This window comes from Ursus arctos, unplaced genomic scaffold (genome assembly GCF_023065955.2).
Source record: "Ursus arctos isolate Adak ecotype North America unplaced genomic scaffold, UrsArc2.0 scaffold_22, whole genome shotgun sequence".
Taxonomy (NCBI): Eukaryota; Metazoa; Chordata; class Mammalia; order Carnivora; family Ursidae; genus Ursus; species Ursus arctos.
Genome location: NW_026622897.1, coordinates 14,326,034 through 14,449,340, shown reverse-complemented (window position 1 = coordinate 14,449,340; position 123,307 = coordinate 14,326,034). Strand labels below are relative to the sequence as shown.

The 123,307-nt window shown below is 51.5% G+C and overlaps 3 protein-coding genes across 12 annotated transcripts; 1 reads left to right on the top strand and 2 right to left on the bottom strand.

Annotated features, from left to right (window-relative positions):
• Positions 1 to 5,164: 5,164 nt before the first annotated feature.
• On the bottom strand, positions 5,165 to 26,761 carry UPK2 (uroplakin 2). Of its 7 annotated transcripts, XM_044386593.3 has the most exons (13): positions 26,213 to 26,560; positions 25,081 to 25,329; positions 24,862 to 24,964; positions 22,355 to 22,591; positions 21,737 to 21,860; positions 17,519 to 17,565; positions 11,841 to 11,999; positions 10,585 to 10,814; positions 7,244 to 8,411; positions 6,635 to 6,766; positions 6,310 to 6,448; positions 6,004 to 6,074; positions 5,165 to 5,655 (listed from the first exon to the last, which is right to left on the bottom strand). In XM_044386593.3, exons 9-13 carry the CDS (start codon positions 7,317 to 7,319, stop codon positions 5,519 to 5,521), a joined length of 555 nt encoding a protein of 184 aa, XP_044242528.1. In that variant the 5' UTR covers positions 7,320 to 8,411; positions 10,585 to 10,814; positions 11,841 to 11,999; positions 17,519 to 17,565; positions 21,737 to 21,860; positions 22,355 to 22,591; positions 24,862 to 24,964; positions 25,081 to 25,329; positions 26,213 to 26,560; the 3' UTR covers positions 5,165 to 5,518. The 7 variants fall into 7 exon arrangements, 1 of the variants encoding a protein (XP_044242528.1); XR_008961017.1 differs by lacking the exons at positions 5,165 to 5,655; positions 6,004 to 6,074; positions 6,310 to 6,448; ... (3 more) ...; positions 11,841 to 11,999; positions 26,213 to 26,560 and adding exons at positions 16,387 to 16,732; positions 26,567 to 26,729; XR_006410230.3 differs by lacking the exons at positions 5,165 to 5,655; positions 6,004 to 6,074; positions 6,310 to 6,448; ... (4 more) ...; positions 25,081 to 25,329; positions 26,213 to 26,560 and adding exons at positions 16,387 to 16,732; positions 26,567 to 26,761.
• Positions 26,762 to 29,474: 2,713 nt separating this feature from the next.
• On the top strand, positions 29,475 to 57,516 carry BCL9L (BCL9 like). Of its 4 annotated transcripts, XM_026505612.4 has the most exons (10): positions 29,475 to 30,239; positions 36,622 to 36,679; positions 45,037 to 45,138; positions 46,402 to 46,787; positions 47,457 to 47,576; positions 50,122 to 50,332; positions 50,496 to 50,580; positions 50,681 to 52,970; positions 53,412 to 53,693; positions 54,127 to 57,516. In XM_026505612.4, exons 3-10 carry the CDS (start codon positions 45,113 to 45,115, stop codon positions 55,218 to 55,220), a joined length of 4,494 nt encoding a protein of 1,497 aa, XP_026361397.1. In that variant the 5' UTR covers positions 29,475 to 30,239; positions 36,622 to 36,679; positions 45,037 to 45,112; the 3' UTR covers positions 55,221 to 57,516. The 4 variants fall into 4 exon arrangements, with proteins under 4 accessions (XP_026361397.1, XP_026361399.1, XP_026361400.1 ...); XM_026505614.4 differs by lacking the exon at positions 36,622 to 36,679; XM_026505615.4 differs by lacking the exon at positions 45,037 to 45,138.
• Positions 57,479 to 68,840, bottom strand: CXCR5 (C-X-C motif chemokine receptor 5). Its single transcript, XM_026505617.4, has 2 exons — positions 68,759 to 68,840; positions 57,479 to 60,133 (listed from the first exon to the last, which is right to left on the bottom strand). Exons 1-2 carry the CDS (start codon positions 68,813 to 68,815, stop codon positions 59,066 to 59,068), a joined length of 1,125 nt encoding a protein of 374 aa, XP_026361402.1. The 5' UTR covers positions 68,816 to 68,840; the 3' UTR covers positions 57,479 to 59,065.
• Between the last annotated feature and the right edge of the window lie 54,467 nt (positions 68,841 to 123,307).

Below are 123,307 nucleotides of genomic sequence, written 5' to 3'. Positions count from 1 at the left end.
CCTAATGCCCTTTACCCATAAATACTTCACTGGGTATTTCCTAAAAACAGGGATATTGGCGTATGTAACCAGAAAAGCAGAAATGAGAACATTATCAAAATCAGAAAATTTAACATTGACTCAGTACTATATTTAACATACAGATCCTATTCAAATTTCACTAATTGTCCTAATGACGTCCTTTATATAAATTTGCTCTCTGATCTAGGATTCAGTTTAGGCTCACGCAGTGCATTTCATCTTCAAGTCTTTTGTCCTCCTTTTATCCCGAGCAGTTTCTCAGCCTTTTTAATCTTTTATAACATTGACATTTTGGGAAGAGTACAGGCCATTTATTTTATAGAATGTCCCTTAGTTTAGGTTTGCCTGATGTTTCCTCATAATTAGACTTGTGCATTTGGGGCAAGAATATCACACGAGTGATGTTGCTTCCTTCTCAGTAACTCACATCAAGAGGCGGACGATGTCAGTGTGTCTCATTATTAACGACGTTAACTTCAATCACTTAGTTTAGTGGTACCCACCAGGGTTCTCGAGGGTAGTTACCTTTTCTCTCTCTCCCTCTCCTTTGTCATTAGTAAGTAATTTGTGGGGAGATACTTTGATCAAGAATCCTGTTCCTCAGGGCACCTGGCTGGCTCAGTCAGTGAAGTACGTGACTCTTGATCTCAGGATTGTGAGTTCGGGCCCCACCTTGGGTGTAGGGATTACCTAAATGTATAAAACTTTATTTAAAAAAAATAAATAAGGGCACCTGGGTGGCTCAGATGGTTGGGTGTCTCCCATTGGCTCAGGTCACGATCCCAGGGTCCCTGCGCAGGGAGCCTCCTTCTCACTCTCCCTCTGCTGCTCCCTCGCTCTGTCAAGTAAATAAATAAAATCTTAAAAAAATAAATTAGTAAATGAAATCCTGTTCCTGAAAAAAATTAAAAATTAAAAAACCTGTTCCTCATCACACTTAGGCCCATTCTAGTATTCACTTATGATTCTTGCCTGAATCAATCATTACTATGATGGGTGTAAAATGATTTCTCTAAATCTATCATGCCTTTCCCATTTCATAACTGACGTTCTATTGTAAGGAAGAGCTTTTCTGTATGTCATATATTTTTTTTAAATTTATTTATTTATTTTGAGAGACACACACACACACACACACACACACACACACACACAAGTGGGAGGGGCAGAAGGAAAAGGAGACAGAATCCCAAGCGGACTCTCTGCTGAGCGAGGAGTCTGATGCGGAGGTTGATTCCAGGACCCTGAGATCATGACCTGAGCTGAAACCAAGAGTCAGTTTTAACTGACTGTGCCAGCCAGGTGCCCCTACTTTATTTTAAAGGTTTTCTTTTCTTTTCTTTTCTTTTCTTTTCTTTTCTTTTCTTTTCTTTTCTTTTCTCTTCTTTCTTTCTTTCTTTCTTTCTTTCAAGATTTTATTTATTTGAGAGAGAGAAAGTGAGAAAGTATGAGCAGGGGGAGGGGTAGGAGGAGAGGGAGAAGCAGACTCCCCACTGAGCAGGGAGCCAGGTGATGTGGGGCTTGAGCCCAGGACCCCAAGATCATGACCTGACCTGAAGGCAGACGCTTAACTGACTGAGCCACCCAGGCGCCCCTATTTATTTATTTTCTAACTCCAAGAGGTAGAGATTTTATTTTTAAGTAACTTCTACACCCAAGGTGGGGCTCGAACTTACAACTCTGAGGTCAAGAGTCACGTGCTTCACTGACTGAGCCAGCCAGGCCTCCCCTTATCTCATATTTGTTTATTGTCAGTATGGACCCAAAGGATTCTTAGAGTGGATTATTTATAATTATTAATTATAACAACTTACTATGATTATAAAATTTTATAATTCGAAAATGGTCCCAAATTTGGCCAGTGGGTGAACTAGCCCCTTTTGGTGCATCCTGGGTTCCCTATCAGAGCCTATGCGCTGCACCCTGTACTGTGCTCCCTGTGGCTTGTCTAATAGTCTAGAAGCTTTGAGAGTACCTAGCATATAGGAGACCCTCAATGAATGTTTTAACTACAGTGAAAACAACAGCTTCCTTTTTAAAGATTTGCTAGGACTCTACCTTTAATACCAATAATAGTAATTTTAATGCTAATTTCTCTAATTGTAAAAATAATTTATGTTCAGGGCACCGGGCTGGCTCAGTGGGTAGAGCATGAGACTCTTGATCTCTGGGTTGTGAGTTCGAGCCCCACCTTGGTTGTGGAGATTACTAAAAAAATAAAATAAGGGGGGGGGGCGCCTGGGTGGCTCAGTCGGTTAAGTGTCTGCCATCAGCTCAGGTCATGACCTCAGGGTCCTGGGATTGAACCCCATGTTGGGCTCCCTCCTCAGCGGGAGTCTGCTTGTCCCTCTCCCTCTGCCCCTCCCCCAGCTTGCACACATGCACGTGCTCTCTCTCTCTCATAAATGAATAAAATCTTTTAAAAGTTTTTTAAAAGTTTTAAATTGCAAAAATAATACATGTTCAATGCAGAAAACACAGAAATATAGAAAACACAAAAGGAAAAACAATAAAACGAAACTCATTCTTTGTATCAATCAGAGATAATAATAGATTACATTTTGATGTATATGCTTCCAAAATTTTTCCATATGGGTGTTTCATTTTTGTTTCAAGAAAAGTAAAAAAAAAAAAGTTATTGTAATGCATTTCCTCTTTAATAGGCCTTTTCAAATCAGTCTGCCATTTAAGAATGTTTCTATCATACGAGTGATCTATCTGACAAGGGGTGACTATCCAGAATATGTAAAGAACTACAACTCACGCACACACGATTTAAAAAAGGGCAAAGACATTAAATAGACATTTCTCCAAAGAAGATACACAAATGTCCAATAGCCACATGAAAAGACTCTCAACATCACTAATTAGGGAAATGCAAATGAAAATGCTATTATAAAAACAAACAAACAAAACCCAGGAAATAACAAGTGTTGATGAGGATACGGAGAAATTAGAACCCTTGTGCATTGCCCGTGAGAACGTAAAATGGTGCATTCCCTTGAAAAACAGTACAGCCATTGCTCAACAAGTTAAACACAGAATTACCATGATCCAGCCATTCCACGTCCGGGGATACATCCAGAAGACCTGAGAGCACAGACCTGAACAGATACTTGTACACCCAAGCAACAGCCCTCTTCACAATAACTAAAAGGTGGACACAGCCCAAATGTCATCAGCAGGGGAACGCATGAACAAAATGTGGTCTCTACATATCATGGCGTATTAATTAGCCTTAAAAACAAATAGAGCTCGGACACAGGCTGAAACACAGATGAACCTTTGAAATATTATGCTAAATGAAATAAACCAGACACAAAAGACAAATCGTGTGTGATTCCACTTTATAGAGCCAAATTTATAGAGACAGAAAGGAGAATGGTGGTTGATGAGCATTGTGGGGGAAGGGAAGGGGTACAGAATTTCCCTGGGATACTGAAGAAGTTTTGGAGATGGATGGTGGTGGCGGTTGCCCAGCAATGTGATTGTATTTAATGCCACCGAACTGGTTAGATAGTAAGTTTCATGTTGTGTGTATTTCACCACAATTTTAAAAAATGTTTATATCAGTAAGTTCCAAACTTTGTTGAGCATTGGACCCTCCTGAGGATCTTGAAAGAAATACTAATGCCTGGCTGCCACCCCAGTCCTTGTGATTCTGGTATGGGGTATGGCCTAGGTGTTGGGGTTTTTTTAAAGCCCTCTAGATGAATCCAATGTGCAGTGGAGTTTGGCTCCCAGTCCGATGCTCTTCCCCCAGCATAAGGTCGGGCCCCCAAACCTCTCCTTGGCTGGTGCAGTTAGCGTGGGGAGCACAGCCAGACCATTTTCTCTGCAGGGCACATCCTCCCTGCCCATCTCTCCTCACTTCAGGCCTCAGGTCCGTTAGACCCACCCAGACAAAGAGGGTTCCAGGGTTCATCTCCTGTCTCGTTTTTCATAGCCCTTACCACATTTTTAAAAAAGATCTCATTTATTTGAGAGCGAGAGAAAGAGAGCACAAGTAGGGAGTGAGGAGGGGCAGAGGGAAGAGGGAGAAGCAGACTCCCCACTGAGCAGGGAGCCGATGTGGGGCTCGAGCCCAGGACCCTGAGATCACAACCTGAGCCAAAGGCAGACATTTAACCAACTGAGCCACTCAGGGAGCCCATACTTATCACATTTTTTATTTAACTTATTTACTTGCTCACATTTTTGGGAATCTCCTCTTGCATTAAGTTCCATTCCACATAAATTCCATGAAGGAGGAACAAAATGTCTTTTCACACTTTATTCCTAGCACTTCTAGTAGCACCTGGCAGGTAATAAATGCTCAGTTAATGTTTGTGGAATGAATAAATACTGGATAGGGGAACCTAGTGAGGGGATGGAGGTCAGAGGCTTCCCTGGAGAAGGTGGGTTACCTATGCAAATAGGAGTGGGGTGGGGATGGAGGCAGTCATAAGAGCAAGCCAGGCATATGGAATAGTCTGTGCAAAGGCCCTGAGGCAAGAGGGAACACAGGATATTGGAGGGAACACAGTGAGAACAGAGGGGCCCTTAGGGGAAAGACCAGGGCTGGTCTTGGAGGTCACCTTAAAAATCCTGGTATTTCCTCTAAGATCAATGCAAAGGCCACTGATCCTTACAAGGGCTGTGTATTGGAAAGGGGACCACTCCTGCTCTTTTCCCTTAGTTACCAGACTGTACCACTCTCGTCCTCCTCCACCCAGTGTTCTTCCACTTCCACTCCCTCCTCCTAGGCCCCCTTAGCCTATTCTCCACTTCTCCCACCCCCCAGCTTCCTGTCCAGGGTCTCACCCTGGTGGCCCTCTTCGTCCCCAGTCAGAGCCTGTACCCCTTTCCCCAGCACTTCCCTTTGCTTCGCCAACACCCCAAGACCCTCCGGCCTCCAGACCCACCCACATAGTACACCATGCCCTGGCTGGGTGGCCTGCTGCAGAGGGGTGCAAAACCCACAGCCCACATGTGATCTGAGAACTCTTAACTCCTGACTTCTAACCTCATCTGGTCCCCGCCTGCCTCGTGAGAGAAGCAACTCTGGGTTGTGTGGCAGGGGGGGATTGGGAGCACCTGCTGCCTGACTCAGATTCTGTTCTGGCCCAGGTGGGGCCCATAGAAGGGAAACACAGGGCGGGTGTGGCATCAGACTTTATTGAGAGGATTTCTGTCACTGAGGGAAGGGTGAATTGTTGGGGGGGTGATTATAGAGGTGAAGTGGGAGGAGCGTCAATTCTGACAGGAGTGGGCTGAGGGGATTATGAGGAGTGTTGGGAGGTGAGGCACCGGGGACCTAGGGGAGGGCAGAGGGAGGAAAGGGCTCCGGGGAGAGGGGGCAGGGAGGAGAGGCTAAGGCCCCAAAGAAGCGGGCGTTGAAGCCTGGGAGCAGGCAGTCTTTTCAGGAGAGGAGGCAGGCACACAGGGCAAAGCCGTGGCCTGAGGAAATGGACAGTGTCTGGACCTCCCGGAGGCCTCCTGCCTGGTGCTGGCCTCCTCACTTCCGGGCGCCCAGGGCCAGGGCAATGATGAAGCCCAGAACCAGCAGGAACATGGCAACAGAGAGCAGCACTGTGATGACCACCATGCCCCCCGTCCGGGCCATTCCCAGCCCAATGGATTCCACCTTCCTTCCTGTCAGAAGAGAGAGGAGGGAGGCCTCGGTGGGCAGGAGGAGTCCCTATCCTGACCCAAGGCTCTCTGGCTCACCCGGCTGTCCTTCATCCTTTACTCATCCAACCAATCAGCTGACCCACACATCCGTCATGTAAACATTTATGAAACATCTATGGTCGCTGAGGACACAGACATTAATTGGACCTAGAACCTTTAGTTTATGAGATAAGTCAACAGGCAGTTAAAAGGCCAAGGGCTCAGGGCTAGGATACAAGTACACAAAGAAGCGAAGGGGGCCCAGGGAGGGGCAGCTGGGGGGATGGGGCGGGAGGGCCAAGGAAGATTTGGGGGCCCTGATTTACTTACGAGGAAGCGTAGACATTGGGATCTCTCTACTGGACTCAGTGGATGTCCCCTTCGTCACTAGGTAGGAAATGCTTTTGTGGTGGGGTTTGGGAGAGAGAGGGGAGACTCCTCAGTGATTATCTGGGACTTGGGAAAAGAGGGAGGGAGCCCAGGCCTCCCCCTTCATAGACGTGCCGTTGTTGACCCCTTCAGCTGTATCCTCACTTTCTCACTCCAAGCTGACCGACCCCTCCCCACCAGCAAATGTCAGGACCCATCTTCTCCCCCCACACCCCCTCCCACAGGTGCCCTGGATCCAGTACCTACTAGTATTTGGTTCCTGGTACGAGGTCTGTCACCTGGTATGCACTGAGCCGGGTGACCGTGAAGCCAGCCCCACTGTCCACCACACTCACCAGCTCCCTGCGCCCACGGCACGGAGGCACCACGAAGCTAAATTTCACCACTGGGCAGGAAATTGGGGGTGAAGTCAGGGGTGTGTTTCCGGAGGCCCCAAGGAGAAGGGCAGCATAATATGGGTGGCCCAGGAGAAGGGTCGATAGGAAGGCAGGAGGAGGAGACGGGGTGCTGGTGGTGTGCTGGGTTGGGGTCTCTGGGGACCAGGGGGCCATCTTGGGAGGGGGTAGCAAACCTTGGCTGTCATTGGCTCTCCGGACCATCAGTGTGGCATTGCCCCCTGTGAGGTGACAGGGGGGCAAGGCAACCAGCAGGCTCTCCGTTAGCGCCGGGGACAGCAGACCAGAGATACTGGAGATGTTGAAGTCTGCTGGGGGGGCCAAGAGGGAGGTTCCGGGTGGGGGCAACCAATTTCCTTCCCCACCATCAGATCTGGCCCTGACCCCTGGGGGCCATTTCTAAGGATGCAGACGCCTCCCCCTCCACTCTACGGCGGGCTGGCGGAATACAGGCCTTTGCTTGTCTGACCACCAGGTGGCAGGCTTGGGCTGCGGAAGCTGGGCCATCCACCAAGCGGCCAGACTCTGGGAGCCAGTAGGGGGCAGTGACCAACATTACCCCAATTCCTAGCCTGGGGCCCTTCCCCACACGTCTCTGCCTCCCAGGTTTGGAAGAGAACCAGGAGTGTGCCCTGGGCTCAGTGACTGATGCCTGGTCACTGCCATCACCAGTCCCCTAACCCCAACTGGCCAGACCAGCTGCTCTTTGAGGGCCCTGGAAGGCACAGTGCCTCCTGCATGGGCCTCAGAGGCCCTCCCCACACCCCACCAGAGATGGCAGAGACCTGCAGCCCCCAGGGCCAGGACAGTCAGCAGAATCAGGATCAAGCGCAAGGTCCGGACAGGCAGCAGGGATGCCATAGCTGGGTTGGCAGCTAGAACGGGTGCTGGCAGACTGTGGCTTCCGGAGGCAAGTGAGGCCAGGCCCCTGGGGTGGCTGATTTTGTCTTGGGGTGGGAGGGGCTGGAGGGGAATCTTGTCCAACCTGCCCTTTGGGCCCTACAGCTTCAGGGAAGGCCCCGCAGACAGGTTTTTCAGGACGGGGAGCTGGCTCTCAGGCCAGAAGTGGGGATGCCCTGGCCCGATCTTGATGGTTTAGTCAGCTGCAGAGGGGGAGGGTAGCTAAGGTGGGGTGGAAATCACCCCTTCCGCTGAAACCCCCACATGTTAGGGCCTGAGTACTCCTGCCTGCCCGTGCATTTGGAGTGTGGCCTATAGAGAACCGCTCCCCACAGACTGTGGGAGTCTTCCAGAAGGGCAGCAAGTTCTGAGATTGTCCTGGTACGCAAGACAAGGAGAGGAACTCCGAAGGGCTCCTGACAGACCTTGGCCGGGCAAGGATGGGAAGGACACTGAGGCTGGTAGTAGGGAATGGGGGCAGCAGAAGCAAGGGTTCCAATCCACAGTGTCCCCTGGGGCCCAGATACGGCTGCTCTGGGAGAGGCAGAGGGGTGTTGGTGCCAGGGAGCGTGTGGGAGTCAGATTCCTCTGGAGAGTGGGGCAAAGGGATGCCAGGGAAGACTTTCAGAGAGATGGGAGTGGTGGGCACCAGCCCTGTCCAGCGGGGATGGGCAGTCAGCCGTGGTCAGCAACCGTCGTTGCGCTGACTGAGAAGGGAGGCGAGAGAGACCTGGTAGGAGCAAATGAAAAGAGATAGAACCCCTCTGACTGCATCTCTCACCCTGTGCTCCATCAGACAGAAGTGAGGGAGTTTTTACAGAAACCAAGGAGAGACAAGGAGAAAGTCCCGCTCTAGGCATGGGGCATGTGCCAACATACGTATCCTTACGGCCATCGTGGGCTGTCCATGTCACCGGCTCCCTTTTGTAGATGTGGAAACAGACTCAGAGGGAGACTTTGCTGGGAGACACCCAAGCTGTCCAGGGAGCACTGACGGACATCTCTGGGCCATGAACTGTTCTATCTTCCCAGTCCCAGAGAAGGGCCAGGGTCCTGAAAGGAAGCGAGGGGTCAGGCTGTGTCCTTACCCCATGATGGGACGGGGAGGTTCAAGGCTGGAGTGCAAGCACTGGGTGTGGTGAAGATAGAACCATGGACCCAGGAGTGCGTGCGTGGCTCAGTTGGTTGGATGGCTGCCTTCAGCTCAGGTCATGGTCTCAGGGTCCTGGGATCAAGCCCCACGTTGGCCCCCTGCTCAGCGGGGAGCCTGCTTCACCCTCTCCCTCTCCCTCCGCAGCTCTCTCGCTGTGTTCTCTTTCAAATAAATGAATAAAATCTTTAAAAAAAAAAAAAAAGAACTCATGGACCCAAACAGAGGGCAGGAGGGTCTTAGACCAGCCCTTGTCCTCATTGACTGTGCTTGTGAGTCACTAAGGATCTCGCTGAGAGGTTCTTTCCGATTCAGTGGGTCTGAGGTGAAGGTGAAGCCTGAAAGTCTGCATTTCTAACGAGCTTCCAGGTAACGTCGACTGATGCTAGTGTGAGAGGCCCAGACTTTGAATTGCCACATGCTCTGCACTGCACCCCCTACACGCACACGCGAGCGCACACACACACACACACACACACACACACACACACCATCCTCTTTGGTGGAGATCAGAGGCAGGTTTCCCCCCCCCCAGTCTCCCAGGATGGGCTGCCTTGGGGTGAAGAATTGAATTGTTTCCTGCGCCTTGGCTTCTGTCCCCTTTCTGGTAGGATCCCACCCTCATTCTACAAAGGGAACGAGGATCGCTTGCACATTGAGGAGAACTTTGGAGAGAGGGAACAGACTAGGTGGTGGCATCTTGGGCTGAGGGGATCTTCCTGGTGCTCGTCAAATCTCACCACCAACCTGGAGGGATGTGCACACTTGGGCTCGGGAGGTATCTCTTCCCATTTCAGCCACAAACCAGGAAGCAGAAAGAGGGGGCTCGGTGTATTGTAGTCTGGGGTGTGTTGGGTCCACGCCTCAGCCCACATCCCATCTGAAATTATGAGTGGGACAGAGTAGGGTAGGGCAGGGCAGAGCTCTGACCAGATTTTAAAGGGATAACAGGGCCCTGTGCCTTTAAGCCCTCCCTTTCCCCACCAGCCCCCCTTCCCCACCCCGGCCCTCCCCAGGTTTCTGGAGGAACTGAGAGTTGCGTCTTCTCCCTGCCCTGCCGAGCTGCTCACTGGCTGCTCTGGAGGCTGTGCTTTGCGGTCTCCATGGAAACCATTAGTTGCTAAGCAACTGGAGCATCATCTGTGCTGAGCTCTCGCATCTAATTATCCCATCACAGCGGCCGAGAAGGGTTTGGGGAGCTGCGAGGAGGGGGAGGCCAAGCACAGGAGCAAGAGGATAACTCTTTTAGCTGAGCAGATTCATTGACACGCTGAAGTCATTTAAAGCCACAGCACCCTGGGCCTCTGGAGGATGTCCTCGCGGCTTTGGAGGAAAGGAACCAGGGCCACAAATGCCTGGAGTCTCTCTCTTGGACCCACACTTTCTAGGCTGTCTCCCCCTCGGAGTCTCGATTCTAAACTCACTCAAGTTTCCTCTTCTGCCCCCTTCCTACCACATCTCACACCCAAGTCAACATTTATGAAGAACCCGACATGTGCTAGGCACCAGGTGCACTAAGGCAAAATAAGTCTCCGCCTCCAGAGAGTTCTTAATCTCTATTCCGCCTGGACTCAAAGATTAGCTCCCCAAACTGACCTACTCTTTCTCAACTATAGTACTTTGTATTTGTTCCTGACCGGTGGTAGTTTTGTCGCCAGGTCTCAGATCAGAACCCAGGTCTGTCGGGTATACCAGAGGTTTTTGTTCCGTGATGCAGCTCTTCTGCTTGCCAGTCAGTTAGAAACATGTCCACTGGGCCAGGCGCCTGGGTGGCTCAGTCGGCTACGCAGCTGCCTTTGGCTCAGGTCATAATCCCAGGGTCTTGGGATCAAGCCCCTCATCAGGCTCCCTGCTCAGCGGGGAGTCTGGTTCTTCCTCTCCCTCTACCCCTCCCCCCTCACTCATTCTCTCTTTCTCTCAAAATAAATAAATACAATCTAAAAAAAAAAGAAGAAGAAGAACCATGTCCACTTGACTCCATGGGCTTGTGAGCCTCTGATGGGGACTACTGTCTTCCTGTTGGTAAGCGATACCAAACGACTTTAGGTGAGTCATTCTGAACCTCAGTTTTCTCACCTAGGAAATGGGAAGGCTCATTCCTTTTCAGTCATCTAGCAAGATGTGACAGGTATAAAAATGCTTTACAATAACGGTGCAGAAGGAATGCTGGAGATCATTGTCATAATTGGTAGGAGCAGACTGGGGGAACCGTGGGGACTTGGACCAAGAAGTAAGATGCTGTGGTCACCAAATGTTGGTCTGATGGGAAATGGCAGAGCCTCTATCCTTGAGATCTGAGAAAAAGGCTGAGAGAGAAAAAAAAAAAATCTGAGTCATGCAGGGTTGAAAGTGACCTGGATGCTCCTTTATTTTTTCTAATGCTCCCTATGATGCAACCACTTACCCCAAATCTTCCAGCTTTGTGACCTTGGCCGTGTTACCCACCTGAGTACTCTGAGCTGCAGTTTCCCCTTCTGTAGAAAGGGTGTAAAATCTGTCTCACTGAGGTATTATGACCATCACTCAAGCTAATTTATTTAAGAGTGCCTAGCACGATCTCTGGTTCAATAAATATTAATTTAAGTAATTCATCTTATCCTCTCCTTTAACCCTTCCTACAGATGAAAACTAGAGGCTCAGAGGCAATAAATGAGTTTCCCGAGGTCACAGAGCTAGTAGCTAATGACGTGGGATAGAAATCAGAATTTGGGGGGGGCGCCTGGGTGGCGCAGTCGTTGAGCGTCTGCCTTCGGCTCAGGGCGTGATCCTGGCGTTATGGGATCGAGCCCCACATCAGGCTCTTCTGCTATGAGCCTGCTTCTTCCTCTCCCACTCCCCCTGCTGTGTTCCCTCTCTCGCTGGCTGTCTCTATCTCTGTCGAATAAATACATAAAATCTTAAAAAAAAAAAAATCAGAATTTGGGGGCACCTGGCCGGCTCAGTCAGTAGAGCATGTGACTTGATCTCAGGGTCATGAGTTTAAGCCCCACACTGTGCGTGGAACCTACTTAAAATAAATAAATTAATTAATTTTAAAAATCAGAAATTAGGGGCTCAGTTGGTTACGTGTCTGCCTTCGGCTCAGGTCATGACCTCAGGGTGGTGGGATCGAGCCCCGCATTGGGCTCCTTGCTCAGCAGGGAGTCTGCTTCCCCCTCTCCTTCTCCCCTACCCCTAGTGCTCTCGCTTTCTCTCAAATAATAAATAAAATCTTTTTAAAAAGCCCAGAAATCAGAATTTGGTTTTCCAACTCTGTCATTGATACAGAGGGCAATGGTTGGTCAGGAAAGGTAGACTGAAAGGGAAAGCGATGAGATGTGGGCCAGCTGTACCTTGTACACCAAGCATGCTGCCGGGGCCCCAGGCACACAGGAACTGCCTGCCCACTCGCGTTTCCATTCAGTAGACATCTGTTGAACAGCTCCTCGGTGGTGGGTGCCATGACAGACGAGATACGGAGAGGACAAGAAACCACTCCTGCTCTCAAGTTGCTGCGTTTTGGAGAATGAACCAGTTAAAATAAAGCAGAAGGGGATATTCCAGAAAGAGAACAGCATATGAAAAAGCTCAGAGAAGTGAATTATCCTGACACCTTCTGGGAACCATGAACAAGTACATCTTGCTAGAAAGAAGCATTCAAAGATGAGCAGGACAAGACCTCCAGCCACCAGCTGGGTCACCAGCGGCTTTGTGTCCTATGCTAAGGAGCTTGAGTTTTACCCTGAAGAAAACAGAGAGCCTCTGAAGAGTTTGAATTGTGGAAAGAACATTTTGGAAACAGCGTGGGAAGGGACTGGCAGCGGGTAAGGGACTGGCACCTTGGGTCAGGGTTATTCTGTGTGGCCAGTAGAATCCAGCAGAAGCAATGGTCACTTCTGAGGCTAGATCAGAGAAGGACTTCCCCCTTGCACTCTCTTGGATAGCTCAGTCTGGAGGACATGGGAACACCTCTACGGGGAGGTCCACGTGGCAAAGGATTGAGGCCTCGTGCCAACATCCAGCATGGAACTGAGGCCTTCAGACAATAGCCATGAAAATGAGCAAGCCTGGAAGCAGATCCTTCAGCCCCAGTTGAGCTTTCAGATGACTATGGCCCAGGCCGACATCTTTCACTGCAACTTCACGAGATACTTGGAGCCAGAGCTGCCCAGTTAAGTCTTTTCCAGAGTCCTGATTCTCAGAATAATATTCGTTTTTACAAGCCACTAATAGACAACTCATACAGATATCTTGGGAAATTCAGATGAAAATGACATTTTCATAGTTGGGTGTATTGAGTCTGGGGCACAGAACAGAGGTGGGGGACAAAGAGAGGAAGGTGGGCAATGGTTAAAATTGTGATGTGGGAAACAGTCCTTGGAGAGACGAGGAGAAGGGAAGGAGAAGACAGAAGAGGACAGGATACTAGGACACAGTGTCAGAAGGACAGATGGGCAGAGGGGAGCTGACGAAGGAGGAATGGGAGTGAGGAGGAAAACCACAAGGGAGTGGATGGGGAATTTCCAAAAGGAGGTGTCAAATGGTGTGAAGGTCAGAATTGAAGGTGAGGACTGAGAAATGTCCACTGCGCTTGGCATCTCGGGGGTCATGCAACCTTAGAAGCAGTTTCCTGCAGGTGAGGAAGGCAGACGCGGGACTGCAGGAGTCTAGAGATGACTGGCAGGGGAGGAGGTGGGGATAGAACCACGCGGGCTGCTCCTTGAAGAAGCTTGGCTGGGAAGGGAAGGAGGCAGGGAACTGGAGGGGAATTTGGGGTATGGGAAAGGCTCACCTACTGTGTTTTGTGTTTTTTTTTAAGATTTATTTATTTATTTTAGAAAGAGAGAGAGCACGAGTGGGAGGGGAAGGGGAAAGGGAGAAAGAGAGAATGTCAAGCAGACTGCGCTAAGCGAGAGCTGGACGCTAAGCGAGAGCTGGACATGGGGCTTGATCCCAGGATCCTGAAATCCTGAGATCATGACCGGAGCAGAAACCAGAAACTGAGAGTCAGGATGCTTAACTGACAGCACCACCCAGAGGCCCCACCTGCTGTGTTTTTAGAGGTAAAGATGCAGGAGAGGGAGGGGCGTGACTGACGTAGAGGCTTCTGGAGGAGGGGGAAAATGGTGTTCAGATCAGGGGTGCGGGCATCAGACTTTAGCCACAGGAATGACTCTCTCTCTCAGCAGAGAGAAAAGATTGGGCAACAATGCAGAGAAATTGTGGGGAGAGGGTGGGGGAGAAGGAAAAGGGGAGGAAAGAAGCAAATTAAAGGAGCTCCTTTCTGATGGTCTCCACTTTCTCTGGGAAGTAGGAAACTCACTGGGGAGAAGGGTTTGGGTTCGGAGGAAGTGTGAGAGTTTGAGTAGCTATTTGTGGGGAGAGGAGGACACGGCTACCAAGGGCCTTGAAGAAGGCTGTCTGGTGGCGGCCCAGAGGAACTTGGGGACTGCTCATCTTCAGGGGCGCTGGCTGCGTTAGTCAGGGTTCTCTGGAGAAACAGAGCAGACAGGATGTGTATATAGAGAGAGGTTTATTTTAAGGAATTGGCTCATGTAGTTGTGGAGGCTTGGCATATCCACAATCTGAAGGGGGAGGCAGGCAGGCTGGAGACCCAGGAAAGAGTTGCAACTGGAGTCCAAAGGTGGTCTGCTGGCTGAATGCTTTCTTTCTAGGGGAGGCAAGAGGGGAGGTCAATCTTTGTTCTATTGGGGCCTTCAACTGATTGGATGAGGCTCACCATACCATGGGGTAATCTGCCTTACCCAAAGTTCTCTGATTTACATGTTCGCCTTATCCAAAAAACACCTTCACAGAGCCATCCAGAATGATGTTTGACAAACTATCCGAGCCCCCTGGCCCAGTCAAGATGACACATAAAATTAACCATCACACTGACCTTGACATTTGGGGAGCTTTTCAAATTATACAACAGCTTGAGTGCAAAGATGATAAAACTGTCAGGTTGTACTGACTCAAGGTTCAGGTTTCCAAGGCATGGAAAGTGCAGGGTGTTGGCAAGAGTGAAGGGCTGGAGATGAAGATGTGGGCTGGTTATGAGAAGGGGTGATGGGTGCAATGGGAAGGAGCACTGAAGAGTGGGGTCAAGGTCGAACAAAGATGTGAGCAGAGAGGAGGAGTGGGGGAGCGTGGACAGGACGACAGAGAGTGGCGGCCATCCAGGTGGCTACCGGGGAAAGCAAGCCGAGGCCCTCACTGCAGCTGAATGGAGCACGAAGTTGTGAGGCCAATGGCGCAGACCCCGGTGTCTCCAGGAGCCAGGCAGATAACAAAAGCAGTAAAACAAGGTGAGTGAAATTGGGGCCAACTGGACAGAGCATAGCAGCGGGAGCTCCGGTTCAAGGAGAAGCGTTCCCTTGCGGAAAGGGGGGCCTAGGACAGTTGTGCCTCCTCTTTTTTCTTTTTTCAAGAGAGGCCAGACATCTGAATTTGTAGGTAACATGCTCTTATTTTCAAATCTAAACTAATATATATTATAAAATATTGTGAGCCAAACAATAAACATCTTTGAAGACAGCTTCAGCCCTGGGAACACCAGATTGTGTCATCTGGGACCGGGTGTTAGAACAGGAGAAGGTGGGGGCGCCTGGGTGGCTCAGGCGGTTGGGCGGTTGGGCATCTGCCTTCAGCTCAGGTCATGGTCCTGGGGTCCTGGGATGGAGCCCCAGGTCGGGCTCCTTGCTCAGTGGGAGTCTGCTTCTCCCTCTGCTCCCTGCTCATGCTCTCTCTCACTGTCTTTCTCTTTCAAATAGATAGATAGATAAATAAATAAATAAACAAACAAACAAACAAACAAATAAAGTCTTAAAAAGAACAGGAGTAGGTGTTTTGCTAGAGCGCAAGGAGGAAGGATATTTGAGGTTGAGGGGATAGAGTCTGGAGGGCTGTTGAAGCAACCAGTGGTTCGGTGTCACCAGTGGCCAGAGCCCTGGCGAGGAGGGCTTGTGATGGAAGGGGAGGGAGAGGAGGAACAGACACAAAGAAGCAACTGCCCTGCAAAGGCCTGGCACACCATGTTTTCCACGGACAGTGAGGAGCCTCTGACGGGGCTGGAGTAGGGAAGGGGCAAAATTCAGTTTGGTTGGAGAAAGATTATTGTGGGAGAAGGTGGAGGCTTCATTGTGGGGTCATTAACCCTCTCCTTAGGCCTGAAGGAGAGCTAACCCATCCAAGAAATAATGGTGGCCGAATTAACACGAATTAATTTATTCAGGAAATGTTTATTAAATGCCTTTGCACCAGTCACTGTGCTGAGTACTGGGCATTCAGAGGTGAACAAGATTGCTCTCCCGGAAATTATGGTATAATGGGAAATACTGGAGTCCACTCAACTACACTGCAGCAGGACTTTAGTAGAAAAAGTAATGCCAACAGTTATTATTTACCGAGTATTTACCACATGTCAAGCACTGCCCTAAGTCCTTCATTTGTTTTCTTGCTTAATCCTCATTGCAATCTCCAGGGGGGTGGGGGGATGGGTACTGTTATTATCCTCATTGTATTAATGAGGAAACTAAGGTCAGAGACATTAAATGACTTGCCAAAGAGGCTCCTCATGGAAGGGGCAACTCCAATGGGCTTGGGCAGTCCTGGAGGGCTTCTTGGAGGAAATAGTAAATAAGCGAAGCTCTGAAAGTTGAGCAGGAGTTTGAAGGGTGAAGATGGAGGGAGGGAAGGGGGAGAGGGGAGGTTCTTCTAGGCGGAGAGAGCTGCAAAGCCTCAGTAAAGGACTGGAAGGTTTCGAGTGCAATTTGGGGAAGTCATTGGAGAAGTAGCCAGGACCAGATGAAGAGCTTTGTAAGCCCCTTTAAAGAATTTTGATTTTTTAAAAAAGAATTTTAATTTTTATCCTAAGGATAAAAAGAAGCCGTTGAAGGGTTTTATTATTTTTTTTAAAGATTTTATTTATTTATTTGACGGAGAGAGAGACAGCCAGTGAGAGAGGGAACACAAGCAGGGGGAGTGGGAGAGGAAGAAGCAGGCTCATAGCCGAGGAGCCTGATGTGGGGCTTGATCCCATAACGCCGGGATCACGCCCTGAGCTGAAGGCAGACGCTTAAGGACTGCACCACCCAGGTGCCCCCGTTGAAGGGTTTTAAACTGGAGAGCGTCAGGATTAAATCTGTATCTTAAAAAGGCGGTTTTGCTGCAGTGTAGAGATTGTGCTGGATGAGTAGCTGGGAGATATTCTAGATGTCTCTTGACACACTGCTGCGATACGATTCTGGGAAAAAAACACCAGAGAGGGAATTTTGGGGTGATGGTTGGATCGGGAGGGCTATGGGACAGGGTGGGGAGCAGAGTGAAGGATGCCTCCCAGGCCCGGCTTGGGGAGCTGAGCAGACTGGGCAGACGGTGGCACTGTCACTAGCTGGGGTTCCAGGGGTGAGGGGGAGGGAAATTGTGGGGAGGGGTTGGAGATCTGTCACTTTTAAACTCGCTGAATTGAAGTGCCTGAGGGACACCCAGGGGGAGATGTGTGGAAGGCGCTGGATGCTGGTCTGGAGCTCAGGAAGGCTTCCGGCACAGGTGTGACAGCTCCGGCCTGCCTCGGGGAGGAGCACCGGCCAGTGAGAAGACAAGAGCAAGGTCAGCGCCTGGGGAGCACCATCAGGGTCAAAGGGAAAGAGGCGCCTGCAAAGAGGACCGAGAAGCTTCCCTCAAAGGAAAAAGAGGAGCCAGGAGGGCGTGGTATCCCAGGTACCCAAAGAAGAATGCTTCCAGGGACCATGCTCCCCAGCAAACTGGTTCACAGGAATGGGAGAGAGTTGAAATGTGCTCCTTGGCTCGGGCAAGTGGGCGTCATGGAGATTGCTGCCATCTGGGAGTGATGGTGTGTGAATGAGGGCAACTGGGGTGGGCACGAGGGTGTTGAGGGACTGACTTTCTGGGTGGAGCTGGGTCTGGGATTCCCTGAAGGGCTAAGAGACCAAAGGCCTAGGGAGGGCAGGTGTGAAGGGGGAGGGTAGGAAGAATCTTCTCCTCCACCCCCACTGCCACAGTTCCTTACCCACTTGTACCTCAGGCTGGGTCCCCTTCCTGGTTGTCTGTAGGAACCTATGGTGAGCACAGAGAAGGAGGTCAGGAGGGGCTTCCTGGGATATTGGTGGAGTGTGGAGAAGGGGTGAACTGATGCAGAAGTAAGCGGGTCTGGGGCAGCCTTCCCTTCAGGCCCGAGGAGGAGGAAGGAGCTCTATTCCCTCCTCCCCCTCTACCGGGGTGTGCGGCAGGGACCTGGGAGCTCAAGCCCAGGGAACAGGGGACCCAACAGAATTGTGCCCTGTAGCCCCCACTCTTGGGGCCCAGCCATGGCTGACCCCCCTCCACTTCCGGGTCAGGCTGTGGCTCCAGCCAGTCCCCAGAGAGAACAGGGAGGTGTTTCAAGGTGGCTGCTAGGAGGAAAAGCAAGGGTAGGGGATGGGGCCGAATCCTTCGGAATCCCACCCCACCCTCTGGCACAGCTACCCGAGGTCGCAGCCCCGAACTCTGCCTTCTCCCATCTCCTCGGGCCCTGTTTGCTATGCACAGCAGATCCGGTGCCCTTTACAAAACGGTTATTTGTACAGAAGCCCGAGGGAGGGGGAGCGAGACCGCGTCCCCCCCCACAGCCACTCGCACTTGCAGGGACCTGCCCCCAGTCACACTCGCTCACCAGCTCAGAGGCTGCAAGCCTGAGTGCTCCCCACTCGGCCTTGCTGGAAGTTTCTCCTCAGCTCTGCCGGAAACGCCTGCCTCAGAGCTTCCCCTCACCCCCACCAGCCTCTCCCCCTCAGCCCTTCCTCCCCACTCCCCTAGCCCTGCGTTCTGCACTCCCCTGCTCCCCCCACTTCGCCTAGAGCCACGTGGGCTGCCTCGGCTGTGGCGCATTTGCCTCAAGTGTCCCCAGTTCTCTATCTCCAAGAATGGAGTGAGAGCCTTGAACTGGCCCTCCCCGGCGCCTCCCCTCCTGCCCGTCCTGTCCTAAGGGTGCCCGGAACGCTGGGCGTGGGAAGCGGGTGGTGGAAGGTAGCAGGCAGGGGGTGGGAGGGTGGGGGGGCAGAGGGGGAGCAAGGATGGCAGTAAATGGCTTTGAAGCAGACGAGCCAGGACTACACACCCCAGCTCCCGAGCTGCTACTTTCCAGCTTGGGACCCTGATCTCAGTTTCCTCTCTGTCTATGGAGGCGGTACCCCTCCTCGAGGGGCTGTGGTGAGGCCTTAGAGATCCCGGCCTGAGCGGCCCGCACAGGGTCTGGCACACGGTAGGTTCTTACAACAAGTCCCCTCCCCTCTCTTCACGGGGTGGGGGGTGCTCTGAGGAAGAGGTAGGAGGACAGAAACTAGGGTGGATGGAGAGAGCTGTCCCGGAGCCAGCCAGCGAGGCGCACTGGGGGTGGGGTACAGATCTGTTCTGTGTCAGCCCAGGGTGGAGAGGAGCAGAGAAAGTGCCAGAGCCCCAGCCCCTCCCAGGCTTCTGTTCTGTCTGCACTCCTTGGACTGGCCTTGGGGAGCCCTCTGGGAAAGGCAGTCCTCAGGCCAGGGGGAGGGCTGGGGGGGGCGGGCCTGGTGTGGGGGCACAGCCTCTGGGTCTTGAACGACCCCCTCCCCACTCCCCCAACTCATAATCCGATTTCTATTCCTACTCCCTCCTCTGGACCCGTCGCCATGGCAACAGTTTTCTCAGTTGCACTTCATCAGTTTCTCGGCAAATCTTTTTTTCTGCCCCCTCCTTCAGTCTCTTTTTCTCCTCCATCAGCCTGCATTTCTACATACTCACGGTGCTCACCTTGCGCTTTATCCCCCTCCTTCTCTGTTCCTCTCTGGCTCTCCCTCTGTCCCCGCCCTGCTTCTGTCCAAATCTCTCTTTTTACAGCTCCCCTCCTGTCTCTCCCTTTTCAAGCCCCTGATTGTAGCAACAAGCTAGAGGCTGTTGGCTAGACAAGAACTTGAGTCCTTCTGATAGCAGGGCCATGGAGCAGAGAGTCCTGGAGGGGTGGGGTTTGGGTGCCAGTGCGCTCTGGACCGGGCCTGTGATGTCAAGGTGAACATAAGGTCGTGTTCATCTGTTTGGCTCTGACGGGGGGGGGGGGGGGGGGGGGGAGCCCTCTTGGGCACTTTCTCCTCCAGTCCTTCTCCTGCTGCCCATAGCTCCACTTAGATCTCCACCTGCTCACCGGTCAGATCCACTGGGATGTCCTACTATCCGGCCTGCTTCCACCACTCTAAACACGCACCCTTCCTCCCTAATTCATCACCCCTCTATGTATTTCCCTGTTGCTGCCCGCGTCTCCTCTCTCTGTCATTCCCCACATCATCCAAGGTGAATCTATTCTCCTTTTGAAACGTCATCACATCTGCTTCTAGCCCTCTACCATTTCGTAGATGTGGCCATGGACCAAGCAGCAAGCAAAGTCAATCTGGGCCTCGCTAGAGGTTCACTTCACACTTGGACTTTTTACTCGGGTCTATCATAAATGTAGACCCCCAGAAACCAAACCTGTCCTAAACACGACTTTCTTCTCTCCTCCTTCCTTCCCCTGCGTTTTCTTCTTAATTTATTGACAGCCTATTAGGTATAAGGGTTTTCATATATATCATCTCATTTAATTGCCACGGTAATCTATAGAGTAGGTATTATCCCATCCTACAGGAGAAGAAACTGATCCTGAGTGGCTAAAGTAATTTGCTCAAAGTTCTACAACTAGAACGTGACGGAGCTAGGACTCAAATTTGGATCTGTAAAGTTCCAAAGTTAGTGTTTTGCTTTATTTTTTGGCTATATCAACCTGCTTCCATAAGGCTTTTGTACTCAAAAACCTTCTAAATTTTCTTATTCCTCCTTTAGGCTTTTGAGACTCATGATGATGTGACCCCATCCCCCCTACAAAGCCATGTGTCTTCTTACTTCTCGATGTGACACTGATTGGTACCAACCAGGAGAACATTTGTGTGTTTTAGGGTTTTGTCTTCATCCCTGTCCTGTTAAATATTTTTATTACTATCTTATATGAAAACACAGTATCACGTTTCACACATATAAGCCGGAGAGATAGTAAGCACTTTGAAGGACAAGATAAGGATCCCAAAATCATCTCCATGCAAAGAATGTCAGGCCAACTTAACAAGATGAAATGATCGGAGGTCTATGTAAGATCTCAGCAATGCATAATGGACCAGACATGGCTTAGAAGCAGTTCAGGTGAAAAAAAAAAAAAAAAAAAAAAGCAGCAGCAGCAGCAATTCAGGTGAAACAGAATCACAGAGTCGAGGGGTTTAGTAAGTTCAGTTTACGTCATCAGCATAATATGGTTGCCAAAAGTAAACTCAATGTCAGGCCATATGAACAGAGATATAGTGTTTGGAATAAAGGAGAGGATTGATAGTCCTGCTTTACTGTAAGTTGGCCAGGTGTCTGTTTAGTGAACTGGGAATGTTGAGGTTGGAGAGGAGGGTCAGGAGCCATTAAAGCTCAAATATGTGAAAGGCTATCATGGGGAGGAAGGGTTAGACTCACATTGTGTGATCCCAGGAGGCAGTGTGTGGCCTAACAAGGGCAGACCACTGGAAGACAGGGCTCAGCTCAAAGGAAGGCAAAACAAATGTTCGTTCATTCGGGCGCCTGACCGGCTCAGTCAGCAGAACATGTAACTCTTGGTGTCAGGGTTGTGAGTTCAAACCCCATGGTGGGCCTAGAGCTTACTTTAAATAAATAAATAAATAAATAAATAAATAAATAAATAAATAAAACTTTGAATTAAAAAAAAACCCCACAAGTGTTCATAAATGGAACGGGCTGCCTTGGGAGACGGGAAGCTCCCCGCTACTGGAGGTGTTCAAGATGGTCACACACTGCTTGCCAGGGGTGTTGGAGGGGGTGGTGTGCGTGGCAGAAAGAACCTGAACCAGGTAGTTGGTCTTCGTTGAGGCCCCTTCCCACCAAAATCTGTGATCCCTCCTGCTTTTGTTCTTTCCGTGCCCCTCACCAAGCCCTGTGCTCCCCGGACCCAGGTCAGTCTCCTCTTTCTCCGCAGGGCTCCCCGAGGTTGCAACCTGAACACATTCCATCAAGCCCACCCCTTTTCATTATGGAGCATCTTTTATTGTTTTAACTGTGCCACCTATGAGCTCCTTGAGGGCAGGTGCCTGTTGTAACTGTTACAGGATCAAAACTTCTTTATCACTGACTGTTCTCAGCCTCCCTCTGTCTCCCCTCCCCTCCCCTCCCCCCCCAAGATAATTTTATCCCTCACCTGTTGCTGGAAATCTTGTCTTAGCCTGCTCAATTCCAGAGCTTCTGTGATACAGAACTGGGAGAATAGCAGGTGAGAGACAGGAGGCAGGGGCGAGGCAGTTTTCTTGTGTGTTAGGGAGAATCTGGGGAATGGGTGAAAGAAAAGGACAATAATGAAGCCTGACAGGCTAAACCAGTCCATATGATAAGGGGAGGAGAGCGGGCAAAGAGAGGCAGAGAGCTGTGTGGACTACCGGACTACCGGGGACAGAGCTTGCCGCAGAGTGAGTGGGCCGCTGTAAGGGGTAGCAGAATAGAAGACGAAAGGGGATTTTAACAAGCGGTGCCGTAGGTTACGAATTGGATCACCAGGAGATTCAAGTAAATGTTGGGATTCCTTTTTGAAATGATTTTTGGTAGTGGGAAATTATTTGGGTTGTGGGGTCCCAGAATATATTCAGGTTTTAGATCCTGCAACTTTTGCGGGATCCAGCATAGGGCGTAGGCACCCCATGAGGCAGGACCCCAGGGTGTAGGCACCCCATGAGGCAGGACCCCAGTCCCAGCAGACAAAGCAGACGGGGTCCCGAGGCTGTGGGATTCTGCCCAAAAGACGGGAACGTTAGGCTTCTCTTACCTCAGCGGCATGTCTTGTAAACCCATCTCCTGATCTGGGACTTCAAGTTCCGAATGCCCTAGCAGTTAGAGTCGGTTATGGGTCTTGACAGATGGAGAACATGAGCCCCAGGAAAGGCCATCAGCTTGCTCGAAGTCACAGGGCAGGTTTGAGGCCTCACTGGACTGGCACTACGCCGGGCTTGGGGATTGGTCCACAGTCCAGATATGCCATTTTTCCACTGGGCCAGAGAGCTACCTGCATGTAAAGAGAGTCCTGATGAGAGAGAAGGGGGGTGCAGGGGCAGCTGAGCACCCCTCCCTGTGTTCAGAGTCCTGCACCAGGCTCTGGGGGATGTCCAGATAAGGAGGCCAAGCCTGCCTTCCCAGATCGCGTGGCCTCGCAGGGAAAGGAGCCAGACACAGGAAGAAGTCCAATGGAAAGTTGGAAGCAAGCACTGCAATGATGTGTGGGAAGGGTCTGGGCTGGGAGTCAGGAGGCCTGGGCACCACTGCCAGCCATCACCCTATCACCATTCTGGGCCTCAGTTTCCTCACCTGTGAACAGTGGTTTGTTTTTTTTTAATTAATTTATGGGGGGTGAGGGGCAGAAGGAGAGGGAGAGTCTTAGGGAGACTGCACTGAGCACGGAGCTGATGCAGGGCTCCATCTCAGGACTCTTGAGATCAGGATCTGAGCCCGAAACCAAGGGTGGGAGGCTTCACCGACTGAGCCACCCAGGCGCCCCCACCTGTGAATATTTTCTTAAAAACGAAAGCTCTCTAGTGCTACAGAGAAGAGCAAATGAATGCAGTAACCTGAGTGCTTCTCCCCATGCTCGCCCCTCCCACAATCTCAGAAAGGCTCTTGCCCCTCAGGTGATGGCAGAAATTAGAATGTTCCCGGGCCTCAGAACTGCTCCGCACCATGCAAGGTGAGGCGGTGAGGTGTAGGAGGTGACATGTGGCTTTCTCTGGGCCCCTGCCTCTGGTAGCCTCTCCTGGGCTTTGGAGGCCACCATCCCCCTCCCCAAGCCCACCAGAGCTAGGTGTGTTTCTCTCTCAACTAACCAAGCCTGCTGTTTAATTGTTATCTTCCTGATAACGAGACTGAAGATAAACTCATCCGACCCTTTTGGTTTACATTTGAAAAAAACTAAGGCCCCTGAGACAGGGTGTGACTAGGCCAGGGTCACATGTGACTTGGCCAAGGTCACGTACTCTCCGCTCTCTGGTCGGTCTTCTTTCTCTGGGGACTTGGGGAATTCATCGGGAAGGGATTGTTTGGGGGGGCACCTGGCTGGCTCTGTCAGTAGAACATGGAACTCTTGTTCTCGGGTGGGTGTAGAGATTACCGAAAAAACAAAATCTTTAAAAAATAAAAAGAAAGAAAAGAAATGGGTTGTTTGGGAATGCAGCCTTAGAGATCCCTCCGTCCTCCCTGGTAAAGGCTGGTGAGATCCCTTGGTGGGATCCTGGTCTATCTTTACGCCTCCAGGGAATGTCCTGTCGGCCTGGACAGAACCACACCTTAGGTGGGTTAAATCTCAGCTCAGTTGTTGCTCCCTGCGTTCGGAGGAAACTTTCCAGACTCCGAAGTCCAGGATAGGGGTCTCTCTGAAGTACTCCCCAAGGCTTTATGACAACAAATTGAGATCACTTGTTTGCTTGTCTGTCCCCAACTAGACTGCAGGCTCTGAGGGCAAGGACAGTATCTGTGCTGTTCACCGACGTATACCTATTGTATGGTCCAGTGCCTGGCACATAGTAGGTCCTCAAAATGGGTTTTTGAATGAATAAGTAGATGGGGTTGGTCAGAGCAGGATTCCAGGAGGAAAAGGCAAATGCTGAGGCAGGTGTCACAGCCTGAAAGGAGGACAGAATTGTCCCTGTTTGGGTGAAGTGCCCCTAGAAAAAGGAAGTCTTAGACGATAATGGGAAATGGGGAGAGGCAGGGAAGTAAGGCAACTGAAAGGGAAAACGAAGAAGGAAGGAAGCCTGCAAGAGCATGACCTTCAGTAACCTGGGAGGGCTTCTGGGTGGAGGGGAGGAAGGGTCTCAGCCCTGAGGGTGAGAAAGGGAAGCGGTTGTGAGCACCCAGAATCCTTCAAGAGGGTTTCTTTTAGGAGGAGAAACCCAGAGGGCAGCTTGGCTGGAGGGGAGGGAAGCTGAAGTGCAGCAGGGTAACTGGTAGGAGCTTTGAAGCCTGGCTACAGGTCTGAATTTGATGCTGGGGTCTGGAGGGAATGGGCGTTCTGGGAAGGCTGGGGGCACAGAAAGAAAAAGAAGGTGAGGAGCAGCTTCCTTTGACCCCCTCTATTAGGTTGAGGCCCTGGGAGGACAGGGCTATGTCTTCTGTCCCCCGTCGCCCCCAGTCCTTCTCCAGTCCCTGGGCACTTGGAACCCACAAGGAGAGTCCCCTTGGGCAAAGCTCTGGAAGTGGCTGAGGCAGCCTGCTGAGTGGGGGTGACAGGGCAGGCATTGTGGGAGCTCCCTCCTTCCCCGAGTCTTCCCAGAGGATTCCCTTTACCTCCGCAAGTGCTATTCTTTCGGGAGCAGTACTCTGTCTCCAAAGTCCTTCTTCACCCATCCCCACCTGAGCATAGCTTGCGCCAGCAACTGCTAAGCCAGATCTAGCCACCAGGGGGCAAAAAAAAAAAAGCAGCCCTTAGGTCAGTGTCCCTCCACCTCCACCCCGCCCCCCCTCCCCCGCCCCCCCACCTGAAGGCCGAGATGGGCGGTGCCTCACCTGGCTCTCACGCGGAGTCGGGTAGCCCCGTTAACCCCTCCCTGCCCAGCCTGGGTTACTTCCCTCAGGCAGAGTCATTCAGAGAAGGCAACTCTGATGGTGCAGGGGGTGTTGCCCAAGAAAGGGGCTAGGGTGGAGACGAAATCAGGGTTTCCAGTTGTTCAGGCCCTTGTCCCAGCCGGAGCTGGCGGAGGCCAGCATTCCCTGCCTCAGTCGGGAGCTCTCTCCGCAGAAAGGTGAAGGAGCCCCCTGGAGGCAAAAGAGGCTTGGGCTGCGGTCACCTGCGTGGGGCCGCACCGGGGATAACAGAGAATGCTGGGGCAGCCACAGAAGCCAGACTTCCGGGTTCTCCGCAGCCTTCCGCCTGTCAGAGACCTTTGTAACAACTAGTGGTGGGGGGAGGGTGGCCAAAGAGTGGAGGGAAAGACACAGAGGACTGGGGTGGCGGGAGTGTAGACAATTAAGATTTGGCAGCAGAATGGGCCAGATCACAACGCTCTCAGGTGCCGGGTTTTGTGCGTCTCTCCTGGAGTACCAGGCAGCCAGCCTTCCAGGGCTCTGACCAGCCCAAATCCCGAGATTGCATTCCGGGCCACAAGGGGTTAAACAGTGGTGGGAGTGGGGTCCGGAGCCCCTCCCTCCTTCCCTCCCTCCCAGCGTCACCACCTCGGAGTCCACCAGGCTGGCACTCAAGGAGTTAAGTCTGCCCGCAATCTGCAAGACTGGAGCCGGGGAGGGGGAGGAGGGGGGAGAGAAGGGGGGAGAGAAGAAGGGGGAAGCAGACTGCAGGGAGACAGCGCCAGGAACCCCCTCCCCAGGGACCTGGCCCCTGGGCCCCCAGCCCCAAAAGAGGCCCTGCCCTCCCCGGGGTCGTGCTCTCTTCCCCCGCCCTGCCTCCGCCCTCCAGCTTTGTGTCCCCAGGAGGGTGGGCTGCAGGATTTCCAGCCAAGCCTTGGCTGCCTGCTCAGTTTTTCCAAACCCTCCAGTCGGGGAAGGCGGGAGCCCTGTCAGGATAAGAGTCCCTCCCCCCAATGCCCCCGCCGGCCCCCTCTCCCAGCCTTTTTCCTGCCCCCGCACCTTTCCCAAACTTCTTTCCCTTTCTGATCCTGGACCCTGCGCCCCCTATCCCCACCTCTACTGGCTCCCAAGCTCCAAGTTCAGGTTGGAGGGGCCAGGTGGGTCCCATAGTCCTGGCGAGGCGCTGGTAAAGCCAAACTCCTCAGGCCGACACTGAGACCTGCTGGGCGCCCGCCCGACTCCCAGCCTTGGCGCCCGCCCCATCCCAAGACGTGGCCCCAGGTCCACCCGGGAAGGTGGGCCAGGGGTCTCCCGCCCCGGGATGGAGGTGGTGCCGGGGGCGCCGGCAGAGCTCGGCAGCGGACTCTGGGCGGCTGGTGCCAGGCTTTGGGGCACGCTTCGAGGAGGGGGCAAAGTGTTCCGAGCGCTGGCACGGTTCTGTCCAGCAGGTCTATTATATAATAATCACCATCTATCAGGAAGCCAGGCAGCTGGAGTGAGTGGGGAAGCCAGGATGCCCGGATCCGCTCCTCCTCCAGGCCCAGGAAGGTATCTCCACCAAGATGGGGGTGTGGGCGCTGCCCAGAAGTGAAATGATGTGGGGGTCGAGGGGCAAGTGAGGGGCCCTGGGCAGTCCGAAGGCGGCCCCGAAAACCCCGCCCCCAGAACGCTGACTGACAGTGCTCTGAGCCAATGATTGAAGTCACTGTAGGGCTCAAAGTTAACCCTTTCTTGGGTCCTTAGTTGCTTTAGGGGATTAGAGTCCCTTCCCAGGAACTGTTCTGCAGTCCTGAATCCCTCCCACTTGTTTGAGGTCGGTGAGGAGTCCCAGCTGGAGGATCCTTGCGTCCTAATCACCTCGCGAAGTAATCTCAGACAATCAGGAGCCCTAGCGCCGCGCCGCCCAACCCTCCACCCCTGCCTCCAGTCCCGGAGTAAATTGTATTACACGATGTGGTTGTGTGTGTACACTCTGTGGTTCCAGAGCCAGGCCCGCATGGCGCTGGCACACCCACCCTGAGCCACGAACAGGCCCCCTCACACCCCTATGCCCATGCCGGCACTTCCACCAACACTCGCTGACACACCTGTGACACTCCTCGTGACACAGTGACACACAGATACATGGAAACACCCGGCGATTCCTCAAGTTCGCCAGTAGAGGGAGCCGCTCGATGCCGGCAGTGGGCCGCCAGCCCCTCTTCTCCTCTCCTCGCTCACTCCAGGGTTCCACCCAGAACTCGTGGCTGCCCAGAGCTCAGCGCCGCAACCCAACCTGGAACCTACGCTGGGGGAATGAGTCACAGCCCCACCCAGGGGAGCGCTCTACATGGCTGCTTCGCAGGACGTGCCGAATACGCTTGAACTTAATGTGTACCGCGCTGAACAGACCTTTTGCAACAGAGCCATCACTCACTCGGGCAAACACTGTTTTCTGGACCTCCTGTGAACTGGGCATTGTGCCAAACAGATCATAACATGCCCATGCGGTTTGTCATGTATGTAACGGGAGACTGATCCACATAAATGGGGTGGACCCTTCCTCCCAACAAGCATCCTGTTTGAGAAATGGCCCTTTTGCCTTGTGGCTCATATTATATCCATCAGACCCTGGAGAGAGGAGAGGAAATTAAACCCTACCTCCATGGGTCGGGTACTATCCTAGGTTCTAGGATCTTTCACACCAGAGCTCAGCTTTTCTGGGCTTCAGTTTTCCGTGGGAACACCTACCTCACGAGGTTGTGATGATTCAACCCCTAACCCAGCTTGGTGTTTGGCACTGCAGTTAGTAGGCATTTGGGGAAGTTTTGTTGATCGGATCAAAACATGATCTAGAGATAATGTGTATGAAGATGCTTTGAAAACTGATGTTAGACACACACAGGGGTTATTATGTGATCTTTGTTTAGGGTTTGTCCCCCATCACCACCTGTGCCTCCTCAGACCTTGCCCAGTGCCCAGCTGCTGGCACTATTAACCCATCAAGTGAGCACCCCCCCCCCCAGCAAGTGAGTATTTACAGAAGCCCTACTATATGAACCCAGCACTTGAGTGCTGTGGGGAATAGAGAGACATAGGAAGCATAGTCTGGGCCCTCAAGAGTCTTTTGGGGCAACCAAACACACACACACACACACACACACACACACGCAGGAGAAACAAAACATATAAATAGGTACTCTGTTGGGTGGCATAGATGTAATAGGTAGTCCGAAGAGAGGGTGGTCTATAAGAGCTAGGAGTCCCTGGGGATCCAGGAGGGGCAGGGGAGAGGGCAGTGGAACCAAATATCAGGAGCAAACAGGCTTGTCTTCTTCATTTCTTTGTTTTTTTTTTTTTTAAGATTTTATTTATGTATTTGACAGAGAGAGCGAGAGAGCACATGCAGGGGGAGCAGTAGAAGGAGAGGGAGAAGCAGGCTCCCCGCCGGACGCGGGGCTGGATCCCAGGACTCTGGGATCATGACCTGAGCCGAAGGCAGATGCTTAACCATTTGAGCCACTCAGGCACCCCTGTCTTCATTTCTGAAGCAGTCTTGTTACTTGTTGGTATTAACTTTGGGTGGGAGCGGTAGGATATAGGGAAGGTGTCCTGGGATAAGGAGTCCCAAATTCTTCTCCTGGGCTTACGGTTTTCTAGCTGTATACCCCGAGGAAGTCTTTAACTACTGTAAAGCTCAGTTTCCCCACCAGTGTAATGGGGCCATAACCTCTTTCTCACGGGTTTGTAGTAAACACTGAAATAACATTTGTGAAATGCTTTTAAGAAGTGCTTTACAATTTATTTTTCATTGCATCTATCCTCTTATAGGGTCTTGTGTGTGTGTGTGTGTGTGTGTGTGTGTGTGTGTGTGTGCAGCACTTTGAGGTTAGGAGTTCTTTTGAGAAGATTTTACTTCCACATTTTCTTAGCATCCACTTTGTGCTAACGATTGTGATGAAAAAATTCAGTCTATGCCCTCAAGAACCTCATGGTCTACTAGGAAAGAAAGATGAATAAAGAGACGTTCAGTGCATAATGAATGTGGGTGGGTACAGTGAAAAGGGGACCCAGTAGTGTGTGTGTGTGTGTGTGTGTGTGTGTGTGTGTGTGTGTGTGTGTGGGGTTGAGGGGAGTCCAGGCAACTCCCACCCCTTCCAGTCGGTGTAGACTGGAGAGTAGGTTTGTAAAACCTCTGTCTAGCCTGGGATGTTGTTGGCGCGTCTCTTCCCTAGTCTTCAGGACTGGGGAGGAGAGACCGGTGGAAGCCCCCTCCCCGCCCCCGGGCCAACCTGCCTCCCCGCTAGCCGGCCGGGCGCCTTACCGAGTCAGACCACTGGGAGGCTGGGGGAGCCGGGTTGGGCGAGGAGGAGAGCGAGATGGGGGAGCTCTTATTTTGACAGGGGCCTCTCCGGGCTCTGGTATGAAGGCAGAAGGAGGCAGCCAGAGAGCCCCGATGCTTATTCAGGCTGGGGAGAGGAGCCGAGTGGAGGGGCAAGCAAGGCTCCGGCAGCGCAGGGGAGCCCGGGGAGGCGGCGGCGCGCGGCGGAGCCAGTGGCCGGACATGCCCCGGACCCGGGGCCGCTGCACCACTGCCGCCGCCCGGAGCCAGCCGGCCGGACGCCCGCACGCCTGGGTCCCCTGGCGCCGCGCCGCCCGGGGGCTGCGACCCGGACCCTCGGCGTCCGACCAACAATAAGCGCCCAGACAGCCCCCTCCCCGCCCCGCGCCCGCCGTCCCCGCGGGCCTCGGGGAAAGTGAAAGGAGGAGGCGAAGGAAGGGAGGAAGGAAGGAAGGAAGCAAGGAAGGAAGGAAGGGAGGAGGAGCAGGAGCCGGAGCCGGAGCCGTGAGGTTCGGGGCCGAGACCCTAGCCCCGAGCCCCGGGCCGGGCGGGTGTGCACGCTCTCCCGCCGCTGCCCGGCGCCCACGACCATGCTCGGCGGTTGGGAGGCAGGAACCTAGGCGTCCAGCGACCCCCGGATACTCTCTCCTGGGCCGGGCTGGTATTGAGATCAAGGCGTCCAGGATCAAAAGATCACCGCCTGCCCGCCCCCCTCCGCACCTCCAACTGGCAAGCCGGAGGACCCCAATCCAGTTACCGACCCTGACCTGGTCATGGCGTCCAGCTCCGGCCTGGCGTGAGGACCCCCGACCCGCGCGAGGTGAGGGGTGGGCTGGGGCCGAGGGCGAAAGTCATGCCAGGCAGGCAGAGGCGCGAGGAGGGAGATCCAGTTCCAACTGGGGAGGGGGAACACAGTCTGATTGTCTGTTGCCCTCTGGCACGCACCCCCAGGCTGTTTAAGGGGTGGGGGACGCCCCCAGGGTTAGTGGTGGCTACTCTTGGGCCCCCAATCAGGTTGGCAGCCCCAGAGCTCAGGGGGGAGGGCTTAGGGGTAGCCAGGGGACCCTGCCACCCTAGCGCAGAGAACAAGGCCGGCCTTGGGCCAGCTGGAGCAGCAACCCTGCCCTGGGGGCTTCTGGGAGATGTAGTCCCCCTCCCAGGCTCACCAACCCCTTGGGTCCCAGCACCCCAGCATTCCTTCCCTGGCTAATGGGAGCCTCCAGAAGGAGGTGCATTAGGATTGGGGATTGCTGAGGTTACCCTCTGCTCCTAAGCAGTGCCTAGAAGCGATAGGGGCTGTGACTGGAAGAGTCTCCCTGGCCAAGGATTCTCAGTAGTGTGGGCTTGGCTGGGGGGTGGGGCAGTCACACAGTTCCTTGGAGGTGTCCCTGCACTGCTAAGGGGAGGCTCCCCCTGCCTTGGTCCAGGGGAGCTCTTGGGGGAGGAATATGAGGAAGAGAAGTGAGACTTAAGGCTTCTTGCCTGTCTGGGGTATGTCCTATCCCTGGGCTGCTGGAATTTGGTTTCTGGAGACACTGAAGTCTACTCTCCCCTTCTCCTTCTGGGTTGCTGAGGAGTGTGTCCCTCACAGTCTGGAAGTCTGGAGGGTGTCTCTCTGGAGCAGTGAAGCCAGGATCTGCTTCTGTCTGTCTGTCCAGCCTCCTTCCTTCCGGGTTTTTCTGACACCCCCTCCTCCCGCCTCCTTAAGTCTGTCTGCTGCTTGGGGTGTGTGTCTGTGTCTGGGGGTGGGGGTGGGGGGCTCTGCTGCAGGGAGGAAAAGTGTTGCTCTGGGAGAGGTGAGCTGGGCATGTGACTGAACCGTGAGATAGGGGCTCGAGGCCCACTTGATCTTTGGCCTTGGTTTCCTGTTTTACCTAGGAAAGCAGTCTTCACACTGTATCTCCTGGAATCCTACTGATACCTCTGGGCAGCTCTCTGAGTGTGACCTCCAGGGTGGGTGGGCTTCCACTCGTCTTGTTCTCCCCACTCCTCAGCCTCTCCAGAGAGTAGCCACTTCTGTGGGGCCTGGCTTTTCTGCTGCTCCCCAGTACGGTCTTGCCTTCTCTGGGTCAGGACCACGATTTCATGGCCCCCGGGGGAAGAGTATGATCAGGCCCTGTCTTTCTGGTGTCATCTGTGAGGCGCCTGGTGATAGAAGCCTTAGGACGCAGTGCGAATGGGCCAGGAAGGTGAAGGGTAAGGGAAGTCTGGTGGAGAAGGAAGGTGCTGCCTCCCCTAGGTGATCAGACTCCTTGGTCTTGGAGAACGAGGCCTGGAAGGCCAGGTTCTAGCCACCTCCCTCTAGAGGTTGTCTGCTTACCTGTATTGCTCCTGATTAGGGGCAGGAGTGTGGGGAGAGGTTTAATGTTTGAAAGGGTGCTGGTTAGGAGTTAGAATACCTATAATCTTCCATCCAGGGTAACTCTTGCGCTCGGGATAGCAGGGGCCCCATGGCTGGAGATGGGTTCTGGAGGTCCATGTGGAGGTTCAAAATGAGTCTCTAATTACTGGGGTTGAGGGTCAAGGCGGGAAGAGATTACAGAGTCCTGGAGAAGGATTGGTGGTCCACAGAAATCTGGGACTAGCACAGCAGTGGTAATGTAGGGCCTAGTGAACTTGCTTATTGAACCTGTGCCGGGCACCCATGCCTCTGTCTGGGTGGTCCCTGCCCCCCAGCTTCTGGGTACCTGGGTTAAGCAGAAGCCCTGGGCTGGAGACTCAGCTTCCCTGTACAAGCAGGGCAGTAGCCTTCTGGGCAGAGGCCTAGTGGGTGGCAGTGTCGACTCAGCAAGGGCTGGAATGCCTGGCACCTGCTTTAGATTAAAGGAGATGCCTGCAAAGGGGGGATGCCTGCCTGTGGGGGAGTGGCTGGGATGGAGCTCCATGTAGCCCAGGAGTGTGGTGGAAGAAAAGGACCAGGGTTGCAGGTAGCAGCAGCTCTGGCAAGAGCGGAAAGAGCCGGCACTCACCCAGCTCTGCAGCCCCTCCTCCAGGGAGTCTAAGACAGGAGCTGGGGGCACCCCCACACTGCCTCTGGCGCCACAGGCTGAACTTCTGCCCCAGTGCCCAGGGGATGGGGCAGCTTCGGTGAGCCAGGGTGTCTGAGTGTCCAGTCTTCCCAGGACTGGGAAAAGCCTGCAAGGAGGTGGGGGGGCACTTTGGGGGTTCTTGTCCTGATGCCATGTTTACTCTTCTTGGGGCTCCTTGGTTGCTGGTGGTGAGGCACCCCAAGAGCCTGGGTACCCAGGGGTGATGGGGAAATGGCATCCCTTTCTTGTGCCAGGAGCCCTGGGCACTGCCCGGGTGCTGACCTGGGGGGAGGGGGCAGAGGGGGATGGCACCGTGGGAAAGTGGGCAGCCGTGGGAGCCAAGCGGGTACAGGCTGGGTGCCGCGGGCAGAGAGCCTCTGCCAGGCCCGCTCTCCCTGGGGTGGGGCTGGCTGTTCCAGGGACTGGCTCAACCTGTTGAGCGCCTGGCGGCGGTAGCTTGGCATCTGTGCCCCTGCCTGCCAGCCCTGGCAGCTGCCCACCATAGCCACACTGTAGGGGCTGCCCCCAGGGATCTGGGAAAAGGAGGCTCCGAGTGGCCAAGGGGCCAGGATGGGTCTGGTAGAGGCTCATCTAGAGAGCGCTGAGTTTCCCCAGGTCCTGTCCTCTGACTGCCAGAGCTGGGCTGGGCCAGGTGGAGGGCTAGGTAGCCAGAGGCTAGGAGCTGAGGGGCTAGGTGGAGAGGGCTCTTGAGGTGCTGCATGTCGCTTGAATGGGCGGCCCTAAAGGCAGTCTGGAGTTGCAGCCTGGAATTTCCTCTGCTGGGTGCCAGGGCCAGGCCTCCAGAGCCCCACCCCCAGCCTGGCCTGACCTCCCCTCCCTGGGAGAGAACCACTGACTTTCCCTGGAGGTTGGGGGAGGGGCAGTAAGGGCATTCTGCTGCCCTGGGAGGGGAGGGGTGACTTCCTGGGTGTGAGGGTATGTTGCACTGCCTCAGTCTCCCCAAAGGCCCCCCTCCCCGTGAAGAAGAGGGAAGCCCCTGGTTCCCAGGGAGCTGTTTCCCACCCTGCTCCGAGTATGGGGAGTCCTGGGTCCCACGGAGGATCTCTGAGCCCTGCGGGCCCTTGCTGTTCCCCCACCCCTGCGGATCCCTTAGCTTTGGGCCCACCTTGGGGCTCTGCTAGCTGGTGGAGAAGAGGAGCCGGGCGGGGTGCTACTCTGTAGGGGAGAAGGTATTGAGCACCACCCATAAATGGGGGAAGCGGGCACAGGCAGCTTCTCTTTTCCTCTCACTCCTGAGGGGAAGGGCAGCCTCCCTTGCCTTCTTACTTTTTCAGTCAGTGGCCAAAGCGGAGTCCTCTCCTTCTCTGCCTCCTTTCCACCCCAGGCCCTTCCTGCTTGGCCCTGGACCGCCTGCGCCTCCTAACCTTGGTGTCTCTTCTAGGGCCCCCTCCCTGGAGGCTGGGATTCCCTCTGTCTCACCCCCTCCTCCAGGGCTGGTGGCCCTGCGCTGGCGCGTCTTCCCCTCCCCCTTACTCTCCACCCCCAGCCTCAACTGGGAATGGCCCTGAATCCAGCATTTCCAGCATTTCGAAACCAAGATTGTTTTGAAATCCCGGAGTACTTCTCCACCCCCTCTGACTCCCCTCCTCCCCACTAGCCCAGAACTTAGTCCTCTAATCTGACCTCATGCTGTGCATTGCCAGGGTCTGTGTGTGTGAGTTTGAGTGCTAGAACTCAGCCACGTGCATACTACTGTGTGTGTGTATGCACACGCGCGTGCAAGCGCGGGAGCCAGTGTGTATCGTATCCCAGTGTGGGTGTATCTTCTGTCTGTCAGCAGTTGTGTGTGACCGGCCCGTGTCTTTTGTGATTCTGGAGCTCTACTCGTTCTCTGGGCATGTGGCAGCCTCTGTGGGTCTTGAGGCATTCTTGGGGAGTTTGGGGTTATTTTTTGGAGATAGATATCCTGGATGTGTATCTTTGGGAATCACGTCTGTGTCTCAGTTGCATGTCCCGGGAGTGTCTCTGAGGAGTGTGTATGCCTGGGATTGTGTCTCTTTGATGAGTTTATGTGCGTGTGTGTGTGTGTGTGTGTGTACACATGTGTGTGCTCTGCTTCTGTTCTGCTTCTCTCCTCCTCCCTTTGAACATGTCTGGGGTCTGTAGTCACAGGTCTCCCCGCAGCAACCTGGGACATGGAGTCCTCTGTCCCTTGATAGGAAGGTTTCCTGGAGTGGGGCCAAGGCTTCTGGCAGTTCCGTGGTCCTTGGAGAGAAAGTAGTAGAGTGGGGAGACTTTGGGATAAACTGTCCCCCAGGGCTGGGCTCTCTTCCTCTGCCCCTCACAGACACCCAGCACCTTGAGGGGTCCCAGCACCCTCTTCTGGACCTCATGATACAGTGGTGGCTGACCATAGAGAGGCTAGTGCCCTAAAGGAAGGGCTAGGAAAGGGAGTTAACCCTCCACCCCAGTCACTTGCCTCACTGGGGATAAGAAGAGGCCACCCACATCATACCTGGGATCTTGGTGGCTAATTTAAGATTCAGGAAAGTTGACTTCTCTGGCTAGGGGCAGACAGCAAAACAAGACAAGACATTCATATTTCCAGTGTTCACAGAAGAGAGAGGGGGCTGGAATCCTAAGGGGGTGATGTTCCACCCCAGAAATATGAGGCGTTTGGGGTGGGGCCAGCTGCCATTGTAGCCTGGATCTTGGGAAGTCCTTCGCGTCTAATTTCATTCTGCAGTTAGACAGTGTTCTGCAGTGGGGGAAGATGCCAGGGGGGACTTTTTATTTTATTTTATTTTATTTTATTTTATTTTATTTTATTTTATTTTTTTTTGCCAAAACAAGGGTGGTGATAGCAGAGTTATGTTAGCATGGGATTCAGGCACCAGAACCCCTCATAATCTCACCATGACTCAGTTTCCCATCCTGGGATCTCAGGCTCTGATTGAATGCTTTCCTCTAGAAGCACTTGGGTCAGATCAGTGAGGAAGAAGAGGGCCCGGGGAAGGGGCTGTCTGTAGGAGTCGAGGGCCTGTGGAGACAGCAGCAGGAGGTAGGCAGAGGATAAGCTGTCCCTTCCTCCCACCCCGTGGCCTCTGGTCCCAGGACACAGTGGGAGGAAGGGAGGGCTAGAGGCACAGGTTGGTACAGTGCTCAGTGACCCAGCAAGGGGAGGGCTTTGGCAAAGAATTTTCAGTTTGTTTCTCAATCTCTGTCTCTGAGACACGCACACACGTCACTGCAGACACCTTCAGGAGATGAGCCTAGAAAAGTCACCTAGGTGGCGGTAGGGCAGGGCGCTACCAGATGGGGCTACGTGCAACCAGCTGCACTCTGGCAGAAGACGCCCTGCACCTGCCCCCTTGAACTGGAAGTTGAGCCCAGCCTGAGGTCTCCTACTCAGCTCCCCCATCCTGGGCCTGGGAGCAGCACAGGCCGGACAGGGTTAAGTCTGGTTGGCAGGGACACCCCCCTACCCCCAGTTCAGAGAGAGAGAGGGAGGGGTGGTTAGCAGCTTGCTCTAGTTGGCGTCTCTCCCAGAATTCTTCGGAAAAGAACTCCCCTTTGACCCCCAGTACAAACTGAGCCCAGCCACCAGCCTCCCTCCCGCCTGCCTGTGGGAGCTTCACCCAGCCCCCCTCCTACTGAACTGCTAAGCCAGATCCTCTCACCCCAGGCCCTCCCAGCCAGGCCGGTGGGGACTTTGCATCTTCAGGGGACAAGGTGTATAACCAAAGGGACCACACAGGGACACGGGAGAGGCACCATTCTTTTCTCTGACATAGGATAACTCTGGGGCTGGCTGGCACTGAAAGCCAGGATCCTCCGGTCTCCCCATCCATCCCTTCCCCCAGGACCTCAGGCCAGGTCATGGGAGTGATTGGCCCCGCCTCTCTCGAAGGCATCTTCCAGTGCCTTCTCCTTTCCTGCTTCCAGGATAGGGAGGGGGAGCAGTGTGGTGCCGCAGCTGGGTCAGGCCTGGCTCCCGGCCAATCCACAGAAGTCCTGGAGTGGGGGGGTGGTGTCCGAGTAGCTCAGAGACTTCCTGGAGCTGCAGGCGGTGTGTGTGTGTGTGTGTGTGTGTGTGTGTGTGTGTGTACACGTTTCTGTGGTGTACATGTTGGGGGAGGGGCTGGGGTTATGGGAGGAGCAGGGGCCTAGATTGCTGGCTTGGGGCTTCTAGCTGTGACCCTCTCTCCACAGGGAGCCCCCTTCCCAGACCACACCTTTGAGCCTGAGCCCAGCACACATTACTTCTGAGGTGAGAGCCCGTGTGCGTGTGTGCCCTCCGCAGCCTCCTCGCTGCCCTCTTGTCTGCCAGTCTCCTGCTTGGCTTTTTGTCTTGGGCGCCCTCGTCCTAGCTTTCTGCCCCCACTTCTCCTTTCCTTCTCTTGCCCCCGGAGGAGGGGAGCTAACAGCCTTCCTACCTGGAACCTGGGGGTGGGGGTGGGGCAGGAAGGGTTAAAGCGCCTCTCCAGTGAAAGTCCCAGGCCTGTTCTGAGCTGGAGGTGGGGAGCTCCTGCCTGGTCACCCCTGGAGGGCAAGGTACGGTTTCCTGGTCATCCTTCCATACTTGCCCCGCTCTGTCCTGGCTTTGGCCTCCGCCGGCTGAGTCAAAGCCAGGGTGGCTACCAGCCACCGTAAAGTGGTTTCTGCCCTGGCCTCTACACACACACACACACACACACACACACACACACACACACACACGGAGGCTGTCTCCCTACTGCCACCCCCCTCCTTTCCTCCCTCCCCTCCTTCCTTACTTAGCAACAACTCCCTGAATTCACAACAAACACGCCTGTAGGCTCCTGGGCTGACTAGGGAAAGCTGCAGAAGGCTGAGGACAGGGAGGAGGCACTTCTCTTAAACTGTCCTTGGGAGGGAGGGGCTTCTCATCCCCCACCCTCCTTCCCCAGGCCCCAGAGGCGACTACCCCTCAGGGACGGGGAGGAAGTGGTCCTGCGTCCAGCTCAGGCAATGAAAAAGTGGGGAGCTGTGACAGGTGTGGCTGAACAGGTGTGGGGGCAGGGCCCGGACTCCACCCTTGACTAGCGAGTCCCACTTGACCTTTGACCCCCACCTGGGGAGCGAGAGGGGTGGCAGACTCCACTCCAGCAGACCGGTCTCTCTCAGCAGGGGCCCTGTGTTGTTGTCATGGTAACTTGCCTGGCTCTCTTCCGACTATTAGGGACCAGGATGGGTGAGGACGTAGCGGGTTGGGGGTGGGTAGGACTGGGCCCCCTCCCCCCCCCCCCCGAGAACTTTGCTCTCAGGGCACCTGGGCCGAGGGGGTGGGGAGTGGTGCGTGGCCTCTAGCCAGGACCTGGGGCACATCGGGCGTGGAGGGAGTGTGTGTGGAATGAGTGAGGGGCACCCATTCTCTTGTCAGAGCACAGAGGGCTGATGCAGGCTGAACTGGTCTCACGAAATGGTTAAGAACCCAATTGCTGGCGTGTCTGGGTTCAAATGCCGGTTCTTCTCATTCTGGACTGTGTAACTTAGGCAAGTTACTGAACTTGCCTTGAAGCGGAGGGTCGTAAAAGTGCTTTCATGTGGCGCTGTCCTAAGGACTCCATCAGATCGGGCATGCGTAGCCTTCAGGACAGCCTGATGTGGGAGTAAGTGCTCCATACGAGGCAGAGATCCTTCTCTCTGTTCCTAGCCATCACTTTCTGCAGGGACTCCCAACACCCCCACCCCAGGGGGCTTCGGCAGGGAAGAACTGTTGGCGGTGGGAGAACTGGGGGGTTGAAGGGGACAACCTTTCCAGTACTTCAGATTCGTAGATTCTAAGACCCTTCCAGACTCACCTCGCTGCGTCAGTCTCCCCACTGTTGGAGCCAGCTGACATCTTGATTGCAAGTTCACCAAATAGCCACAGGCCCAGAGAGGGGCCTGGGGGCCTTAGGACATGTCCCTCCCCGCCTGCCGGCACTTCTCAGGCTGAGCTCCCCTCCCCCAGGCTGCTGGCTCAGATCAACTTCAGCCCCCCCCCACCGTTCCATCCCTGCTGCTCTGTTCTTTCACCAGGCTGAACGCAACATTCTGTCCTTAAATGGCTTAACTGGCTGCCTCCTCTCCTTCCTGGCCTAAGGGGTCAGGGACCTTCCTTGGGGAGAACAGTGGCAGTGTAGAGCTGTGACATGGATGGCAGCTGTTAGGGCTGCCCCAGGGTCCAGGGTCCCCCGGATTCCCTGTACCCTCTGCCTGGGCATTTTCCCTGAATGTGGCAGAGCAGTGCCCAGGCCTGTGATATGTATAGAAGCCCAGATGGGCATGTCTGGCACCTGCCACACACGACGGGGCAGGGAGGAGGCCTCCTGAAGCCCAGAGGAGGGGTGGGTCATATCAGCATCCACAGTGGCCAGAGGACTCTTTTTGTGGGCTGCATGGTAAGTGTGGGCCAGCTGGAAAGAGTTCTGCTTCAGCCCTGTGTGCCCTGGGGCAGGGTGAGTGCCGAGGGGAGGGAGGGGAGGGACACTGCATGAGCAGGGCTCCTGAAGGTCCTGGCGTGGGGGATGGGATAATGCAGGAGCTGAGGCTTGGGAACTTCTGGATGAGGAGCCCAGGAGTGGACAGCAGGGCTGGGGTACCCACAACTAGGGGAGCTCTGCAGACAGGTGGTTTGGATGTTCTGGGGAGTAAGTATCCAAATCTCAGGGGAAAGTGGATTATAAGACGTGGCAGAAGTGCCTGGGATCCCAGGGCTCCTGGGTCTGAGACCTGGGCTTGGCTAGCAGGTACCTTCTCTGGCCTGGTACCAAGATGGGTGGGTTGGAGCCCCTGGCTCTACGCATCCCCTCCTTCGGGAACCAGAGAGGACACTTCCCTTCTATGGGCCTGAAAGTGAGGGCTCAGGATTGGCTTGGGCCATGCCTCACTGCTAGGCTGGCCATGCCGCCTATGCCCGGCCCCTGGGGCCTGTTCCTTGGGCAGGCTGGGGCTATTTTTGGGATTGGGCTGGGGCTCTGGGGCTGGTTTCAGATGTTCCAATGTGAACAGGAGAAAATGGGAACAGATGGCTGGAGGGTCCTGCTGGGAGCAGGTTATTTTTAGGGCCTTGTTAACCCTTTTGGGGCTTGCAGAGCCACCCTGAGAGGGACAGCCGTCTCCAGTTGAGAAGAGGACGGGTCTTCTCCCTGGATCCCTGCTTTCTAGAACTTCCTGCGCCAGTTGCTTCTCTTGCCCTCTCAGACCTTTCACTCTTTAAGGACGTGCGTGGCAGGAAAGTAGGCTCCAGCTTCCTCCAGCCCAAACCCCGCAAGAGACTACCAAGGGGTCAGGCGGGGAGAGGGCTGCCTGGCTGGGGGGACGTGGGCCACTGTGAACGAGAAACCCCCTTTCACTTGCCTCCTGAGGTTTTGAGACATGCACCTGAAGCTAAGAGAGTGGATAACCGCTTTCTGGGTTCACACTCTGGGTTCAGGTGTATGTCAGTAAACTTAGTGATGCCCAGGGGAGAGTGAGCTGAGGGAGCTGGAGGGCAGAGGAAGAGCCAAGCCTTTGTACTCAGGACCCCTTATATGACGTCTGGGGGCCCCATTCCCTTGGATACTCCAGGGGCAAATGCCCACATATCTGGGTGCCATACGGGGGTAAAGAAGGGGACATCGTGGCCAGAGGTGGTTTCTTGAGGGCTGAGTGTCATAGGCACCCTGTTTCTCTAAGAGGATCTCACCCTATACATTTATCCTCACTTTGAAGATGAAGAAACAGGCTCAGAGGGACAAGTCCCCTAGCTCAGACAGGGCGGGATGTGATTGTCTGCCTGACTGCAAACCCAGCCCTCACTGCACTGCCTGCCGGTGTCCCAACCCCAGGAGGTGAGGCCGCTGGGGCAGGATCTCCTCAGGGAGCAGGTTTCTGGAATGAGTGTGGGAAAGGAGGCCTGGGGGCAGGGGACCCTGCCTGTCCCTGGTCTCCCAATCCCCTAAGCCCTTCTTGCCTGAGGGTGCCAGGACTGACACCAGAAACCCTGCTTGGCCTTCCTGTCTTCCCTGCAGGAAGATCACAGGCACACATCCTGTCTCTCAGTCCCCACCCCCACCCCGTCCTGGCCCACAGGCTCCTGCTTCCTGTAGGGTCACGGCCGTCTGGATGTCAACGTGGGCAGAGCTGGAGGGCCCTCCAGGTGCTGCTGGTGCCAGGGGTTTGGGCCGGGCAGGCGAGGTGAGGGGGCTGGGAGGATGTGTCGGCCGCTGGCGGTACCTGGGGGAGAGAGCCGAGCAGCGGGCGCTGGGTGAGGGCCCGCCCCGTGGTGCTGGCTGGCTGTGCCAGCAGTCTGCCCGCACTCCAGTCCTCCCACAATGGCCCCATTGTTCCCAGCCGCCAGGCCGTTTGGAGGAGGTTCCTAGGCCACCCCTACCCCCCCCCCCCAAACAGGGGCCAGATTAACCCCTTGGAGGACAGGCCAGGTGAGGGCCCACAGGGAGCTACCCTGCCCATTCCTCCCTTCGGGGACTCCAGGCTTTGGGAAGTCACCTTCCACCCACGTGTCCCCAGCAACCGGCTGACTCCAGAGACTGGGGTCTCCCACTGGGGAGGGAGTAGCACCTAGACCCTCTGCCACCCCCACCGTGGTGCAGGTGCCAGGGGGCAGGAAGTGCCAGTGGGGTGGCAGGCGGAGACCAGATATATTTGGGCCGGTGGGGCTAATTCCAGCCACCACCGCCTGCCCTACTGGCTCCTGAGCTCCTTTCCTTCCTGTGAAACCAGAGCTGGGTTGGGCCTAGCTCAGGATTTCGGTGGATTTAAAGAGGCAGCACCATCCCTGCCAGCCTGGCTTCCTCTCCCCCTCCCCAGGTAGGGTCTGGGGCAGAGAGAGGACCGAAGAACTTCTGGCTCTGGCCTTGCCCCGGGCTAACCCTGGGCCCTCGCCCCGGTTGGGGGTACCAGGCTCTTGGCAGCTCCTCTCTCCCAGAGCTTTGGGCGGGTGGGGTGGGCGGGGGTGGGCTGTGGTTTCCTGTGTTGGCTGTTTGTGCCTGGCCCAGAGTGCCCGCCGCCTGCCTGGGCTTCCTGCCCTGTCTTGTTTCCTTGTGCCCCCCACCCTCCCTTCCCCCTCCCCCCTGAGGGAGGGAGCAGCCAGGGATTGGGCAGCGGCCTTTGGGGGCACCCCACTGCCAAGGCATGTCTGCGTCCCAAGGCCTGGCCGCATTGGCACTGGCTGAGGGAGCCAAGTGAGGTGACTTCAAGCTTGTCTAGGCAATGCCATTTGTCTTGCTGCCTCCAGAAGGGACAGTGGGCACCAGAATGGGCAGAACCCCCCCTTCCCTCCAGAAGCACCTTGTTCAGAGACCCCAGACTGGAGTAGTCTGGGACTCGGAGTTCCCACGTCACTGCAGGGTTGGGGTTGGCTGGCATTACCCTGGGGCTGCAGGTGGGGTGCGGTGGTTTGTCAACCAGACAGAAATTGTTGATCGGCATGGTCTCCTTTGGCAAGAGGTGGGGAGGGGCCGGGAAGTGGGGAGAGCTGCTAGGAACCAGGGCTAGGGGACCGCCTCTGAGCCTGTGGGTCCCCACATAGAGGGTCCCAGAGCAATACCTTGGTCCTTGAGCAGATTTCCTGCTGGGCTATGAATCCTTGACCTCCCCACTCGGCTGAGTCACCACCACCTCAGGAAGAGGAAGTGACCTGGGTGGTAGAGGAGAGCTTCTAGGGACCAAGGAGTCCTGACATCCAGGAGAAGGGGGACCCAGCCCTTGTTGTCTTGGGAGCTGCATCTCCCTGAGCCAGGGGACAATAATTCCACCCCCATGGCTCCAGGAGGGCCCGAGCAGACCATTTTCTCTCTAGAGGTGTCTTCCCACCTTACCTGGGAGCGTGGAGCCTCCAAACCGTTTTCTCACTGACTCTCTTGAGTGGTTTCGAACTAGGCAATAAGGCTGGTGGGCAGGCTGGCAAACGCAGCGGGGGCTCCCAGCGTGGGGCAGCTGGAAACAGGCAGGTTGCCACTGGTGTGTGAATGCCCATTACACCTGTGGCAGTTCTGTGTTGAGCATCCACTGAAGGCATCCATGGAAGCCTTCCTGATCTCCCTCCCCCCGCCGGGGTCAGGTCCACAGGCTCCCCTCAACCCCCAGGGAAGGCGATGGGGAAGCAGCAGATCTCTGGCTCTTTGTTTCAAAGCCTCCTGGGCTGTGCTCCTGGCCCTTTGCTCAGGGGACTCTCGCAGCGAGTTCGTGAGCACAAGTCATCACTCCCCACCCTACTTTCTCCGAGGGAGCCACAGCAATGTGCCCAGAATCCCTTGCCTTTCCTTTCACTCATCCCAGGGGCTCCTGCTCGGGTGCTGAGAAGCCCCCTTCACTCACTGGTGAAAAACTGCACCCACCAGGAATTAGCACCCCCCCCCACCGCCCATCCCCAGGCCTCCAGGTCTCTTCGGTGGGGCCCTGAGTGTGTAGAGGAGGAGGGGTCTTTGGGAGCCTGGGCAAACTCCTGAGGGGTAGGGGGGAGGTATGAGATGGGAAAGTCCTGACTCATCTGTGCTTGACTCAGCTCGCCCTGCGGCCGGGTGGGAGCGAGGGGGTGGAGTTGGAGAGGGGAGAGCCACTCCAAGATTCTTCTGAGGAGGAGCCTTGGTCAGACTGGGGACACTGGAGAGGACGAATTTCCTAACAGCCCCTTCCCAAATTATTACAGGTCCCAACATATGAAACTGTAAACACAGGAGGTAGTGGGTGCCCCTTGCCCCGCCTCTCTGCCGCACAGGGGGCGGGCCCAGTGCCTGGAAGCCCACTTCTCCCGTGCAGGCTCAGACGAGGAGTCCTGACTCCAAGAGGGGGGGCAAGACACTGCAGTGCGGGGAAACACCGCAGGAACGGGGTCTTGGCGCTGCCACGCACTGGTCACATGACCCAGGGGCATGTCGCTTCTTTTTCCCACACCTCAGTCTCATCCTGGTGAAATGGGGATGATAATACTGTTCCTTTAGGTGGTAGGTAGTTTTGAGGAGCCGCGCGGTGGTGAAGGTGAGAGCTTGAGTGAGACGCGTCAGCCACAGGCCTGTCCCTAAGCCCAGGTCCCTCTCCAGCCCCGCTCTTAACTGCTTCTGCTCTAACCTGTTGCAGGAGATGGGGGCTGGCGGAGGGAGGCGTCCAAGCCGGGCCCTGGACTTTGGAACCTTCCCCTGAGGAGCCTCTCTTCCCAGAGACAGAGCTAGAGCAGGGAAGGCCAATATGCTTGGGGTTAATTTAGGGTTAGACTCCCACAGGGTCACGGGTGGGGGGTGGCCTCGCCTCCAGGTCCAGCCCAGCCTCCGGCAGCCCTGCTGGGAGCGGCGGGAGTGCGCACCGACGTCTGGCTGGGCGGATCACGAGGGCGAGGCTGGGCCCAAGTCTCCTCCCCTCCCCCACCCTGATCGGTGGGGCGGGGGAGGGGAGGGCAGGGGGCGGTTGGGTGAGGCTTCGGTGTTTGTGTGAGTCTATTTGTTGGTGTATCTATGGCCCCGCGTGTATGTGTGTGTGCGCGCGTGTGTTCCTTTGTCACTACCAGGCTCAACTTTCTCCGGTTCCCTTGTGGCCGGGCCTCAGTCTTTTCATCCGTTCAATGAGTCGGCGCGCTCCCTCTCTGCCGTCGGGCAGCCCGGGCGTCTGCGGGTGCCCCAGGCTGATTCCGTGCTCCTGCTTGGGCCAGCGCCTCCCTCGCCCTCCAGCACGCCTCCGCGGGTCGGCGTGGGCGCGCCTCTGGTTTCCTGGGCTCCGTGCGTGTCTTTGTCTCCCTGTCCACGTGTGAGCTGTGAGTGTGTGTGAGTCAGAGTTCGGGTGCTTGTGGGTCTCGGAGCCCCTGCCAGGCGGCGCCCAGCGCTAGGCCGAACCTCGGCCCGCCGCCGCCGCCCGCGCCCCGCCCCTCGCCGCACTTGGCCGGGTGTCTGTCCGTGCGGCGCGTGCGGGGCCCGGCGAGGCATGCTGCAGTCCTGTCCGTCTCCCGCTCCCTCGCTCGCTCGCTGGCTCCCTCGCTCGCTCTGCCTCTCCGCTCGGGCTCTGCCGAAGGGGGCGGGGTGGGGTGCAGGGGCGGGGGGGGGGAGGGGAGGCTCCTGCATTCTTGCGGTCGGGGAGGAATCTGAGCCAGCGTTACTGGTCTCCAGAAGAGCCCAGCTGCAGCCCCGGGGCCCCGCCAGGCCTCTCGCTGCCCGCCCGGGCCTGCTGGAATGGGCACGGGCTAGGCCTCGAGCTGGGGGCGGGGCGGGGCATTGCCCCTACCCCCGGCCGCCTCTGCGCCGGGGGGCGCCCTGGGGGCGGGGCGTGAGGAATGCCCCACCCGGGGTGAGGGGCGTGCCTGGGAGCGGGAGTCCCCCAGGGGGCCAGAGCAGAACTCACAGCCGCCCCACGCGGGCACCTTTGCAACCTATCCTTTTAGTGATTTCTGCCTCTGCGGCCCGGGGGAGGGGGGGGCCCTGCTAGAGACTGCAAGCTCCCTGAGGGTAAGGTGCGGGAGGGATCGGGATACAATCGGCCTCTAGGATAGAGACCCCACCTAGTAGTCCTCCCTTTCCATTCCCACCTTACCCTGTCTAGTTCCCTAGTCCCAGGGCTGTTGGGTCCTCCCTTCTCCCTTCCCCTTCTTACACCCCCTCCCCAAGTCACAAGTTTTCTCTTTGGGGCTTGTTGCTGCAGTCCGTGCTCCAGTACCGAGTACCTGGCTGGGCCCTGGGCACGCACAGGGGCCGTAGCCCCACTGTGTGTGGGAGCCATGAGGATCCTGGCTAACAAGACAAGGTGTGTGGGTGTCGTGGAGGGCGGGAAGTGTGTGTGTGTGTGGAGTGCGGGGAAGGGAAGGGCCCAGTGATCATGGGGCTGAGCTGTGCTGGCTTGGAGAGTGAGCCCTATGGGCACTTGGCTTCTAAGGCCACCGGTGGGCTAAAGGGGGGTCAGAATGGGAAGGCCTGCCCTGAGGCAGGAGCCCACAGCCTTAATGCCTGGGCCCAGGGGACAGAGGGCAATGGCAATCAGCTATGCCTGCTGCTCTAGTCCCTTCCAGCCCTTGCCTCCTAAAAAACGGTTTGAGCCGACCCCCGCCCACCCCACCGTCGGGTCCAATGGCGCCCTCTGGCCTCAGTCTAGCTGGGGGTGGGAGCTGGAGGGAGGGGCGGTGCCTGCCTCCCTCCCCTTCCCCAGGAGAAGCCGGCAGACAGGGCCAGGCGGCAGCAGCAGGACAGCAGAGCTGAAATAAATCTGAGCTGGTGTGGAATGAGGGGGGATAAATATCCTCTCCCGTGATGTGATCTTTCCAGCGGCTATTAATAGGTCTCCGGGGAGGGGGAGGCGGTGGGGGGAGCGGGCTGGAGCTTAAAGGGCCCGCAGCCTAGGCTGCAGGAATCCTTGGCTTCCAGCTTCGCTCCAGTCTGCTCAACACACCGCTCCCCTCCCCCTTTCCTCCTGCTCCTGCCTGCCTGCCAGGCCTGCCGGTGGACCCCCTTCAGGCTTTCCCCTCCTGCTCTGGGGAGCTGTCTGGACCAGTGGGTACCACTCTCCAGTGTGCTTGTCCCCATGTCCCCAGAGGAATGGGGCCGGGGCATGAGCAGTGACCCTCAGGTCCTGTGCCCCTTACCTGCTGGTGTTGGGGCACGTGAAAGTTGACAGTGAGGACCTTGGAAGGAGACTGGAGACAGCAAACCCTAAAAGAGTGGTTGTTCAAGTGCTGGTCAGGTGCTGGTGGAGGGGCTGGCGTGGAGGCTCTCAGTCTGATGGATGTTGGGGGGATGGGGGCGGATTCTGCCACTCAAGGCCCTGGTTTCCACTTGAATTGTGGGGTCTGAGAGGTGGAGAGGGTTGCCCTATCTTCACTGCCCAAGGTGGAGAAAGGCGTCAGCCCTTGTCTGAGGAGCCAGAGGGGGAGATAGGGAATAGCTGGTGGTCTTGCAGACGCTCCTCGGCCCCCACCGCCACTACCATTAGGTGAGGCAGGATGCGGCAGTTAAAATGCAGGCGTGCTAGGCGCCTAGCAAGATGAACTTTCCTGTCTCTCCCACCTTGTCCCAGGTTACCCCACCCCAGGAGGAGAGAAGCTCCAGGGAGCCCGCCGCTGTCCCCGCGCGGCCACTGCCCCCCGGCCCCAGCCAAGCCAATGCACCCAGAAAATAAGTTGACCAATCATGGCAAGACAGGGAATGGCGGGGCCCAATCCCAGCACCAGAATGTGAACCAAGGACCCACCTGCAACCTGGGCCCGAAGGGCGTGGGGGCGGGGAGCCATGGGGCCAAGACCAACCAGATCTCACCCAGCAACTCAAGTCTGAAGAACCCCCAGGCAGGGGTGCCCCCTTTCAGCTCGCTCAAGGGCAAGGTGAAGAGGGAGCGGAGCGTGTCTGTGGACTCTGGAGAGCAGCGAGAGGCTGGGACCCCATCCCTGGATTCAGAGGCCAAAGGTACCCCATTTCCTGATCCCCAAGACCCCCGCATGTTCCAGTCCAAGGCCCAAGCTTGCTGCCCCCTTTGCCTCATCCCTGTCCCTTGCTCCTCTCCAGCATTTATGCAGGGTCACCTTTCTTTTACCCCCATTATACCCACTGACTTGGTCATTCTGTTAGGAGTGGGGGTGGCCAGGGCGGGGACTTCTCATCCTTAGGTGCCACACACGGAAGGGCCACACAGCGTGATGGGGCTTCGGTCAGCCTCATTCCTCTCCAGAGGGGGAGAGGGAGGCGCTCTGGGGTGAGGAGCGGACCCACACACCTCGTAGGAACCTCCTGGTATCCCAGCTGGTGGGAGCCTTTGAGCAGGCTCGGGGGCCTGGAAGGGTAGCAGTGGCTTCCCCCTCCCTCACCCACCCCCCCAGCCCTAATTAGAACCAGTTGTGGTTGGGGATTATGCTGTGCTTGGTGCTGGGTGGGGGAAGGGAGACAGGCAGCGGGGCTGGAGAGAGAAATCAGAAACAAATGGTGTGGTGGGGGCCAGGGGCTGGCAAAATGCCCACCATGGCCTGGGCAGTGCCCTCTTGGGGGGGCATCTGGGAGCCTGGGCCTGTGGAGCCCCTGGGTGCAGGAGGACAGGGCCTCAGGGCCCTCACTCTGACCCCTGCCCGCTCTGGCCCGCAGAGGTGGCTCCCCGGAGCAAGCGGCGGTGTGTGCTGGAGAGGAAGCAGCCATACAGTGGGGACGAATGGTGCTCAGGACCCGACAGCGAGGAGGACGACAAGCCCATTGGGGCCACCCACAGTGAGTGCCCATCAATGCCAGGCTCTTGTGGCCCGAGGTGCCCTGGGGCGGGGGGCGGTGGGATGATGGCTGCCCTGAGGGAGCCTCCCTCTACTCACCTAGGACTTCAGAGGTCTGAGTCTGAGCAGGGAGCAGGGGTCAGGGGCCCGGGGCCCAGGCTACTTCTCTCCCGTCTCACCTGTTGCTCTGTCCCTCCCTGCACCGTGACAGCTTAGCCCCTGCCTTCCAGGTGCTCAGTGGCCCCCTCTTCCGAGGGACAGCGTTGGGGTGGGGTGGCCCCTCCTGGCCACACCACCTACGCCTCCTCCCATGAATTCTTGGCCTCTGCTGCCACCTACTGGTCAGTGGAGGGAGGGTGGCGAGGGTCCTGCATCTCGGAGCCAGACGGTTGGCTCTGCCTGGCAAAGTCTGGCTAAGCCTGGGTGTGAGCTGACAGTGGCTGTGTCTCTGGCGCCCTTCCCCAGCCTCTGACTGACTCCTGGAGTGTGTCACCAGGACGAGGAGTGGGTGTGGGTGGGTGCCCGCTCCTCTCATTCTTTTATTGATCAGTGTCTGTTTGGGCCCTGCTCAAGTAATGGGGAGAACCTGACACTCTCCTGCCCTTGGGAGGCCCACACACATTTACTGGGTGATTCCCCTCAAAACTGACATCTCTTTGAGGGGAGAAACAACTTAATGCAGACGGAACTAGCCAGAGAATGTTAAATTGTGAACGGCTTGCCGGCTGGGACCCTAGAAAGGAGGAAGAAAAAAATGTGCTGGCTCCTTGGCTACTTTGTTTTATCTAATCCTTGCAACAGCCCTAGGAAGTAGGTGTGATTCTGGTGAGGAGGAAACAGACTGAGCAGATTTTTTGGAAGGAGCGGACCACGTCCGTCCGTGGAGGTGGGGCGCGCGGGCTGGGACTTTAAAAGTCCTCTGATCTCAGGTGCTCCCCAGGGTGGTCCATGAGCCCCGCTGAACCCATCAGTGATGGATGGGGGTGGTCACTGCCTCCTGGGACCCACGAGCCCTCCAACCACTCCAATTTGCTTTTTTTAACTGCCAGGATGTAGAAACGTTGGAAGAAAGAGGGAAATACGAAGGAGAAGGTGCTAACACCCCAGCCCCAGCCCCAGCGCTAAAGCAGCCATTGCTACTGTTTCAATCGTACTTGCCTCATGTTCTCAAAGAGTTCTTAGATTGGCCCGTCCGATGTAGCGGCTAATAGCACAGCTTCTGCAGTCAGACCACTGTGGTTTATATCCTGGATCTCCCACTTTTTATTTGTGTGAATTTGGGAAAGGGTCCCAGTTTCCTCATCCATAGAAATGGATTTCTTCACAGGATTGGTGTGAAGAGTGAATGAATCCATACGCGTAACCCTTAGAACACTGTTAGCTTTATTATTGTTATTATTGTACTAGAGAGTTCCTTATTGGAATAAAGCCTTTCTCCCTCCCCTACCTTAGACCAGGGAGTCCTAGGTCTGCGTACGGAGTACACACCTTGCTCTTCCCAGGACAGCCCTCACCACTGAGGCCAGCTCTCAGGCCCCCTCCGCCCCCAAGCTTTTGGCTCTGTAATTCTATGTAAAATTTGTTTATCTTGGCATGGGAATGGGTCCACTGACTTACCTGGTGCTGTTAATGACCACGCGTAGATCTTTTTGAGGCTAGGACTTAGCATCCACTTTGTGACCATGGGACAAACTTCGCTCTGTGCTCAGGGTGGTCAGTCTACGCTGGGAGGGCACCCATTATGCCAGCCTTTTCTGACTCTGTTTTCTAAGTGATTTTTTTTTTGTTGGCAACATCGTTCTGAAGTTGCTGTAAAAATAGATTTCTTTGACCTGCCCCGCTGTGCGGAGCAGGGAGTTAGTGTTTCCATTTTATAGATGAAGCAACGGAGGCTGAAAGGGCTGAGCTGTCTTGTCCGTACGGGCACAAAGTCCGTTAGTGGTGGGCTAGAATGCAAAACCACTCGTCGTTTGACTCAGCAATCTCTGCAGCCTCTTGGCTTTCTCCCCTCGCCTGGTCAGAGTGTTGGCGGGTGCGCACGCACATGCACGCACACGCACACGCACGCACGCACACACACACACTGTAGTGCGTAGGTTCAGAGCGGGGCTTTGGGGTCCCTGATGGGCTGTGTCACCTTGGGTGAGGAATGTCATCCCTCCAGAGTTGTTTCCTCCTCTCTAAAGCAGAGTGTAGGACACCCTCCTCCCACGAATGTTGTGGTCAGGTGGAGTCACGTCTCTAAGTGCCCTTCGGGAGGCCAGGCACAGGGGAACCTGTTTGTAAGGGTCACATTTCCCATCCCCCTCGTCTCCATATGGTCCCCACAATTTCCGTCCTGGTCAAGGACTATTCGAAGGCAAGTAAGTGTGGACACCAGACACATACCACGAGAGTGTGACAACAGCTCAGCCAGCCAGCCTGAGCTGAGAAGCAGGGAGCCTGTCTGTCCCTGGGCGTCTCTGGGATGGGGCGGGGGCGAGTGGCAGCTGGCTCTCCTTTCTGACTCTGGGCCGCTTACCGCGTTTCTCTCCTCTCCCGTGCAGACTGTAATGTAGCAGATCCAGCCATGGCGGCCCCACAGCTGGGTCCTGGCCAAGCCGCCCAACTGCCCCTCAGCGAGAGCAGTGCACCAGGACCCCCGCATGGGCCGCCGCCAGGCCTTCGGCCTGACGCCCCTGGGGGCGGGGGTGGGGGTGTCCCCGGAAAGCCCCCCTCACAGTACGTGTATGTCTTCACCACCCACCTGGCCAACACGTAAGTGCCTCAGGGCGGGCCTCCGTTTACCCGGCACCCCTCGGCCTGGGGTGCTGCGTGCGCGCCTGAGGGGAGCCAGGGTTAGGTTGGGCTGGGTTGGGCAAGGGCAAGCCTTCCCTCCTGGCCACTTGTCTGAGCTGTTTGTGCCTGACCTTCTGCGCAGGGCTGCCGAGGCGGTGCTGCAGGGCCGGGCTGACTCCATCCTGGCCTACCACCAGCAGAACGTGCCGCGGGCCAAGCTGGACCAGGTGAGCGCGGCGCCCCGCGCGGCCACGGTGCCTCTGAGGACACAGGGTTGGCTGGTGCCTCCCCTTACCGGTCTCATGCTCTGCTTCTGTCCTCCCGCAGGTCCCGAAAGTGCCACCTACCCCAGAACCTTTGCCCTTAAGCACGCCGTCAGCGGGCACCCCGCAGTCGCAGCCACCGCCACTCCCTCCGCCGTCAGCCCCGGCCCCGGGCAGCGCCCCACCCGCTCTGCCTTCTGACGGTCCTCCCGAGGACGCTGGCCAGGACCTGACGCCCAACTCGGTGGGAGCTGCCAGCACAGGTGGTGGCACCGGGGGCACCCACCCTAACACCCCTACAGCCGCCGCCTCCAGCAACCCGCTGCCTCCTGGAGGAGACCCCAGCAGTGCCCCTGGCCCTGCCCTGCTCGGGGAGGCTGCCCCTGCGGGCAACGGGCAGCGGAGCCTGGTGGGCTCTGAAGGGCTGTCCAAGGAGCAGCTGGAGCACCGGGAGCGTTCCCTGCAGACGCTTCGAGACATTGAGCGGCTGTTGCTCCGCAGCGGGGAGACGGAGCCCTTCCTCAAGGGACCCCCAGGAGGAGCCGGCGAGGGGGGACCACCAGCACAAGCCCCTCCTGCCCCCCAGCAGCCCCCCACGGCCCCTCCCAGTGGGCTGAAAAAGTACGAGGAGCCCTTGCAGTCTATGATCTCACAGACGCAGAGCCTGGGGGGCCCCCCGCTGGAGCACGAAGTGCCTGGGCACCCCCCAGGCGGGGACATGGGGCAGCAGATGAACATGATGATGCAGAGGCTGGGCCAGGACAGCCTGACGCCGGAGCAGGTGGCCTGGCGCAAGCTGCAGGAAGAGTACTACGAGGAGAAGCGGCGGAAGGAGGAGCAGATCGGGCTGCACGGGGGCCGCCCTCTGCAGGACATGATGGGCATGGGGGGCATGATGGTGAGGGGGCCACCGCCTCCCTACCACAGCAAGCCTGGGGATCAGTGGCCCCCCGGCATGGGGGCACAGCTGCGGGGGCCCATGGATGTCCAAGATCCCATGCAACTCCGGGGCGGACCTCCCTTTCCCGGCCCCCGTTTCCCAGGCAACCAGATGCAACGGGTGCCTGGGTTTGGAGGCATGCAGGGTATGCCCATGGAGGTGCCCATGAATGCCATGCAGAGGCCTGTGAGGCCAGGTATGGGCTGGACCGAAGACTTGCCCCCCATGGGGGGGCCCAGCAATTTTGCCCAGAATGCCGTGCCCTACCCAGGTGGGCAGGGTGAAGCGGAGCGATTCATGACCCCCCGGGTCCGGGAGGAGCTGCTGCGGCACCAGCTGCTGGAGAAGCGGTCGATGGGCATGCAGCGCCCCCTGGGCATGGCAGGCAGTGCCATGGGGCAGGGCATGGAGGTGGAGCGGATGATGCAGGCGCACCGGCAGATGGACCCGGCCATGTTTCCTGGGCAGATGGCTGGTGGTGAGGGCCTGGCGGGCACTCCCATGGGCATGGAGTTTGGTGGAGGCCGGGGCCTCTTGAGTCCCCCCATGGGGCAGTCTGGGCTGAGAGAGGTGGACCCTCCCATGGGGCCAGGCAACCTCAACATGAACATGAATGTGAACATGAACATGAACATGAACTTGAACGTCCAGATGACCCCACAGCAGCAGATGCTGATGTCACAGAAGATGCGGGGCCCAGGGGACATGATGGGGCCGCAGGGCCTCAGTCCCGAGGAGATGGCCCGGGTGCGGGCCCAGAACAGCGGCGGCATGATGGGTGGCCCCCAGAAGATGCTCATGCCCTCGCAGTTCCCCAACCAGGGCCAGCAGGGATTCTCTGGGGGCCAGGGGCCCTATCAAGCCATGCCCCAGGACATGGGCAATACTCAAGACATGTTCAGTCCCGACCAGAGCTCAATGCCCATGGGCAACGTGGGCACCACCCGGCTCAGCCACATGCCCCTGCCCCCTGCGTCCAATCCTCCCGGGTCTGTGCATTCAGCCCCTAATCGGGGGCTGGGCAGACGGCCTTCAGACCTCACCATCAGTATTAATCAGATGGGCTCACCGGGCATGGGGCACCTGAAGTCGCCCACCCTTAGCCAGGTGCACTCGCCCCTGGTCACCTCACCCTCCGCCAACCTCAAGTCACCCCAGACTCCCTCACAGATGGTGCCCTTGCCTTCGGCCAACCCGCCGGGACCTCTCAAGTCACCGCAGGTCCTCAGCTCCTCCCTCAGTGTCCGTTCACCCACTGGCTCGCCCAGCAGGCTCAAGTCTCCTTCCGTGGCGGTGCCTTCTCCCGGCTGGGTCGCCTCGCCCAAGACAGCCATGCCCAGCCCTGGGGTCCCCCAGAACAAGCAGCCGCCTCTCAACATGAACTCTTCTACCACCCTGGGCAGCATGGAACAGGGTGAGTCAGCTGGGCCAGGCCGGGGGGTGGGGGGTACTGGACTCTGGCACTGGGAACCTGCCAGCAGTGCGGGGGGGGTGTTCTTGCCAGGGCAGGGGAGCGCGTGAAGGCATCCATACTGGGTGAATGGCTCGGCTTGAGGGGCACATGTCAGCAGCCGAGCGTGGGATTCCACACTGGGTGTCATAGGGCTGTCCCAGGCATTTGGAGGGGTTCACATTTGGGCTCTCTCCACTGTCTGGGGGCCCCGAGGCTGCAGGAACTGCTCGAAGACGGGTGGGCAATAGTGATAACAGGTTGAGCAGAACATTGGGGTAGAGGTGTGCCTGGAGGGGTCAGGAGATTTGGGAGCTGGCCTCTTCCTAACCCACCGTGTGAGCGGCCAAACTCGTCTTCACCTCCCCTGTCACCCCCGCTCTTTCTGTCTCCCCGCTTCTGTAGGTGCCCTCCCGCCTAGCGGCCCCCGGAGCACCTCCTCAGCGCCTCCCGCCAACCCTCCCAGCGGCCTCATGAACCCCAGCCTGCCATTCACTTCCTCCCCAGACCCCACGCCTTCCCAGAACCCCCTGTCACTGATGATGTCCCAGATGTCTAAGTACGCCATGCCCAGCTCCACCCCGCTCTACCACAACGCCATCAAGACCATCGCCACCTCCGACGACGAGCTGCTGCCCGACCGGCCCCTGCTCCCCCCTCCACCACCGCCACAGGGCTCTGGGCCAGGTGCGAGGCAGGAAGGGGGCCGCAGGGAGAGGAGCTGGTGTGGGCACCGGGCGTGGGAAGAGCGGCCACGGCCAGCAGGCGCTCCCGTGTTTCTGCTGGCTCTCGTGTGCTCCCAGCAGGCCCTGGGAGGGGGGCGGGTGATGTCCCGGGTCAGGTTCCCACTTGTCGTGTAGCGAAACCAAGCCCAGGGCACCCGAGTGGCCTTGCCAGCGTCCAGTGAGTGAGGTGCCTACGGCAGACTGGGCCAGAACTCAGGTCTCTGGGCTTCTCACGTGAATGCCTGAAGTCCGTGCCGCTGAGCCAGCACAGGCCCCTGGTGGAGACCCTCACCCCTCCTGGCGTGGCCTGACTGGGGGGTGGGGAAGAGCTGAGTCCTGTAGCCTCCCCCAGCCGGGTGCACACAGCGCCTGACCCCCTCTCTCTCTCCCCACAGGGATCAGCAATAACCAGCCCAGCCAGCTGCACTTGAACTCAGCTGCTGCCCAGAGCCCCATGGGCGTGAACCTGCCAGGCCAGCAGCCCCTGTCCCACGAACCCCCGCCCACTATGTTGCCCTCCCCTACCCCTCTGGGGTCCAACATTCCACTGCACCCCAATGCGCAGGGGACAGGAGGGCCCCCTCAGAACTCGATGATGCTGCCTCCAGGGGGCCCAGACTCCCTGAGTGCCCCCTGTGGCCCTGTGCCCAGCTCCTCCCAGATGATGCCCTTCCCCCCTCGGCTGCAGCAGCCCCATGGTGCCATGGCCCCCAGCGGGGGTGGGGGCGGTGGGCCTGGCCTGCAGCAGCACTACCCTTCGGGCATGCCCCTGCCCCCAGAGGACCTGCCTAGCCAGCCGCCGGGCCCCATGCCCCCTCAGCAGCACCTGATGGGCAAAGGCATGGCTGGGCGCATGAGCGACGCCTACCCCCCGGGCGTGCTCCCTGGGGTGGCATCCGTGCTGAACGACCCCGAGCTGAGCGAGGTGATCCGGCCCACCCCGACGGGGATCCCTGAGTTCGACTTATCGAGGATCATCCCCTCTGAGAAGCCAAGCAGCACCCTCCAATACTTCCCCAAGAGCGAGAACCAGCCCCCCAAGGCCCAGCCCCCCAATCTGCATCTCATGAACCTGCAGAACATGATGGCGGAGCAGACCCCCTCCCGGCCCCCCAACCTCCCGGGCCAGCAGGGCGTCCAGCGGGGTCTCAACATGTCCATGTGCCACCCCGGACAGATGTCCTTGCTGGGCAGGACAGGTGTGCCCCCGCAGCAGGGCATGGTGCCCCACGGCCTGCACCAGGGAGTCATGTCCCCGCCACAAGGCCTCATGGCCCAGCAGAATTTCATGCTGATGAAGCAACGGGGTGTGGGGGGCGAGGTCTACAGCCAGCCCCCCCACATGCTCTCCCCACAGGGCTCCCTCATGGGCCCCCCGCCCCAGCAGAACCTCATGGTGTCCCACCCCCTGCGGCAGCGCAGCGTGTCTCTGGACAGCCAGATGGGGTACCTCCCGGCGCCGGGCAGCATGGCCAACCTGCCCTTCTAGCGGTCCCCGGGGGGGGGGGGCTGGGGCGATACTGCAAATATGATAACCTTAAAGAAGTTTCTTCCCCTCCAGTGTTGGGATGGCCTGGGTCAAGGGGTGGGGTGGAGGGGTGGGAGGGGCTCGTGTGGGGAGTGGCGTTTGTGGAAACCAGAAGTGCTGGCAGCTTAGGGGAAAGTGGCAGAGCGGGGTGGGGGGTTTTGGATTGGGGTTCTATTTCCGCCGCGGGGACTGCCCCTCCCTCACCCCTCCCCAGTCCGATGGAGCCTCTCTTTTCCCTCGTTCTCGGCACCCCTCCCACTCTTCAGCTATGCTTTCAGAGTCCTGTTATGGAATCCTGGGGGGAGAATCCTGGGGGGGGAGTGGGAGGAGAGGAGAGGTCTCCCCACTCTGTCCCTTTCTGCGCTGTCTCCTTGGCTCTGTGTTGCTGGGGTTTCACTCTCCTCTTGGTTTCTCTGCTCCCAGCTGTTTTTTCCTTCTGTCTTTTCCTGCCTCGTTTCCTCTCCCTGCTGCTGTGGCTGACCCCCTCTCCCACCCCTCCCTGCAGGCGGCTGGCCAGGTGGGCAGGCGCCAGCCGCGACTGTAAATAGTACGCTGAGCTTTTGTGCGGGTTTGTGTGTGTGCTGTATTTCTGTGTTTTGATAGAAGTCACAAACAAGAAAAAAGGTTAAACCCTTCCCTTCCCCCTTCTTCAAATTATTGCCCCTTTCCATTCCCCTGGACTCAGGACCACGCAGTTCGACGCACGCACCCGCTGTTTGCCAGGTCTCTGGGTCCGTAAGGCTACCATTCCGGTCCCTTCCCCAGATGGTGAAACGACAGATACCCCGCACCTAAACTGAGGTCAGACCACCGAGGCTTCCACCTGGAGAGCCCCATCTGAGCTGAGACACCCCCCCTCCCCCCGCCAAAGCGGCAGCCAGTCTGCTGCTGAATGAATTCAGGAGAACGTGTGCTCGGGCACGCATGTTTGCCCCACACAGGGGACCCGGGGCTCTGGCTTCCCAGCTCCGGATGTCTGGCATCCGCTGCTGCTACACCTTAGCCAGAACTTGAAGTCCTTCATCCCCCGTGTGGAGTGGGGGAAAGGAGGAAGAGGTGGAGGCTGTGTGGCTCCTTGAGCGGGGCCATGGAGCAGTGGCCCAGCAGCCCAGATGGTCCTGTGCCTGCTGCAGCAGCCCTGAGCCGGGGAAGCCCCAGGCCCCGACTTTCCCAGGAGCTGCCACCCACTTCCCACCAAAGGCGGAAGGAAGAGGGTTTGGCTGAATCGATCTGTCTCCCTCCAGCCTCTGCCCTTTGAGGATGGGTTAGAGAAAGTGATGGAGAAGCAGGGCGCATCCTACCTGCCCGCTCACTGGCAAGGTCCCGCTGCCCGGGGCTCGGGGCTCTCTGCCTGCCCAGGCCCAGCCACTGCCTTCCCCTTGCTCCCCTGCTCTTTCCCAGAACTCCCCACCTGCCTCTGGTCAGAGCTGAAGCCATACAGACTCAGTGTTTTGCCCCCTTGGCCCCAGGAGTAAAACACTTCTCCTTTTCTCACTTCCTTTCCTGCCTTGTGAGGTGGCAGGGCAGATCCCTGGCCTTTGTGCCCGAACTCCAGGGCCAAGGGCCATTTTTAGACAAGGTGTCTTCTGCCATGGCCCCGTCCCCAGCCTTTCTGATCTGCAGGGTCTGGCCTTGCATTGGCAGCTGTGTTACAAAGGGAATTTGCCCCACTTTTCCCAGTCTGGTGCTGTCCTCAGTCCACCGTCAGCCAGGTCAAGTGCTTCCTCTGGGGCTGGCTGGCTGCAGGCCCCTGCCTTCCCCAGCACCTCCCTGGGGCCCCGGGGGCCAGGGCCCCAGCACCTGTGGTTGGGGGCCACCTGCCTTCCATCCTGCCAGGCGCTTTGCCCACCCTGCCTCAATCTGGGCCAGTGAGCCCCCCCACCCCTGACCCAAGGCTCCCCAAACTGACTCTTTTAAGTGTTTCCTGCCCAGAGGAGAGAGGGGTCAGACTGCAAAGGGCCGAGTGTCCTCCCCATTCTCCTCTTGCCCCATCTCCGCCACCAGACTAGCTTTCCAAGGTGAACTCCACAGGCCAGCCTACGTCCCTCCATCCATGGCCATACCCCCAGCCATTTTGTACCATTATATAAATATATATATATAAATATAAATATATAAATACAATATGTGAAGACATCTTCTTGGTTTTTATTTTGAAACAATTTTTAGGCTTGTTCCGGGGGTCTCTGTGCTGCCTGTACTGTATTGACCTGTTTTATAGGTGCCTTTTTATTAAAAAGAGAAAATTAAAAATCCAGCCTCTTGCCTTTTTGCTTCCGTGTCTGGCTACTCCACTGCCCAGCTTACTGTTGGATGCTGGGAGGGAAAAGGGGGGCCCCTCAGGGCTTTCCCTGTGTTCCACGGTGAAGAGACAGCCTCCCCCCTCCTCCCCCGGGTCACAGCTCTGATTTCCACCATGGGGACCTCCCAGGGGGCTTGGCTGGCTGCCCTTGAGTGGGACTGGGCCCCCCAGATGTGCCCTCGGCAAGGGCAGGGGTCCTGGACATCCCACCCTAGCCAGAGCCAGGGCTGCGGAGGAGGGTGGGAGAGCCCTCCCCGGGGAAGGCGGGCAAGGCAGGCACGGAGCCGTTTCCTCTGGTTCCATCTGAGTGGTACCCTCTCGGGCGGGGCTCAGCTTCCTGGGGCTTGGGGACTTCCCTGCTTCTCACCCTGCCCGGCCTGAGGGGATGCCTCGTGGCTTTTGCTGAGGCCCAGAGAGGTGGCAAGCTCTGGGTCTGGCCCGCAGGCAGGGGGCTGGATGAGATGACCCCCAGAGGCCCTTTCCAGTCTGTCGTTCTTCTCTGGGGGTCTACATCTCTGTTCTGACACTTAGCGAAGTGCTCCCTCTGTGTGATTGGGACCCCTCTGCTGCTCAAGTTTCTCCTGGTTGTGTGGCTTGTGGAGAGGGGGGCGGGAAGGAACAGTCTGCCTCCTTCCTGATCAGTGCCCAGACCTACCAGGGCTCCAGACCCAACTGCCCCTGGCCCATACTGGGACCTCTCCACCCTGGGCAGAGAAGACAGCTGGCTTTGGTCTCTACTTGTCCCTCCTTGAGGCTGAGGAAGGAGAATCTTTTCTTTCAGTGGCTTTTCTCCGCGGGCTTGGCCTTAGTTCTTCCTTAGCGCGCTGGCTGATCTCTGAGGGTGCCTGGAGTCTGCCCTCAGTCCGCAGATGTCCTAGGGCCCGGTGACATGGGGCTGGCCTGGTGCCACTTAGGTCAGAGCCAGGAGTGGCTTCCTGGATTGGGTCGGTCGGAGTTTCCTGCTCTGTTAAGATGCGGGGCTGGTAGCCTGGCAGGATGTCTGTGTTTGTTAGGGACCAAGATGTTAAGGACACATTCTTTTGTCAGCTGGCCTTCCCTCTGCCTTGACCTCCATCTCTCCCTCTTGTGCTCAGCCTCTAGCTTCTTTCAGCAGGAGGGGTGAGAGGAGAGGTGGGTAGTTGTGGAGGTCCGTGGTCCAGAAGATGACGGAGTGCTTTCTGGGAGGGGACTGACTTTCCCAATTGGCAGGGGCAGAAGTAAAAGTTGTTTCTTGAGCTTTCAACGGTTACGATGAAAGAAGGGGATACAGATGGGCATAGGCATCCTTTGCTTTGCCTTCTGGCTGCTTCCCCTCCCTGGACTACAGCTTAGCCCTGGGGCTGGAAGAAGAGCTGGCGGGGATGTCCTGGAAAGAGGGCTTGGCTCTAGCTGCCCCGTATGAGGATACTGGCCAAGGTGAGCTCTTAGGATCCCAGCTCCTATTGGAAGGGGTTCCAGCAACACCGCATCCCCCAAGAAAAGCAGAAACAAAGGGGACTAGGACCTAGAAGGTGGTGAGGGAGGTGGCATTCTCGGACTCAGAGAGACTGCTCTTGCGCCACGTAGGGAATAACTGGCAAAGGGAGGCAGGGCCGGCACAGCCCAGCTTGGTCAGAAGGCGCGACAGGTCGCTCCGGAACTTCACGCCTGCGAAAGTGTAGAGCATGGGATTGAGACAGCAGTGGGCCAGGCCCAGGAACTCACTCATGGTGATGGCCACGGAGAGGTAGCCATTCAGCTCACAGCTATAGCCCACGGTCTTCAGCCTCGCCAGGGTGTCCAGGAAGATGACGATGTGGTAGGGTGACCAACAGAGAAAGAAGACGCTCGTCACCAGGATGGCCACCCTGACTGCCTTCTGCCTCTGAGGGCGCCGCTGGGCCTGGCACAGCCTGTGCACCACCCCGACATAGCACCAGCCCATCACCAGCATCGGCAGCAGGAATCCTCCGACGTGGTAGAGGAAGCGGGAGGTGAACCAGGCGTTGGTCTCTGCCCGGTTCTCCTGGGAGAAGGTACAGCGTGGCAGGGAGTCGTTGTGATGGGGTTGGCTGACTTTGGCGAAGAGGATCTCCGGCAGGGCGAAGCAGCAGCCCGCCAGCCAGATGGTGGCACAGGTGATGTGGATGGAGAGGAGGCGGCGGTGGCGGTAGGCGTGGACAGCGTGGACGATGGCCAGGTAGCGGTCCACGGCGATGCAGGCCAGCAGCAGGCTGCTGCAGTAGAAGTTGATCTTGTGCAGAGCGATCACAGTTTTGCAGAGGAAGGTGCCCAGGAGCCAGCCCACAGAGCCCTCGACCACGGCGAAAGGCAGGATGAAGACCAGCAGGAGGTCGGCCACCGCCAGGTGGAACAGGAAGGTCTCGGTGGAGCTGCGCGTGTGCCGGTGCCGCTCCAGGATCACCAGCACCAGGATGTTGCCCATCATGCCGAGGAGGAAGATGAAGCCGTAGGCCACCGGCATGAACACGGCCTTGAAGGATGTCAGGAGGGGCCCCTCGACCGTGGAGCAGAGGTGATTTTCCACCGTGGGGCTCTCGGTGATGTCGCTGTAGTTGCCCAGTTCCCTGTACTGCGAGGGCGAGGAGACAGCAGGGTGGGGGGCTGAGGACCCGTCTCTCCCCCCACACACAGGGGCCCTGACGCCCCTGTAGATTCCTCCTGTCCCCCCACCCCCCATGCCGCCTTTGTCCCTGTACTCCCAATATGTCCCGCTGACCAAATCCCGATCTCCCCTTGTGTGTCCGGGAACCAATCACTTTGCCTTCTCCAACTTCAGTTCTCATCTGTAAAAGGGACTAATGCCTCGCAGGGTGGTGACACAGATGCAAGGAGATACGTAGTGTGTACAGTGGGGAGAGGCTTCTCAGAAGGGCACCTGTAAGTTACTTTGTGTTTACGTGTCCTCAGATATGGAAGGCTGCGGGCTGTCGGGCTGGAATAGGAGCTTCAGTTTGGGGAATGGATCTGGTTGGGGCAAGGAGCCATCTGGGCCATTTCTGAACAGAGCAGTGGGCATTAAAGACTAGGATCTTGCTGGGGGGTGGGGGTTGGGTAGCTGCTGGTGTGGCCTCCTGGCTTCTTCGTGGAGTATCTCCCTATTCCTGAATGTCTTCATTATCACCGACATGGTAGTAATAGCCTGTTTTGTTTAATCTGTGCGACGAGCTTGGGTGTGTAATATTCCTATCCTACCAATGTGTCTTGCTAACGGTAGGTCGGGTGTGTTTGAACCCACACTGACCCACCTCCAGAGCCCATTCTGGGGTTCCCTCCCTGCTAGTTCCCATCACCACGCACTTCCCTCCTCTTCTTTCTTCTCTGCCCCAGAAGCAAGTGAGGAAGGGGTGGTGTTCTTCCAAGAGAAGATGCTATGCCCACTTCGTCCCGGAAACTCCTCCTCCCTCCTCCTCCCTCCTCCCCGCCCCGCCCCGCCCCTCCCCACCGGTGCTCAGGTTGTTTACCCAGCTAACCGCAAAGGAAGACATGGTATCTGTTTTCATACCTTTCACTCACAGCTGTCCCTCCACACCTGCTCCTCCTCACTTCCCAGCCCTGTGCTCCCCCTCCCCCCTGCCCCCTCCCCCAGACCCCTCCCCATGGTTTCAAAACCAATTATAACCAACTTCTGTGGGTTGAAAAAGACACTTCTATAAATGATGAGCCCCAGGGAGGGAGAGGATGGGAAAGGATACTCTGCACAGAAGCTCTAGTTGGTCTCACGTTGCCCTTCTTCCAGGAGAGCCAGGGGCTTGTACAAACAGTGGGTGGTTGCACTGCCACCCGGGGACCCCAGTTGTGGGTTACACACTCACTCTCAGTGGGCAGACCCATTCTCCAGCCTGTGTCTTTCCTTCTGGTCCCAGGGGCAAGTGGGTCTGGGAGAAGGGGGTTGGGGATACATTTGTGCGATGACCTAGCCGTCTGCCTCCCCCCACCCCAGCGTCCCTCCACCACAGCCTCAGTCCAGCCCTCCTTCACCCTACTGCCCAGGACTACTGTCTCTCCATGGCCCCATTCCAGCAACTTCTTCACTTTTGTCCATCCCCTACCCTCGGCAGGGATTTTCCAACCCACAGATCCCATCAGTGTCCTGCGTCAAGTCCTTCACTGTTTCCCCATTACCTGTAAGCACGGGGTTTTCTTCTCATCTTTAGCCCCCCCCCCAATTTCACATTTAATAGCAAAGCCAATTATAAAAAGAAGTCGTGCGATAAAATTAACCAATAGAAGATTGGAGTAAGCCAATCCCAGTGCATTCATGCAGTCGAATACAATGTGGTCCTCAGAAAGGAAGGTTTGTCTGCACGTTCTCTTAGGGAAAGATGGTTAGCCCACAGAGCCCCATTTCAGACCCGATTGTGGGGTACTCCACACAGCACGATCCCCTGGACTCTCTTCGCAGGGTTTCCTGGGGCCTCGGCTCCTCTCCTTGCCTTCAAACCAGACTTCTCCAGTCTTGTCTTATGTGGTGTTTCACACCTAAGCTCTTGTTTAAGAAAAACAACTCTACTTTCATTTGAAAACCATGGACTGGCAGGATGAGGTCCGCCCTCCCCTGTGGGGGCTTGAAATGGCTACAAGATATTCCCCTGACTTTTCAAACCTTTCAAACCTCATCCTCTACTGGGCACCCTGTCCTCCAGGTTCATCATTCTGGTGGCTGTCTGCCCCCAATACCCCAACGCACCCCTGTCTCCGAATCTTTGCTCCAACTCTTCCCTGTACGGAGCTCCCCGTGATTGCCTGGCTAAGGCCAACGCTTCCTTCAAGGTCCCACTCAGCCCTCCCCCACGCCCCCCCTGCCTAGCTTGGGAGGAGAGTGTCTTCTTACGGTCTCATCTGCTTGTCTTTAGTACGGCACTGGGCATTGCCGTGTGCATGCCCTCACTAGACGGCGAGCTCCTGAAGGCAAGCCCTCTGTCCCCCTGACAAGGCCGTGTGTTTCACGCATGGCAGGCACGCAACAGATATATGCCAAACGGCTCTGAGGGCAGGTTCCCAGAGACAACCAGGTGCCCTTGTATTCTGACACCTTACTCAAGTCCCTCTCTGGGCCTCTGCGGAGACTCAGACACTCCTTTCCCCCTTCTTCCGTTCCCGGCTCTTCCCAATGCCCTTGACAGCCTAGCGCCTGTCTTGGGTTCTCTCGCCATATTGGGAGCTATGTCCAATATTGTCATCAAATCCCACATTTGACTCATGTTGGAATTCGGCAGGAGGTGAACGGGGAAACAGCGAAAGGAGTAGTCTCCATGCAGAGCAAAGCAGTTCAGACCCAGGACGAAGAGATGCGGGGGCCTGGGGCCATCAGTGGGACAGGACTGCACCTGTCTCTGGGAGGAGCCTGGCCGTCCTGCAGCCCCGTGCGGAGGTCTTAGGTACGGCCAGCCTATCTGGCCCAGAAGGCCCTTTATGAGAACCACTCAAGTCCCGACCCTCTAAACCAGCCAGGCTGATTGGTTTATTGCTCATTTGAAGTCAGGACAGTGGGATGTGCCCCCGGGACCCTCGAAGCCCATCTCCTGAGAACCCAGGTTTAGAAGGTGGTTGAGGGGAAACGATCTTTCCCTCCTCGCCAAGCGCTATTTGTTCGGCAAAGTGCTCAGGCAGGGAGGGGAACATCGGAGGAAGCTGGTTTGAGGGGTGCTGGGAGTTGTTAGTACATCTCGGCAGGAGGTGTCAAACAGACATTTTGGGGGCTTGGGAGTGGTATATGTCAAAGCCACTTCCCATACCTAGGGGGTCGGTCACCTCCACCCCTCCGCAAACCGTGGAGGGAGGTAGTGAAGCAAGGTTGGCTCTGCTCTGGGGGGAAGTAGAGGGATCATGGGTCCTATCTAGTGTGGGGAGTGGGGCACAAAATGGACCCCTCCAAGAGTCATACCCGGAGGGAGCTCAGTGCAGACAATCTGGCCGAGTGCTTACTCATTCTTTGACATCAAAAGCCACAGGGGCCCAAGGCCCTCACGCACATTCATGCTGTGACAGCAGTGTGCACCTGGTATAGACAGCCACGTGCCCAGGTCGGCCATGACAGCATGCGGCCTAGGCAGACAAGAGCGTGCACAGAAGCTAGGGACTCGTACCCCAAAAAGGCAAGCAAACACGAGGAGCAGGACGCAGCTGAGCGCTGAGCCAGGAATCTAGGTAGAAGATTGCTGTGAGCACTGGGGATAGGGCAGGAGAAGGAGTTAGAATGTTCCAGGTCCTGGTATGGAGGAGGAGAGAGGGCGGGGGGAGGGGGGGCAAGTGCATCACAGCCCTGCCCCCCGGCGGGCAGACCAGCAAACGTTTGCTGACCGGATTCTGTGTGAGCAGGTGGGATAGGGGCTGACGGGGAGTCCTGGGGGTCCATCCTGGACCCCCTCCTCTCCTAGCCTCTCCTCCCCGTCTTGGGTGACATGGCTGGGGAGCACTTCCACAATGTAGAGCTCTCCACAGCCTGGAACTGGAGGCCCAAACTGACCAGATGGAATTGGTAGGGAACAACGGAGAGACCGAGACCCGCGCGTAAAATTTCAACTGTCTGGGGACAAGTTTAGGGAAGACCTGGCTTACCGACAGTTGATGGGAAAAAGACCCGAGAATGTGTCGATCGCCAGCTTCAGATGAGTCATGGGGTGACGTGGCTGCTAAAAGGGCTGCTGTCACCTCACCCTAGGTGAACAGAAACCCGTAGGTGGGCAGCCGACACCACCCCGGTTTGTTTGGTCTGGACAAGGGTGACCAGTTTGCTGAGGGGTCTGGAAATCCCCGCCCTGGGAGGAAGTTTTACTGGGCTGTGGAGTCTGGGCAGAAGAAGACTGGAGTCCAAGAGAACTGCCTTCTTCGAGGACTAGAAGAGCGGCCGTGGGCAAGAGGGCAGGACGGGCTTATCGTGGGAAGTTCTATAGGGCAGAGCGGGAGGAATGGTCAGAGGTTGAGGTCCGGGGTGTTTCCATTAAAGGAGAAAGAACCTTCTCCCAGGCAGAACTCTCCAGCAGGGGGCTGGGTCCCCTGGGAGGAAGAGGAATGTCTGAGCTCAGGTGTGCAGGGAGGGATTCCTGCCCTGGACCGGAGGCTGGGCCCTGCCCTCAAATGCCCCTCACACGCAGCTCCCATGGCTCGGATTCTCTGGCTCTCCTGCTCTGCCCAGGGCTGAGCGTGTTCTCAGCATGATCCCCGTCGAGCTCAGCACCTGCGTGGGGGCTTTGTTTCCCTAGCTCGTCTGTCCTGTAGCCAGAGAATGCCCCAGACGGACCGTGCTGCTCAGCGCCCAGGCGAAGGCAGGGCTGCAGAGTGTGGGCCCATCCAAGCAGAACCCCACGACGCCAGGGGCCTGAGTCATCCTGGCTGTAGGAGGCATCTGCACACAGATGGAAGTCAGCGCCCTGGACATAAGGAGCACACGCAGGCTCCATCACCTTCTATGTCCCTGTCTGGATATTCCCAACCAAGAGTCAGGAACTGTGAATGGGGCCAGCCGGGCCGGCTCTCCTTCCAGCCTTCCATGGCTTGGGAGGGGAGAGGATCTAGAGGATTGAGACTGGGCTAAGGGCGCAAATGGGGGCCTGCGTCCCTAACCTCACTCTTCCTTTTGAGGGTTCACACTCCCAAAAGACCATCTGAGACTCCAGCTTGCCACTCGTCACAACACCCCCTTGCCCCCTGCCCCCCCCTTTCAGGAGCCAAACTGCCAGGCTCCTCTTTCCTCTCTACCCGGGGTTTGGGGTCAGGCCATTAGGAACACGGTACTGCTCTGCATGTGGTTCTGGGGGGAGACTTGAAGCTACTCCTACCTTTGCACTGAGTCTTTAGGTTTAAGGGGGGGTCCTCTCCTGGCGCCCCAAAATCAGTTTGCGCTTTGGGGACAGTCACACCATCTGAAGGATAGGTAGACACGTATCCTAGGTGTTTACAGCCAACTCTTGAAACTATCTCCTGGTTCAGTAACCACGTGAAAGATTTCGTCCTGTCATTCCTGAAAGACTACTCAGTCTTGTGTCTTGATTCTCAGCGCCTAATCCATGGCCACTTTTTATGATATTCTGCCAGAAGGGTGGGATCTGGGTCCTTAAGGCAAGAACTCCTGATGGAGACTGAGGTCTGTATGGCCCAGCCCAGATTCACCCCAACACTGACCTCTCCCCAGGCTGGCTCTGGGTCTCTCCCTCATCTCTCACCCCTCAGGTCACTCCCCTTCCAGTTGAGGCGTCCTCCCCTGGGATTCCTCTGGGACTTTTGATCTATTTTGAGGGGGGGCTCCTTCCCTCACCCTAGGCTTAGCCCAGAGACAGCCCGGTTTTGGTTCCTCTTCCTTACCCCTTCTTGATGAAATGAGATGGTACATGTGGACAGGCTTTGCAGCCTGTGGTGCTCTGGTCACAGCGAAATGGTTTTGGGGGATCATCACTGAGGAGGAGTTGGGGGAGCCAGGTTCCGGGGCCGGGCGAGATTTGCTCTGCTCTCTAGCAGCTTCCTTTCCTGGCTGGGGTGCAGGGTGAGACTGGAGGCGCAGTTTCTGCCTGGACCCTGTAGGTACCCAGCCCAGGCCCCAGTGTTGTCAAGGGGGCTCTGCACTCCCAGATCAGGGTTCCTATGAACAGAGACTTTTCTAGGTCTGCCTAGATCTGCCTTCCTAGCAGGGTGGGTCCCTGGTAGGCCCACCCCAGGGACCTGGCTCCTTACTCCCTGTGCTTAGCCCTCTAGAGTTATATAGATGTGCTTAGCCATCTATAGGGGTCCACTGTTTATGGGAATTAGCACCTCACCTTTAAAAATGGACATTGTAAGTGGCTAGAGTTGATCTTAGAATTCAGGAGGTGGAAGGGAAGACAGGATGACCAACACTTGGCTATGGCCAAGGGCCCTCAGTTCTTAACCTAACATTAGAGTGGTGAATCCTGTCTTCTAGGAAAGTGAACCAATACTTGGTTTGGACGAGGGCAGGAAAGGGAATAGGAAGTAAAAAGCGTAGAAGCGAGACTAACTTCAGAGAGAAATGGCGGGCTAGGACCTTTAATACATCCCAAGTCAGTAAACACGTATTGAGAAGCTACTAGGTACAAGCTACTATGCTCGCTGCTCTGCCATCCCAGGGTCTCTGTGCCGTGAGACACTGTCGAGGTGGCTGTTAGAACTGTGCATCACCCTGCTGTGAGTGGGTGGTGGGGAGAGAGAAGGTCTGTGCTCCCAAGGGGGTAAGAGCCCTGGAGAGAAAGAGTGTACGGGGAGCAAGGGAGGGCAGGGTGAGGCACTGGGAGCTGCTGGGAGAACTCCAGAGCCTGGATGGTCCCAGGACTCCCCGGCTCCCGACTAGACTGATCGAGGGAGGTCAGGCGTGTGGGGATGCCTGGCCCAAGACCACGTATGTGAGTTGTGACATGCAGCAAGGAGCCAGGTCTGTCTCCCTGGGCTGTCGGTTTTCTTTCATATATGGGCCATGCCCTGCTGTCCCCTGCCCTCTGCCACCACCTGTCTCTAGTAGGTCACGCAGTGGAGTGAGGCATGCAGTTAGGGGAAACTCTTGAGGTTTCTCAGAAGCCAGGACCGGCCAGGTCTTGGGTAGGTTACGGTGTTATCCAACTGGGTCAGGGTTCGTGGTCAGCTCGGAGCTGTGGGCAGAGGAAAACACCCACTAACCTAATCAGGTGAGGCCAGGGGCCAGGGTGGGAGCCAGGGTGGGAGCGCGGTGCCTTGCCAGGGCGGTGGAATTCTAGTCTGGTCTAGGGTGTCGCCCAAACTCGGTGATTACCCTCGGGGTCAACTTCATGGGCAGGTGACCCGACATTTAGAAGAGCTCTATGCTTGATTTAATGCTCTGCTGTTGCTATCTTGAAAATCTTCATACTTTTTGAAGAAGGAGCCCTGCATTTTCATTTCACATTGGGTCCCACAGGTGACGCAGCAGGTCTGATTAGACGGATGGTTCTGTTTTTATCTGGGGATTGGATCTGAGAGGCCAGACTTTCGGGAATCAACTCTTCCCCCCCACCTTCTCCCCTTGTGTTACCTAGAGTTCCAAGCTTTGGGATCTGGGCAAGTGAGAGGCAGACTTTTCCAAGCAAGTCTGGGAACATGGTTGGTAGAATTCTAGAAGAGACTCCAGCCGGTGGAGCTAGAGGGTGTTGGGGAACATCTCAGGGTGAGTTTAGGGTCAGGAGAGCCAGTTGGTATAGGAGAAAGGATTTGGATCGTTTATAATCCAGCCCAGAGTGCAGCTCAAAGAGAAGTCCTTTCCTTAGGAGTGCCATTGGCCATGGGGGAAAAGGAAGAAAGGAAGAAAGAAGTTCCCAAAAGATCCTCGTGAACAGCCCCCTCCTGCCTGTACACAGGAGCCCTGGGTCTCTGTTAAGCTGTTCCCTACACACATCCTTTGGGATCCGGGTCAACTGAACCACTCTGGTTCACAGGAGGGACTTGGGTGGGTGGCAGAGTGATGCTGGGACCATTTTCTTAGCCCATCCAAGAATACCTTATCTCTAGAGATTCCAGTTTTTTGAGGGGGGTCACAACATGCTTTAAAACATTTCTAGGATTAACACAGAGTTCTCCCACCAACTTGGCATCCCTGTGCCCCCAGATTCTCACCCAGTGTGTGGTCCTCTCCCTTGCTGACCACCTTGTCTCACGATTCTACGGTTCAGCTCATAATTATTGTCTGAGCTTCTAGTGGGTGGGGTTTTTTTTTCCTTTGTGGATAGACTGTAAGCTATTTGAGGGCCAGGACCAAATCCTCAACTTCTCCATCCAACACAAAATGTAGTACCCCGAAGAGAGAATTGTAGAGCGAGAGACGAATAAATATCCTGGAGCAATGCCAGGTTCCTGACAGTAAGAAAACCTCCAAAGTACTTTCCCATCTGGGCCCTTATTCCAGCCCCAAGAGATGAGGAGAGGATCTTCTTTTTAAGAATAGAGAGGCAAAGTGAACCGTTCCAGGTCACATAGCAAGTCAGGGAGGATGCAGGACCGGAACCCGTACTTCCAATTCCCCCGAAAGAATGTCTATTTCAAGCAACAGCTCTACTTATCTGCTTCCTCCAAGGAATGGGAAACTACAGTCTGACAAGGCAAGAACCATGGGGCCTGCCTCCTTGATTTTGCGAACCCACAGCGGGAGGGGGCTCCACAGCTAGCCCCTCTTCCCTGGGCCCCGGGCACAGACTATTGAGAATTCCAAGGAGGGCCTGGGCGACCATCTGTCTCTACTCACCACGTCCTCCAGGTTGTAGTTCAGAAGATCCATGTCCAGGGTTAGGGGGTAGTTCATGCTTGTAGCCGGATGTCAACCGGGCTGGTCACTGACTGATGTGGAGAGGCTCCCTGTGCCTATAGCGAGGTGGCAGCCGACAGCTGCAAATTTAAACAAATGAGCTGCGCACTGTCTCCTGGGGCTGCGTAGGACCCACTGTCTGCCTCACAGCTCATCACTTTTTTTTTCCACTGGGTCTTTTCTGTTTTTTTTTTTTTTTTGAAGAAAAAGGGAAAATCCCCACAGCATCAGTGCTAGTCAAGCATTTCGGCCCTTTTCCTGGCAATGGTTGCCTCAATGGGGCTTGTGACGGGTGTGACGGCTGCCCCTGGCTTCTCCTCCCTGTACCTCCCCATAAGGGAGTCGTACCTTATAATGAAAACCACCACACCAGTCAGTGGGGCAACAAGGGAAAGTCCACATAGAAAGGGAACAGGAGGAGAGCCCTTCCAGGACCTCTTCTCCCAGCCGCCTTCAAATCTTCACCTTGCTCACCACTGGGGCGACGGATCATCCGATTCGCCCCAGACTGAAAGTCCCTTGTCCTGGGAAACCCCTTACTCCAGGCAAATGGGGACACTTGGTCACCCTACTTGCTACCATCCTTTGGCCCAGGCAGGGGCAAAACCCCTTCCCTTTCCAGCTTAAGTTCAGGAGAGAAAGGTTAAAAATTTTCAAAGGGAACAACACTAAAACATTACTGGAAGTCAAAAATGAAATTACCCAAATTACCAGCACAAAAATATAAGTAGTCACAGAATCACATTCTGACTCAAAAAGAATGATGTTCTAACTACGAATGAACTTGGTTGGCACCTAATTATCAACATCAGAGGCTACCCAGCTGGCATAGATGCTTACACAGGAGGACCCCGGGGTTCAGAATGGGAGAGGAATAACCCCAGAACCCACGGCTAACCAGAGGCAAAACTGGGCCTCAAAGCCAGCTTTCCAGACTGCCTACTCAGTGTTTTCTCCACACCAGGCTGCCACTCCCACGGGCTCATGCAACCCTCTCCTTTCCCTCAACTCTGTCCTGTCTGAGGCCCCCTTCCTTTAAGAAGCCCCTTTGTAGGCATTGATCAATGTCCCCTCCACGTCTCCTCTTTGTGCCTTTTCTTCCAGGAGAGGGCATTGCCTCTTTTGGTCCATAACAACGTAAAAATAGTGACAGCTCGCCGGGATACCCACACGGGACATACTGCTTCTTTGCTCTTGTCATCGTCTTCCCTTCCAGCCAGATTACCATTTGCTGGGACTCTTCCCTTTCCAGTGCCTTCCTTCATCTTTTCCTGCGTATTCATCCCCCTTCTTTCCCTTCCATACACCTTGCTTACAACTCCCACCGCGCCCCCAGCAAATACAGCTTTCTTGGGCTTCAACAACTTGAGTTCTTGGCCTCTGTTTGGGCTCTTGGGGCCCGTCTTTCCCCTCTTCATTCACTCACTAGCTTCAGCAACGGCTTTCAAGGAGGAAGAACCCCAGGACAAGGGGTAGGAGTTCCTCTTCCGTACTTCCAGTGCTGAAACGTTCAGGAGGAAACTGCCCCAATGTTTCATGTGTCCCATGCTTGCTAAGCACTCCCCATTCTTCCAGCCCCACACCCGAACACCCCTGCCCCTCCAAACCACTGATACATTCCATTCGTTTTTGTTACTCTAAGGACATTGATTAGGATGGAACATAAGGGCACCTGGGGGCTCAGTAGGTTAAGCATCGGAATCTTTTTTTTTTTCTTTTTAAAGAATTTATTTATTTATTTGACAGAGAGAGAGACAGCCAGTGAGAAAGAGAACACAAGCAGGGGGAGTGGGAGAGGAAGAAGCAGGCTCATAGCGGAGGAGCCTGATGTGGGGCTCGATCCCATAACGCCGGGATCACGCCCTGAGCCGAAGGCAGAAGCCCAACCGCTGTGCCACCCAGGCGCCCCAAGCATCGGAATCTTGATTTCAGCTTAAGCCATGATCTCAGGGTTGTGAGATGGAGCCCTGCGTCCATTGGGCTCGGCTCTGGGAGTGGATCCTGCTTAAGATTCTCTCTCTCTCCCTCTCCCTCTGCCCCTCCCCCCACAAAAGGAAGGAATATAGCATACAGAATCATATAGGAATTGGAAGGGAATTTGGAAGATAAACCAGTCCCTCCTCATTGTCCCTCCCCTGCCCCCAGCAAATGCAAGATTCTTGTCACTACATCCTCATCAGAAGGTTAGCCGGTATTAGACAAACATCACCAGGAGTAAGAAACTTGTTCCTCTTAAGAGATTGTGTTTAAGGTAGGACGATTTAATCGTTAGAAACTTACTCCTCATGCTGAGTCAAAGTGTGTCACCCTGTAACTCATCCCAGAGGTCCTGGCACTGACTTCTGTCCAGATTGTCTAATAAGCACTTTCTGAAGACAGAACCCACATCCCCACTAGTCTTCTCCTCTTCAAAATACACATTCTGGGTGTCTTCAGTCGGATTCCTTCAAAGGACATGATTTCTGGGTCCCTCGTCAGCCTCTGGGTGATTTGTGGTTAATGGTCCACATATTATTTGACTAGGATAAAACATATAAAGACAAGAATTTCCTTGTTCAAAACTCCGTATGTACATAACTGTGATTAAAATGGTCTTTCCTCGGGCTCCCACTCCTCTTGACAACACGCCTAACAAACCTCCCTCTGAAGGTTCCAGAGCATCACCTCAGCCTACGAAGGGGAACTTCTGAAATCCTGGTTCAGTCATCTGTGCTGTGTTAACAGCTTAGACAAGCGTACCATTCTTCAGTCTATCCCAGAAAATATTGGCAGGACGATGCCAGAAACAGAGCTCCGCTTCCTGCTGTTAGAGACCCACTGTTCTCAAAGGCCAGGGAGGACTCCATGGAAGAAGTAGGACATGAGCTGGACATTAAAGGTTGGGATAGACCGAAGATCTGATGTGCCTGGAGGAGAGGGTGCATGGTTAGGGAGTGTGGGAAATAATGAGGATTGCATGAAAAAATATGTGGAAAGAATTACTCAAGATGCAGGGGTGTGGTTATGGTAGTGATGACGATGACGGTGACGACGATGACGGTGATGATGTCGGGGTGCAGCAGGAGGCAGGAGGAGTTTGCAGTGCGCACTGGACAAGATAGGAATTGCTCTTGCGACCTTCTCTCGCAGTTGCCCATTTCCCTTGATGCATTGCAGGTCCAGAGATGGGGTCCGGGAGGAGGCTCAGGGCTGCTTCTCAGCTATGACGGTGTGGGGCAGAGAGGTATCTGTGAACTTCTCAATGGCTGACCTGGGTTTTATGGAGCAGAGGAACCTGTGACTGTCACCCAAACTCCTTTCCAGGCCCTTGACTTCCTGATGCTTCTTGCACCATGGACCCATTCAGATGTTCCTTCCCGTCTCTCCAGATGCTAGGACATACTGTCGGTCCCCAGGGCCCCCTTGTCCCAGCCCTGACTTTTTTTTTTTTTAAAGATTTTATTTATTTATTCGACAGGATAGAGATAGCCAGCGAGAGAGGGAACACAAGCAGGGGGAGTGGGAGAGGAAGAAGCAGGCTCACAGTGGAGGAGCCTAATGTGGGGCTCGATCCCGTAACGCCGGGATCACGCCCTGAGCCGAAGGCAGACGCTTAACCGCTGTGCCACCCAGGCGCCCCCCAGCCCTGACTTTTGATGGTCAACTCAGTTTGCCTTAAATGGATAAATACCTCCTGACTGAATTCTAATGTTGCCTTTGAAGGTTCAGAGAGTAACTGCCTCTGGTAGAAAAGATGATCTTATGACTTTCAAACCCGTAAAGCCAGACTACCTCCCCCCCAATAGAGAGAGCGATGCCTAGGCTGTGATCCCTTGACTTTAAAGATGAGACAGCAGGGGTTCCACCTGTGTGTGATAATCAGATGGTGGGGGTTGGGTGGGGGAGAGCTTCCAGATCATGCAGCCCCAATTTTATTTCAACGTGCCACTTGTTCATACTCCTGCTACGTGGCTTCCCAATCCCCCACCCCAGGCAGCTACCCGAGGCTGAACTGTTTTCCAGGCTTATGACCGCTGGGGGTCCTGCCCAGAGTGGGCTTGCGTCAGCCTTCGCCAGTAGCTGCTCGGCATCAATGAACTCGAGCGAATTTTCTCAGTGATTTTACTTCGCAGCTCATGGATTAGATTAAATTTCTATTTATTCCGGGAACCAGAGACAATCACTTGTCTTGGAGTTCATTTCCCACATCCCAGCGAAAAATGAAGCTGTTCTGTAGAGTGCTGGGTGCAGGGAATGGGCTGGGGATTTTCCCCTGTTCTTCCACTAACTTGAAACGCTCTCTTCTGATCTGGGCAGAGATCTTGTCTTCTTCTTTCTCTGAGTTTTTCCCAACTGTTCAGAACAGAGCTCCATAGGTCCCCACCTAGCCAGTCGGCCTGGGGGAGTCCTGGGTGTCTCTCTAGGCACCAAAGGAGAACAACAGTGACATTTGCATAGCATTTACTGATGTACAAAGCTCTGCAATTTTGACATTTAATTTTACTTTGTATTTAACTTGATTTCACATTTAATCCTATTTAATCCTCGAAACACCTTGTGTGGGAGATACTGACACCATCCCCTGACCATGGTTTGGGGCCGGGGTGGGGGGGGGTGAAGAAACAGAGGCTCAGTTCCTTGCTCGTGATGACAGAGAGAGTAACTGGCAGAGTGAGGGTCAGAAGCCGACTCCGTGGACAGCAAACCCGAGGATCTCTCCACCAGACCACAGCCCCTTCTCTCAGGGGTGGTTTTGCAAACAGGCCCTTCGTCGGGCTATCCAGAGGGAAGACGGCCTGCACTCTTCATGGTCTGCTCATCGGGTACTCACGACGTGCCATGAAGTGTGCGAAATCCACACACATTATTTCCTTCCTTCCTCTGAAGAGTCTTGTGTTAGGTATTTTTATCACATTATCACACATGTGGAAACTGAGCTCCAGGCAGTAGTAGGAAGTAGTTGTGAGTGTTAACAGCTCACTCAGGCACCGGGGACCCAGAAGCACAATACAAATCAACACAGGAAGTGGGGTGGTAAGGTTCTCAGTGCGGGGAACTAGCACCCACGCATAGCTCCTCTCTCATTAGGTAATAGGTAGGAGTCCTGCAGGGAGGAAATGGGCTGCAGGTGCGGGTAGGCACATCAAGGTTACCTCAAGGTTATAGGGGCCATGAGTGCGCTTGGGAACGGGGCCCGGGGGGTGGGCTGTGTGGCCAGGGTGAGGGTGTCGGGGGCTCGATCAGGTGTTTGCGTACTGAGAAGGAGCTGTACTTCCACCAGAGGGGAAATGTGCAGATCAAGGGTGGCAGGATTCGGGCTCTGTCCTGGGAGCACACTGCCGAACAGAGAAGGCTGGAACGGATGCGTGTGCGCAAGTTTGCACATTCATAAACACACGCACCTGGAGAGCGTTTTCAAAGCGGTATGTATGAATGTACCGTGTCAGTGAACCCCGTGCGGGCCTAGGCCAGCAGCGTGGAAGGCGACTGAGCAAGGAGGATAAACCCAGCGTTCCCTCACACACGAGTGCGGTGCATGAATGTGCCACATAAACCGTGAAAGAACGCTGGATTTTATACCAAGAGGTCCACATCGGAGACCCAGCACTTCTGTTTTCCAGCAAGCTTGCTTTTAGACGGGACCCTGCCTAGCCCTTTAAGACACGCCAAGCACAGAGTGCCAAAGAGCGTCCCTAGGAAAATGGGTCTCAGATGTTGGGCCTCAGAATCAGCTGGAGGGCTTGTTAAACACAGGTTGCTGGGCCTTCCCTCAGAGTTTCTAATTCTGGAGGCCTGGGGTGGGACCTGAGAATTCTCAGTTCTATCAAGCGTCCAGGGGATGCCGATGTTACCGGCCTGGGAACACGCCTTGAGAACCGCTCCCCAGGCTACGCGGGGTTGGTACCCACAGTGGGCTGTGCCCTGACACAGCGGGTGTCCCGCACGGGTGCTCCCCACCCAGCCCTGCACCGCTCTCAGCCTCTCCCCACAAATGCTAGTAGCTGAGGCCTCTCTAGGACGGCCGGTAACGCCGCACACAGCCGGCAAACAGCCCACGGCGGGCTTCTCGGGAGCACCCAGCCTCCCGGCGGCCCACGCGGGCCCTGCGGAGATTCAGCCCCGGGGCCTCCCTGCTTGCTCTCGGCCTCCGCTCGCGGCCTCCACTCTGACCGCTGCTGCTGAGTGACCGCCAGCCTGCCCTGTGACCCCGTCACGTTGACCACGGCCCCCGGAAACAGGTAGGTTTTACATCACGACCTTGTTGGTGTGTGTGCACTCACACGTTTCACAAATAATGCTTATTCCTGGTACGTGTGACATAACTCATCCTGTTTACTCTTCGCTTACCCCCCTCCCTCTCAATCTGTTTCTCTCTTTAACGGAGGTCGCTCAACCAAGCTGCTTTCAGAGATCCACGAACAAGTCACAGTCCCAGGGATACACATTACAAATAGAACTTCTCTGAGGGGCGCCTGAGTGGCTCGGTCGGTTGAGTGTCCAACTCTTTTTTTTTTTTTTAAGATTTTATTTATTTATTCGACACAGAGACAGCCAGCGAGAAAGGGAACACAAGCAGGGGGAGTGGGAGAGGAAGAAGCAGGCTCATAGCGGAGGAGCCTGATGTGGGGCTCGATCCCAGAATGCCAGGATCACACCCTGAGCCGAAGGCAGACGCTCAACCGCTGTGCCACCCAGGTGCCCCAGAGTGTCCAACTCTTGATTTCGGCTCAGGTCATGATCTCGGGGTTGTGGGATGGAGCCCCTGCATCAGCGGCGGGTGGGAGTCCACGCTCAGTGGGGAGTCTGCTTCTCTCCCTTTCCCCCTCCCCCTCCAAAAAAAAAAAAAAACTTCTCTGAGCCTTAGTTTCCTAATCTGTACACTTGTAAGATGCCTACACTGCCAATCTTGCTACTGTTTGTCTTGAATAATATCGCGTATGCGAAGGTCTTTTCCAGATAGAAATCTTCCATGGCTACAAAGTGCTGTTGGACACACACACACACACACACACACGCTTTTAATTTTTTTAGCAGATTTTAATTAATTAATGAACTTATTTGGCAGAGAGAGAGAGAGCACACACGTGCAGGGGGAGCGGCAGGCAGAGGCAGAGGGAGAAGCAGACTCCCTGCTGAGCAGGGAGCCCCAAAGGGATCACAACACAAGCCAAAGGCAGACACTTAACTGACTCAGCCCCCCAGGCGCCCCCACACACGTGCTTTTGAAAAGGAGCTTGGAAAGGAAGGATGTTTAGGCACAACTTTGAAGGAAGGGAAAGGGGAAAGCCCAAGGCCCAGCAGAGGCCTGCAGGCAGTACAAGCATATATATGCTGGGGAGAGGGTGGTGGGCACTTTGTCGGGACTGGAGCAGGGGAGAACGTGGGAAGAGGACGAGGCAAGGACAGCGAGTGCCCAGCGGCATGGAGAGCCCGTCGGGCATTTGGATTGCCGGCAAGCAGCTGCGAAACACGGCACAGTCTTCAGAAGCAAGAGCACTTCACAATGAAACGGGTGTTTAAGGACGTTTGTTCATTTCAAACTTTCAAAAAACATTTATCTGTTGCCTGCTACGTGCCCGGGTTTATAGTGAACAACACAGGCTGGCCTAATGGATGTCTCCAGTGACCATGGGTGGGCATGGGGTGGGGGTGAGGGTCCTCAGATAACTTATCAGCGGATTATTCCTTCAGCCTCCACTGCATGCCAGGCACTGAACTAGACGCTGGGAAAGCAACGAGACACAAAACTCAACACGACTCCTGGCCTCTTGTAGTTTACAGCCCGGAGGGGAGGCGGGCATTAGAGAAGCTTACGTGCACAGTGATAATGATAACTTGCAATTCTAAAAATCTGAAAGTGCTATGAAGACAAGGAACAGGATGCCCTGGGAGAGTATAATAGCGTGAACTCAATCTTCACGAACTAATAACCCACAATCAAAATATTCCCAGATTAATTTATAGTTTATGAAGTCCTTTCTCACTCTTTGTCTCAGGAGGACCTCGTCTCGAGCCCGGGGAGAAAGCCAACCAGGATTTCTTAGCTTCTTTTATTTATAAGGAAACCAAGGCTCGGCAGCTGTCAGGGGACGACCCGAGTTTATCCAGTGGGCTGCAAGAGATGAGCTGGCCCCCCCCGTGGGTCGCTTAGCCTGCTTGTCTAGATGAGATGTCAAGTAAAATGGCAAAAAGTTCATCTTGTCCATGTCCATGTTCTCAGAGCCTCTTCGAGGGAGGAGCTGTGGTCAGCAGGGAGGGGGGTAGGTTGGACGCCCGGCACTGGATGACCCAGAGCGGGGCCGGCCGGACAGAGCCGCCTTGACAGGCAAAGGCAGGAAACGGCTGAAGCAGGATGGTGACATGACATTTGTCAAAGGCATCCACACCCATCTCCGGCAGTGAAAGTGTACCAGGCCCAAGGCGGAGGTGATGGGCCAACGAAACTCACCACCGCATTCACCTCTGCGATTGGGGACACAGCGAGGCCGGCCCACCTGCCGTATCAGCACCTTGATCACAGCGGAGCTCATCAGAGAGAGGTTTCCAAATGACTCGGCCCCGCTGCCCCAGGAAGGAAGCTTTCTGGGCTGCAGTGTGGGGGCTGCTGGGTGTGGGCCAGGCACTTGAAAGGGAGTAAATGATGACACAGCAGTGGGGGACAGGGTTGCTGACACTGTGGGACCAGCTCTGGCGAAGAGGCCGGGAGAGGCTGGTAGGGAGCCGCCCCTGCCCGTACCTGCCCAAGGGGGACATCAGAAAATCACATCAGTGGCTCTCTGTAAACCAGCAGGTGCCAGACTCCGTAGCTTGGCGGTTTAGGCCCCTGTGATCTGGCCCAGATGTACTGTTTTGGTTTTCCAGGTGGTAAATATTTATCGAACGTTCACCGTGCGTTTCCAAACTTAACTTCCTGCTATTTTCTTTCAGGTGCGCTTGCCTCCAACCCCCGGGACTCCTCCGCCTTCCCTACTCCCCCTGAGCCCTTTCCCAGACCTCAGCAGCTCTTTCCCCGCATCGCGGCCCCAGACCGAAACATTCCCAAGGCCCTTCTCGGTGCCTCCTCTTCTTCAAGATGGCCAAAGTAGTTGCTTCTTTCTTTTTTTTTTTTTTTTAATTTATTTTTTATTTTTAAAGATTTTATCCATTTATTTGACAGAGACAGCCAGCGAGAGAGAGGGAACACAAGCAGGGGGAGTGGGAGAGGAAGAAGCAGGCTCACAGCAGAGGAGCCTGATTTGGGGCTTGATCCCAAAACGCTGGGATCACGCCCTGAGCCGAAGGCAGACGCTTAACCGCTGTGCCACCCAGGCGCCCCCAAAGTAATTGTTTCTGCCCTTGAATTAGTCTAGCACTTTGGCTGTACTTCTTAACTTTTACCCTGCCCTCTCGTTACTTACGTACCCTATGGGGCCGAGAGCTTTCCGTGACAATCGTCATACAGAATTCATTCTTTCCCCAAGAGCTTTGCACCAGGAGGTGCTTGAGAATTGTCTTTGACTGACTGGTGAGGGAGTGAGGGGAGGGGTCAGTGTAGAAGTGACAGGAAGTCTGGGGTCGGGCCCAGGGGGATTCTGGCTCTCCCTCATGGCTCTCTGTGCCCGAGGATGCGGTGTTTCTCCCGGGCCTGCCCACAGGGTCAGGAGAAAGAGCACAGGCTTTCACTCTCAGCTTTGGTCCTCAGTAGCTGCGTGGCTTTGGCCAAGCCTCTGTCTTCTTCCTCATGTAGGAATGAGATAACACCTGCCTCAAAAGATTATCATGAGAATCAGTATGTGATCAATACATGAAAACACCCCGTACCTGGTAAGTGCTCAGTAAAGTGTGTTTACCAGTTACCCAAGTGAGGGTAATGTTTTAGCCTCTTCTTTCAGGTGGGAGTAGAGGCCTGGTGGGCATTTGCCTTACTCTTTGTAGTAGAGACGTGCGTGTCCTTGTAGATTCCTTCCTACGAGCTTCTAACCTCGCCCGGCGCCGGGCACATAGGGCGGGGTCAGCAGTGCACAGAGGCTGGCGGATGGGGGATGAACACATGCATGTCATTGAGTCCATTGTCTCTGGAGTTTCAAATCCGACTTGCGAGTAAGCAAGGTGCTCTGGAAACTCAACGTAAGCTGTCCCTGTTACTAATGGTCCACCTTGGACAGAAGAATTCTAGTCCTCTGGACAGGTGACCCAGCCCCGTGCTGCTCCAGGGCCCCCGCTGGGTGCCGAGGAGACGCCCCAAGCAAGAGTTCAGAGCCAGGCAATCAACGTTTGCTGGATGGCTGCCCCAGAAACGAACTGGGGCTTTCTGCCCTTGCGGGCCTGGGGTAGGGCCGAGGAAGCCACAATACTCTGAGCCCGACGAACCAGCCCAGTGTGTGGAAATTGGACACTGGCCCAGGCTCGATGGCCGTGAACTCACTGTCCTGAAGATTGGTCTGGGCGGCCGAGCGCTGGTCAGCGGCGAAGAGAGGACTCTCAGGGCTGCGGGTGGGGAAAGAGCGTGGCTGGGGAAGGTGCCTGGGGATGGGGCAGAGGGGGCCCAGACCAGCCTGCACACATTTCCGTGCATCTGATTTTGTTCCTGAGGTGAGCAGAGTGAGGAGCTGTCTGTCAGGTGGTTGGCTGTTCAGAGGTGGCGTTCAGAGGAGAGGAAGGAGCTCAAGATGCACATTTGGCACTAGTCAGGTGGTATTTGCAGCCCAGGAGGAGAGGAGACAGAGCAGAGACGGACTGTGGCCTAAGGCATACCAGGTTCTGAGCTGAAGGACCTTTACTCATCCATTAATGCTTACAATAATCTTCTGAGGAAATGACTTTTAATGTCTTTGTCTTACAAGTCATGAAATCGAGGCATAAAGAGGTCACTTGCCAAAAGCCACGTCGCCAACGAGCAGCAGAACTGGGATTTGCGCCAGCCCGTCTGGCTCCACGTGTCAGGTGCTTCGCCTCTAGGGTAGAGGGGTGGGTCCTGCTGATGGCCACATTTTACAGGTGGGGAGACTGAGGCTTAGGTGAAGTAATTTGCTAATACTGGAGGCAGAGCTGGGGTAAGAACTCTCTCGCTGACTCTCGGAGAGGTCTCTGCTTTGTTAATCACTCTGCCATGTGACCTGCACAACATTCTTAAGATGGGGAGAAAGCTTGCTACGTCTCTCAAATTACAACCCTTAAACCACTGCGTTTCCTACTCGCACACAGGACTTTTCTGGCCTGTCACCATGCTCGGAGAATGGGGATGCCGGGTCTAGCTGCCAGTTCAAACTCAGCCTCTGCCACCCTTCCCCTTCCCCTTCTCCTGGTCAGGAAGCCCATGACTAGACGTGATTCCTGACTTCTGGAAGCTCAGGTCTACCTGTGGAATGGTTCTGTGCGGCCGTCAGCAAGCTGCAACCCTTCCCAGCCTCACCTCCATCTTCAGTAAAACAAGGAGATTGGGTCAGGACAGTGGTTTCCAAAGCTGGCTGCGTACCGAGTCACCCACCTGGGAATGGTTTAGATCGTGTGGCGCCCACAACGGGCCTATTGGATCCGACTCTTCTGGGGTGAGGCCCAGGCGTGTGTATGGTAGTTCAGACACACACCTTGCTTGAGAAACCCTGGATAAGATGGTCTTAGGGTCTGTCTCCTCCGGGGTCTAATGCTCTGTGGTTCTAGAGCCTTCCTCGTCTTGGACTGTGTTCCTTTGATGTCTCTCTCGAGGCATAGCACCAGGTGGACCTGCGAGTAGAAGACAGGAAACCTGAGATCTCATTCCCACCAGGCCCATAATTCAGCTCCAAAAGAGAGGCTTCTTCTCTCTAGGCCTCAGTTTCCCTATCTGCCAGAACAATGGGGGGGTTGCTCTAGATTCGTATACCCAGCAGGTGTTTGTTGAGCACCTGCTCTAGGTTAAGATGTGCAAAACACTTGAGTCTGAGTCTAAATCATGCAGAACGGTAACATCATAAGGGTGGGGGGGGGGAAGGGTGCTGCTGCCTGGTTGCCCGGACTTCTAGGCATGGATGCCAGATGCCAGAGCACCTTGTGAGCACCTGCGTGACCGTCCCCCCTCTCCCCAGACCCTGGCAGCACCACCTGGTCTCCATGGCAACGAGCAAACCTGCTGGGTTCAGGAAGGAAATGGTATGCAAAATTGGTCAAATAAAAATGAGTAGCTTTTCTAGATAATCACAATAGCCAGTTCTGAAATATTAGACTAAACCGTCTCATTCAGACCAGCACAACTGCAACCTTACTTTTCCAAGTGCGCGCCTGAGCGTTGCCATGGCAGCGCTGGAGAGCTGGTTAGAAACGCAGGCTCCTGGCCTCCAACCCCTGCAGCTGAGTCCTGAGTCTTCTGCAGAAGATCCCTAGCTGACTGTATGTGACAATTTGAGAAGCACTCAACTAAAAGAAATCACCTCGGAAAGCCCTTCATAAGAAATGTATGTGAGACCCGGATGAGGAGTAAGTGACTTTCCTCACGTGGACAGTGACCACATGTAGCGTGTTCTTGGACGGGGAAGATCGGTGGTGTTAAGACATCCGTTCTCCCCAACGGGGAGCGCGTCAAGGTGATTTATGAGCCGTTCATCTGAAAGAGTTAACGGATAAGAACGTTGTTGTTGTTTTTAAAGAAGGTAAACATAATTAGATGGGATTTTCCCTGGTCGAAATGGTGTTATGTGAGAATGTTCAGGTCTGGAGGAAGTTTGACTGTGGCCCCCTCTACTTCCTGGACATGTCACTGGTATAGACTGAAGTGTGTCCCCCCAGATTTACATGTTGAAGCCTTCACCTTCAGTGTGACTGTATTTGGAAATGGATTCCCCCCCACTTGCCACATGACCACAAAGGAAAGGCCGTGTGCGAACAGACACACAGAGCAGCCATCTATGAGCCAAGGACAGAACTCTCACCAGAAACCAAACCCTTCCGGAACATCAGAACCTTGATCTTGGACTTTCCAGCCTCCAGAACTATGAGAAAAGAATTTCTATTACGTAAGCCACATGGTCGGTGGTATTTAGTGATGGCAGCCCGAGTGGATGAAGACAGCCGCCCTGGGAAGGAGCCTCAGATTCCGCATTCAGTAGTGGGGGGAGAAAGAATACCACTGATGGCCCCGTTATGAGTATTAGCATGAAATGTTGTGTGTAAAGCGCCTAACATGATGCCCAGCCCTGACCAGCCGAACGGCAAGTACCATGGTAACCACTGTGGCCCCGGGAAACCAAGTCGTAGAACACCAGCGGCACGCAGTAGACAACCCAGAAACAGGCCTCGGCGTTTGTAGTTAAGTTCCAGGAGTCAGGAGAGGGACCGTGTTTTTAATCCATGCGTCCTTTCCCCCGTGCCTACCGTACGTATGGCACATAGTAGATGCTGCAAAATATTTGGTGACTGGGGCGCCTGGGGGGCTCCGTCGGTTAAGCATCTGACTCTTGGTTTCAGCTCAGGTCATGATCTCAGGGTCGTGGGATGGAACCCTGTGTGAACACGGGGCTCGATAAGCTGGGAGTCTGCTTAAGAGTCTCTCCCCTTGCTCCTCCCCCACCCCTCTAAAATAAATAAATCTTAAAAAAAATTTGTTGACTGCCTGAATTAGAATTTAATACAAGCTAAAGAAGGACTCATAAATCCGTGCTGAAAGAGAAGACCCCTCTTTGAGGGATGCTGGAAAAATTGCTGACTTGGAATAGAACAATTCGATTTTATCATTTCATCCCATAAAGGGGCTTTCAAACGTTTTGTGACCATGACTCACAGTAAGAATGATGTGAGTCCAGGTTGTTCTAAAGGGGTATTTGTCAAGGTCAGAGAATAGACTATGTTTTATCTAAATCTCTTAGCTGGACTTACTACTTTGAAATATGAGATCTCTGGGCTAGGGTCTTGCCCTGGGTCTGGCTCTGTCAGGGGCAGGCTGGGCTGAATGGATGGGTAGCGAGCTTCCTGGGGCTGAGCCCTCCTGCCCCTGATAGGGTAGGGCGCACAGAGCGTGAGGACCTCACAGACCCTTGCAGCTGTAGCTCCCACTGACACTTGACCTGAAAATCTTTGAAGCTTTAATAGGAATGGTGAGGAAATGAAAAACTGTCATTTCAAAGCAAATATTAATCCACCTTCATTCTAGAAAAGCCTCTTGAGGGACTTTTAGTTATGCAAATGTAGAGCAAAGCACCTCTTCTGAAATGGAGCCGCCTGTGACCAGTGGCCCAGGAGCCCCACTCCTCCTCCACTGCCTATGTTAGAGGCAGAAAGTCGTCTTCAGATGCTGTTTCCCTTTTTAATAATCTGATATAAAATACACTTTGTACAATAATATTTAATGAATAATTATCATGTGCCAGATACTAAGCAAAGAACTTTACATGGATTATCTCATTCGATCTTCATAATATACAACATTATAATTGTTATTCTTTTTTTAAAAGATTTTATTTATTTGAGAGAGAGAGTCGAGCGGTGTGAGGGGTGGGGGGGAGGGGGGGAGGAGCAGAGGGAGAGGGAGAAGCAGACTTGCCACTGAACAGGGAGCCTGACACAGGGTTCTATCCCAGGACCCTGGGATTGTGACCTGAGCCGAGGGCAGGTGCTTTACTGATTGAGCCACCCAGGCATGCCTATAATTTTTATTTTATAACTGGGGAAACTGAGGTTGAGAGTGTAAGTAACTTATACAGAGGTAGTGCAATTAGCAAGTGGCAGAGCTGGGATTTGGACCTACAACTGACTCCAGAGCCTGTACCCACCTCTACCATCCTCTGGAATTCTTCAAGGTCATTAATGATCCCCTAACATGGAAAGCCCAGATTAGAAGGCCATCCTCAAGGTTGACTCAGACTGGAGCAGAGCAGGAGAAGCCATCGGCTTCTGTGAAGTGTGTGCCAACTGGGGCCATCCTTGCTGACTTTTGGAGGGACTTGGTTCTTCACGGGGGAAAGAATGGGTGGAACCACTTCACAGTGAGGTCACAAAAATGTAACAGATAGGATGGAGCCAAAGCCCTTTCTTCTTCGGGGTCAGGCCAGGAAGAGTTGAGGTCCAGGTGACCAATCAAGTTCAGAGGGGCGATGTTGGGGAAGGCTTCCAGGCAATGCTAAGATAGCCAGACCTTCTTGCAGAAGCATGTGGCCCACTGGACAGTGGCCTCTGGCCAGAGCGAACTGCTGAGGTAAGCCATGTTTGGAGAGCTAGAGGTGATCAGAGAAGAGCCCCCACTGGCAGCCTGCAGCCCCATCCTGGATAGGGCTGTCCCTTGGTGCAGGCTGGGGCTGGACACTGGTCGTGAAGACCTGCAGATTCTACATGGAAGGGTGTTCTTGTTCTTTGGGCTGTGAACGCCGGTAGGACTCAAGAGAACTTTTTGTTTGTGAATTTAGCTTGTTTCTTGCTTTGGAAGTGTAGTTGACACACAACGTTACGTTAGTTTCAGGTGTGCAACATAGCATATCTTTCTTTAATTTAAACTTGTCAAATCAGGTTGTTAGCAGAGCAGGAATGCTGTGTGCTTGCCTCCTATGCACTCCCCTCGCACCTCCTGAGAATCCAGGTGGGGGCTCTCCCACCTCTCCTCCAAGTCAGTAACCCCGCCTGGCTGCCACGGCTCAGTGGTTACACTGCTACCGGTGCTCCTTCACGTTATGTTTAAGCTATTGGTTCATATTTAGCTTGTGGTTAACATAGACGGCCAGATCTTTTTCTTTCTTTCTTTTTATAAGTAGGCTTCACATTCAGTGTGGAGCCCAACATGGGGCCCAAACTCACAACCCTGAGATCAAAGCCTGAGCTGAGATCAAGAGTCAGAGGCTTAACCAACCGAGCCACCAAGGTACCCCATGCCAGATCTTTTTCATGCAAATTGCTGTCAGGTCCCTTCTTTCCAGCCTATGTTTCTAGTAGTCGTGCAACCAATGAAAAATAAAACAAAATGTTAGTGCAGGTCATTCCACTTTTAATTTTGTTTGATTCTGATCTGCTGAGATAACGCCAATTTTTTATTCTGTCACCTTTTGTGATAATCCCCTTCCCTTCTATCTTTACATCATCTGCAAAACTGATGAGCTCTAATTACTTTATAGTTAAGGAAAAATAACTACAGAAATTCATTAGTAGTTCAAAAAAAAATGGGAGGTAGGGCAAAACAGTGCCTTGTGGCATAATGCTGTAACAGGGGTTCTCAAATTGTGGCCTGGGAATCCTAGAGTTCCCTGACACCCTCTCAGAGTGTCTGTGAGATAAAAACTATTTTCAAAATAATGCTAAAATGTCTCTTTCACTCTCGTTTTCTCGTGAATGAACTATGGAATTATCCAGAGGCTACGTGATGTGTGATATTGCAATAGATCAGGCAGAAGCAGTTATGAGAATTTAGCTGTCTTCTACGAGCATCCGACTCTCTTTTTTTTTAAGATTTTATTTATTTATTCGACAGAGATAGAGACAGCCAGCGAGAGAGGGAACACAAGCAGGGGGAGTGGGAGAGGAAGAAGCAGGCTCATAGCAGAAGAGCCTGATGTGGGGCTTGATCCCGTAACGCCGGGATCACGCCCTGAGCCGAAGGCAGACGCTTAACCGCTGTGCCACCCAGGCGCCCCGAGCATCCGACTCTTAAAAGGGATTTGCAAAAATATAAACCAGAGCCACGCTTTCCCCCACTTTTTTTTTCCTTTTAGAAAATAGTTATTTTTCTTTCTTTTCTCTTTCTTTCTTTCTTTCTTTCTTTCTTTCTTTCTTTCTTTCTTTCTTTCTTTCAGATTTTATTTATATGTCAGAGAGAGAGCACAAGCAGGGGGAGCGACAGGCAGAGGTAGAAGCAGGCTCCCCATAGAAGACGTTGTCATAGAAGACATTGTGATGTTGCTCTTAGATGGCTCTGGGGAACAGAGCCCCCCCCCCAATGTTTTGAGGACACGCAAGCATCTCTGTAGAGAGTTGTATGTGTTGCAGAACTGAGGCATCCTGCCAATAAGCAGCACTGACTTGCATTCGGGTGGAATGCAAAGGCTAGATTATGACGGACGCTGGGGAGTTGATAGAGCCCTGGGGTAAATCAGTGAAGGCGTATTGCTGGTCTGACCAACTAAAAGAAAACGGCATCTAGCGGTCTTTTCTAAAAGGCACAGAGTGAAAAGTACTAGCCAGATCAATAGCAAACCAAGTGCCGTGGGATATGTTAATTTGCTTTAGCAAAGAAATCCTACCTGGTACAGTAGCTACAACTGGAAAACCACCAGCTTTTGGATAATCCATGTCATTCTCCAAGGCCCATCAGACCTCTGACAAATAGGTGATTTGAGTGGAGATATGGTAGGAATCACCACCCCCCTATCTTTTAAGACCTCATTGGTGGCATTAATCCTTTCAATGTTTCCAGAAATGTGATCCTGGTTTTAGTTTACCATTTTAGTATGTGGACACAGTTCTAGTGACTTCCGCTTGGCCCTTGCTTTCATCATAGTCTTTACTCCATGGGTCAGAGGACCAATGTGGGGAGTCTACCAGTTGTCGAGCACATATACTCAGATACCTACGGAGTATATCTAAGCTGCAGTGTATACCCACCTATGTGTTCTGGAGCTGAGGAAGTACTAATGGAATGGTTCTGGGAACCGATGGGCTTGCTGTGAGATGGAGCCAAGCCAAAACTAGCAAAGATCATCTGACTTCCAGGGTGCCTGGGTGGCTCAGTCGTTAAGTGTCTGCCTTCGGCTCAGGGTGTGATCCTGGCGTTCTGGGATCGAGCCCCACATCAGGCTCCTCCGCTGGGAGCCTGCTTCTTCCTCTCCCACTCCCTCTTCCTGTGTTCCCTCTCTCGCTGGCTGTCTCTCTCTATGTCAAAAAAATAAATAAAATCTTAAAAAAAAAAAGATCGTCTGACTTCCATAAGTCCCTACTCTGACAGTGGACAACAATGGCATTTTGTGTCGCCAGGGATTAGCATCAGTTCGGAGCCACAGTTCGGTAATCTGCCAACATCCGGGTATGTTCTATTCCTAATGCATAGTCACCTGGCAAGTGGCTGTAGCGGAAAGGAGAGGAGGAAGATTGACAGTATGACTTTTTGCCAGTAGAGTAAGGTCTTTCCTCAAGTGGTCCCAGTCTTCCCTTTATTCTAGGGGGTCGGGGGTTTATGAACTGGCTCCAATCTAAGAACTGGTTGAAGGACCCTTACTCTATTGTCAGAAGTCAGACCACAACAGCAGTCTTCCCACTTACACAAACGATGTAAGACTTCAGTAGGCTGCCTAGGCATTTCTGTCCTGGGGACATTGTGAGCACGTAGCCAATGCTGAAGCCCAGCAGACCAAGCCACTTTGATGCCTGCGTTGGCCCTGCTGCCCATTTCAGTAGCTATGCTGACTTTGTCTCCATTACTAAATGCCTGCACTTGACTCCCAACACCTTGACATCCCATCATCCCTCTTCCATCACTTCAGGGAGCCCACTTTGATGACTGCATTTCCCATGATCATGCTTTGCTTTTAGAGCCCTTCAGTGATTCTGGTGTTCTTCCCACTAATGCATTTCCCTGGTGAAGGGAGTGTCCTCTGGATCCTACCAAGGAATTTTTACATTATAAATCCATTCTCGCATTCTGGATACCCTTCTCTTCCATGTTGAAAGTTCTGACATCTCAGCTTCATTCAGTACAAACCCTCCGTGGGTTTAACAGCAAACTATTTAGAGCATTCCCAACCAACCTGAACAAATACATTACATTCAGAATCTCTGCTGAGCACGCCCCTATGAATACATTCAGCCCGGTCCAAAACCATATTCCTTCCGGCCCGATCCAACACTTTTAGGGTCCACTCTCATACATATTCCCTGGGTTTCTGTCAATATAAATTGGCATGTGAGGGGTCTTGATCAAAGGTAAAGAGAATCCTTTGTACCAATTGTGTAACCTGGCAGTAAGGCTGAAATTTTGTCAAAACAAAAAGCGAAACAACACATAAACTGACAGAGTCTCAATATTCTTGTGGTGCGTGTGGTATTTGCTCCTGGGTCACACTGTGGCCTGCTGTTACTTGAATCTGGTTGCAGATCTAAAAGCAGCGGTAGGGTTACGTTCCTAGGAGGATCAGCAGTCCCCCCTGCCTGTCTCAGATAAGGAAGGATTGACTGTACTTTCCCGGCGGAGGGCAAGTCAGCAGCAAGTACTCTGAGGTCTCCAGCTTCATCGGAATCTGTCCTTATGTCCCCTGAGATTCAAGGTCTTACTCCTTCCCAGTCAATGGCTTATTTTTAACACGAGACTCTCCCAGGTTCTTAATTCACAATTCATTGGGATTCAGTTCCCTGTAAGTAGAAATTCAGGTTTGGATATGAGAAATCTTGACCCTAAGGCTACAAGAGATAAGAGTTTCTTTTAGGGTAGTCAAAGACACTGTTTTGGTTCCTTTCCCAGATCTGAAGCTGGAATTTAAAGCCCTAAGCTTGTCATTTTCTTTCTCCAAATTCTCTGGCACACTTAGAAGCAACCGATGAGGCTCATTATGCTACTATTTCTACCAAAATGTTCTATGGCGGCAAATGTTTTGTCACTCACAGGCTTGCCTTCTGTAAGCATTTGTCATAGCTGACTGCAGGTGAGAATGGGGACGGTTTTTCCACCGAATGCCGTGGAATACCAATGTCCCCTTTGCCACTGGCAATAATCATTAATGCATTAATTTTTTAAAATATTTTATTTTTAAGTAATCTCTATACCCAGCGTGGGGCTTGAACTCATGACCCTGAGATCAGGAGTCACGTGCTTTTTTGACTAAGCCAGCCAGGCGCCCCAATGCTTAATGCATTTAAATTTAATCAGATTAGAGAACCAATTCCAGACTCCCATCTTTAAGATTCTTTTTGCCTGAGACCACAGCCAGTGCCAATAAGCATATCAGACAGGGAAGCACAACCACCGTGAATTAAGAGATAGGGAGTGTCTATCAGAATCAGACCTTCCACAGTTGTGACAGGCGCTGGGGAAGTGAAGGAGTAGTAGAGAAGTCAGAGGATCAGACCGGGAGTTGCCAACATGGGAAGTCAAGTCCATGTAGCCGGCATGGGCTCGTAATGAGAAAGCTCGTGGAGCCACCACCTCTGTGGGCCCCCCGCCAAGTCCCTGGAGGTGGGCCTGGGGCCACTGTTGGTCAACAGGGTCAGCAGTTGGGAAGAATTTCTGTGCACTAATCAGAGCAAAGCAAGGACAAACTCGAGCTCACTGACACTTACGTTTGCAACTCTCACCACATGTAACCACAATGACCTTCAGAGAATAATACTTGCAGCTTCATTTCTGCCTTGCCAATCTCAAACGTGTTCCTCTTTTGACCTACTCTAACCTGAAACCATCCGGGGGAGGTGTTTCTGGCAAAGAGAATTCCAGCTTAACCAAGTTCTCACAGTACAAACCACCACTGCCACGTGCAACGTGTGAATCTGGCCTGGATCCTGGGTTGGAAGGAAAACAGCCCCTGAAAGATGTTTTGGGGAAATTGGGATGATTTTTAAATGGACTAGCTATTAGGTAATTAAAAGGGATTACTGTTAATTCTGTTGCTTGAGAATGGCATTACGGTTGTGTAAGAGAATGTCGTTTTTAGGAGTTAGGCACTTAAATAGTTAGGGGCGAAGTTTCAAATGGTTTAGCATTTATTTATCTGGTTTTTCTACTTCTTGAGGGAACATGGCACAATGTTCACCGTTGTTGACTCCATGCAGTGTATCTGCAGATGTTTCAACTTTTCTGTTTGAAAGTCTGAGTAATAAAATGATAGGGAAAGTAAAAGACTGCTCTTGATTATGTATGACCTGTTCTAGAAGCATTTCGTGCCTGCCTCTTCTCTCCAGTTGCGTTTACCCTGTTGCTCTCCAAGCATCCCCAGCTGTAGCTCTGAGGTATTTACCACACTGCACTTCAATGTCTTGTTGCTGGTCACAATCCCCCTCTAAACTTTGAAGTCCTTCAAGGACACAGATGTCTCCGGCCTTGAACTCGCCAGCGCTTTTTTCTGTACCTGGCACAGAGTAGGTGCTCCTTTAATCCCCTTTCAGTCAAGAACAGAAGTCCAATGGAGGAATTTTCTTTAGGGTTACCACCGAGTTTAGGGTTCACGTGAATCTAAGGAGAGCAAGGTTTTGAATTTTGGAAATTCTTGTTTCAAATTAGAAAAGTAATGCATGCCAATTAATGCAGAAGCAGAGTGAAAAGCAAAATTGGTATTTCATTGCTGTCTTATACATACTCCATCCCCTGGAGTCAAGAGCTTAGAACATATCTTTCCAGAACTATTTCTTTCTTCTTCTTCTTTTTTTTAATTGAGTAGGCGCCACGCCCAGCATGGAGCCCAACAAGGGCTCGAACTTGCAACCCTGAGATCAAGACCCTAGTCAAGATCAAGAGTGGGGCACTCAACCGACTGAGCCACCCAGCACCTCCGGAACTATTTCTATGCAATTACAAACACACACACACACACACACACACACACACACACACACACACACACTACATGTTTGGTGATTTTTTTTTAACTGAATAATATATCATGGAGTTTTCCACATTAGTGTATCAATACATCTACGTCATTCTTTAAACAGACTACATCGTAGTTTGTTGTAGGGATGTGCATTTCTTTAACCAGCACATTCCAATGAGCGTGGGGGGTAGAGGAGCAGTTCCTGCATGAAACTAGTAACCTGGAGAAGAAAAGGGATTTGACACATCCAGTCATCGAGGGAGTAAGACGAGCTCAGCCTTGCTCTGTGGGTACAAGTCAGGGTAAAATGGCAAGTAAGGGACTCTACCAAGGAAGGGGCTTTACTTCTGGCCTATTTAAGGAACAAAATAGCATAGAAAACCGTGATCCAAGAGTGAAAGCGAATTGAGCCAACTGATAAATGTGAGAGCTTCCCACTAAATTAACATAGTTGGAGTGCCCGGAAGCAGCCAGCGCGGATCGCACACACAGCCACCACCCAGGAACAAGCGAAAGCAGCAAGTGTCTGGGCTGCACTCATCTTGGAGGAGAAAGTCCCACAGGTTTCCCAGTGACAAAGAAAGTTACCCAAGCAAGTGCTGATGAAATCCTACCAGAAGATGTCTTGAGGTCCATCAGGGCTCCTCGTTGGCACCCCCGCCGCTTTCGCTTTCCTGGTCTGTTTCTCATACACAGAAACAAGCCCGTTTTACCCTGTAGCCCCCTCTCCTTCCTGAGGGTCCTCACCCACCCTCGCTATTCAATCTTATTTCCTTCTGAATTTCTCATTCCCACCTTGTGTTCCACTCAGACTGTCACTGTCAACAAAAACTTGATGTGCTTTTAGTCTCTAATGCAGAGACTATTACATTGGACCGGGCTGTCTGGATGGTATTTATTGATGCAAAAACACAGCCTGAACCTATCCATGTCAGTTTCTCTTTGCTCCCGTGTTACAAGTGTGTGTTTGTGGCTCTGTCTGCTGCCAATGGCGAGTATTGTTGTAAATAAAATAAATATAAATAAGCTTAGAGGCTTAAATTACAGAAATCCAGTGAGTGGTGCTTCAAGAAATAACAAGTTGCGTAGGCAAAGGTAAGTCCTTAAATTGGCCGTTTCAGTCTGGGATTCTGTGTAGTGCCAGGAAATCTGAGTGTTTCTTAATTTGAATACTACTCAACAATGTTCATTGGTGCATTGGTGTTTTTTTTAACATTTAAATATTTGCTATGGGTTACAGTCATTTGTAAATACTTCCACAGAAGAAATGCAAAGACAGGAGAAGTGAATGGTGTAGACTACAGTGACACAAAATCAGAAACTGATCTAAAACCAGAATTTGCAAAAGTAATACCAATTTCAACACTAAAACCAAATCGTTATAAAGGGATGAGCTTGTATGAAGCAATGTGTACTCTAATACCTACCTTAAAGATGCTTTTGGAAGCGTTTTTAGTAATACAACTGACATCAGTGCAAATATAAGAAATATCTTTTATACCTGGATTATCTGTCATTAAACAAAAATTACAAAAAATTACTAGACAAGGTAATTAATGCATTGCGTATTTAAAATTTTCATTTTAAAAACGCTACCTTTTAAATAATATTTGTAGCATCATCCTTCAATTTTTTAAAAAATTTATTTATTTGACAGAGATAGAGACAGCCAGCGAGAGAGGGAACACAAGCAGGGGGAGTGGGAGAGGAAGAAGCAGGCTCATAGCTGAGGAGCCTGATGTGGGGCTCGATCCCAGAATGCCGGGATCACGCCCTGAGCCGAAGGCAGACACCCAACGACTGCGCCACCCAGGTGCCCCTCATCTTTCAATTTTTTACATGGTATTTATTTGGGATGTATTTTATGTTAACTTTTTAGATTGTCTTTTAGTGTTTTTTATTGTCAAATGACTATATCAAGTAGAGATCATGTTTACATGTTATTGAAATATATAATCTTGGGGCACGTAGGTGGCTCAGTCAGTTAGGCGTCTGCCTTCAGTTTAGGTCATGATCTCAGGGTCCTGGGATGGAGCCCTGCATCTGGCTCCCTGCTGAGCAGGGAGTCTGCTTCTCCCTCTCCCTCTGCCCCCACCCCCACGCTCATGCTTGCTCTTTCATGCTCTTTCTTTGACAAATAAGTAAATAAAATTTAAATATATATGTATATATATGTGTACATATATATACATATAGATATATAAAATCTTGTCATAATATGTAGGTTTACAATAATGATAAATGTGCATTTATTACTCTGCCTTTTCTATAGCAAAACTCTGAAACCTTTTGTATACACTGTTGATTATCACAGAAAACTGGCGCACAGTTTATTATCATGATCACTCATTATTATTATTATTACTATTTTTAAAGATTGTATTTTTTTAAGTAATTTCTACACCCAGTATGGGGCTCAAACTCACAACCCTGAGATTACGAGTTGCATGCTCTACCGACTGAGCCAGCCAGGTGCCCTGATCACTCATTATTACTCAAAACATGTAAATAAAGGGTTATCAAAAAATACAGAATCATTTATAATATCAAGAATCCCTGGGAATTTCTATTTCTTTTTCTGGAATCCTGAAGATTGGCTGTAAGTTTAAAAATTTTTTAAAGATTTTATTTATTTATTTGAGAGAGACAGATAGTGACAGAGAGCACAAGCAGGGAGGAGAGGGAGAAGCAAACTCCCTGCTGAGCTGGGAGCCTGATGCGGGGCTCGATCCCAGGACCCTGGGATCATGACCTGAACTGAAGGTAGATGCTTAACCGACTGAGCCACCCAGGTGCCCTGTCAGTTAATTTTTGAAGCTGGTCACGGGTACATAGCAGGTCATAATACTATTGTATCTGCTGTCATACACATGTTTAAATTTTTTCATAATGAGTAAAACCAAACTGGATCATGCTACATTCCTGCCCAAACTCCTTTGATGGCTTTCCAGTGCCCATAGGATAAAAGGCAACTATGTGATCATGCCCTTTAAAGCTTGCAGTTTTCACCCTCCCATCTCTTTGGCCCCAGCGCATCTCACTCTCCCACTACTTTCCAGCAATACTTGCCTTCTCTCAGTTCCTCAAACTCACCAAACACTTTCCTGACTCAAGCCCTTGCTGCTCTCTTGCTTAGAATACTTTTCCTGTCATTTCCTAGGCAAACGCCCACTCATCTTTAAACAGGAGTTCCTCTGGAGGCGTTGCTTGGACCAGCCTCCTCCCCCTCCCACCACCAAATCTAAATTAGAAACCTCACGCAATTCCTTCACAGTGCTTCCCACAGCTTGTAGTTTATTCACGCACTTACTGGTTTAGTGACTATCGCCCTCACTACATGGTAAAGGCAGCCAGTGTGTTTTTTTCTCACCCCTGTTTTGCCTGCACCTAGCACAATGCTTGGTACAAAATAGGACCACAGTAAATACCAGTTTAAACAATCTCAACTCTCAAGGGAGGTATATATTATAACAATTAGGAAATAAAGCAAAATTATTCTTAGTGAATATAAAACAGCTCTCAGTGATCACCAATTGTTTTGTATTGCTCACAAATCCATCTTAGAATCTCACCCAAGATCAACCCCGGGCTTGCTATTTGTTATTTCTGGAGGCTACCTTTCTTCCTAGCGGCTTTCATTAAATCTAAAAGTGATCCTCCAAGGTTGGGAATGGAAGGAAAATAAGCATAGGAGATGATAGAGACCTAACAACCAATTGCGATTTGCCTAGAATTTCAAATCTACCCTGGTCCCAAGATTTAGGGGTTGTTTGTTTGTTTGCTCCCTATTACTGCACTCTATTGTTTCCTTTGGATCAAGATTAAGGTTTTGGTGCAAATATGGGAGAGGACTTCACTACAGACTCTATAGACATTAAAAAGACAACAACAGGGGGCGCCTGGGCAGCTCAGTCAGTTAAGCATCTGGCTCTTGATTTCAGCTCAGGTCTTGATCTCAGGGTTGTGAGTTCAAGCCCTGTGTTGGGCTCCACACTAGGCATGGAGCCTACTTTAAATAAATAAATAAATAAATAAATAAATAAACAAACAAACAATGGAATATTATGAAAACCTTTGCATCAATAAAAATTTAACAACTTAGATGAAATGGATACAATCCTTGAAAGACACAAATGATCATAACTGACTCAAGAAGAAATAAAATACCTGAATAGTCCTATATCAATTAAATAAACTGAATTGGTAATGAAAAATCTCCCCTTAGGCCCAGGATGGCTTTGTTGTTAACAAAATATTAGCAAATTGAATTCAACAATATGTAAAAAGGATAACACAACATTCCCAAGTGGGTTTATCCTAGGAATGCAAGATTGGTTTAACATTTGAAATCAATTAATGTAATTCATCATGGTAACAGAATAAAGGAGAAAAACCATATGATTATTTCAATACACACAGAAAAAGCATTTGGCCAAATCCAAAACCAATTTATAACAATAACAACAAAACTCTCACTAAGATTTCTTTTGTCCAAGATTCACTTTGCGTATAGCCTAGCTTCCATGCTTTTCACTGTGTACCAAGGTTCTTCCCCACAACCAATCCTGAAAGAGTCAACACTCAACCTTAAACAAATATTGAATGTTCTAGGAGCTAAGGATACAGTTATGAACAAGCAAATGGAGTCTCTGCCTTATAGAGTTCATGTTCTTTGAAACAGGTGTGATTTTATTAAAGGTTCTGGGAGGACTCCTTCCACTTTAACCCTACCCATGTCACTTATGATAAATCTATATGTGTGACTGTCTTAAAACTTCTCTTTCCCACTTCTCCATAATTTCTCACAGATTATAGAATAAATAATGACTATACTACAAGTCCTTTCAGTGCCCTAGGAGGTAAATTATCTGGGCTCTAGCGTCTTGGACTCCTTTAAAATACAGAGATGCTCATTTATTATCTTTCCTAAATCTTGGACTTCAATTCACATTTAACTCTAGTCACCTTAGGAGAGCACTGAATAGGAGAGGAATGGTTTTCTCTTGTCACTTGTAAATCTGGCACCATATGCCCAAGTGCTAGATTAATAATTATCTTCTTGCTCTAAACATTTTTTAAAAAAACAACCTTGTGTAAATATGATTCACATACCACTTAAAGTGTTCCTCTATTTAAAGGGTATAATTTAGCGTTTTCAAACTATATTTACAAAGCTGTGAAACCATCACAACAAACTAATTTTAGAACATTTTCGTGCCCTCTTAAAGTAACCCCATACCCATTAGCAGTCAATCTTAAATACTTTTAAAGTGTCTTTATCACTGTCCTTAGCTGGTTTTCTCAAGCCTCAGTCTAGTGCATCTCTCCCTCCCTAGCTTCAGCCTGGTGCACACAGTTCCAAAGTCCCTATCTTTGAACTTCACCTTCTGTAATCTTCTCTCTGCCCTTAGGACCATAGTGGGTGTTATCTCCACAACATCCATCCCACCCTCTCCGCCTTGGCTAGCGGTGTGCACAGTTGGGACTCTACCCAAACCACATTGCGCTTGAAGTCTTTCCCTAGTCTGTACTGTTCAGTTAATTAGCCAATACATTTCCTTTATTCTTTAAGCCAGTTTGAGTTGGATTTTTTGTTAAACTGTTATGGGACCCTACTTAGGATTCACTTATTATTTTTTAACAGCTTTATTGAGATATAATTTACATATATACAATCTATCTATTTAAAGTATACACACAAATCAATGGTTTTTAGTATATTCACAGAGTTGTGCAACCATCACCAAAATCAATTTTAAAATATTTTTGTCATCCCCAAAAGAAACCCTGTTACCCGTGAAGAGTCAGTCGGTCTCCATTTCTACTCATTTTGGACTTCTGACCTCCAGAACTGTAAGATAATAAATTTTTAAAAAATATTTTATTTTTAAATAATCTCTACACCCAATGTGGGGCTCGAACTTACAACTCCGAGATCAAGAGTTACACGCTCCGCTGACTGAGCCAGCCAGGTGCCCCAGTAAATTGGTATTGTTTTAAGCCACTAAGTTTGTGGTAATTTAATTATGGCAGCAATACGAAATGAACAAGTGCTTATTAGCCATTTGTATATCTCCTTTGGAGAAATGTGTTTTTGCATCTTTGTTCATTTGTCAATTGGCTTATTAATCTTTTCATTGTTGAGTTGTAAGAGTTCTTCATATAATCCAGTTACAAGGCTCTTATCAGATATGTGATTTGTAAATATTTCCCCACATTCTGTGGGTTGTCTTCACTTTCTTGGTCATGTTCTTTGAAGCGCAAAAATATTTAATCTTGATGAAGTCCAATTTATCCATTTTTCTTTTGTTGTTTGTGCTTTTGGTGTCATATTTAAGAAGGCTTTGTCTAAGCTAAGGTCATGAAAATTTACTCCTATGTTTTCTTCTAAGGATTTTATAGTTTTATTTTTCATAATTAGGTCCATGATCCCATTTAGTTAATTTTTGTGCATGGCGTGAGGAAGGGGTCCAGCTTCATTCTTTTGCATGTGGCTATCCAGGTGACCCAGCACCATTTATTGAAAAGACCATTCTTTCCCCCCACCTTGAATTGTCTTAGTGCCCTTGTTGAAAATCAATAGACCGTAAATGTAATAATTTATTTCTGGACTCTCCAATCTCTTCTTCTGGTATGTCTATTCTCATGCCAGTACTGCTTGTCTCGATTTCTGTAGCTACTTACTATTTTTAAATCAAGTTTTTATTATAAAGACAGCATATTATCATTATAGAACATTAGAGGGAAAGGGGAAGAAGAAGGAAAAATTGCCAATGATTCCAATACTGCAAGATAACTCTGTTAATGAGTTACTATATTTTATCCCTTCCTTGTTTCCTTTTTTTTTATTTTTTAACATATCTGAGATTATAACGTATACACAATATAGTATTTTGCTCTTTTTCCTTAACATTGCAATAGAAACATTTCCCCATATTACTAGAAACTTTACGAAACATCTTTTCTAATGGCTGCATTAATGTTCTGTTGTGGGAATACACTGAAACTTATTTAACCAATTGCTTCTTTTTTGACATCTAAGTTGTTTCCATTTTTTCCCCATTTTGAGTCTTATAAATAACACTGCATCTTTGTGAATACATTTTTGTATCTATTTCGGATGATTTTCTTGGGATAATTGAACAGGAACAGAATTGATGCACATCACTAGATGGTCCCTCTAAAAGTAGTATCAGTTTATATACCGCCACTAGCTGAGCATAGGAAGAACCACTGCGCTGCACGCTTGCCAACGCTGGATCTTCTTCTTCTTTTTTTTCTTTTCTTTTTTTAACTTTGCAAGTTTGATAGATAAAAAATGGGTAACTGGTTTTTTAAATTTGCATTTCTTTTGTTATTAGTGAACTTGAACATTTTCCCACGTGTCTTTTAGCCCTGTATATTTCCTCTTTTGTGAACTGTTCAAGTTCGTTTATTTTTCAGTGGGGTTCTTGACTAATTCTGACTGATTACTCTGGATTCTGGCTTTCCTATCAGTAACAAACTCTTAACACACCTGGGTCATTTGTTGAGAACATCCAGAAAGGGGTTTTCTGAATAAAGAGGATATTAAAGAATATATAGAAATCTTGAATGGGGTGCTTCTTCAGAAAGTGGAAGGAAGAGAAAATGGGATCAGAGTAAAAATACCCATTTCTGAAAGGGATATTAGCCTTCTCTGATCAGCTCTAATGGCCAGAAAAGTTGACAAATGTAGCCCCAAGCAAATCACTAAGGTCTTGAGAATTTTCATACTTAAAAATCTCCAAGTTTAAGGGGCGCCTGGCTGGCTCAGTCAGTGGAGCATGCGGCTCTTGATCTCAGGGCCATGAGTTCAAGCCCCACCTCGGGTGTAGGGACTACTTCATCTCCAAGTTTGAGTTCCCAGTGTGTTACATGTAACTTAAGCTTCTCAGGGCCACGATGGAGATCTAAGTGGTCTTATATGTGGAAAAACCTTCAAGGGGGTGGGTGGGGACATTGCAAAAGTGATGGGAAGCCATTATCTATTTATGCCGAACACAGGAAGACAAAGTCTAAACTTAAACTGCCTTAGGACAGTTGTGAGGTAGTATCAATAAGGACTAGCCAGCTGTCAGAGGTGGGAGCCTGGTCAAGAGATGATTGTAGAAAATCTGTACGAGCCTCTTTGGTTACTTTGTAGGAAGAACTTGATAATGCCTCGATAACTCTTTGTCTGTAATAGGCATGTCCCAGTAGAGAATGAGATGGTCTAAATGATGTGAATTCCAGCTGGTCCGCAGAAAATGACGTAAGGTGCAAATATCTGATCTCATAGGGCCATGACATCATCACATCATCCAGCCCTTTCTAAATTAGACAAGCCCATTAACATGCAGGGATTCTGGGTATGAGTGGGAATCCCATAAAAGTCACACTGCAAGGCTGAAGGTAAGTGGGGGAATACCAGACCGGAACCTGACATTTCATATTGCATCCCTGGCAGGACCTTTTCAAAGAAACAAGAACTGAAATGTAGCTTGAACTGGCATGCAAAGCAGGCCGCTATTTCAGTCTGAATCATGAGCCCGGGCCACAGTGGGCCATCTGAAACTGAGTGGCAAAAGAAAACTGAACACCAAGGCACGAGGTGCATATAATAAAGAATTGAAACCGTCCAGGCAACTGGACAGTTCCAAGCATTAGCTAGGCTGGGAACCAGGCCAGGAAGCAGAATTTTATAGCATTTTCTTCCTGGCTAGAGCCATGCAACAGTGATATTCTACCCCTCCCACCCCACCCCCGCCCTGGGATTCCTGCAGTCCCCTGGCCTGCCGCAGGACTGTAGGACAGTGGGTCTCTTAGTGCAGCTTTGCGGTATACTGCAGTGTTGTCACCTCACCGGCTGCTCTGCCCTCCCCCTGCCCCGGAGCCCAGGGTCACAGCAGCCTGCAATGTTGCCAAGGAGCTGGCATCGCCCAGACCCAGAGAGCAGAACTTTGGCTGAGGTGGCCAGCCACGTCATCTGTAACCCAGAGCGTTTATGTTCTCTGCAGTCCCGTGATGCAAGGACCTACCAATGATCCTCAAGTTTGTTCTGCTTTCTTTGGCCTTCCAGAAGTGTATAGCTATCACGAAAACAAAGCAAAGAGCTCTGATGGGAAAATATTTTCAGGCTTCCTTCTCTCCTGCTTTTTTTCCTGCTAGGTCATCTTCCTCCCGTCCATCATACTCCTGTGTATCTTCCTTCTGGAAAGCCTTTCTGAACTCGGAGACCCACTCCTTCGGGCCCTGGTTCATCTCTGCTATGATCACCAAACAAGAATTTTCATTCAGGGCCCAGCTTTCTCCAAACCAGGGAAGCTGAAGGAGTGTTTAGAGAAAGTAAATAGAATTTAATATTAGCTTAAGTCACACACAGCTCTTCTGTACATAGCAGGCACCGAACGTATTTAACTTAATTGAAATCGCATGCAAAACCCCACCGCACTTGCGAGCCAAGGCAACTTTAATTTTTAAATGTCTATGCACACATAATCATTAAAATCTCAGGACCTTGATTTAGACAGACCTAAGTGAAATCTAGGCTTTACCACTTACTAATTGTAACCATGGCCAAATCACCACATTTCTCTGAACTGCCTTATTTTCTACAATGAACACATGAATAATATGCCCCATCGGGCTTTCGAGAGGATTAAATGTGATACTCTATGTAAATGAGCCCCTTGTTCATGCTCACGAACAGTTAAGTGATAGCACCATTCTGCGCCTGAGTATTCTTTCATGTGCTCGCTCTCCGCACCTCTGCTTTTTGACCGTGCTCTCTAGGACGGTGGGGCCAGGTCGTACCACCTGCGGGAGTATAGTTGTCCAGCTGACGGATCCTACATGCATAATCCCAAGAGAGCTCAGATGCGGCCTCGTGGTATTTAGGACAGATTGGGAGAAGGGCCTGGATCGTTGAATTTGAGACTGAGGACGAATATCTGCATAATGAACCAAGCCCGCTGCATGACGCCATGATGCCTCATTGTGAAGTTTTAGGAAACTTGTTCAGTTCTTTGTTTACTCACCCTAAGATTTATTGAACCTCTATTATGTCTGAGGCTACAGTGTTGAAAAACGTGCAAGGTCTCTTACTACCTAAGCTTACAGCTTAATGATTTAACCTAAAAGAAATAATGAGGCAATTTAATTAGTATTCATTGAAAAACCATTCAATTCAACTATGTAAAGGAACACTGTGTTTTGTTAAGCAGAATCAGAACCTCCGAAGCTTAGCTCTTGGAAGAGAACATCTGGAGAGGAAGATGTGGCTGACCAGAGTCCTGCCTCTGTCCTAGGTTCCCTTCCCCTCAGGGTTCCTCCCTTTGTTGTTCCCTTGCTAATCCTCTAGCCCAAACGTAGATTTTTAAACTTTTGTTTGTAGGTGAAATGAGTTGGAGTCCTCCACAAAAGACTTTACTACATAATAAGGGAGAACAAAAGGACGTCATTGGAAGCTGTGAAGCAATGGTGTGACTTGGGAAATTGATGTTGCCGCCGATCGAGATCCTACTTATGGGTGATGACCCAGCGATGCCGTTCCCCGAACACACCCAGTGTGCTGTTTTTGTGTACGTCTGCTCACTAAAACCATGTGCTAGGGTCTTAGAACCTTCTGTAAGTGCCAAATATTAGAAACAACCTAAATGTCCACGTGCAATAAAATCGACAGATTAGGGTATCCTCACACAATGGAATATTTATTACACAGCACAAAAATGGGCAAACCACAATTATGTGCAAAGAATGGGTGCATCTCAGCAACACAACGTTAATCGAGGAAGACACAGAAGGGGATATACCGTGTGATTCTATTCACCAAAAGTTCCAAGATAGCCGACACAAATCAGTGGTGTTTGAAGTCAAGATAATAACTGTCTTTGGGGCTAGCGACTAGAAGGGGCACTGGGTCTCCTGGGGCACTGGCAATATTCTATTTCTTTGCTTTGGATGCTGGTTACATGAATTCATCAAGGTATACACTTACGATTTGTGCACTTTTCTATATGTACACTCTACTTCAATAAAATATTTTTTAGAAAATAGTACAGAAAGCTCTGTCCTCCTACTCGTCCTATAGCTCGCTCACTCTTTCGGACTGGACGATGCCCATTTTCGGACTGGACAAATGCCCAAGCCCTTTGCATGCATTCCTGTTTTCCCGAGCCTTTGAACACATATTAGGAGCAGATGTAATCTTATTTCTCACCACAGAAGAGCTAAAGTCTAGACAGTTTTGTCCTTTTGGCTTAGCTTACCATCTCCCTGGGTCTCCCAGCCAATTCCTGAGTCCCAGCTGAAAGATATTCCAGACCCCAGAAGACTGGTAGGACTATGGTAAATGATGAAGTAAACAGATATATCTTTTGGGTGAGATCCCAGCCTCTATTTCCAAGAGTGGCTATGCCCCTAGTATAAACCCAATCATAAAATAATACTTTAACAAAACAATAATTATTGCATTCATTCCATAGGTTCCCCCCCCCCCAGAAAATAAGCTCCACGAGAGCAGGGATTTAGTTTTATTCACTGCTTTATTTTATTTTACTCATGGCTGCTGTAGTCCCAGCACCTAGAACAGTCCCTGGCACATAACAGACACTCAGTAAATACTTCTTGAGTGAAATAACTGTTTAAAAAGAAAAGCAGCATAACACAGAGGAAAAGAGTGTGTGTTCTAGAACGAGACTTCTTAGGTTCAAATCCCAGCTTTAACACTTACTAGCTAGGAGGTGGCGGACACACTATTTAATCGCTCCATGCCTCAGTTTCCTCAACTGTAAAATGGAAATCATGCTAGTATCTTTCTCTTAGGGTTACTGTGAAGTTTAAAGAACACATGTAAAGATAACATATGGAATGGTTTGGTGAACATTATGCTATAAGTGGGCTTGTCCTATCTACCCAGGAAAATTGAAGTCTTCTGACTGTGTGACATACAATAGAATAAATAATAAAAAGAAACATTTTAGAAAAGATTTTATTTGAGAGAGAGAGACAGCGAGAGAAGAGCATGAGCCGGGGGAGGCGGAGAGAATAGAAGATTCCCCACTGAACAGGGAGCCCCACACAAGACTTGATTCCAGGACCCTGGCATCATGACCTGAGCTGAAGGCAGACACTTAACCAACGGAGCCACCCAGGCACCCCATAAAAAGAAACATTAATAAAAACAAAATAAATGAAGAAAACTTTAAAAATTATTTTTTAATATTTTAAGTAACCTCTACACCCAATGTGGGGCTCAAATTCATGACCCTGAGATCAAAACTCGCGTGTTCCACTAACTGAGCCAGCCAGGCACCCTGAAAACTTTTAAAATTATTAAAATTTAAGATCTCAGAAAGAGGTTTTGAAGGTATAGACAAGCTTATTCTAAAATTAGAAAAGGCAAAGGAGTTAGAATAGTTAAAACAATTTTGAAAAGGAAGAATCAAGTGGGAGGAATCACTCTATGTCATGTTAAAGTTTACCATATAACTATGGACTCACTTCAGAGCTACAGTAATCAACACAGTGTGGACTGATAGACACATAGAATAGTGGAACAGACTGGGGTACCCAGGAAGAGACTCCCACAAATAAGCCCACCTGCGTTTTCACAAAGAGACAAAAACAATGCAAAAGAGGAATGATGGTGTTTTCAACAAATGGCACTGGAGAAATTGGACATCCATATGCAAAAGAGGGGAAAAAAAACTTGACCTAAACCTCACACCGTATACAAAAGTTAACTCAAAATGGATCATGAATTTCTATGTAAAATGTGAGAAAAGTCAACCACTGGAATGATGCCATTTGCATGCCATTCTCAAAATGACAAAACTATAGAGATGGAGAAGTGATCGGGGGTGTTAGAGGACTGCGTGTGTGTGTGTGTGTGTGTGTGTGTGTGTGTGTGTGTGTTGCTCACACATGTAGAGGGATGGGGCACCTGGGTGGCTCAGTCGGTTAAGTTTCTGACTCTTGATTTTGGGTCAAGTCATTATCTCAGGGTCATGGATCGAGCCCCACATTGGGCTTCGCGCTCAGGAGCGCAGAATCTGCTTGAGATTCTCTCTCCCTTTCCCACTGCCCCTCTCCTTCTCCCTCTCATGCACACTCTCTCTCTCTCTGAAATTAATTACTTAAAAAATATAAAGGGAGAGCACAAGGAAGATCTGTTGTGATAGAACAATTCTTGATCTTGATTGTGATAGTGGTTCCACAAATCTGTACACAATTTAGAATCGCATGGGACCTCGCACATACAGATGAATGCATACAAAAAATGGCAAAACCTGAATTAGGTCTGTAGTCTAGTTAACAATACTGTTCCAATGTCAGTGTCCTGGCGTTCACATTGCACTACAATTATATAAGATGTTACCGTTAGGGGAGGTTGGGTGAAGGGCAAACAGGACTCTGTGTACTGTTGTTTCAGTTTTCTGTGGTGTAACTATTTCAAAATAAATAGTTTTTAAAACTATAACATTTCTCATAGCGCTTGATACATAGTAAGTGCTCAAGAAACATTAACCATTATTCTTTTTTTAATCATTGTCTTTACAATGATTAAAACAGGAAAATGACTCATTTATACTCTTTGCCTGGCATAGAGTAAACAATCAGTAGGTGTTGAATGGATGGAGGAATGAAAGGCACAGGGAAAAGATGGAGGAGTGATAGATTTAAAAACTGGGTCACGCAGAAAGCAGCCTTTGTGGGACTTCCGTTCTAATGGAGGAAACAGGAAACGGGCATGTGAGCAACTAAACGTAAGGCCTCAGAGAAGTGGTGGCTTTGAGCTGAGGCTTTGAGGATAAAGAGGTGGAGAAGGATAAACTATATCATGGGAAATGAGACTATAAAGATACATTGAGGAGGGTTCTAGATGCATTTAAAGAGTTTGGTCCCTTATTCTGTAGGTAACAGAGTGTCCTTAAAATTCTGTGTAAGACAACTCCAGTGGTCAGTGAGAAGGACGGATGGTCGCGGGGAGGGTGTAGGGCGAGTGAAAACATCCAGCCTGTGATGAGGAGATTAACAATTTAAATCGGAGTTGACAGGCGTCTATTTGTGTTAACATGTCAGCAGTAACGTGGCTGTGACCAACTTTTCTCTTGTCTGGATAACCTTTTTAGAGGAGGTGAATCCTGACCTGTTACAAAAAGGAAATTAAAAAGATGAAGAAGGGTGTTTTGGGCATTTCCACTTCGTGTTACATCTATTTTCCAGAATCCAAGACTGGGTAGAAATGAAGTCACAATACAGGCCCCTTCCTTCAGAAATAGCTCTTAACATGCCCAGACAAAAAAGATATCTTGTGGAGGTAGTGGGGTGGGGGAGGGGGGAGATTCGCAACATTAAAACTACAAACAAGTGATTTCTATAAAGCTAATGCAAAGAAACTCTGTAGCCAGCCCTCCTAAAGTCCAGTTAAGGATGTTATAATTCAGAGGTTTGCACTTCCCTTTATTTCTCCACCTGGCCTATTTCCTGTTTCTAAGGTACTTTGGTTGCCATGGAGACATAAATAAATACAACTGGTTTCCTCTAGTTGGACGGCTAAATTCACCCTGGGCTCTACTTCACTACACCGCAGTTCGCCATTGCCTTTCCCACTAACCTGCCTACTCCCCACAGCCCCAACTTTCTCTCCCAAACTCTCTCTTCCCTGGTGTGATAGCACACGTGAGTGTGTGCATAGCTGTGGGTATTGGCCTCCCAATTTAGAAATTCTGTGTGCAAACTTACCTCTCACCAGTGGGATTGGCTCCTGCAAAGACTTTTTTTTAATGGAGTTATACTGATTGGTCAATATAATGATAGATGATAGATAGATAAATATTGGTATATATTGGTCCAATATATATTGATTGGCATTAGGAATACCTTGAGTATTGACATTTTGTTTTCTATTAAATAGCTGTATAAGGAAATAGTAATACATTTTTATGAGTAGAAATATAAATGGCCCAGAGCATCAAGGAAGTAGTAAGATGTATACAAGTTGGCACAAAATAATGATCCAGAACGAGTGACCTACATAAAATTAAGAATTAGGTTACTCTGGGGGTGCCTGGGTGGCATAGTCGGTTAAGCTCCAGCTCTTGGTTTCAGCTCAGGTGGTGATCTCAGGGTCATGAGATCTCAGCCACGCGCTGAGTCCCGCATCGGGCCCCGTGTTGGGCTCTGCGCTCTGCTCAGAGTCTGCTAAGACTCTCCTTCCCTCTCCCCCTGCCCCTCCCTGCCCCCCCTCCAAATAACTAAATAAATCTTTGAAAAAAACAGTTAGGTTACTCTGCAGCCCAAACACAGAAGAAATAGATTGAGGGGAACAGTCGTAATCTGGAAAGCTCATAAACGAACTATGTGTTAAACCTTCCTTCTCTTTCCTTCTCTCTCTTCAACCTAATATAGTCATAACTTGGGACAATAGGTGATCACACACACTGTATGAAGTGTGACATTCCTATTGGGGTGCAATATAGCTCAGCTGGGGAGGAGATTCTCATCTCTGAATAGAAGCTCCTGGAATGCCCTGAAGCAGCAGGTGAATGTAATGTCAGAGCCATTTGTGAGATGGGAAAGTGGGTAAAACATTTCACAAACTGTGATAAGCACTATCTGCATGAAAATCCATGGGTTAAGCACCTGCTTCTGCCTCGTGCTGCCAGGAGCAGGTTCCGCCAACAGGTGCCCTACTAAAGATTAAACTACAGCAGAGAACTCGAAAGATTAAGCACAGATCTGCAGTGAGAGGTGTTTACATCCTATATGTAGGTAGAGTGAGTATATTTTTAGGGTAGTAAGTTCTGGCCAAATGAGCTTAACACGAAAACATGAGTATTACCCTATTTCAATGGACGCACCCAATTTAATATTCTGTCTTTGAGATTGGAACCGAAAACTTAATTTTATGTAGAGCTTTCATACGAATGACTAATTTAGTTCTCATTGTACATTGTTTTGTAATAAATCGACACCATCTTCCTACTAGATTAACTCTCCACTAGGACAGAGTCCCTGTTAAGTCACCAGCTATCTGGGAACTTTGAGAAATTCATGTTGGAAAGACAAGAGAAATACTTAGGCAAGCACTATTTTTTTTTTAAGTATATAAAATTTTTCTAAACTAGTAACAATGGGGTATAATAAAGTTTGTAAAACTATTTGTACCCTAAATGTCTCAGAATGTTGCACTTCTAAAGTGTTATGTAAGATTTTTACAGTTTTCCCTCTTACCTTCCCTCCCATCAGGTCCCACTTCTCTTTGCTCTTAGGGTAGAATTTACTTAGCACAGACCCTCTTCCCTTCTAATGGTTTCTAATTGGCTACGGGTGGCTGATAAGTGTTACTTACATTTGCACCACACTTCACCAGTTATAAAGTATTCATCTGACCTTTGCTGTTGACACCATGGTGTGTCAGTCATAGCCCGAGGCCTGGCCTGATCAACCAGAATATTCCATCTGCCTCCACCAATGACTGGTTTGGGGGAACGGGCACGTGACCCAAGCTGGGCCTATCAGTACCTGTCCTGGGACTTTTGTCAGAGTGCTCAGGAAAGCAGTTCTTCTGAGGTTTAGCTTAATGCTAGGAAAAAAAAAAAGATGAACCTGGAGCTGCCCAAGGCCACCTCACTGCCCCATGAAAAGGGTCTAACACACAGGAAAACAGCTGAGAGATAGAGACAGACCTGAAGATGTCCTTTTCATGAGCACTTGGGGAACAGATTTGCTAAGGTCAGACTCCACCCTCTGCACCCCGCATGCCAGAAACTTCCAACATTCAAAGAAAGATTCCAGCCAGTAGGGGCCCCAGGACTGCCCCACTGCCCCAGGGGACAGATTTACTAAAACAAAGACCTTCAAAACAAGTTTTCAAAGGAGTTTCAATTTGAACATTCTGTTCCCAATGGGTAAAGATATGTTCTTCTGACCTCCTGTCCCTCCTTCCTTCCTTCTTTCCTTCCTTCCTTCTTTTTTTCTACAAAAAACAAAAAATAGTAGTCTCTTGCTTCCTCCACCCCACTTTACTTCCTCATTTTGTACTCTTCTAATTGATTCCTTTCTCTTTTCCAGCAGATCTTGAAAACACAGACTGCTGCTTACTAACTTTTCTGTTCCAGGTACGATCTACCGGCTTCTCCGCTATGGAAGACGGAAAGGTCTCTCTCCCTCACACACATCACCACCACACCTTTACCTGTCCCCCCTCTCTTGCCCTAATTTTGGTTATTTAGTCTTATGAAGTTCATTAAGTCCTTAAGACTATGTAAATGCTTTTCCTTTCTTGGAGAACTTTTAGCTTTCCTAAAGTTCATACTTACCCTTTTTGTTTGTTTGTTTGAATGCTTTGTTTTCTGTGTACTGATTAATTCAGACCCAAACTCTCCCCCAGCTGTGAAATCCTCACTCGATGCACTAGGTACTTTGGGTAGGACCCTCTTGCCTTCATTCTGCAGACATGGGAGCTGCCTGTCCCACTCCGGTCCAGACTGGCTGCTCTGGCCCTGACACACAGCTGTCTTCCCAGGATGTCCCTTCAACTTCTCGCTGAGATTCCCCCCCCACCCCCCCACCCCCCGTTCTGAGTTGCACCTTCTCATCCTGTGTTCTCCTCCTGGGTCTACTTCTTCATCGCTGCTGAAGTGCCCCTTGGCAGCTTCCTGACAAAGTGTAGTTAGGCAATAAATTTTTGGAGAACTTGCACGCTCGAAAATGTCTTGGCTTTCTTTTCTTTTTAAGATTTTATTTTTAGGGGCGCCTGGGTGGCACAGCGGTTAAGCCTCTGCCTTCAGCTCAGGGTGCGATCCCGGCGTTGTGGGATCGAGCCCCACATCAGGCTCCTCCGGTACGAGCCTGCTTCTTCCTCTCCCACTCCCCCTGCTTGTGTTCCCTCTCTCGCTGGCTGTCTCTATCTCTGTCGAATAAATAAATAAAATCTTTAAAAAAAAAAAGATTTTATTTTTAAGTAATCTCTACACCCAGTGTGGGGCTCGAACTCACACCCCAAGATCAAGAGTCCTACGCTCCACTGAGTCAGCCGGGTGCCCCCAAAATGTCTTTGCTTTCATACTTCGTTGACAGCTTGGCTATATTTGGGATTCTAGGTTGTAAATAATTCTCCATCTGAATCTTAAAGGTGTCCCTTCATTGTCTCGTAGCTCCCAGTGTGGCTGCTAATAGTTCTAAAGCCTTTTTGATTCTTAAGCCTGTGGCCTATTTTATTTTAAATTTATTTTATTTTATTTAAATTCAACTAATTAACATATAATGTATTATTAGTTTCAGAGGTAGAGTTCAGTGATATAACACCCAGTACTCATTACATCACCTGCCCTCCTTAATGCCCATCCCCCAGTTACCCCATCCCCCACCCACCTCCTCTCCAGCAACCCTTACTTTGTTTCCTAGAGTTAAGAGTCTCTTATGGTTTGTCTCCCTCTCCAGTTTTGTCTTATGTTATTTTTCCCTCCCTGCCCCTGTGCCCCTCTGTTTTGTTTCTTAAATTCCTATGTGGCCTATTTTAGATTAGTTTTGTTTTTTCCTTTCCAGACCTCGTTTTCTCTTTACAGGCTTTCTTCCTTGCTGATGCACCTTGTTGTGGGTCTGTTTTCATTCACTGTGTCGCCCCGGATGGGTTGTTTCAATCCAGAAGTTCACATCCTTTAATTCTGGGTAATGTTCTTTAAGTATTCCTTAGGTGATTTCCTCAGCTCTGGTTTTTCTGTTCTCTTTTTCTTGAGTACCTTTTATTTACATACTGGATCTCCTGGTCTAATCTAATTATCTTAGGGCTTATTTTGTTTTGTTTTATCCCTCTATTTTCTATCTGTCTTCTTCTCTGTAAGAGTTCCTCAATTTTATTTTGCAAACTTTCTCTTCATTATTTTTTTTTTCAAGGTTTCCCCACTGGGGCCTTTATGCAGAGGACCTTCCAGAACCGTCCATATTCCTACTCAAGGCTCGGCCTCCAATGCCCCACAGCTTGGCCTCCTGCAGGCTCCTGGTGGGGGGGAGTGCGGGGGGGGGGGCTGAAGATGTCTTCTAATCTACAGCAGCTCCTTCATCTCCAGAGGGCTTGGCCTCAGGAGCAGGTTGGGGGGTACGGTTGTTAAGAATGCCATTTCTTACTGGCGGCTGTCCCTCTCTTGTGGGTACCTCCTCTGCTCCCACATGTGTTGCTCTAACAGGGGTAGATCCACTTTCTTCCACACAAGTCAGCCTTCACCACGGAGCCTTGGTCCTTCTGGTGCTCAAGCTCCCCAAGGATAAGGCACAGGGAGTCCCCCACCCTTCCTCAGATGGCTGCAGTCTCTTGAGTGCTTTTTCAAAATCTCTATCAATTTTTTATTTATTTATTTATTTATTTATTTATTTATTTATTTATTTATTTTAAGATTTTATTTATTTATTCGACAGAGATAGAGACAGCCAGCGAGAGAGGGAACACAAGCAGGGGGAGTGGGAGAGGAAGAAGCAGGCTCATAGCGGAAGAGCCTGATGTGGGGCTCGATCCCACAACGCCGGGATCACGCCCTGAGCTGAAGGCAGACGCTTAACTGCTGTGCCACCCAGGCGCCCCTCTATCAATTTTTTAGAGAGAAAAGAGAGCATGAACGGGGAGGGGGGGGCGGGTAGAGAGGGAGGCAGAGGGAAAGGGAGAGAGTCTTTTTTCTAAAATATTCTATTTATTTGAGAGAGATAGAGATAGTGAGAGAGCACAGGTGAGAAGGAGGGGGAGAAGCAGACTTGCCACTGAGCAGGGAGCCCGACGCAGGGCTCGATCCCAGGACCCTGTGATCATGACCTGAGCCGAAGTCAGATGTTTAACCAACTGAGCCACCCAGGTACCCTCTCTAACATCTTTTTAATTTGCAAGAGTTCTTTCTTGTTTGTGAATGTTTCTTTTTATAGTGCATTCTTGTTTCACTCATTTGATAGCTTCTCATTTCTCTGGAGATGTCAGTGATAGATTTCTCATTTAAGTTTTCTTTTTATTATGAGAGAAGTTTAAATTTCCAAAAGATTGCAAGAATAGTTTAAAGAAATTTTTTCCTGAATCATTTGAGAGTAAATTGCCAACACGATACCCATCATCTCCAGTACCAGTGTGAATTTTCTCAAACGAGGACATTCTTCTACCTAATAAAATCATTGAAATCGACAAATTAATACTGACACATGACCCCCATCTAGTCCACAGACCCCAGTCGTATTTCTCCAATTGTCCCAGTACTGTCCTTTATAATAACAGGATCCAATCCAGGACCGTACTTTGCACTTATTGTCGTGTCTCTTTGGTTTCTTTTACTCTGGAACAATTATTTCTGTGTTCTTTGACTTTCAGGACCTTGACAATTTTTTTACAGGCCAACTATTTTGTAGAATGTCCCTCAGTTTGAGTTTCCTCATGATTGAATTCGAGGTTATGCATTTTGGGGGCAGGAATAGCATAGAAGTGATGTGTGTGTTTTTTATTGCCTCCTATTAGGTGGTAACTGATTTCAATTTGTCCCATTATTGAGAATGTTAACTTTAATTACTTGATTACAATGGTGTTTGCTAGGTTCCTCCGTTGTGAAGTCATTCTTTTGCCCTTTATAATTAGTAAGAATTATGTGGGGAGGTAATTTGAGATTATGCAAGTATCCTCTTCCTCATCAAACTTTTACTCAGTAATTTTAGTTTTTTCGACCAATGGCTGCCAAATGGTGACTTCCCACTTTCATTATTCCTTCTAAATGTATTAGTTGCCATTCTATTGTAAGGAAAAATTTGTCTCTTCTCCCCATTTATTTGCTTATTCATTTATTTATATCACTATGGACGTATAAATTCCTGTTTTATTCAATGGATTATAACCATGGACTATCATTTATTTTGATGCTCAGATTTGGTTGGTGGTTAACTCCTCTGACATCCTTTTGACATGTCTCGACCATTCTTTAAGCACGTCTTTACTTTCCTGCACAGAAAGATGGTCCAGGTTTATGTTGTACTTTCCCCATATCAGCCCTGAAATCAATCATTTCTCCAAGGGTCCCTGGTTTCTTTTGTGGAGAATGGTACTTAGAGACCAAGATTTGGGCACTAGGGGTGTTCATCGCTGTTGGAGTATTGCTGTCTCCAAGTTCTTTCAGTGGATAAAGCTAGGGAACGTGTGTATGTGTGTATAGTATACATACAAGTGTACGCACACACGCACGTGCACAACCCCTCCCCCAGATGCCATCTTCCCTCCACTTGGGCTCCAACATACCATGTTGATGGTGGGGATGACTCCTCACTCTGCTCAGACCCTGATCTCCCAAGCCGTATGGCTGCCTCGGCCCGCGCTGCGCAAGCTCTGACATCAAGGCTTGGGGCTAGTGCACTCTACCGCTCAATGTTCGATGGCCTCTTTGACTCATCTGGCCTCTCATGCTCTGCCAGGCTGGCATCCCCACCCTCACTGCATGCACCATCTTTACCCTGTTTGGGCTCAATACCTGCGTGGATTCCTTGGCACCCTACTTCTGCTGCAACAGCTCACACCTGGGTCACATCAGAGTCACCCCCCTCCACCCTCATCGCACCAAAGTCCTGCTCACGCTGCTCTGATACCCCTCCGCACACACACACCAACCCCTACATAGATATCTACCTTGCTTGTGGCTTTGGGACTAAATTCATGAAGAGGAAGGGAAGGGAGGAAGGAAGACAGGCACTAGGTTTCTACCCAGTCTGTTTAACTTTTTTCCTGTTTATTTTGGTCTCTCCTTCATATAAGAGGAATTCTTCATTTACCTAGTGATTCTTGGGTGTTTATGTGCATGTGTGGGGTGGAGGGGAAGTGTTGGCTTATCATTTGGGCACTTTACTGATCTGACGAGGCTGTTTCAATGGAGGAACATCCAAAGGTGGTATCTTCAGGTCTCATCTGTTTTACCTGCTTTCTGCTTGGATGAGGGACAAGGGATGAGCAGGTCTGGAGAGAGGGTCTGTGTACCTAACTGCATGTTAAAAGATTGAGCCAATCTCTTATATGTAGTCCCTTTGCCCCACGACCGTGGGGTTCCTGTGCCCTCAGTTCCTGAGCCTTTCAGAGTTCTGTGGTGAAAATAAGTTGCTTCTTGGTTTTTTCTCTGATAGTTTGGGATACAGGTTCCCAGGTTCTGCTAACACAGTTACCATTCATCCCCTCTCCTGTTCTCTTTGTCCTTTTTCTGTCATTTCAGTGAAGTTTTGAAAGGGTGGGGAATTTTTAAATGTATGCTTCATCTGGCATCTTACTGGAAACTCTAATGTGAACTTTCAGGCTTCTAATGGCCTCCATGACTCGGCATCCGCGGCCAAAGATCCAAATGCCATTCTTTTGAGTCACATATTCTTTTAATCCCTCATCCTTTCACTTCTTTGTATTTCCTTCCATTTGGCTCCACTTACCATTGACCTTTGTGTCATCTCTTTCACTTGCGTCCTATGGAATCCTCATTGCAATTACAGCAATAACAATCATAATAAGGAAATCTTGGCTTCTCCCTTAGCTTCACATCAAATTTATGCCCACGGCCCATCGATTCTTCCCCCTGAACATATCTAGAATCTCCCACTTCTTTCCCTCCACACTTGATCCTAGCTCACACCTTTACTTCTCCTCTGGATCTCCTCCTGGTCTTCCTGCCTCTAATCTAGCTCCATTCCATGCACACCAGTTTCTTCTTCTAAAATACAAACGTGATCGAGACGCCTGGGTGGCTTAGTGGGTTGAGTGTCTGCCTTCGGCTCAGGTCATGATCCCAGGGTGCTGGGATCCCGTCCTGCATCTGGCTCCTTGCTCAGTGGAGAGCCTGCTTTTCCCTCTGCCTGCTGTTCCCCCTGCTGGTGCTCTCTCTCTCTGACAAGTAAATAAAATCTTTAAAAAAAATTTTTTTTAATAAAAAATAAAATACAAATGTGATCATGACACTCCACTGCATAAAATCCTTTCCCAAGTTCACAGGATTTAAAATTTGGATTGAATGCTTTCAGGTGAGCTTATACTCTTGCAGTACAAGTACTCTGCAGGCCCCACCACACTTTCCTGGGTCACAGTCATTTAGGTCACCTGCCTTTCCCTGAAGGCATCTGAGCTTTTGACCCCTGCTTTCATGACTTCCCACTGCTCTGGGGTAAAGTACAAACTCTTTAGCTGGCCCACGAGACCCTTCAAGATCTAGCCCCTGCTCACCTCTCTCCATCCTCTGTCCTCCAGCCATCCTGAACTACTTTTACTTCAAATTTGCCAAACTCCACCTTGCCTCAGGGCTTTTGCGGGCTCCATGCCCACGTCGGGCTTGAACTCACGACCCTGAGATTAAGACTTGCATGCTCCCACAACTGCGCCAGACAGGTATCCTCAAGACCACAACGCTGGGATCACGCCCTGAGCCGAAGGCAGACGCTTAACCGCTGTGCCACCCAGGCGCCCCGAGAAGCACAGTTCTAAGTCTGTGCTGCGGTACAACACATTCCCTACAGGAAAGGCGGAGAAATGACTTCCTTATAAGTCGTTAGTCCTCTCACTAGTTTTACATATCTACCCTGAGCACATAAGCACACTCTAGCCTTCCATGCCTTTAAAATAATTGTCAGCCCTGCTCTCCCTTCTCCGTATTGCCCTATTTTTCTCCCCTACTCAGCCAAGATTCTTGAAAGAGTATATACCCAGTCCCTCGCTTTCCATTCATTTGAAAGATAGGATAAAGAATAGTGATTAAGAGTATAGATTTTGCTGTCAGAATGGCTGGGTTTACATCCAAACTGACTCTTGCCATTAGTAACCCATAGTGTTTCCTTTCTTTAGGCATCAATTTCCTTGCCTGTGAAAAGAGATGACTGTGCCTGCCGCACTTCAGAGGGTTGCTGTGAGCAGTAAATTAGATCATTCACATAAAACACTTAGCACATGCCTGGCTCATAAAAAGCATTCAACAAACATTAGTATTATGCTACTAAAATCTATATTCTGCCCAGCACACTACCAAAGATGCTGTGGCCAAGGTGAGCAATGGTCTTGAAGTTGCCACACCCAAGGGTAGTTTTCAGTCCTCATCTTACTGGACTTTGTGACTCTTGACACCACTTCTTCCTTGAAGTTCCTTCTCTCCTTGGCTGCTGGATCCCCACTTTCTCCTTGCTGTCCTCAACCTGTCTCTTCTAGGCCTTCTTTGCCACATCCTCTTCCTCTGCCTGACCACCCGCCCCTGCAATGTGCTTTTCCTTGAGTTTATCCTTTCTCCTCCTGCCTCAGTTCCATTCACCTTTCCTGGGAGGTGATATCCACTCCTGCCATTTAACTGTCATCCTTGTGGAGACTACATCTTTCCTATCTCCACTTCTGACCTCTCCCCTGCCCTCCAGTTCCATATCTCCAGGTGGATGCCTACAATATACTGAATGTTTGTGTCTCCCCAAAATTATATGTTGAAACTCTACTCCCAATGTGATGGTGTTTGGGGGTGGGGTCTTTGGGGGGGTCATTGGGTTATGAGGGTAGAGCCTCATGAACAGGATTAGTGTCCTTCCTTATAAAAAGATGCTAGCTTTCTTTCCCACCATGTGAGGATACGATGAGAAGTCAACTGTTGTCACAGCCCAGAGGAGAGCTGTCACCAGAATCTGACTATGCTGGCAGCCTGATCTCAGACTTCCGGTCTCCAGACTTGTGAGAAATAAATTTCTCTTGTTGATGAGTCACACAGTCTATGGCATTTTGTATTATAGCAGCCTGAACTGATTAAGACAATGCCCCAGGGGCATCTCAAACTCAGAACTCAATTTATGTATCTCTGAAGTACTACTTACCATCTCCACCTTGAAACCTGATCTGCCATTTAGATTCTAACCATGGGTGTTGCCTCCAACCTCTTCAGGTCCATAGACCTAGACACCTGGACATCATCCTTTCTCCCTTCTTCACTCTTCTTTCCCAAATCCAACCCATCTCTGTGTTCTGGCATTTAACTTACTATTGATCTTTCAAATCTGCTTTCTCTTCCTCAGCCCTTACACTAGGTAGAGGATGGATTAGAGGGACCAAGGAGACCAGTTAGGAGGTGTTTTCAACAGTCTAAGTGAGAAATGATGAGAGCCCTCCTAACTGATCTCCTTGGCCCCTCTAAAATCCATCTCTATTCAGCTTCCAGAGTTATAGCCCTAATGTCCCATTAAGTCACCCTCATCTTCAAAATCTTCAGTGGTTCCCCTTCACCTATAGAATAATGTGCAAACTTTAATGCCCGACATACAGGCTGTTTATAGAGTGACTCCTGACTGGCTCTCCAGCCTCAGTTATTGCCACTTGTCTCCCCAACACATGTGTACCCACCTAAGCTACTTGGGGGACCCCATTCCCCATCCTAGTCCACTTGTTATTGACTGTGCCAGTAACACTCTCCCATCTTGGCCCCTCTGATCAATCCCTACTCAACCTTCACAATGCTGCTCAGAATTTCATCTTGAAATCTTCCTTGAAATACCACACTCCTGCCCCCTTGCAGAATGAATTATTCCCTCCTCGTTAATCCTTCCAGGCTTAGTACATTCCTCCTCCTCCTCCTCCTCCTCCTCCTTAGTACATATTTTCATTAGAATGCATCATTATGGGGCACCTGGGTGGCTCAGTCGTTAAGTATCTGCCTTCAGCTCAGGTCATGATCCCCAGGATCCTGGGATCAAGCTGCATCAGGTTCCCTGCTCAGCGGGAAGCCTGCTTCTCCCTCTCCCACTCCCCCTGCTTGTGTTCCCTCTCTCGCTGTCTCTCTCTAATAAATAAATAAAATCTTTAAAAAATATAGTGCATTATTATTTTATTAATATGTCTATCTTTGCTACTACTAGAGTGCGAACTCCTTGAGGTCAGCCATCTGCTTTCATTCATATTCACTCCCCAGAGACAGGTATCACTGCTGGCACGTGGTGGATGTCCGGTTATTGTTTATTAAACTGAGCTGCCGTTCTGCAGGTGAGGCATGAAGGAGGAGGGAGAGAGAATATTGATAGAATGAAGGTGGGAGCTGAGTTTGGAGAGGCTAGGAGAAGAAGGTACCTTGTATGCCAATCTATGAAGTTTGGATTTCACCCTGTGGGAAACTAGAAGTAGTAGGGTCTTCAAGCCGGAGAGTGACTTGGACAGATTTGTCTGAAGAAGCCAGTCTGGGGCACCTGGGTGGCTCAGTCAGTTGGGCATCCAACTCTTCATTTCAGCTCGGGTCATGATCTCAGGGTCATGGGATTGAGCCCCATGTAGGGCTCCATGCTCAGTGTGGAGTCTGCTTGTCCCTCTCCCTCTGCTCCTCTCCTACTTGCGCACTCTTTCTCTCTCAAATAAATAAATAAAATATTGGGAAAAAAAAAGAAGCCAGTTCTAAGAGCAGGGTGAAGGGTAGATTGGAATGGGGAAAAGACTGGATATGAGAGGACATTCTGAGGACTGTTGCAGTAATGCAGGCAATGGATAATAAATGTGTACACTGAGATAATGGCAGTGGGTATAGACCAAAAAGCTAAGTTGTAAACAGTATTTCTTTTCTTTTTTTTTTTTAAGATTTTATTTGTTTATTTGAGAGAGAGAAAGAGCATGGGCAGGCATGGTAGGGAGGGGCAGAGGGAGAAGCAGGCTCCCTGCTGAGCAGGGGGCCCAATGCCGGCTGGATCCCAGGCCCCTGAGATCATAACCTGAGCCGAAGGCAGATGTTTAACCAACTGAGCCATCCAGGTTCCCAACAGTATTTCTTTTTCTTTTTTTTTTTTTTTAAGATTTTATTTATTTATTTGACAGAGAGAGACAGCCAGTGAGAGAGGGAACACAAGCAGGGGGAGTGGGAGAGGAAGAAGCAGTCTCCTACCGGAGGAGCCTGATGTGGGGCTCGATCCCAGAACGCTGGGATCACGCCCTGAGCCGAAGGCAGACACTTAATGACTGCGCCACCCAGGCGCCCCCACCAACAGTATTTCTGCAATAAAGATGATCGATTTAATTCAGAGGAGTAAGATAATGGGAGGAATGAAGGGTAAGACTTCATTCTAAGTGTCTGGCTTAGATGGCTGGTAATACCATTAAACAAGATACACAAGACAACAGGGGCAGGACTGTTGAGGAGTTCAGACACAGCCAGAATGACGAGCTGATGAGACACCCAGAATAGTACAGACTGACTAGATGGGGACACAAGGCTGGGGGCTATGCATCTGAGTGCTTGTCCACACGCTAATGCCTGCTGACCTCGTGATTATGGGTGAAATCATCCTAAAAGGAAGAAAAAGGAGGAAAAGTAGAGTCCTGAGAGCCAAGAAAGGAAAATATTGAAAGAAAGGATTGAAATAGAAAGAAATTGAAAAAGAAAGAAATACTGAAATAAAGAAAGGAGAAATAGTGTGTAACAATATCCAATGCTGGAGAGCAACCCGTTCTAATGTGTGTTTTATAAAATCCCTCGGGAGGTTTGGTGGTATTCTGCTGGGAGTGAGAGAATAAAGAGAGCTATGGGCAATCCAGCTTGAAAAATCCTGTGCTGAACAAATTTGAACACATTTCTTTCATTCAAGGTTTTACATTTAATATATTAATCCACATTGCAAATTTCCCAAAGGGGAACACATTTATTCATTCATTTCGATAAAAATTAAGCATTTTTTATGTGCTGGAATTATGGGGCTAATGCAGTAATAGAGTAGACAGGATTCCTGTCCTCAAGAACTTACATTCCTCAGGAAAGTCAGACATTAACTAATTAAACAAATTAATTAACTGCCATTGCGCTAAATGCCATAGAGTTGAAGTACAGGGTAGTACAAAAGCGTCTAATAGGAGGACCATGACACACTTTTTCACCAGAGCAGTTCAAGGGACTAGTGTTTTGCAGAACAAAATTGAGGAAATGTGGCCACGGAAAGGTCAAGTAGGCTGAGAAGTGGAACGTATGTCCTTGGATTTAATGATAAAGGAGTCATTGATGATACTAATGAGAGCCGTTTCATCAAGTGGGAGTTGATGAAGCCTAGACAGACAATCTACTCTTTCGCAGGAAAGAAGAAACAGGGCAGCAGCTGCAGGGGGAAGACAAAGTCTAGGGTAGCCTGTCTTTAGTCTGGGGACCCTTACACCAATTTGCAAGTTGAAAGAAAGGAATCAGAAGAACTAGACAGTTTGCAATTAAAGATAATGAGGGTATTCATTCATGGATTCACTTGCAAATTCTGTTTGTTGTACTCTCTGCTCTAGGGACTATACCAGGCCCTTGCGGTACAAGGGGGAATAAAATATTACATGGTCCCTGCTCTCCTGAAGCTTATATTCTAAGAGGGAAGGTGACCAGTAAACAAGTCAGCCAATGAAGAAATAATGAACAGAGCTATGATAAGGATTGTGAAGAAAAGGGATCTGGTGGTCCTGTGATGGAGGATGGGGTTGTGTGAGGGGCGGAGGTCTTTAAGGAATGACATTTACTTGGAGATATGAAGAATAAGAAGGAGCCCACCGTGTGAGAAGGTGGGGGGAGAGCTTCAGATAGAGAAAATAGTAGGTACAGAAGTCTTGAGGTGGGAAAGAAGTTTAGGTTATCTAAGAAGTCCCAAGGGCCGCGGTGGCTACGGCAGTATGGGCCGAAGTAGGAGAGGTAGGCGGGATTCAGATCACGCTGGTTCTTGCCGACCAAGGGCTGGGACTGTGGAGCGCACTCTCAGCTCTTTGAGAAGCTATTAAAAATTGATGGTAGTGATGCTCTCACTTACGTTTAAAAATGTATCAGTAAGTCTGTGTGGAAAACAGATTAGGGTAATGCAAGAGGGGGTAAAGAAGGGGCCTAGGTTCGGCACTGCAACAGTCAACAGGCCAAGGAAAGGCAACTCTGTGGATGAAGACGGAGGCACTGGGTAATAAGGAGGAGACGGATACAGGAAATATTTTAAAGGTTGAACCCAGAGGCCTTGGTGATGGACTGGATACGGGAGATGAGGGGAAAATCTCAGATGAGGAAGCAGAGATTGAGATAATATGTGGGCCTTTGGGCAGGATTATTTTTGAGGAGGAGACAAAAGGGAAGGTGCCGTGGACTCAGGAGCCCATTTAATAACCATTTACTGAGCACCTCCCAGATGCCAGGCCATGTCCTAGGTGTTGGGCATACAGAGGACAGTAAGGCACAGGTACACCCAGTCCCTGTGGAAGGCGAGCCTACAGCCAAATTAACTCTGATACCGATTGATTTGCACAGTAATAGAAATTTGCGCGGTGTTGGCATCGAGGTGGGAGTGCTTCGCACCACCTGGGGTACTGGAGGGAAGAGGTGTCAGGGAAGAAGGTAAGGCTAGGTCTGTGGACGATGAGTCTAGAAATGGGGAAGGGAAACTGAGGAACACTGAGCGCCATGACCTTGATTTTTTTCCATGAAGAACGAGGCAGTCATCGGCCGTGCGTACGTAGCAGAGGACTTGAAGGAATGCTATGTATTTCTGGTTGTGCTCTCCATAGGTGAGGAGGCTGGATTTGCAGCTTCAGCCTCCAGTGTGATGTCCTGGGTCTAGTCCCAGGACGTTTTGTCATCCAGACTGATATCTTGGCCTGGGCATATCCCCGTCTACCAAATCTTTTTTTATTTTGTTTTATTTTATTTTATTTTATTTTATTTTATTTTATTTTATTTTATTTATTTATGTATTAGAGAGAGAGAAAGTGTGTGAGTGACAGGGAGGGGGAATCTGAAGCAGACTCCGCACTCAGCACAGAGCCCTACGCGGGGCTGGATCCCACAACCATGAGATCATGACCTGAGCCAAAACCAAGAGTCAGACCCTTCACCAACTGAGCCACCCAGGCACCCTGCCACCCCTCAAATCTGAATTTCCCCCAAGTTACTTATTATCACTCTATTATTTATTCAACAGCATTTCATAAGCATTTACTGCGTACCTGGCATAGAATAAATGAATGAATAATGAGTGAATGGACAAAAGAATAGTGGTTGAATGAATGGACAAGAATTATAGTTCATCATTGACATTCGAAACAAGGTTTAACTGAAAATTTGATAACAATTATATTTTTAGCCACCCTACCTTTAACATCGAAACAGGCCAGACAGCACACTATAAAAATAAATAGCACTGAGGCTTGCAATGAGTCATGCCCTATGCTAAGCATTTTACGTATGTTTCTCCTTTACTCTTCTTACAATCACCCCAGAGGCAGATGTATCATCCTGATTTTACAGATGAGAAAACAGGTTTCAGGAGGCTAAATGGCTTAGGAATTTAAACCCAGGTCTATTTATTCCGAAGTCAGATCTCAACACTATCTATAGTTTTCATTCTTCCTCACTTCCAAAAGACATTATGCTTTTGCATAAACACTACTTGATCATTTGAACCTACGCCCTTTTAGTTACTGAAAATGTTAGGAGTAAAGGAATCTGGAGCTCCTACTTTTGCTGGCTGGAGGAAGAGGCATGCATCTATAAGTTGGGACAACAATTTTTGATTTTAGGTCTACCGACTGTGGACACCTAACCTAATATTTCCTATCATTGTCATCCTTTCACTCTTTCCTGCAAAATAACACAATTAGTACTGAGCATGTCAATATCAAGCAATTTATACAGAAGACCTAGTTCTGCTATAAGACATGATACTTGTCTTCAAAGAGCTTCCAATCTAGCAGAAATCAGAAGTAAGACCACAAAAACTCAAAGCAAACTAGCCAGAGTGTGCTTGGGGACTAAACTGTGTGGCACAGTCTACAAACAAAGAGATTGAAAGACATGACATGTGGCGTCATCTGGGGCAAGGAAAAGTAAGATCAATTGAATCTTTTTTTAACCTAACACACTTTGTGTTAGATACTGTACCAGACTCTTCACATACATGATCGCATTTTGATGTATCATCCAATCCGATTCAACAAACACTTTCTGTGCTCCTACTACATTTATACAAAGTGCCTTACTGGGTGTTACTGGTGAAAGAAATATGAACATGACTTTGTTCCTGTCCTCAATGAGTTTAGAAATTAGGCATGTGTACAAATGGCTATGATTCAGGGCTATAAATACAGCGGTTATATAACTTATTGTCCCAATTGTGATAATTTTGAGAATCAACAAGAGCACCATTAATAATTACTGAGGACAAACCCAAGCATAAACCCAAACTGTTCTGAACAACCCAGGTTGTATCACCTTAGCAGTGAAAGACCTTGAAGTGGTGGGAACACAAAAGAACAGTTGGGATGAATTAGAGAAGCCCCAGGGTAGAAGGGGATTTGAGCTGGGCTTGCTGCAAGGGAGGGCACAGGCAATAAGCACGTAAACAAAATAATTTCAGGTAGCTTAATGGGGTAAAGAAAGAGTGAGGTAGGGGGGACTACTTTAAAAAACATGGTCAGGGCGCCTGGGTGGCATAGCGGTTAAGCGTCTGCCTTCGGCTCAGGGCGTGATCCTGGCGTTATGGGATCGAGCCCCACATCAGGCTCCTCTGCTGTGAGCCTGCTTCTTCCTTTCCCACTCCCCCTGCTTGTGTTCCCTCTCTCACTGGCTGTCTCTATCTCTGTCGAATAAATAAATAAAATCTTTTAAAAATAAATAAATGAATAAATAAAAAGCACGGTCAGGGGAAGGCATGTCAAAGGAGGTAACATTTAATCTGAAACTTGAATGATAAGATGGACCAAGAAATTCAAAGACAAAAGAAAACAAAATCACAAGAGTAGTCTTATCCCAGCAGTGATCTGAAGGTCAGTAGGGCCAACCTCCCACTCGTGGGGTTTGGGATGAGCAGGCAGTCACAGCGGAAAAACAGAAACGGAAGTAATATTCTAGAGCGAGAACGGATGTCACCTAGCCTGATGCCTGTCCCTAGGAGGCCCTCAGTGAATGCTAGTTCCTCCCTGATCTCCCACGCTGCACGTAATAGGAGTGAGGGAAGATTGTTTTTGTTTGTTGTTTAGAATGGAGAAAATGTTGGGGGTGAATCCAGGTTAAAGGGAAGAACCAGCTGAGAGGGAGATATTAAAATGTAAGGGAAAGGTGGTAACCGATGGACTATGTTATTTAGAAAGGATAGATGTCAGGGCCCGGTTAGCTTGAGACAGGAGGTGTGATACTTCCTCTAAGATGGGACTAATCAGAAGTCTGTGTGAGGGAGGTGGAAAGTTAATGAAGCTTCTTTGGTAAGGCTTTGATTTGAAGGTGGGCTATGGATAGAAGAGATCTGGAATGCTGCTGTAGGGAAAAAAATGTCCTATAAGAGTTAGTGGTTCTCATCCTTGGCTGCACATTAGGATCTTTTTGGGAGCCTCAAGACAAGAAATGATGCTGGATCCCCAGCCCCAAGGAGTCTGATTTCATTCCTCTGGGCTGGGGCCCCAGCCCCAGTGTTTCCTAAAGTGCCTGTGTTGACGCTCATGAGTAGTCATGATTGGGAACCCCCAGTTAAGGCTTGCAGAGCTGCAGAAAGGGCTCAGCTGAGGTGTGGGGACAGGAATTCGTTGTGGAGCCAATCAGCTTGGTTACACGCCTCTCTCCAGCACCAACACTCCTGGAGAAGAAGCTGTGGGATTAGAGCTTGGTGCTTGTGTATCTGAGGTTGGTAAGGCTCTAAGCCTGGGATCGAGCCCTGTGTTGGGCTCCCTGCTCAGTGGGGAGTCTGCTTCTCCCTCTGCCCCTCTCCCCCACTCATGTTTGCTCTCTCTCTCTCAGATGAATAAATAAAATCTTAAAAAAGAAAGAATAAGAACAGATTCAGACAAAATCTAATAAAATAATAATAGCAATACCAAGTAAGTTTTTAAGTGCTATCTACCAACTACTAAAATAAGGGATTTATACAAATTCTCAGTCACTCTTACATAGCTCTGGGTCCTATTATCCCCATCTTATAAATGGCGAAGATGAAGCTTAGAAGCTCAGAAAAGTTTCCTGGGGAACCTGGCTGGCTCAGTCAGAAGAGCATGTGATTCTTGATTTCGGGGTTGTGAATTGGAGGCCCATGTTGGGTGTAGCGATGACTTAAATAAATATATATTTTAAAAAAAAAGGTTCCCAAGTTTATGGAG

Excerpts from the sequence above, each read along its gene's own strand:
- UPK2 (XM_044386593.3), bottom strand. The coding sequence starts at position 7,319 with ATGGCATCCCTGCTGCCTGTCCGGACCTTGCGCTTGATCCTGATTCTG. Across the intron at positions 6,767-7,243 it reads CCTGGCCCTGGGGGCTGCAG|ACTTCAACATCTCCAGTATC; the intron begins GTCTCTGCCATC and ends CCCCCCCAGCAG. Across the intron at positions 5,656-6,003 it reads CCCAATGTCTACGCTTCCTC|GAAGGAAGGTGGAATCCATT; the intron begins GTAAGTAAATCA and ends CTCTTCTGACAG.
- BCL9L (XM_026505614.4), top strand. The coding sequence starts at position 45,113 with ATGAGGATCCTGGCTAACAAGACAAG. Across the intron at positions 50,333-50,495 it reads ACCACCCACCTGGCCAACAC|GGCTGCCGAGGCGGTGCTGC; the intron begins GTAAGTGCCTCA and ends CCTTCTGCGCAG. Across the intron at positions 50,581-50,680 it reads CGCGGGCCAAGCTGGACCAG|GTCCCGAAAGTGCCACCTAC; the intron begins GTGAGCGCGGCG and ends GTCCTCCCGCAG.
- CXCR5 (XM_026505617.4), bottom strand. The coding sequence starts at position 68,815 with ATGAACTACCCCCTAACCCTGGACATGGATCTTCTGAACTACAACCTG. Across the intron at positions 60,134-68,758 it reads ACTACAACCTGGAGGACGTG|TACAGGGAACTGGGCAACTA; the intron begins GTGAGTAGAGAC and ends TCGCCCTCGCAG.